This window comes from Perognathus longimembris, chromosome 7, assembly GCF_023159225.1.
Source record: "Perognathus longimembris pacificus isolate PPM17 chromosome 7, ASM2315922v1, whole genome shotgun sequence".
In the NCBI taxonomy this organism is placed as follows: Eukaryota; Metazoa; Chordata; class Mammalia; order Rodentia; family Heteromyidae; genus Perognathus; species Perognathus longimembris.
Window position 1 is genome coordinate 49283249 of NC_063167.1, and position 144179 is coordinate 49427427.

A 144179-nucleotide genomic window follows, 5' to 3' on the forward strand; every position below is an offset into this window, starting at 1 on the left:
TTCCTTTGTAGAAAAAAAGGAAGTAGAGGCTGTGGGAGAGTTGGGCTGGAAGAACAGGCACAGAGAATAGCACGGTTAGATGGCACCCATTTTGATTCTCCAACTTTCTCATTGCAGCTCTCAGTTCTTTCTGACTCGCATGTTCCACTTTTACACCTTCCAAAAATAGTGTCCTGGGTCATTTGGAGGCAATATTGAGAACACTGAAAATAAGAAAACTAAGTCAGCCAGGGATTCTGCCTGTAATCTCAGCATTTGATAGACTGAGGCAAGATCACCAGTTTGAGGCCGGCCCAGTGTACATAGTAAGTCACTGTGTAAGAAGGGAAGGGAAGAAAGAGGGGTGGAGGGAAGGAAGGAAGAGAGGAAGTACAGGAGGGAAGGGAAGAAAAGAAAAATAATGCAAGTATTTATTCAGTTACTGAGGCCCCTCTAATTGCTAAACTCTAAACATAGTGTGGTTCTCTGACTAAAAGGAACATTTGACTAGAGAATGAGAAAGCATTTTGTTTGGAAAATACTGGGTAGTGGTCAAGAGCCTTATATGGCAGCACTTCATAGGACAGATTTATCACAGTCCACGTGCTGGTCCTCAGTGTTACAAGTAAAGAGATATAATTTTCTGATAATGGTCTTATTTTTCAGGATGAATCAGAGATAGGTCAGTATAAAAGACTAGGTATGGTAGTCCATATCTATAACCCCAGCACCAGGGAACCTAAGGTAAGAAAACTTCAAGTTTGAAGCCAGCTTGCGATACATAGCAGGACACTGTCTAAAAATTAAAAAGGAGACTAATATGTCATAATACAAGCAATCACTTACTGTAACAGAATAGACTGAATCTTGCTAGTGCAGAGATTATGATATTCCGGCCTAAAATGAATGGTAGGGTGGAATAGAATTGCTCTTCAGTACATCCTTGTATTTTGTCTAAAATACCTTCAAAGCCCAAAAAGCAAAGATCAGCTAGGGAAGCATGGAATCAAAATAATTGCTTATAGTATTTAATGGCATTGAAGTAGAGCTCAATATGGGTGATCAACAGAGCATTTCTGTTTGTTAGACAGATGGTGACTTACAAGACCAGAAGAACAACAGGCCATACTCATGAACATCTGCTATGGGATGATCAGTGCCAATTCTTGCCTCTCTGGCTCTTCCTTTGCATTCTTTGATGAATCTGTTCATCACATTTTCCTTTAGCTATAGTGGAATACCCATTGTATTACTGCCAAGTCTGCTACAGAAAGCTAATTTGTATGGCAGATGCCAGTGGCTCATGCCTGTAATCCTAGCTACTCAGGAGCCAGAGATCTGAAGATCGCAGTTCAAAGCCAGCCCGGACAGGGAAGTCCATGAAACTCTTATTTCCAATTAACCACCCACAAAACCCAGAAGTGGCACTGTGGCTCAAGTGGTAGAGTGTTCTCCTTGAGCTGAATAGCTCGGGCATATTGCCCAGGCCCAGAGTTCAAGCCCCATGACTGACAAAAAGAAAAAAAAAAAAAAAGGAAAAGAAAGCTACTTTGTGCTGTTTGACTTTTTTTGTTTGTTGGTTCTTACATGTCTATTTCGTTTTACTCTATGATCATTTCAAAATTTCACTTTCAAATAACTCTACTTATTTCCTCGTTTTGTGTTTGCCTGAGATAGTACATCATGGTATCTGTATATTAAAAACACATAAATCCAGGCATTGGTAGCTTCTGCCTGTAATCCTAGCTATTTAGGAGGCTGAGATATAAGGATCATGAAGCTAGCCCAGGCAGGAAAGTCTGTGAGACTCTTTTCTCCAATTAACCACCAGTAAAGCTGTGGTTCAAAGTGTTACCCCTGAGTAAAAAAAGCTCAGGGGCAGTGCCCATGACTACACGCCTGATGACTAAAAAAAGAAAAGACACTTAAAATTAAAGCAAAATATTTTCAACATTTCATCTCAGGAAGTAGATATTTACAATGCTACTAATGGATGTGGCCTATTAATTAAAATACGTACCAGATATTTTAAACTACCTTCTGGCTTGTACATGTCTATACATACACATATACAAATCTGTGTTCCTACAGTTTTAATTATTGTTAAATATCCACAGATGTTAAATGGAGGAGGAAGACAAAGGAAAACTGAAGAAGAGAAGAAACTCACATTCATATATCCATCTTCATTTTGACAAAACCATCTCTAATGTATAAACCTCACCTATTTTTTTTTTTTTTTTTTTGGCCAGTCCTGGGGCTTGGACTCAGGGCCTGAGCACTGTCCCTGGCTTCCTTTTTGCTCAAGGCTAGCACTCTGCCACTTGAGCCACAGTGCCACTTCTGGCCATTTTCTGTATATGTGGTGCTGGGGAATTGAACCCAGGGCCTCATGTATACGAGGCAGGCATTCCTGCCACTAGGCCATATCCCCAACCCCTAAACCTCACCTATTTTTAAGCATCATATTTTCCAAGTTCTCTTTTATACTGTAGGTATACACACACACACACACACACACACACACACACACACACACACACACACAGTTACTTGTCTTCTTGGTCTGGCTTTGTACCTCAATTTTCAAATCTCACCCCCTGAATAGCTAGAATTATAGGTGCTAACCATTGGTTCTCTGGTGATCCAATTCTTATTTTCTTGTTTCTGCAGCCTCCTTCATCCAGGACCTAGAAGTGTAAGAACTAATTTACTCTATTTCCTATCATTTTATAGTCTTGGGTTTCAAATAACACTACTTGAAGTCTCACCATAGGTTTGAATGTATGAACTCATTTATTCTATATACAAGCCATAAGTTAGATACTAGGATTAGCCTCATTTGCAACTGAGTGAATTTGGCCCACACCAGGTGCTTATCATTATCTCTGTACTAGCGAGATTCAGTTTGTTTTGTTACAGTGTGTGATTGTATAACACCAATTAACTAATGCTCACTGGTATACAAATCCTGACAGTATAATTTAAAAGTTGGAATAGCTCATAATGAATTTACTCACAGCAAGAAGAATTTGATTGTGATAATAAAGTTATAAAACTGCAGAAGGAAAACAAAACCACTCCCAACACCCACCATCCATTGGATGGTACACAGGCAAGAAGGCAGTTCTATTTTAGAATAGAAAATGTGGGGGTCAATTTTCCTGTATCAGTGGATACTTGGGGATCTGTTTCTGTAAGGAAAAACAAAGGAAGTATAAAACCTGGCCCTTGGTCCCCTGGTGACTTCCCCAAGAGGTGCACAATCAGCCTTGTTCTACTCTCAGCTGAGAGAAACATACTTCTCCCTTTTTTTACCCACCTTTATGACAGTCATTCTACCATTCCAATCTCATCTTCCATTACAATGTCTTTCTACCTCATATTGGCATTTCCACTCCACTACTTTGTGCATTTTCAGTGTCCCTGAACCAGCAACCAGGCCTTCTAAGCTGCCTTTCTGGATTTTTTTTAGAAAAAACTTTATTGCTGCAAAGCCAATCAAGAAGTGTTAGAAGGAAAAAGTGAAAAAAGTTATCCTTGCATATTTGGAACTTGAGCAAGCTCTTAATTGGGAAAATGAAGACATCTGACTCAAAAGGCAGTACTCTGCAAACTTGTACTTTAAACGATGATAATATTCTCCTTTAAGCAACATTCCTTTTTCCCTAATAGCTACAAATATGATACAATATGCAACAGCTTACTTGAAAGTGCTAGAATCAGAGGGTAAAGATAAGCCATCCCACTTACATTTTTCTACTATACAATGCCTTTTTGGTGCTTGACAAATCAAGCATTCTTGTAAGCATTACATTCAACAGAAACATCTTATACTTTAGGGTTTAAGATCCTTGTCCCTGCAGTTCTGAGGTTGTCACATCTGCCTTTTCATCATTGTAAATGTTTTCAGCCATTTGCCATATCTGCACGATGTTATCCTCCAACACTGAGCAAATAACCTAAGGCTCACTGGGGAGCTAAAGTCGGAAATCTTGGCAGTGTGAATGAACAGGAGCTCTGGAGGCCCATCTTCTACATCTTTGGCTCATTGCTCTTGTCCAATTTTGCTTAAATCCCACACATTCAGGTGGCGATCAGTATCACTGGAAACCAGAACGGTTTCATTATGTGGAGACCAATAGACCAGGAAAATTTGATCCTTATGTGATTCAAAGGTATGGAGTTTTAACTTTAAGTTACGCAGGTCTCACAAAGCTACAGTCTTATCTGCAGAGCCAGTTGCTAGAATGAATTCACTGTAGGGATTGAATGAGAGGCAGTTGACCTCGGCAGTGTGCGCATCCACCAAGTGGCTTTGCTTGGAGGTGGTGTTAGATCTGATGTCCCATATAATAAGTTTCTGATCATCAGCAACAGATCCAAACAGTGACTCATGCAGCAGATGCCAGGCCACATCTTTGGCAACAGCAGAGTGGCCAGTAAAGATTGCTCTGGCATCCACAATTTTGCCTTCCTTTGGTACTGCATTAATATCTCACAGCCACACAGTATGGTCATCGGATGTACTCAGGAGATGTCCACTCAAATTAGAGTTCCAGGAAAGGCCATAGCCTTCCTTTTGGTGACCTCTTAGCCTAAGATCAGGATTACACTCTCCACTGGGTCTGGTTTAGCAGGATGCTTTGTATAGTCAAAAACCAACACATCAGAAGATGGTGTTTTTGTGGCAATGATGTGAGGACTCTGCGGCATGTAACAAGCGCGGTTCACTTCTCCTTCATGGTTAAATCTTAATCTCACACTCAATTTTTCCTGTCACAGAAACAAAGCCACCAAAATCACCCTTGTCGCTGTCACAATAGGAAGCATCAAACTGTGCATCATCATTGGGAATATGAACTCGAGCCATCACCAGATGATTATGCTCATCAGATGTATGAGTTCCCAACACCAGCCAGTGAAGGGCATAATTCTTTACTACTGGCTTAGTCAATTCAGGAAGCCACTGAACAGAAAGACCGGGCCACTGAAGAGCATGGGTCATAACCAGGTCATACAGAAATGGTGTATTCTTCTTCCAGATTTTATATTCTTCATTGATGACATGCTCCTCCACAGTATCTTCAAACATCTCTTTACTCGCCATCTTGAATAGTGTTGTTCGCCCCTCATTGCCGCCTCGGACTCTTTTCGCGAGCCAAGAGCAGCCCGATTACTGGCACTCTTGCTTTTCCCAGAAGCGTCACTCACTCCTAGCTGTAGAAGCTGGAGCTCCATTCGGTCTGGGTCCTCCCCAGACGCTGCGTCCTTCTTGGTGCCCTCCTCCCTGCTCGCGAGTACCGAGGTCTAAGGCGCTCTTCTCTCTCTCCCACTTTCTGGATTTCCTAAAGCTCTTCTGGAGGCATCAATTTTGTTTTGTAGTGGTAGTACTCAAAACATCTATTCATCGAGATGTGAGTGGTCTGCCCCAGTTCTCAGTAGTATATATGTTATACTTGAGATTATAGCTTCAAATGGGGAAAAGTGAAGGAAAGGGTAGCATTGTCCAAGAAACATTATACTGATTCCTTGACTTATGGAATTGTAACCTCAATATACATCTCTTAACAATAACAAAAAGATTATAGTATCAATACTACCATCCCAAGTTAATGTTATCCCAAAGATAATTTTCATCACCAGGTGGTAGTGATGACACTGAGAGAAAAAGCCATGTGTGAGAGCAAGGCCAGTTCCAATCTCAATTCTAGAGTGTGCATGTGAACACACACATTTACAGACTCAGAAGTTGAAAACAATAAGCTGAAAAAAAAAAAAACAGCTAAGCTCCCTTTATGCTCTTACCTACTGGGTGTTAATTTACAAAATTAGGAGAATTCAGAGAGGTTCTCTAAATTGTTTCATCCTTTGAAATGGTAAACATCTGGAAACTCCTCATGGTTGAATAAATTCAGGAAGAATGAAAGTCCTAGCTAGCAAGAGAAAGTCCTAAAAGATTATGGGTTTGTAGAGAGCCTTGCCATTTTACTCTCCCCAAACCATTGTCTAAGGATTAGGAGTTGCTAGGTTGACATGATTCACCTATACTCATTCAGCTCAGAAAGTATAAACGCTACTGATAGGAATCACCATTTGAAAGCCTAACTCTGATTTCCTACATGTTATCGGGAAATCTTTTTTCTATTTCTCCCTACATCCTAATATACTAAAATAAATCCTTGGTAAAAGGGCTCATCATGTGAGACTTTTTCCTTCTTGTGAGATACTTTTCTGGTATTAAAATCCTGATGTACTTAAGAAGGTCCTTGCTAAATTTTGAAACCTCTAGAGAGAATGAAGACAAACCCAATTTGTTAGGGTTCAATTGGAGAATGGAAAAAAATGCCTGTCTCACTTCCATCTTAGAGAGAAGATAGATGATAAAGAACATATTGATATTTGTGAAAAAGAATAGAAAGAAAAGGAAAGAAAGAAGGTTCTTTGCTGCCTTCCTTCTCCTCATACTCCCTCTTCCCTTTTATAAAATACTGAGCATTGAACCTAGGTTCTCACACTTTTTAGGCAAATGTTCTATCATTTGAGCTACACATTTAGCCGCCTACCTGGTGCCTCTTAATCAATCTATCCATCTCTTCATAAAGGAGAAGAGATAAGAATTTGAGGATCAAAATTGGTCTTACAAGCTCTGTCTCTATTTTTCAGTTTCTCTGTCTTTCAGTCTCAGTCCTCTGGTTGCTTTCCCTTAGTCATATGGTACCGGTCTTTTGATATGTTGTTAAAGGCTATTTTTAAATTACATGATATTACATATAGATTTATTTCTTTATCCTGTCTCTCTTTCTTATTTCCCCCCATTTCTCACCCCCAATGAGACTTGAACTTAAGGCCCTGTCCATGAGCTTTTTTGCTCAAAGCCAGCACTGTACCACTTCAACCACAGCTCCACTTGTGGCTTTTTGATGCTTAATTGGAGATAAGGATCTTACAGGTTTTCCTGCCTGGGCTGGGTTTGAAGCCCTATCCTCAGCTCTCAGCCTCCTCAGTAGCAAGGATTATAGGGCTACGCAACTGGTGCTTGGATTTTTTTCTTCTTTTTAAAAAATTATCATCTTCAAGTTTTCATTTTAAAGATAGATTAGCATCACAAATTCCTGAACTATGAACTCACCATAATTTGGCAGGTTAGATATACATAATCTTTGACCTAATATTAGATCTACTATGCTAGTACCCACATTTTAAAAAGTCCCAAAAGACAGGGGCTGGTGGCTGGCTCATGCGTATAATCTTAGTTGCTCAAGAGGCTGAGATCTGAGGGTCAGAGTTGGAAACCAGTCTGGGAAGGAAAGTCTGTGAAGCTCTTACCTCCACTTAACTACCTAAACCCTGCAAGTGGAGGTGTGGGTCAAGTGGTAGACTAGCAGCTTTGGGTGAACAAGCTAAAGGAGAGCATTCACTACCTGTGTTTAAGCTTCCCCATCAAGAAATGAAAAAATAAAAAAACATAAGGTCCCAAGAGTCTCATATAAACACCTATTGTTGGGAAATGCTTTAAAAAATAACATGCTATGGTTTTACATGGTGAGGAATATTGGTGATGCTACCACTCTGGAGAAGGGGCAGGAGGTAGAAGACTTGCAGGCTGGGAGCTGCACAATGAGAACTTGTCTGAAAAGTTAACTAGCTAAATAACTAACTGCAGGCAAAAAATCACATTTTAGGGAAGAAACAGGCTTTGACTTTTTTTTTTTTGCTAGTCCTGGGCCTTGGACTCAGGGCCTGAGCACTGTTCCTGGCTTCTTTTTGCTCAAGGCTCGCCCTCTGCCACTTGAATCACAGTGCCACTTCTGGCTATTTTCTATATATGTGGTGCTGGGGAATCAAACCCAGGGCTTCATGTATACAGGCCAGCACTTTACCACTAGGCCATATTTCCAGCCCCTGGGCTTTGACATTTTAATGGAGGCAGAAATGACATTTCAGCAACAACCTGAAGTTAATGGTGGAATCAGCTTCAGACTGTTTAGAAGAAGGGAACTTTCAGTAGAGTGCTGGTGGAAAGTCCTTCAACAGGATCTCCAAGAAACAGCAAGGAGGCCACTTTGAATGGAGAGCACAATAGAACTGGAGAGCAGGAAGGTCACAAGGACAATTTAAAGACTTTGGTTTCTAAGCTACAGATAAAGAGATAAAAAGGCTCAGACAGAATTCTCTTGGCTACTAGTGTGAAAATAGTAGAGACAAACAGTGGTCTATGCCATGGAAGGCTTGTGCCAAGCAGAACATTGGGCTGTGACCAAATCACAGAAGTAAGGTTCTCCTTAATTTAGTAAAATAAAAGAAAATAGAATCATTGCTAATGGATGAGGTGTCTCAATGAATATATCTAGTCACAAAGTTTTGTGAAAATTAAAGAAAGTTTTTCTAAATAAATATATAGTCATACATAAGAAAATATCATTACAGACTCATTTATAATAAAAAACTATTCTAGGAATTCAATGGTTCTCAAAAATAACTGGATAAAATTGCTCACTGACTTTTTCTTTGGTTGGTGCTTGGATTTGAAGTCAGGGTCTCATTCTTGCTTGGTTTGTTTGCTAAGCTGGTTGTCTAAACCACTTGGCTTTGCCTCTAGTCTGATTTTTTGCAGGTTATTTTGGCTGCAGCAGAGACTTTTCTTCCTGGGCTCGCTTTGAATCTTATCTCACATCTCAGGCTCCTGAGTAGCTTACAGCTAGCATTCAGCTACTTCAGCTGAGCCTCTATTTCCATTTTGTGCTAGTCAGAGACAAGAGTCTCTGGTATTTATCTGCCTGGGTTAGCTTCATACTCTCTTCTCTGATCTAAGCTAGTTGAAAATAGCTAGGATTAAAACTGTGAGCCCCTGTTGCCTGACCCATTAATCCTTATAGTTGTGTAGATTAAATAAAATAGTTAAACTGGGCACTGGTGGCTCACACCTGTAATCATAGCTACTCAGGAGGCTGAGATATGAAGATGGAGGTTCTGAAACCGTCCTGGGCAGAAAAGTATGTGAGACTCTTATCTCCACAACAGCATCAAAAAGCCACAAGTGGAGCTGTGGCTTAAGCAGGAGAGCCCTAAACTTTAGCATAAAAGCTCAGGAACAGAGCCTAGACCTGATTTCAATCCCTAGAACTGGCACAAAATAAAAGACTTGGAAAAAATTATATTAAGCAAAGTAAGACAGACCTCAAAAAGCATAGGCTGCATGGTTTCTGTTCTTTGTAATAACTAGAATATGTCTATAAATCTACAAGCAAGTGCAATGGGTAGTAAAAGACAAATAATTACACTTGGACATGATTAAACAGCATCTAAGTATTTATAAGGCGTGGACAATGGAGGGCATTCTTAAGAGAGGATTATATGGTTCAATATCTATATGCATATGACCATATAAAATTCAAGCAATAGAAATAAGAGGTTTTTAAAAATTGTACTGTTTGCAGTTCTTTCTTTGTTTTTCCTTTGGTTTATTTCATTTTGTCATTCTTTTTATTTCTGTACCATTTTTCTTGCATATAAGTTTATCTGATTTGAGGTAAGGAAGGAGAAGTCACAGAAACAGTGGGACAAAGCATGAACCAATTCAGCAGTGATACTCACTAGACACTATATTGGAAATTAACTATACAACTTGGGGGCAGAAGGCCAGGAAAGGAAAAAGGGGGAGAAAATAAGGGAGTGGGACACACTGTTCAAAAAGAAGTGTACTCATTACATTACTTATGTAACTGTAACCCTTCTGTACATCACCTTCACAAAAAAACTTATCTTAAAAAAAAAAAAAGAGGGCTGGGGATATAGCCTAGTGGCAAGAGTGCCTGCCTCGGATACACGAGGCCCTAGGTTCGATTCCCCAGCACCACATATACAGAAAAAACGGCCAGAAGCGGCGCTGTGGCTCAAGTGGCAGAGTGCTAGCCTTGAGCGGGAAGAAGCCAGGGACAGTGCTCAGGCCCTGAGTCCAAGGCCCAGGACTGGCCAAAAAAAAAAAAAAAAAAAAGAAAACTTAGTGTGATCTGCCTGGAGAAATGTGGGGATCTAGATGAAGGACTTCATTTTAAACAAGTCACTGAAGAGATTCTCGTCAAGCATATCATCATTAGTTTGCAATTTGGTTTTTAAATTATTTTCTGATAGCAAATGGAGAAAATGAAAAAGTGGAGACTTAGCTATGTGCTAATAGATCAGGCATATGATCTTAGCTACTCAGGAAGCTGAGATCTGAGGATCTTGGTTCAAGCCTCCCAACTCTTTTATTTCTTATTAATCATCCAAAAGCCAGTACTGGAGCTGTGGCTCAGGAGGTAGAGTATCAGCTGTGAGTGAAAAACACCAAGGAGAGTGAGATTCCCTGAGTTCAAGCCCCAGTACCCACACCAAACAAAGAAACAACAAATAGACAACAGAGACACATAATAGAACTTAAACCAAGCCAAACCCTTATGTATGGACATACACAACACTGGATAGTTGTTTGTCAGAGAATGAAGAATTGATCCCCAGCATCACCTTTTTAGTGAACCCCGTTTATTTATTTATATTTAACTTGGCAGTCCGGGGGTTTGAACTAGGTGTCTCATATTTGGTAGTTAGGTGCTCAATCATTGAGCTACAACTCAAATTTAAATAACCCTTTGGAAATTGGTATTGAGAGAAAAATATCACTGCAGAAATGGGAGATGGGCCATAGGAGAGAAATATTAATAGGTTTATGGAGAAAACAATCTTCCCTTTTGAAATAGTTTATATATATATATATATATTTTTTTTTTTTCCAGTCCTGGGGCTTGACCTCAGGGCCTGGGCACTGTCCTTGAGTTTCTTTTGCTCAAGGTTAGTACTCTACCACTTGAGGCACAGCACTACTTCTGGCCTTTTCTGTTTATGTAGTACTGAGGAATGGAACACCAGGGCTGCATGCATGCCAGATAATCAATCTACCACTAAGCCACATTCCCAGCCCTTGATTTCTTACTCTAAGACTTCACAGACCTTTGATTATTGCCAACTGTGTATTCTTATGACTTTTTTTTTTTTTTGGCCAGTCCTGGGCCTTGGACTCAGGGCCTTAGCACCATCCCTGGCTTCTTCCCCGCTCACGGCTAGCACTCTGCCACCTGAGCCACAGCGCCCCTTCTGGCCATTTTCCATATATGTGGTGCTGGGGAATCTAACCGAGAGCTTCATGTGTAGGAGGCAAGCACTCTTGCCACTAGGCCATATTCCCAGCCCTCTTCTGACATTTTCTAGTAGCTTATTGAAGATAAGAATCTCAGGACTTTCCTGCTTTGAACCACAATCCTCAGATATCAGCCTCCTGAGTATCTAGGGTTGGACCACCAGTATCTGGCTGAATTTATCATTTCTTCCCTATTGAAAAATATACTGGAAGCTGGGAATGTGGCTTAATGGTAGAGTGCTTGTCTTGCATGCATGATGCTCTGGGTTCAACTGTTCAGTACCACATAAGCAGCAAAAACTGGAAGTGGCCCAGTGGTGAAAAGCCAGAACAACTCCATCTTGTAGAAAACCAACCTTACCCATACTCCTAGCTTTCCAGTAAACATGAAATGCCTTGGGACAGAGTGACTGAATGGCTGAAACTGATTAAGGGTTGATCAGAGAAGAAAAACAAGTTCTGGAGTTTCTCCAGAACTCCCCCCACCCAGGTGTGGTTTCGGTGTGGTCTCCAGTATCTAATTAAAACCCTACAGCTGTGCATGTATCCCCCTTGCTACACCCCTATGGCTTAAAACAATCAATTTTAAACGCGCTGGTCCCTTGATCTGACCAATGACCCTTTCCAGAATCCTTCCCACCATCAAATGGGCCAAACATGCTTTAGAATTATTTTATAATTTTCCCACAGTGTGTGTTGATTTGATAAAAGATGCTATGATGTATGCTAAGTCCCTGCTTTCCCCAAAGAATGTATAAAACAGCTGGAAGCCCTAGGCTCAGGGCTTCTTAGTGTCACCAGCGTGCTGAGTGTGCGGAGGACCGAGCTAGCTCGCAATAAACGTCCTTCTGCTACTTGCATTGGTCTTGGTCTCTGGTGGTCTCTCGGGGGTCCCGAACTCGAGCATTTCAGTGGCTCAAGTGGTAGAGTGCTAGCCTTGAGCAAACAAAGGCCCAGGCCCCAAGTTCAAGTTCCAGTACTGGCTGAAAAGAACAACATCAACTGGAAACTGTACCTGTCCCCATAGTTTCTCTTCTGGCTTCTTCCTGATTAATTGGAGATAGGAATCTCATGGACTTACTACCACAGCTGACTTTGTACCTATTCTCAGATTTCAGCCTCCTGAGTAACTAGCATTACAGGCATGAGCCACCAGCACCAGCACTCTGCCCTCTTTCTAAACTGCTTTTGTCTTCCAACTTCTCATTTTTAGGAATTGGTAAGTGCACATGACATTGATAAAGTAACTATGATGATTAAAAGCTGAAGGACATACAACTTAATATATAAAAACTTAACAAAAAAGAAAAAAAACTTTCCATATCTAAAGACAGAAAAGACTAATTAGAACTAAACAAAATTCAAGATGATGATGATGATGATGATGTGTGTGTGTGTGTCCCCTGGCACCAAGTCTTGAACTCAGGGCCCCACACTTCACTGTGCCTTCATATTTCAGGCTGCCATTTGAATCACACCTCCAGTCCAGCATTTCCTGGCTAATTGCAAATAGAAGCTCAAGATTGCACTGCTCAGCTGGCTTTGAAAAGTGCTCTTCCAGGTGTCAGCTTCCTGTTTAGCTAGGATTGTAGTCATGAGCCACCTTACAGGCATTAGCCATCAGTCCTAGCTTTAAAATGATCTTAAAAAGGAATGCATTGTGTTATTGTAGGAAGCTAAGAAATCAAAACTACTTAGTTTCTCAAGCACTGTAAAGTAATATAATTTAGAAGTATTTAAACAATTTAAATTCATTAGATAATAATTTGTATTTGGAGCTTTTTTGATACAAAGTATGTTGTGGTTTGGCTTGTTTTTATTTTATTTCAGAATCAACTTCTCTATTGTTTTTTTTCATTTCGTTTTCTGATCTGTGTGTGTGTGTGTGTGTGTGTGTGTGTGTGCGCGCGCGCGTGCTGTTATTGGGGCTTAAATTCAAGGCCTTATTCTTTTGCTAAGCTTTTGGTGGTTAATTGGAGATAAGAGTTCTTTTTGCTTCTTCATGTAAAGTAATCATCACAGAGCTTTAACATATTGTCTGTCCAGTATCTGACCCATGGGTAGATGACCAAGTTGCTTCCTGTTCTTTTGCTGTTAAACATAGCTAATAAGTATCCAGAATATTCCTGCTCATCTCTTCTGAGTTCACCCCTCAAGAAAAATTCTGAGCCACTCAAGTGAATATTTTAAATCCTCAACTGAAAATATTAACCTGCCACCTAATAAAATCTTAAAATTTTTGTACTCCCAAGTGCTATTATTATGTCACACAAACATATACTTACATATAGTTATAGTTGTAAGAAACAACAGAACAGATGCTTTTGTTGGTCTTTGCAAATTAACTAAAAGTCCCATGGCTTTGTACATACGTCCTTTGACCTCTGCTATCTTTCTCTGTGTTTCTCTGTTGCAGTCTCTCTTCAGTCACCTTGGATCCCAGGAAACAGAAAATCCACTCGGCAAGTATTGTAACCAATGCAGGTGAAATCTTTGCTGTATCACTTTCTGAGTTCTTAGATATTTTGGGTATCCCTTCCAGGTAAGAATGTCTCCTGCCATGAAACAGAAGCTTACTTATCCTTGAGAAAGCATCCGGCTGTCTCTCTTAGAAACAAAGATAATGATTCTGTGTTTCTATACATTGTTTTTCTATATATGTGGTGCTGAGGAATTGAACCCTGGGCTTCATGTATAGGAGGCGAGCACTCTTACCATTAGGCCATATTCCCAGCCCTATATATTGTTTTTGAGTTACCTTCACCAGGCCTCATTTTCCTTCATTTATCCTGCCTCAGTATCTCAGGTGGAAGGAAAACTACCCCTCAAATAGGCAGTGCTTCTTCTTAGCATCATCATATTAATGCAAATAGGCAAAACTTGAGGAGACCACTTTGTTCCTGTTTTGTTTCAGTAATGAAGTAATAACTTCTCCAGAACTCCTCCAATGACGAAGACAGACAATGGTCACTAGGCCATGTCTGAGTCCTGGACAATTTTAACCATTCTTTTTCTTTCACCCAACCCCAAAATTCTCCCTATTTCAACCTGAAACCAATGTTTGTACCAGGAAAATGGCTGAAGGTGTTCTGAAGTACTGTCTTACCATGGATGCCTTGTAATAAATCTTTGTCTAGTCCTCACCATGCATCTTTTTTGTTGTTGTTATTGTTGTTGTTTGGCATAAGGGAGAAACTGGTGAATCTAATTTGAGACTCCTGGCCTTTGGGCTTGGGGGTCCAAAAATGCAATCTCACAGTTACCCATACTTGGTAGCTTGGAATGCTTTGTAATTATCAACATGCCATATTTTAAAAATAAAAGTATGTATCAACATTTATTAGTGTTTATGTGCAATTCATCCTCCCCCCCCTCCTGAAATCTCTTCAGTGTTCAATGGGTCACGGTCCTTGAAATTATTCTGAAAAGCACATTGACTCTTGCTCTCCACATCTGTCTTTCCAACTGCACATCTTGAGAAGTTATTATTTTTTCTTATTCTTTCTAAATTCACTAGATAACTTTCAGGATTTTAGCTAGTAATTCTAGGAACAGAAATGCTCTTATATTTGTAGTCAGTCCCTGAAAATAGTCTCAAGAGTGATTAGGTCAATTGTTTGGGGAGCAAGACTTATGTTTGTTTAAAACCCTTTTTAAAAAAAAAATCACAAGAGGACTCTGTGGCACAGGTGAGTGGGAAATGTGGTGACTGGCTGCTTCATGTTTCCTGCCAAGATGTTGCCATTAACTTAATAACAACAAAAGCGTTTTGTGTAAGGATCTGAGGTTCCAAGAAGTTTCTCAAAGCCACAGCATCTTTCTCATCAGGGAGTTCCTCAAAGTACTTCAAAGAAAAATAATGATGCTTTGAAAAGCTCAAGTTTGGATGGCTTTTAGTAAGCTGCCAGTGTTCTACTTAGGCATCCTTGTGAGAGGCACTTAAAAACTGCCTTTTCTTTCTTTTGGTGTGAAACATTGACTCCTTACTTGGGCCTGTGAATTAACTGAAAGCAGATTAAAGGCTAGGCATCAGTCTCCATTTAGCACCTAGATCCTTTGTCCTGAGACTTTCTCTCCTGCAGTCTCTTTGCAGGATACAAGAAAGATTGGACCACCTACCAGGCGTCAATGAACCTTTGTAACACAGGGACTCTGCTGAGCAACCCTGAGACAATGGATTACCAACGTGCCTGAAGCCACCTCTGCTCTCCTCTGAACACACCAGTGAAATAGTATTTCTTAAAGAAAAAGAACAACCTCTTGTTTCTATTTTCTGGAGTTCATTTCGATAAAGAATTGGGACTCTTCTACTTATACCTTTAACTATTCACTCCCTGCCTCCCCCCTACCCCCTCCCCTTCTCCTCCTTTAACTTGAAACCAATGTCTATATGCCTGAAGAAGGCTGAAGATGTCCTGAAGTGTTGTCCTCCAATGCCTACCATGTAATAAATCTCCTTCTCTGCCCTTTACCACGTCTCTTTATTTGGCATATTGGGGTCAAGTAACCGGGCATCTAAAACTCTGGTTTCAACTTCATTGCAGTAGCTTTGCTATTGTTTAAAAATGTGCCCCTTACTCCCATCTGAACCACAGTAGATACTGGGACATTGGAGAGGTCAGTGTACCTCAAAAGACTTGCAGTGTGCATAAAGAATTCAATTTGCCAATTCTGCTAGGGCCACTTTCTAATCAATCTTCCATCAGTCCTTTACATCTCTCAACCACCATAAGGGCAAAAGGTGGGGAGGTCAGGGACACAGGCTAACAGGAAGAGGAGGTTATTTGTGTGGTCTGTTTACAGGTTATTAGGTTTCAACTTGCAGCAGGCCTCTCTCCAAGCCCAGTGTGAACCTCTGGCCTGAGGCCACCGACACCCAGTAAGGTTCACGGGAGCTGGCATAGCAGCTTTGCCAAGTTCAGTAGTAAGGAATGCTGCACGCAGCGTCGAGCACAGCCAGGACGCAGGCACCCCGCGGCACCTGGTTTCCTGCACCCGGAAGGTCTGCATTGGCGATAAGCCAGGCAATGCCTCAACTTCCAGCCAGTGAGGATCGAAGGAGCCATCAGAACCTTCGTTCATTGGACAGAACTAGCCCTGCCCAGCCGAGATGGCAAACCCTTTTTGCTGGTTAATAAAAGTCTCAGCTGCTGAGTCTTTCTGTTATCTGGCCTTTTACCCCTTTGGGTTGGGGCAGCCACAGTCCTTTAGCTCTATTTCGCCGAATTCTTCTTTCTCGAGCCCTGATTTCCTAGTTACACCTTTTAGGCTTTTTACCTTTTGTCTCCTTCCTTCGCAGTTCATCATGCAAAAACAAGACGCGTCCCGGCACGGTTTTCAGCCTAGCTTCCAACATTTCGCCACGCAGGCCATCCACGTGGGCCAGGAACCGGAGCAATGGAACTCCCGCGCGGTGGTACCCCCCATCTCGCTGTCCACCACGTTCAAGCAAGGGACACCCGGCCTGCACTCGGTGAGCTGGGGCTGTTGTCTGTTGCTGTCCTGGCAGGGCTAGGTAGAAAAGAGCCATGGCTTATCAATTTAAAATGCATGCCTGTAATTGATGAGTTTTACAAATGATGTTTCTACACTGAAAGGATGTTTCTACACTGCATTCATTGCAGTTCTCTGTGAATTTGCAGGTCCAGTGCTGGTGTTTAGTTTGATAAGCCTGACTGGAAGGAACCGTTTATTCAAACTTGCTGTTTTAAATTTGGGTTGAAATTCTTGTAATTTTGGATAAAATTTTAATTTGAAAAATGAATCATAACTTCTTTGGTTAGCTTTAGCAGAATAGTTAAATATCTAGTAAGGAGTCCGCTTAAAAATGTAATAACTAGTATTAAGATCATTCTCAGTTGCGGTGTTATTAGTAACGAAGTAGCTACAGTATGCTAAAAAATACTTACATATTATTAGTACTATTTTATGCAGTTATTATTGTTAGTTTTCTGTGTAGTGTGTATCCGATCGTAACAGCAGCCTAAAGCTTTTGTCACTGGTAGAGCTGTTACAAATCTCTTGAACATCACCAATAGGCTACATTGTATTGTACAACATACTTCACTGTACAATGTTAGCAACAATTTCATCCATTGCATCATTTACTTATGCTCCTAGGCTTAGTGATTTCAAACACAAGTCATATAGTTAAAACACATAAGTTTGAACAATGTCATCATCCTTTCTGAGGTGGGTAACCTTGAGGAAGTTATTGAACTTATCCAAACCTCAAGTTGATTGTACATACATAGGATAATAATAGTACCTAGCATATATTGTTGATGCTTGTAAAGCTGTATGGTACACAGTGATTATTCAATGAGTTCTATTTGGTCATCACAACACCTGGGTTAGAGGGTAGGACAGTTTGCTTTTTTACAGAAAAGGAACTGACCCAGACTCATGCATAAATGGCTTTTATGAAGATGGGAAAGGCTTCTTTATTTAATCACCTACCTTTTTTTTTCTCTCTCTCTCTCTCTCTTTTGGTAGTATACTGGATAGGTCTTGGGATATTTAAAAGTTGCTGAGTCTCATAACAAATTTATTAAATAAACTTTTTAGCTACCAAACCATTGATTATGCTTCCAAAACCACTTCAGTGTGTTATGTAAGTTAAAAAATATTCTTAAAGATTTAGCCCTGTTTTGTGTGATAGAGTTCTAAGGATATTTCCACACATTGGTTAGGATATCTCCAGCTACTGCATTTTGAAGTACAAATGTGTAGACAATCACATCTCTAAGCTTGTAGCTTCTTCCTGGTATTAATTTACTGGATGTTTTTCTTGCTGAGCTTTGGAACTTAGTGCACACCTTTTAGCTATGACATAAATAATGAAAGGTTTTTTAGAAAGCAAGAAAGGATGTGTAATCATAATATTTTGTTTTGTACCTTTAAACAGTATCAGGTAAACACATAAAGGGAATTTGAAGAGTTGAATGAGAAGTTTCTATTTTTTTTTTTGTTTCATTTGAAAAGCCTTTGAATGCCACAGGCAATTTTCCACTCAAGTTAGGTGCTTTTCCTCTCACTAGTGAATATTTATAGAAACATGGGGTTCCTTTTTGTGGCTACTGCCAGAAAACTTCAAGCTTTCTTTAGATTTGGACTAGTGGGTACAACTACAAGTGACACTAGGAAGGTGGTGTTGGAGAAGTGTGGGGGACATTCTCCAAGCCCTATAAACTCTGTCTGCTCAGTGTGTCCAAAATGAGGAAACAACACAATAAAACTTAGAAATTACTATTACTAATACTAGGTGCTCTGGAACTTAGAGCAAAGGTGCAAATAATGGTTTTGTTTTGTTATGTACACTATGAGTCAGGGGAGAAAATTATAAGACTATTTCTTTTCCTTTGTGTGTGTGTGTGTGTGTGTGTGTGTGTGTGTGTGTGTGCGTGCGCACGCACGAGCGCACGCGCCAATCCTGGGGCTTGTACTCAGGACCTGGGCACTGTCCTTGAGCTTGCTTTTTTGCTCAAGGTTAGCATTCTATAACTTGAGCTACCACTCCACTGTTGTTTTTTTGGTATTTAATTGGGGATAAGAGTTTTGTGGACTTTCTTGCCATGGCTAGCTTCAAACCTCCATCCTCAGATCTCTGCCATCTGAATTGTTAGGATTACAGGCATGCACCACTGGTGCTGGCTTAAGACTTTGAAAGGTGTCCTCCAGCCAGCATAGACCGCAAACATAGATTAGGCATGAACAGCCCCGTTCTGTACCTCAACAATCTATAGAGCTGCAGCTGGAAAGAGCCAGAAACAAAATAGGATGCCTGTGGAGGGAGATACCAAATTGTTTATGGCTTGAAAGATCGTAAAAGGGTCTTTAGGTCAGTCCCTGGCGCCGTTATGGCTTGAGTACTGGAGAGATCGTGAAGGGGTCTTCAGGTCAGTTCCTGACCCCTTCCTGAACCCTGTCCCTTGCCTTATTTAGGCTGTCCAATCAGAATCCTGTAACTATGCCTTTAGCTTCTGTAAACCCGCTTCTGCAACCCCCATAAAAACCCCTAGAAACCGAGCCCCGGGCGCGCCATCCCTGCGAGGACTTGGACGCCCGGGTATCCGTCCCATAATAAACCTCTTGCTTTTGCATCCATCGTGTGTCTCGCTGTTCCTTGGAGGGGTCTCTCTGACTGATCGACTTCCCCAAACTCGGGGGGGGGTCTTTCAGATGGGGGCTCGTCCGGGATAGAGACCCCCACCCAGGGACCACCGACCCACCGATGGGAGGTAAGCTGGCCAGCACTCTGTGTTGTTTCTGTGTTGTTTTTGTGAGGTTTCTGTACTGCGCCTGCGTCTGCATCTGCACTAGTTGGCTAACTAGATCTGCATCTGGCGGACCCGTGGAGGAGCTGACGAGCTCAGGACTCCCGACCGCGGCCCTGGGAGACGTCCCAGTGGTGTCTGGGGCCAAGGTGGCCCATCTGTAGTCTGGGGCCAAGGTGGCCCATCTGTTGTCTGGGGCCAAGTATTTGGCCCACCAGCATTCTGTGAATCCTACCCAAATAGGACTTTTTTGGGGCATCTCAGCTGTCCGACGGGTACGTGGTTCTTCTGGGAGACGAGAGTAGCCGGGCTCTCACTAGGTCTCCATCTGAAGTTTTGTTTTCGGTACCGAAGCCGCGCCGCGAAAGTCTGTCTTGGTCTCGCCTCCCTGCTGTTCGCTTTGTCTGTCCTAGGACTCTGTGTATCTCTTTTGTGTCAAACCTGCATAACCTGTTTTGTTACCTTGTCCTGCGTTTGTTGAATTCCTCCTAGGCATGGGGATTAAGCTGAGAATGTGGCAAACAGAAGACTTCCAGGGATGACTCCTTCTCTTTCTCTTTATGTCCCCAGCAGAATTTTCCTCCCTACCTTTCCTTAGCAGCGTTGCTTCTCCAGATTTGTCAAACTGCTTTTACTCTCGCCACTTTTGTATGTTTGTCTGGTTTATGTAAAATGCTCTGAGAAGTCTAAATGAGGTGGTTAATTGGACTTTGATGTAAAAGAGAAAGTGAAATTGAAAGCAGAAGGGCCTAGGACGAGAGTGAGTATAGAGGAGACTAGGTCTGGTGGTAAATTAGAAAAGAAAGTAATAGTAAATCCAATTACATACCAGAAAAGATTATGTTGTAGAAAAAATTGTCTGGTCTGGACTGTTCTTCCCTGTTTTTGTATCTCCTGACTGTGACGGACGTAATGGGACAGATTCCCTCTACCCCCGTGGATTTATGTTTAGCTCATTTGAAAGATATGCAGGCGACAGCTCACAATCAGAGTGTGAGTGTCTGCAAAAAGAACTCTGGGTGACCCCCCCACCCAGCCTTCTTCAGCAGAAAATTATTTGGTGTGCTAAAATGTTTTGCTAAAGTTATCAAGCCCTGGAAAATGAGGCTGGAGAATGCTAAAATCATTTGTTAAAAGCTTTGTCTTAAAATTTGGGAGTTACAGGAGTAAGATTGGCAAAAATACCTCCTGCCACTGGAAAATGTACGGCCGATGTTTATTTTGCGCGCTTTAAGATCTTTTAAATGTGTGTGTGTGTGTGTGCATGTGTGAGTGTGAACATGTACAAGACTGTTAGCATGATGTAAAATTGAGTGAGTTTAAGTTTAAATTCAAATGGTCATTAAGTTTGGGCGTTACCAAATGCTTTAAAGGATTATTGCATTGTTTTAAAGAGGAACTGTAGTTAAAGAAAATGTTTCATTAATTAAAAAAATTATTAAGGTTAAGTGTCAGAAATTTTGATGTAAAGGTTTATCACTGTTAAAAAAAAAAAAAAAGAGAAAATTGCTTGGGTTTCTAAAAAGAAAAAAATGGGCCTGTATGCCTATCCACAGGAGTGAGGGGTGGTCTGGCAACAGTACAGCTTAGCCAGCCCACGTGGTGGCACAGGCCCTGGAGGGAATCCACGTGGTGGGACAGCCAAAAAGGGGGTGTCCTTGCATGGTGGAAGAGAAGTGGGGCCGGCACCAAGACAGTTCATCAAGCTCTGAGGAGTAGGATGAAAGGATGAAAATAGGCTGTTTGGCAGGACAGGCCATGGAGGCCTCTCTTTTGACTCTTTTGTTTTCAGGTGAACTTTGGAAACCTGGTGGTAAAAATGAATGGTTTGGCTGGAATTTTTAAAAAAAACTGCCCCTTGAGGTACTAAGAATTAAAAAAAAAAAGTTTTTTAAATGGTTAAAAAGTATATTTATCTGATGTAATTTGATTCCTGTGCTATTTTGTAATTCGGATGTATTGAAAAAGCAAAGATGCTGAGACTGGATTTCATGTGTTTGTAATTTTGGTGACTGTTTTAACTTTTGTTACAATTGTTTTGGATATCAGTTTAATGATTCAGGTACTGAATTTTATGTGATGTAATAGTAAGACTCGTAACTATCTTAAGTTACACATAATGAGGCAAGTATAAAAGTAAACTCTCATTAACTCTCTGTATGTAGGAGGAAATGGCAAAATGGGCTATCTCACTACTTTATTGGAAAGCTGAATGGATAAGTATTTCTAATTTTGTAATTGTAATTCTTGCATTAAGGAAAAATTGTCATTTGAGTCCAAAGGTCTTCATGCCATGTGGTAACTGGGACTAAAGAAAAAGAAAAAAAAAAGGCTCTTTTAAAACGGGCAGCCCAAAGGCAAAGGGCAGTACCGGTTTCAGAATGCCTCTAAGCTTCAGAGTTTTTCCAACACAGATAAGAGCTAAAGAGCTAAAGTGTTAGTGTTAAACAGAGGTTAGTAAAAGACCTTGCAAATCAAGAATGCATTTCTAGATGAGAAATTTGGAAGTAAAATTGTCCTAAATGATTATTGCAAAGTGAGAAAAGGAGAATTATGGCTACCAAAATGTTTAATTGCCATTCCAGTTTCTTTGTAGGTTTTTTGTAACAGTTTCCAGCAGGCCCCACAGAGAAGGACAAATGAGTTCTACAAGTTTGTCAAGATCTAACATTGGCCCTTAATAAGTTCCAGGTAAGAGCATGCTTAAAAACTACTTATTTGTGGACCACCTTGTTGCTTTTAATTGGAGTAAAGTGGCCTCTTGTAAGACTCATTGATCTGAAATCTGCAGTTCAAAGCCAGCCCGGGTAAAGAAAGGTCCCTGTGAGAGTCTTCATCTCTAATCAGCTAGCAGAGTGCTGGGAACAGAGTCGTGAGTCGCTTTGAGGCTCAAAGTGGTAGGGTGCTAGACTTGAGCTGGAGAGCTGAGGGACAGCACTCAGGCCCTGAGTCCAAGTCCAGTGATGGACCAAGAGAAATGACAAAGGTGCATTTATACCAGCATGGAAAAGTTACTCCTGGGACAGAGTGATTGCACATCCAGAGGCAGTAAGCCACTGCTTGGATGACAGAGAGCGTGTCAGATCCTAGAGTCACTCCTGTTTGGCCTTTCAAATGTTAATCAGAGCCGGGAGGTCCTAGAAGACTAGTTCGTAAGCATGCCTTTTATTGCCCATGTCTATCTATTTTGTAACTGGACAGGAACTTGCCAGTCATCTGCGGTAGTGGGTAGTAAAGCCAAGTTTGTTAAATAGGGGATAGTTTGAAAATCCCAACCCCCTGCATCTACTCAAAGCCCTGACTGGCAGTGAGAATTTTAAGCTGATACATCTGTTCAGGAAAGAAAGTTTGTGGACCTGAGATTGTGTCCTTATTGAGATCTGTTAAAGGCCTGCAAAGGTAATGTAGGCACTGTTAGGTCATCAGAGATCAGTTCCCCAGCCAGTCGGGAAAATGCTTTCGCAAACTAAGATATTAGAAGGCTACACTGCGGTAGCTCAAAAAGAAGTCTGTGTAGTTGTTTAAAGTTAAATGGTAAAGATAATTTCCAGTTTGGAGTAAAGCTCCTAATGGACATCTGATCCTGCAGCCCCTTGGTAAAGTGGAATAAAATTATAGATTCCTGGCGAGGTAAGGTCAACGTCCCTGAGTCAGCCTGAAGAAGTTACAGAAGATGAATGATCTTCGCCCATCAGCCCCCCCCCTTTTTTTAGGGCCAAGGGACCAGAATTGTTTTCGGAAAGATGAGACAGGATAAATTAGGGGCATGGACAACAGGGTTAACAGTGTACAGAAACTGCACTTGTGAGAAATGGTTACAGGCCAAACCTTCTATGTTGGTTAAAAAAAAAAAAAAAAAAAAAAAAAAACCCTAGCCTTATTGGAAACATTTGATTTAAACTTATTGTTCTGGCAAAATGACCCAAGGGCCATTGATTGCCTAAAGCTGTCTTGACATTCAGTGATGTGCCAGCCTACAAAAGCTAGTGTGCTTAAGAAGGAATCAGGAAAATACAAGGAAATTTGACTAAAGTTATGCCTTAGGTCAACTTAGGTTAAGCTTCTCTAACCAGTCTATGGAGAAAGTTGCAGGTAACCCAGAAGGTGTGACATTCTACTGGAACCACTGGAAGCCACTGCTGCCTGATACCACCATGACCCCTGCCCATTGCATTTGAGTGAGGATCAAGGAGAGTCTAACAGTCATCTGGAAGAATCTACATTTTCACCCTGTGTAGCCCTATTGTGGTAAAACAAATGGGACTCTTATCATGAGCAGCTGATTTCTGCTGGAAAGTGCTTTGGATCTGCTGAAACTAAAATTTTGGGGGGATATTCTTGAGTTGACTGGAGATAACTAGCTCTATTAAGAAAATTGGATATTGTAAGAAATTTTCAAGCAGACTGGCCTGCTGCTAAAATCAAAGCATATATGACAGGCTGGAGAGTCACTTCCAGGCAATGCCTGGAGTGGGGTATTAAAATGTGTCCAGATAAATTAGGGTGTGACCTCAGAAGAAAGGGAGGTAACTGCCATCAGGTGTGCCAGATACCAAGGTAACTGGACAGAGATTTAAACTGTCTGGGGGCATCTTCATGGAGCCCTCCTGAGGGTGGATCTTACAGATGCCACTGGCCAACCTTAGGCACTTAAAGGCACTGGAATCAGGAGAAATCCACTCTAAAATAGTAACTCATGATAGTTAGCTCTGGTCTGGCTTTTTAGAAGCAGCAGTCCCCATCAGGCTGACCCTTGCCCCACCTTTGTTTTCCCTAACAGCCTGTGGGTAGAGTCACAGTAAATTGCCTTGATGTAGCTGAGATAAACTAGATTCTACAAACCAGAGGAAGAGAAACTCTAGCAGCAAAGAAGCCCCAGAAACTGTAAAGAGGAAAGTTAGTATAGTAAGCCTTGGAGAATAAGAAAGGGATTTAAAAAGTCAAGTGTTACAGAATGTTCCAGTAAGTCACTGCTGGCGTGAGGAAGTAAAAGGTGGTGTGAGTAGGGATATGTTAAACTGTATAAAGAAAGACTTTAGAAAAGAGAATTAGGGAAGCAAAAACATTTCCTTTAGATGAAACGGTTTTGGCATGCTAAAAGTAAGAATGACAATCCCTAGAAAGTTTGAGTGTGTAGCAAATGATATCAATATGTCTTAAAATTAGAGCTTATGAGTAAAGTTGGTATATAATCAAATTGGCTATTGCCCCAGCCCGTGGGGTTTCGTCAACAGGAGCCCGAGGGGGAATTGACCTGAATGAGAGACAAACCAGACACAAGGAGGGAGACCAAGACAGGATTCTGATCAAGGTCTCAAACTTTATTTTTGCAGGGCAGCTTATATAGTAATCAGCAAAGGGTAACTCACATAGACAGCGTCATTAGGTTGCTAGGTTACAGAACTGTGGGATGTTCTTTCTCAGGACAGGGACTGGATAAGTTCACAAGGTTGTTGATTAAAGCTGGACCAGATGTTAGGCTTAACAGGCAAAGTTGTAAAAGTATCAAGTGTCCTTATCGGTTAAGTCTTAGAGTTTCTTTATTTACAACATGAAAGCCAGACCCAGGTGTCCCTATCAGCCAAGTTTTGTAGTTTCTTTAAGTTACATCCAGACAGCTATTTTGGCTCCCGGCAGGCTATAATATAAATAGGTAAATAGGGCCAGAATTGGGGGTTCGATGTGAAACTTCTGTACCTGCATCTGCGGGGTTAAGGGGACTTATGTGATGCCATCTAAATGTTAACCAGAAAGATCTCATATCTTTAACTGCTTGATTCCCTCGCTGAGATGGTTTTGTAGGTAAAGCCTGGATTTGTTCATGTGTGGCCTTAGGAACAGCAGGGTTGTTTGAGAGTTGGTTCACCAGGTCCCCCTGGTTTACAACCCTAATCTCCACTTTGTTGGGACCCCTTACCATTGTTCTGTTAATTCTGCTTTTTGGCCCTTGCATTCTTAATAGGCTAGTACAGTTCATGAAAGATAGAATGTCTGTTATACAAGCCTTAGTACTTACCCAACAGTATCACCAACTAAGGCAACAAGAGCCTGAGACCAGCCGAGAAACGGCTCTCCTGGTTGAATAAAAGATTTTATTCAGTTCAAAGAAAAAGGGGGGAATGAAAGGTGTCCTCCAGCCAGCATAGACCGCAAACATAGATTAGGCATGAACAGCCCCGTTCTGTACCTCAACAATCTATAGAGCTGCAGCTGGAAAGAGCCAGAAACAAAATAGGATGCCTGTGGAGGGAGATACCAAATTGTTTATGGCTTGAAAGATCGTAAAAGGGTCTTTAGGTCAGTCCCTGGCGCCGTTATGGCTTGAGTACTGGAGAGATCGTGAAGGGGTCTTCAGGTCAGTTCCTGACCCCTTCCTGAACCCTGTCCCTTGCCTTATTTAGGCTGTCCAATCAGAATCCTGTAACTATGCCTTTAGCTTCTGTAAACCCGCTTCTGCAACCCCCATAAAAACCCCTAGAAACCGAGCCCCGGGCGCGCCATCCCTGCGAGGACTTGGACGCCCGGGTACCCGTCCCATAATAAACCTCTTGCTTTTGCATCCATCGTGTGTCTCGCTGTTCCTTGGAGGGGTCTCTCTGACTGATCGACTTCCCCAAACTCGGGGGGGGGTCTTTCAACTTTTAATTAATGTTCAAATCCCAAAATTGAACTTTTGCTCAGACATCCCTCTAGGTATCATAATATTTGGCTTCATTTTCCTCAAAGCAGGTTCAATAAAATGACTAAAACATTGTAGATACTATGGTATCATACGGAAAATGAAAAAATGCAAATATTTAGAAAGTATTACATGGAGGGGCTATGTCAAGAATTACTTCCTATGTTTGGAACATTTTTTTTTTCCTTTTTGCTGGTCGTGGGCTTGAACTTAGGAGCTAGGTGCTGCCCCTAAGCTTTTTTCTTTGGATTGAGGCTAGTGCTCTGCCATCCAAGCTGCTTCACTTCTGTTTTTTTTGGTAGTTAATTGGCTATAAGAATCTTATAGACTTTCCTGCCCTGGCTGGCTTTGAACCATGATACTCAGATCTCACCCTCCTACTTAGTAGTAGTTAGGATTCGAGGCATAAGACACCGGATCCAGCTTGGAATCACTTTTGTCGGGTAAATCTGTTCCTAACTTGCATCCCTGTTTCTTAGGAAATGAAATATAGGTTAGAGTGAAATCACTCTGTGGGTTCATATAATCCCTTTTTCCTACTGGCTCCAGAATCATAGGTTAAGTTGAGCCTAACATAATAACAATATGGATCTGGTATTAAAAATTGCTGTTTTGGCTGGGCACTGTTGGCTCATACCTGTAATCCTAGCTACTCAGGAAGCTGAGATCTGAGGATCTCAGTTCAAAGTCAGCCCGGGCAAGAAATTCTGTGAGACTCTTATCTCCAATTAACCACCAGAAAACTGGAAGTGGTGCTGTGGCTCTAGTGGGAGAGCCCTAGACTTGAGCTGAAATGCTCAGGGACAGCTCCCATGCCCAGAGTTCAAGCCCCAGGAACCACCAAAAATGCCATTTGCCCAGTGGTTAACAGGTGCCAGGAAATGAGCAGAGATGGTATGTCTTATCCTCATACCACAGTTTTATGAATTAGGTAACTGTAATTTCTTCCCATGGTACAGATAATTTGAGATTACTCTTGGAAGCTTTATTTACCTAGAAACCATCTGCTCATATGTGGTAGAAATATAATTCTAGCTCAGTTTGGCAACCATCAGAGCCTCTCCACACCACCACAGATGACTGTGATAATTCTCGCTAATGTTAAGACACATCCTGACTGGTTTTGGTTGCTTAGGTTGAACACGTAGTTGTGGAGTTATCCTCATTAAAACTCTGATAAAAACGTAATGACCGGGCGGGTAATGTGGCTTAGCGGTAGAGTGCTCGCCTTGCATGCATGAAACCCTGGGTTCAATTCCTCTGTAACACATAAACAGAAAAATCCAGAAGTGGCCCTGTGGCTCAAGAGGTAGAGTGTTAGCCTTGAGCAAAAAGAAGTCAGTGACAGTGCTCAGGTCCTGAGTCCAAGTCCCAGGACTGGCAACAAAAACAAACAAGCAGCAAGAAAAACAAAACAAAACAAAAAACCCTATTGATCTTAGATGAGCTCTTACTTTATTTCTTCAGGGATTTGAATACAGCCGTTCTGGAAATCCCACTAGAAATTGCTTGGAAAAAGCTGTGGCAGCACTGGATGGAGCTAAGTATAGTAAGTGACTCACATTTCACAATAGAGATCTGTAAATGTATAGAAACCATCACAGAGGCACAGAAAGTAGAACTAGAAAGAAATATGAGATTTTCTGGGTCAAAATTCTTGTTTTAGTAAGACTTGGGCTTTTTTACCAGGATGTTTCAGTGGGTCTAATATATACATGTGGAATCATCAGGTAGAAATAAATGTGTATAACAGGAAAAATGCCAATATTTATTATCTAGTGTTCATGGGACTACACTTTTCATCTAAAGCTGTTGGTATAGTTTAAAAAATACAGCTTATAACTTTAGTTATGAAATATAAACTTTCTTATATTCTGGCTCATTCACTTGATAATGTGTGCCTGAGAACAGCACTATGGTCATTTGCAAAAACCAGTCATTCTTGATAATGAGCTTTCAGAGTCTAAGAATTAACTCCTTGGATTTTTTTTATTGTTCCTATTGTTTGTTCATGCTGGTAAGTTGTCTTTGTAGATGTAGTGGATAAGGGCAGAATAATGAATAGAAAATAAAAGTCTATGTATCTGTCTTACATGTGCATATACACATACATATTATTTTAAATCTATCTTATTCTTGAATGAGAATGGAAGTTTTGTTATGACCTTTATTAGGAGACCTGGAAATGCAGCAATGATGACTGATCCACAACTATTAGCAGGCAGTTCATGACATAAAGTAAACAAGCAAATACTGTAGGTGCTTATCTTTGTTTTCTTTGCTTCAAGTGTGTCATTTTGGCTTACTCTTACTTGATTTTTATATTAGGTTTGGCCTTTGCTTCTGGTCTAGCAGCTGCTGTGACAATTACTCATCTTTTAAAAGCAGGAGACCAAATTATTTGCATGGATGATGTTTATGGTGGTAGGTAACCTCTTTCATTCGTGTGTTGGCTGATATTTGAAATATAATAATCTGAGCTGTGAATTACATCAACAATATTGCTCTATTTCTGATCATTTATTTTCTTTGAAAGATGTGACAGGCTCAAGAGAAGTGTTAAAAAGTAAGTCCTAGGTTCTGAAAGTGCTGATAAGAGATTGTTTAGCATTGACTGTATTATGTTAAACTACAAGAAAGAGAATATAGGCCTTCTGGTATTTCTTTATTCTTTTTCTTTTTCCTTTCTTTCTTTTTTTTTTTTTTTGCCAGTCCGGGGCCTTGGACTCAGGGCCTGAGCACTGTCCCTGGCTTCTTTTTTGCTCAAGGATAGCACTCTGCCACTTGAGCCACTTCTGGCCTTTTCTATATATGTGGTGCTGGGGAATTGAACTCAGGGCTTCATGTATACAAGATGAGCACTTTTTACCACTAGGTCATATTCCCAGCCCGAGGATATAGACCTTCATCCACTTTCAAACATATCCTGCTATATTGAAGATAGTGTGTAGAGAGAATATATTCTATACTAATTTTATTTTTTTGTATTGGTCCTGCTGCTTGAACTCAGGGCCTGGGCGCTGTCTTTGAGCTTTTGTGCTCAAGGCTAGAGTTCTACCACTTGAGCCACAGCTCTACTTCTGGCTTTTTGATGCTGGATTAGAGATAAATGTGTTACAAGCTTTCCTGCCTGGGCTGGCTTCCAACTTAGCTTCTCAGATCTCAGCCTTCTGAGTAGCTAGGACTACAGATATGAGCCATCAGCACCTGACTACTTTAATCCTTTTGATTATATATAAAATACATATATGTATGAATTTATATATTGCATCTTACATATAATGTATATAATATACAGTAAATGTAATATAAAATATATGTAATATATGTTAAATATATACATACATGACCCTGTATGTGTTTATATATTTGTATATTTTAGGTGTAAGATCTGCATATAAGAGTGTACATGTGACCTTTCTCTCTCTGAGCCTGGCTTCACTCCATATGATAAGTGTTGGGAAGATGGAGGGGAACATAAAAGGAATAGGCCGGACTGATCAACAACAGTTTATTGAGGAACAGCGGGATTGGAAGTTGTGCAAGGGGGTGAATTTGGGACCAGGCATATATGGGGTCTGAGCCATTAGGCAGGTTATTGAAAGCACTACTAGGTCTAAGAAGTTGGAGCTTTTCCATTTGGCCCACAAAGGGTTGTCTACAGCTGGGCCTAGGTGAGATGTCCTGCCTGCATATCAAAAGTTTCCCATAGAGGTTTTGCCTGGTGCCTGCATATCAAAGCAGGATCACACATTGAGGTTCCTGCCTGGTGTGTGTATGGGCTTGAGACAATAGGGTGGGGGGTCAATCCTTCATATTCCATTTTTGGATACATAGAAAGAATGTGCCTAGTGGGGAGAGGCAAGCCCTTCATATTCCATCTTTGGATACATAGAAAGAATGGGCCTAGAGTGAGAGGCAGGTCCTTCATATAGGATCTTTGGATACATAAAAAGAATGGGCCTAGAGTGGAGCAACAAGGAGAACAAGGCAGATTCCCATTATTTGAAACCCTGAAGGAGTATAAAAAGTTGAGGGATGTCATGGTCTTTTCTGGCTACTTTCTGCTGACTTGGGAGTGTTGAGTCACCGGGGCTCGGGCAGGGAAGGGCAGTGTCCGGTTGCCTGCAGTGCCTTGACATGCTCCCAGGTAGTGTCCTGAGCAAGGGCTGACAAACTTGGAAAAGGTGAGATCAGGCAAAAGGCTGACAACGTGGCAGGACTAGTTGTAAGAATGACATAGGGAAACAAACCCTGGGCACATATGGAACATGATCCCAGTTTGGCCTATTGCTGGGAAGGAGGAATTTCCATATACCTGGGGATATAGTATGGATAGGAAACAAATAGCAGGTAACAAAGTCAAGAATGTAAACTTTTGTCCAGTTAGAAGGTAGATAGGCATGGACATTAGATGGGCAAGCCTCTTAACTTATTTCCCTTGATCTCCCTGCTCTGGTTACTTTTGAAAGGGCAAGCAAAGAGTGGCTCCATTTAGGATGTAACACCAGGATGCAACCCTCTCACTCCTCTCCATGGTTCCTGGTTATCTAGCCTGGCCTGAAGATCTAGGTGCTTGTTGCTGGAATAGCTCAGTAGGCATTTGTTTGATCTCAAGGCCTGGGCATGGTCCCTGAGCACTTCTGCTCAAGCCTAGCACTCTACCACTTTGAGCCACAATGCCACTTCCAATGTTTGGCTGGTTAGCCTGGCTCTTTGCTGGTTAGTTGGGAGATAGAGCTCTAGAGGGATTTTTTCTGCCTGGGCTGGCTTTAAACTGCAGTCTTTGCCACAACCCCCTTTTTATTTTCAACTAAAGCAACAGGAGATCAAATAGAGATACAGGTTTTTTTTTTAAATTGCAAATGATACTTTTAGGATACTGAGGTTGAGACATTGTAGGTGTCACTAAACCTTTGTCATTACAACAAAGATTGCAGGAGCTGGTGTCCTTTTAGCTCTGTATTTAAAGTAGCTTACATATTAAACAGGAAAAATGGCATTTGAGCTAAAAGGTATTCATTTGAAGGACCTTGACATAAACACTTAAGTGAACTTTGGCTTACACAAACAATTACTTTCATAGATGGGACATAAAGAATGAGATGGTAGTTTTTACTGTAAATCATAGTCAACTTAATTACATACCAACTTTACTCAAGCTCTACCTTTTAAGACATACTCATACCATCTGCTACATACTCAAACTTTTTGGCAGTTTTCTTAATTCCCAGAGAGCATACATACCTTTAGGACAATTGTTACTTTCCAAATCCTTTTTTTTATCCAGAGGAAACCATTTCTTGTTTCCTCAATTTCCCTTTCCAAGGCTTTCTTTACTATCTTTAAAAAAATTACATTTCTCCTTACTGGTTCTTTTTATTACTGCTGTCTAGAAGAGGATCTGGGCCTATCCTGCTTCAGGACAGTGGCTGCTTCATGGGCTAGTGAGTCTGCTAGGTTGTTAAGGAGGGATATGTAATCCCTTTTGGTGTCCTGACAATGAATGATGGCTGCCTGCTCAAGGAGCAGTGCAGAATCCAGGAGGTCCTGGATAAAGATGGCAATAGGGGATCCTTTTAAGAGTTAAAAATCCTCTCTCCAGGCAGCATGGTGGAGGGTGCATGTTAGAGTGACCAGGTCTGCCTGCTGTGAGGTGGTATTGGGGCAAAGATTTCACTTCTATGTGTACAGGATAGCTGGGTTCCTCCAGGTTACCGTGAATAATGGCATATCCTGTCACATAGGGAGAGCATCTAAGATAGCTGCCATCAACAAATCTGTTAGGGGCCCCAGAGATAGGCAGGTCTGGGATGTGGGAGAATGGGTTTAGAGAGAGATCTAGGGTATTGGGAACAGAATGTATGAGAGGTTCTGGTTCTTGGGCTGAGGTGGGCAAGAGGATAGCCGGATTTTAGAGGGGGGGAGGTTGTTGAAAGAATAGGGTAGCATCAAGGAGAAAAGCATGAAGAGTCTAGATTTGTGAGGGAGACAAAGGCTTTGTGGCTGAGGAAATCCTTAAGGGAGTGAGAGGTTAGAATGTGGAGTGGGCTGCGGAGGGAAATTTTTTGGGTCAGAGACAATGGGGCCACTCCTGTGTCACCTTATCCAGTTGTTTGGATAGGTACACTATGAAAGAATCTGTCCTAGCCGCCCCAGGGGACCATGCAGAGATAGTCAGGAGGTAGTCACGGACAGAAGAGTAACTGACAGGAGGTTTATAAGAAGGTTTATTAGTGGGACCAAATCTCCCCTGGCATCTGCACCTTAATCCAGGTGGTAGCTTATATAACTCTGGGGCTGGAAGCGAAGTAGATAGGTCTGAATGGTGAGTGGGAGTGGCCAGTTATAGCTTTAGGGTAGGGAGTTGAGGTATGGTTGAGCTGGGGGCTACTGGGAGAGGCTGAGCACCTGAAGTGGGGGAAATAACACTCTAGGGGGTGAAAGTTGTCTTCTCGATTTTGACAGAGAAAGGAAAAAGGGTTTGTTAAGGTTTGGGAGGGAGAGGTTAGAGGCTTTGGACAGAGAGAGCTTTTAAGTAGGTAGATAGGACCTGAGGGGGAGGGGGATAGGAGCTGAGGTGTAATGGGGGTGGGGGGGAATCCCCCATCCCTCCAAGAGTCCACCACTCAGTGACAGTCTCAAGTAAAAAGATGAATTTATTGGGGAAGTTCCGGATGGACCAGTCCCAGGTTTCAGAAAAACATATAACACAGAACAGGACAGTGGCACAGAGACTTACTTCCGGAGGATTTCCAAGTACTGACAAACCAATTCAGTTCCAATGGAGAGCTGAATTGGGATGCCATGGGGACGACAGACACAAGCCTCAGAACATGTGGCATAGTGTAATGGTGCCTGAGCTGGCCTCCCCCAAAATAGGGGGGTGGGCAGGGTCACAGGAAGCTCCCAGTTCCAAGCACTTGACAGGCAGGTTCAGTAACCTATAGGCCATGTGCCCACCCCTGTTTCTTGGGGTTCAGGAACTCCCATTACCTGGGGATGGGGCTTCCCCCCATGGGCACACCCATCAAGAACTGGCATGCGGATTCAAGGGGGGGGGGCACTATTGTTTACAAGGAGAGGGAATCTTCCCAAGCTTCTGAGCAGACAGGGCTGGGGAGGCAGTGGAGATGGAGTCAGCTTCTGCTGTCTTTCGCTGACCAGATCTGACCTCCATATTACAGTAGGAGCTGAGAGAGATTGGAGGGACAGGAGGGGCTAATCAAGAGGCCTTTTACTGGCAGAGTACAGAGGTTGGTCTAAAGAGAAAAGTTGGGGATCCACATATGGAAGTTAAAGAGGTCCAGGAGGGCCAAGAGGTCTCTCTTAGATTGAGGTAGTGGATAGTTGAGGAGCTCCTGAACCCTATGGGGAGGTATGGCTTGTCCCTCTTGGGTAATGGTTAGTCCCAAATATACAACTGATCTTTGGCATATCTGGGCTTTGTCTTTGGAGGCCCTATAACCCCAGGAAGCAAGGGAGTTATAAAGGAGAGTGTTTGAGGTTTAGGTCAGCAGAAGGGCTTCAGAGAAGGTCATTTACATATTGAAGGAGGAGGCTGGGGGACAGATCTAATGAGGCAAAATCCTTTTGCAGGGCTTGGCCAAAATAATGGGGGCTGTCATGGAACCCTTGGTGAAGCACAGTCCAGGTTAGCTGCTGGGTCTGGAGAGTATCTGGGTCTTCCCAGGTAAAGGCAAAGAGGGGCCTAGAGGTGGGGTGTATGGGGATATGGGAGTGTAAGGTGTAGGGATTGGACACAATAGAGCATGTTGGAACAATTGCCTGGTTCATTTTTCGTAGTCTTTTGGCTTTTTGACTCCCAGGATTGGGGTGTTAAGAGGAGAAAGGAGGAGAGAAGCTGAGAGAAGGCTAGAGAATAGGCTTTAGCCCTGGGCAAGTAGTAGGAGAAAGTGGATATTGGTTTTGGGTTACAAAAGTAATGGGGTCTTTAAGAAAGATAAGGACCTGTTGGTGGTGGGAGGCCACAGCAGGGGTGTGAAGTGTCCCAGATTCAGGGGTTTTACTTTAGGGAGGAGGGCAGGGAAGGGAAGGCAGAGGATTGGGTTTGGGGAGGGAGCTGGAAAGGGAAGTTCCCTTTCCAGAGGAGAGAGCTGGGAAACTTACTGGGGAGAAGGACTTGGTGAGCAAGGCAGGAGGAGAGCAGCGGGGATGGACTTCAGCGGAGGTCAGAGAAGGAAGGATTTGGTGGGCAGAGTAGGACGAGCGGGGGAGGGGTCTCTAGAGTGGAGGCAGAGGAGGGCTTGGATGTAGGGGACCTCGGACCCCTCGCCATTTCTTTGGAGAAGTGTTTACATCGCTAAGAGTAAAATCGAAGGTTCGAAATTTAGGCCGATGGTGGCCATGGTTTACTGAGGCCAGATTGTAGTAGGCAAACAGGTCAGTTTTCTTTGACTGTAAATAAGTCAGCCGAGAGTCTTAAGGTTAGACCACAGGAATGCCAATGGGGTGACTCTGGGAGACAATTTGGAAAGAGCCTGTCCCACTGCTTCAGGCATCCCCAAGGCTTTGGGAAGGCGAATGGAAGTATCCCAATAATTAGGAGAGGGTATCCCCAAAGGTCCTAATTAAAGGTGTCAGAGGGTCAGCAACGGGAGAGACTCCTGGAGTCTCTGAGGACGGTGCATACAGGAAGGTGGGGGACTCCTGGAGTCTCCAGGTCCTTATCCGGGTGCCTCTGCCACGGACCCGGCTGGTTACCTCGTCCTGAAGGCTTTTAGGTGGTGGTGGGTGGAGTCGGTCAAATGGCGAAGAGCCTCCTGCCTGGAGATCCGAGTCCGGGGACAGGTGAGGGAGAGAGAGAACAGGGGGAGATGAGGCCTTTTCTGGGTTTACGCAGGGGGCCAATGATACCTCAAGCCACGCGGGGTGGCCGTCCAGGAGGCATGCACAGCTTACGGGGGCAAACGCCATGAGGTCGGTTCAGGCGGCTGTTTAGCCCAAAGTAAGCTCAGTGGGCTCTGTGCTCCCATTGGAGAAAGGCTCACAAAGAGGACAAAGTTTCCATGAGAGGCAGCCAGGAGGAGGGTGGAGGGACCCAGTCACACCTGGCACTTTTCCTCTCCCGGGCTTTGGCACCTTATGTTGGGGAAATGCAGGAGAACGGAAAAGGAATAGGGAAGACAAGGAATAGGCCGGACTCCATCGAGGACTGTTTATCGAGGAGCAGCGAGGGACACAGATCTTACCGCGGAATTGGAAGTTGTGCCAGGGGGTGAATTTGGGACAAGGCTTATATGGGGTCTGAGCAATTAGGTTATTGAAAGCACTACTAGATCTAAGAAGTTGGAGCTTTTCCATTTGGCCCACAAAGGGTTGTCTACAGCTGGGCCTAGGTGAGATGTCCTGCCTGCATTTCAAAGCAGTTTCCCATAGAGATTGTGCCTGGTGCCTGCATATCAAAGCAGGTTCACACATTGAGGTTCCTGCCTGGTGTCTGTATGGGCCTGAGGAAATAGGGTAGGGGATCAATCCTTCAATAAGAACAAACTTTTCTTAATATAATGTTCTTTTCTTACTATTTTAAGTGTTGTAATGAACATACATTTTCTAATACAATATTCTTTTTCTTTTATCTGATTCTCTTCTGCCTCAGGTATGAACAGATACTTCAGGAAGGTGGCAGCTGAATTTGGATTAAAGATTTCTTTTGTGGATTGTACCAAAACCAACTTGCTAGAAGAGGCAATTACACCAGAAACCAAGGTGTCTTACTAGTATATAGTTTAGACTTGTCTTTTCTTGTGTTACCATGTTTTCATCATTTCTGTGTGCTAGAGGACATAATTTAAATCTGAATAAAATTTTTGTTAGAATCCATAGAAATAGAAATACCTACAAATAGGCTGATATAGGCATTACAAACTATTGATTATGAATTCATACAAAAATTTCTGAGTGAATTCTTATGCTGGTTTTGCATAATAGTTGATCTATTGTTTTATTTTGTTTTAAAACAAACTCTGAATTGTGTGTGTGTGTGTGTGTGTGTGTATGTGTGTGTGTGTGCCAGCACTAGAGCGTGAGTTCAGGGCTTGGGCACTGTTCTTTAGCTTTTTCACTGGAGGCTGGCTCTCTATCTCTTGAGCCACTTGATTTCTGATCTCTTGATGTCTAATCAGAGAGAAGAGTCTCTGAGTCTTTTCTGCATAGGCTGTCTTTGAACTACAACATTCAGATCTTAGTCTCCTAAATAGTTAGGATCACAGGTATAACCACTAGTGTCTAACGTCAATTTCCTCATTTGTAAAATATAATTATACCTGCTTCATGGAGTAGTTGTGATTAAATGAGATAATGCAAAGAACTGTTTGTTATAAGTGCCTGATATATGGTAACTATCAGAAATGTTCTGTTAAAATCATTTTTAAAAAGGGGGTCATGTAAAATAGTGGTAGAACCTTTGTTCAGCAAGTGGGAAGCACTGGGTTTGATTTTTTTCAACACTGCACATTTATTTATTTATTTTGTATTCAAGAGCACTCAATTCTTAACTACCTTAGGTAGTATTAATAACAAGTCATCACAGAGACTGGACTGTGGAGAGGAAGTTTGTTAAACTGCAAACCCCTAAGCACATTGGCTTTTTCAGGGTTCTGAAGGAAACCTCAGCAAATAATAGAAATAAAGAATGAACCCCCATCACTCCCCCCAACAGCCCCCAGTCTTCAGCCTATGCCTGGGAAGCCTGGGAAGCTACTCAACACCAAGGAAGGGTTTTGTGCCTGAATGATTGGCAGGTGTGATATTCTTTCTTGGGATCTCATTTAAATCCTGTGTTTGTCAAAGGACCAGTGTCTTGCTTAAGGGAAAGGACACAATAAAATGGCAGTTCTGAATCTTTCTAAGGGGAGAAAATTAATTGTGAGTAAATTAAATTTTGTACAAAGAATTTTAGATAATGGCTCTCTACTGAGTTGATTTGATAGAATTTTTCCTCTGAAGTAACAGACTTGGCATTGGAAGGCAATTATTTATTGTCTCTCTCTCTCTCTCTCTCTCTCTCTCCATATATATATATGCGCACATACACACACACACACACACACACACACACACACACACACATTTTTGACCAGTTCTGGGGCTTGACCTCATGGCCTGAGCACTGTCCCTGGCTTCTTTTTCTGCTCAAGGCTAGCACTCTGCCGACATGGGCTGCAGTGCCACTTCTGGGCTTTTCTATATGTGTGGTGCTGAGGAATTGAACCTAGGGCTTTTTGTATAGGAGGCAAGCACTCTTGCCAGTAGGCCATATTCCCAGCCCCTATTGTTATTTTTAATGAGTTGTATAAAGGGGTTATAATTGCATAAGAATGGCTATAAGTATAATGCAGAAGACAATTAAAACATTTTTTTATTTCTTCATTTTTGCAGTCCTAGGGCTTGCACTCAGAGCGCTGGTACTGTCCCTGAGCTTCTTTTGCTCAAGGTTAGTACTCTACAATTTGAGCCACAGCACTACCTCTGGCTTTTTCTGATTAGAGGGTACTGGGGAATGGAACCCAGGGCTTCATGCATGCTAGGCAAGCACTCTACCACTAAGCCACATTCCCAGCCTTTGACTTTTGAAACTGTTATTTTAAAGGTGATGTGCAGAGGACTTACAGATATTGAGTAAGTTTCTTTTTGGGCAATGTCACTCCTCTAGCTCTCCCAGGTTTTCCTGCCTGTCCCCACATACAAGTTGCATAGTTAATTTTAAACATAGTTAGTGACTACAGAGTACCACTGCTGCATTTGTTCACCCTTCTTGGAAGGCAAATTTTTAAATCCATGTAAAGCATACTTTTCAACTTATTTCTCATTTTTATTGTTTTAATTATTTGGAGGAGTAATTTCTTATCCAGGAATAAGTTCTTATAAGTATTCTCACAGAATAAGCATTGGTTTAACCACCTTACTTTTTAAAATAGTGAAATAAGAAGTTGTAAGTCTTTTAAACTAAATGGCATATCCACTTGCAGTATGTGGGTAACCATTACATTTCTTAAGTAAACTGTAACCAGGTTTTCTGCTGTGTTTATCACTTTTCTCTTAATTAAGTCTTAAGTCAGTGTTATAATTCAAGTCCTTGGTGTAAAATTTTAAACTTTCTAGTGCACCTGGGATTATGTAACTATTAAAACTATTTTAGTATCATATGTATAATTATCTGAAAGGTCTAGAATTTATTCTTCCTTTCAAAAGAGAATTGGTTATCCATAATTTTTTATTTTTTGTTGGTTGTGGAGGCTTGACCTCAGGGCCTGGGTATTGTCCCTGAGCTTTTATGGCCAAGCACTGTACCACGTTGAGACACAGGACCACTTCTCATGTTCTGGTGGTTAATTGGAGAGAAGTATCTCATGAACTTTTCTGCCTGGGATGGCTTCAAACCATGAGCCTCAAATCTCAGCCCCTGAGCAGCGAGGATTACAGGCTGACAATTGTGTTTTTTAGTTTGAAATTCTGGCTCCAATAAAGTGAACAGTGCTTGTTTCTAGAAGTCTCTATTATTCTTTTTTGTGAATATGAAGTGTTTTAAATTAAAAAAAAAAGTTATTTTAATGGTACTGGTCATTTACTAGGTCAGGTAAAGAGTATTACACTTTCTCTCCTTCTCTCCCAGTTTTCCCCTGCCCCGTTCCCACTCTCAAGTTGTGTAGTTCATTAAAAACAAAATGTCTAGTGAGTACCACTGCTGCATTTGTTCACCGTTTGTTCTTCCATTTCTGTGCTCCTTCATATCCTTCCCCCCCACCCCAAAGACAGATAAAAGAACAAACAAGACAAACAATACAAAAAAATAACCCAGGGCTGAGAATGTGGCTTAGTGGTAGAGTGTTTGCCTTGCATGCATGAAGCCCTGGGTTCAATTTCTCAGTACCACATAAACAGAAAATGCTGGAAGTGATGCTGTGGCTTAAGTGGTAGAGTGCTAACCTTGTGCAAAAGCAGCTAAGGGACAGTGTCCAGGCCCTGAGTTCAAGCCCCAGGAATGGCAAACCCCCCCAAAAATCCAAAACCTCTTGCTTCCATTTCCTGGAATTCATTCTGATCAATATTATTTTGTAGGATCAGATGCATGGAGGCATTGCACCTTTGTATTCTTCCCCTAAGAGTATCGTTCTTCGGTCTCACTATGTGTGAATATTTAGAGCCTTGTATAATTTATAATGTCTAGGAGTATTTTAGCTATAGCTTCCCCATATGAGAAAAAATATACACTGTTGTTTGTCTATCTGAACTTGGCTTACTTCAGTTAACATAATTTGTTCCACATCCATCCATTTCTCTGAAAATGACATAATATTATTTTTCCTAATAGCTGAGTAAAATTCCGTTGTGTAGATGTATAACATCTTTTTGACCCATTCATTGATTGTAGAGCATCTGGGATTTTTCCATAACTTGGCTATCTTGAGTAGTACAGCAATGAACATGGATGTGCAAGTGTCTTTATGGTATCTTGGCTTGTAGGATTCTGGGTCAATGCTCAGGAATAATATGGCTGGGTTATAGAAAACATCTATGTTTAGTTTGTTGAGGAACCTCTAGACCACTGTCAAGAATGATTGTACTAGTTCACATTCCCACAAACAGTGCAATCGAGTTCCTTTCGCCCACCATCGCTGCCACCATTTTTTTGTTGGCCAATTTAACTGAGGTGAAATATATTTGCATTTCCTTTATGGTCAAGGATGTTGAGCATTTACTCATGTGTTTCTTTGCCATTCTTACCTCTTGTAGGATATAGTCCTATACAACCTATTTTGTTTGTTTGTTTGTTTATTGCTAGTCCTGGGGCTTGGACTCAGTTCCTGAGTACTGTCTCTGGATTCTTTTTGCTCCAGGTAGCACTCTACCTTTTGAGCTGTGGTGCCACTTCCAGCTTTTTCTGTTTATGTGGCGCTCCAGGGATACATGTATGCTAGGCAAGAACTCTATGGCTAAGTCACATTCTCAGCCCCTATATTTATTTACATATTTTATTTTTGTTTATTCATTTATTTGCCAGTCCCGGAGCTTGAGACACAGTGCCTGAGCACTTTCCTTGTCTTCTTTTTTTGCTCAAGGCTAGCACTCTATCTCTGAGCCACAGTGCCACATCTGGCCTTTTCTGTTTATGTGGTGCTGAGGTACCAAACCCAGAGCTTCATGCATGCTAGGTAAGCACTCTATTCCCAAGCTATATTCCCAGCCCCTTTGTTTATTTTTGAGGAAAAAGTTTTTTTCACTGAAGTGTCTATGACTTTGGAATGCTTATCTTTTTATGGAAAATAATTATGCTAATTAACTTTGGCATTTTTTTCTGCTTAGATAAACATTATCTCATTGACTAGTGTAATAGCTCTATCAGGTAAAGGTTGCCTACTCTCATTATTCAGGTGAAGAAATGAAGGAAGGAAAAAGATAATTTACTTAGCTATGGTGTCTCAGAAATATGTAGGAGTGGACAGGGTTTACATTTGAGCTTTTCAAGTTCTTTGTCCATATGTTTCGATACAAAGTAAAACATAGATTGTTAAAAATATGAGATGTGCTGACTGCTGGTGGCTCACACTGGTAGCTTCTCACGATGATGGGATTTGAGGATCATGTTTTGAAGCCTGCCTGGGCAGCCAAATCTGAGAGGCTCTTATCTCCATCCAGTTAGCCAGTAAAAGTTGCATATGGAGGTGTGTGGGGGTCAAATGGTAGGGTACTAGCCAAGCAAGAACCGGAGGTTCTGAGTTCCAGTCCTAATACACACACGCGCGCACACACACACACACACACACACACACACACACACATTGAGAGAGAGAAGAGAGAATGAAGAGAGAGAAAGAGAGAGAAGAGAGAATGAATCTTTGTGCAGTTTATTTCTTTGTGTAGTTTGACAAACTGTTGTTATTTGTTGCATTATTGCAGCTTGTTTGGGTAGAAACCCCCACAAACCCTAGCTTGAAGATGGTTGACATTGAAGCTTGTGCACATATCACTCACAAGCACGGAGACATTATTTTGGTTGTGGATAACACTTTTATGTCTGCATATTTCCAGGTAAGTGTTAGTAATATTTTTTGTTCTTGTAGTATGATTAATATACAATACAAATATGTAGAATTAAGAAATGAATTAGCTGGGAAGCTGTGGCTCATGGCTGTAATCCTAGTCACACAGGAAGTTGAGATCTGAGGATTACAGTTCCAACCTGGGCAGGAAAGTCTGTGAGACTTTTATCTTCAATTAGCCACCAGAAAAACTAGAAGTGTCACTATGGCTCAAGTGCTAGAGTGCTAGCCTTGAGCTGAAGAGCTCAGCGACAGTGCCAGACCCAGAGTTCAAGCCCCATGACTGACCCCCTCCCCCCCAAAAAAACCCAAACCCAAACAACAACAACAACAACAAACCTGAAAGAATGACTATGAGTAGATTACATTAAAGTTATTATCAAACTCATGAAATCCAATTTAGGTTACTGATTAGAAAAAAATTAAATTTGTATATTTTTGTTCCATTAGTTACTATATTTTTTAAACCTCTAATACTGTATGAAAAGTGTATCTTATTTATTTTAAAATGTATTTACTTTTGGTGCAGATGCTGGCACTTGAAGTCAGGGATTGAGCACTGTCACTGAGCTCTTTTGCTCAAGGCTAGCACTCTACTTGAGCCACAGCTCCACTCTTAGCTATTTAGTGCCTAATTTGAGATAAAGAGTCTCAGAGACTTTTCTGTGTGGATGGCTTTGAACTGTGATCCTCAGATCTCAGCTTCCTGAGTAGCTAGGATTACAGTCATGAGCCACCTGCTCCTAGCTCCTCATAAGGTTTTAATGACTAAAAATCTAAAATGATTAGTTTATATGTACTTGATATAAGAAGTGCTAGATGCTCATATAAATTACTTTATGTGTTTAATGAGTCATAATATGCCAAAATCTCTGCTGAAGGTGACAAGGATAGATGCCACTAAGCAACCTGCTATAAAGAAACAGGTTTCAGAGACATATTCACTTGATCATGGAACTTGTAACTTCAAATTCCACACTAGATTCATAGTTTTTTTCCATTTATTTGTTTGTTTGTTGGTTGGTTGGTTTGTGGGGCTTGAATGTGGGCCCTGGGCACTGTTCTTGAGTTCTTTGCTTAAGGCGAGTGCTTTAAAGCCACAGTGCCGTTTCCAGTTTTCTGATGGTTCATTGTAGATAAGAGGCTCAAAGCCTTTCCTGCTTGAGCTAACAAGATCCTCAGATCTTGGCCTGCTAAATAGCTAGGAACATAGGCTTGAGCCATCAGCTTCCGGCTCATAGTTTTATCTTTTTTTTTTTTTTTAATTTTTAATTTTTCACCTGTACTGGAGCTTGGACTCAGGGCCTGAGCACTGTCCCTGGCTTCTTTTTGCTCAAGGCTAGCACTCTACCACTTGAGCCACAGCGCCACTTCTGGCCTTTTCTATATATATACTGCTGAGGAATTGAACCCAGGGCTTCATGTATACAAGGCAAGCACACTTGCCACTAGGCCATATTCCCAGCCCCTCATAGTTTTATTTTCATGTGAATTTGTTGGGTCGGAGTCAAGAATAGAATAATGTTGAGCATGGTGGAAATTTTTTGCAAAGTTAGTGTTGATAAAAACAGCAATGAAATTGATTAGTAAAATTTTAATAATCATGAATTTAAATAAATGATGAAACTTTTGTGTGTTTTAGCGACCTTTGGCTCTGGGAGCTGATATTTGTATGTATTCTGCCACAAAATACATGAATGGTAAGATGCACACTGTCTACATAGAATCTTCTTCTTCCATGATGAATGAAAAACAATATAGAGCTTGATATTTTATATCATTTTGTTCTACTATTGCATAGGATTCACTTGTGACTCCTGTGGAAAAAATTTTTAATTGCACTTTGGTTAAATATTTGAATTCATTTATAGTAGACAGAATGATGTTCCTTCATGATTCATAAAAAGGACTCAAGTTTACTATAAAGATTATCCTTTTATTTAGTGATTTTTCATTTTACTGTTATATGTATAGTATTATTTTTGTCAATCAGAATCATTTACTTAAAATTATTTTCTAAGACTTTTTCTTAATTAGTTCCCTCCACCCCAAAATATGAAATGAAGAAAAAACATAAATTGTTTTTAATGTATTTTTACCTTCTATGTTGAGGATAGAACCCAGGGCTTTGGGCATGCTAGGCCAATACTCTACCATTGAATCACATCTCAAACCCTGTCAATGTTTTGCTTTGTTTTAGGTCACAGTGATGTTGTCATGGGCTTAGTGTCTGTTAATTCTGAAGACCTCCATGACAGGCTTCGCTTCTTGCAGAACAGTAAGTAAAAAGCCTAGATTTTCTTTCATGCCACCAGTGTGTCCATGTGAAATCGGTATCTGCATAAATGTTATAAAACATTAAGAGAGTAGAAAGTTCTGACTTTTGAAGGAACAGAACAAATAGTGATAAAAGACTACAGTTTATATGGCATAAGAAACTCAATGACATGAAACAAGCAGTGAATTCTGTTATCCTATCAATGTTAATTTTTTTTTTTTTTGTGGTACTGGAGTTTGAACTCAGAACCTCAGGCTTGCTAAATTGGGGCTCTACCATTGAGCCACACCTCTTTCTCTGCTTTTGATGCTTAATTTGGAGAAGGAGTTTGGTGAACTTTTCTGCTGAGGCTGATTTTAAACTTTCATCATCCAAATCTCCACTTCCTGAGCTAAGCTTTTATTGATGTCGAGTTTTCTGTAGTCATTCTTTTTTGTTTTCAGTGCTGGTCCTAGGGCTTGAATGTGGGGCCTGTGTGCTGTCCCTGAGCATTTTTAATCAAAGCTAGAACCCTATCCCTTGAGCCACAGCTCCACTTCTGGCTTTTTGATAGTTAATTGGAGATAACAGTCTTGTAGACTTTCTTTCCTAGACTGGCATCGAACCATGATCCTCAGATCTCAGCCTCTTGAGTATTACAGATGTTAACCATGTGTTCCTGACCTTTCATACTAATATCACTGACCATTTGTCTAAGCCTAAACAAATTATTAGTTTTAAGATTTACTAAATTTTCTTGTGTGTGCTGGTACTGGACTTGAACTCAGGCTCTACTTCTAACTTTTTACTGGTTAGAAATAAGTTTCATGCATTTGTGTTCCTGGGCTGGCTTTGAACAAGATACTCAGATCTCAGCCTCCTGAGTAGCTAGGATGACAGGCATGAGCCACTGGCATTCAGCTTAATACACCTTATTTTTTTTGTACATACCAGGCAAGCACGCCATCCTTTCTGTTTATTTTTTTCTTTATTATCAAAGTGAAGTACAGAGGGGTTACCGTTTCATATAAAGCAATGAGTACATTTCTTATCCAACTTGTTACCTCCCCCCATTTTCCCACACCTATCCACTTCCCCTGCCCTCTCCCACCATGAGTTGTACAGTTTCTTACACCAAATGGTTTTATAAGTATTGCTTTTGGTATGGTTTGTCTTTTTATCCTTTGTCTCTCAATTTTGGTATTCCCTTTCCCTTCCTCAGTTCTAATATATATACAGTACCCAGGGTACTAAGATCAGATACAGTGATAGCAGGGGTAAAAACACAGGAAGAATATGAGAGAGAAAAAAAAAGAAAAAGGAAAAATACGGTACTGTTTCACATGGCATGTTGAAAATAATTACAATAATGATATACCACTTATTTCTATAACATGGAGTTCATTTCACTTAGCATCACCTTATGTGTTCATATTGGTATAGCTATTGCACTATTGTGATCTTCTGCTATGACTAACCTAAACATGTACTCATTATTCCCTATGAGGGAAATCATAGCATCCCTGTTTCTTTGGGTCTGGCTCACTTCGCTTAGTGCGATTTTTTTTCCCCCAAGTGCTTCCATTTCCTTGTGAATGGGGCAGTGTCGTTCTTTCTGATAGAGGCATAGAATTCCATTGTGTATAATTCTTGATCCACTACTCTCTTGAGGGGCATCTGGGTTGGTTTCATATTTTAGCAATGACAAGTTGTGCTGTGATTATTTGAAATACTGGTTTTCATAAAGTATATGTTTTATACCTGGAATTTGGTTTAATTTTAAATAGTACTCAAGGTGTATAAATTTGTATTTTTAAGTAGGTATCTGGTAGGAACATACTCTTTTTAAGCTATATATCCTGGTAGCACATAAACCATTTTTTTCTTTTTTTTTTTGTTTAATAAAGGTGATCTACACAGGGGTTTTTCATAAGTGAGCTAATGAGTGATTTCTTTTGGGACAATGTCACCCTGACTTTTGTTCTCTACTAGCTTCTCTGTCCTGTCCCCACCCATAAATTGTATAGTTCATTTTCAACATAGTGTCTAGTTAGTGCCTCTTCTGCATTTGTTCACCCTTTGTCCCACGATTTCTGTCCCCCCACCCCACCAAGACTGAAAAGAAACAAAACAAAACAAAAAGAACAAACACGAAAACTACAACAAAAACCCCATTTCAATTTCCTGGAATTCATTTGCATGTAAAATCCTAAACTGCTTTACCCAAAAGTTAGAAATCTAGTAGAATGTTCAGTAGTTATTATAATTGACCTGCTGTGTTCTCTGTGTATTGTTATAATTTTTCAAAGAAGGGTAAGGTTAAGCAATGGGCCGTATGTCATGTCACTGAACTCATACAAAGACTAATTACTTCATAATTGAAAATTTCATACTATTGTGGGAAAAGTATTTTTTTGTATGTGTGCTCTTGGGGTTGGAACTCAGGATTTTGTGCATCCTCGACAGGTGTTCTACCACTTGGGCCACTTCATCAGCTCTGGATTTTTACTTTGTTTACAGGATTCTTATTTTAGAGCATCGTTGTCTAATTGGGTTTCAGGATTGATTTCATATATCAGCTTGCCTCCTGAAACTAAAGCATTGAGCCTCACTGTCACTGTCATGTCTTATGAAAAGAAGTATCAGAGAGAATTTTCTGGGCTCCACTATGCTTTCAAACTAACCCAGGATATATTTATTTCTCAGGTCTGGGAGCCATTCCGTCTCCCATTGAATGTTACCTCTGTAATCGTGGTCTGAAGACACTAGAACTTCGAATGGAGAAGCATTTCAAAAATGGAATGGCTGTGGCCCAGTTCCTGGAAGCTAATCCCCGGGTAGAAAAGGTTATTTATCCTGGTATGATGATCTAACTTCTAAGAATATGTACATATATCACATCTTTAAGGGTTATCCTAGGTATTTGTTCATGTAATTTGTAAACTAGGTACTTTCATATGCCTATGTTTATTATTATTGTTTATTATTTCGGTGTCAGACTATGACAGGTCTGGCAAAAGGTGACATTGTATTCCCAATAGTAATATGGGTACTTGGATGTTTAAAAAAATTCTCTTGGTTGAGTATGATAGTGCATATCTATAATCCCATCACTTAGAAGATAGAGGCAGAAGGATTTTGAGTTGGAGGCCAGCCTGAGTTACAAAACCAAAGTTCGTTTCTCAAAAAACCAAACCAAATGAAACATCAGTCTTACATAGTAGATGTTCCAGTAGTGGTGTTTAGCTGTAAGGGGTTTATGCAAGCCCATTCCAAGATTGCAGGACAGTCCTTGAGAGTTGATTTGTTTATAATTTCATTCCCCCTCCCCCTCCCCCTCCCCTCCCCCTCCCCCCCTCCCCCTCCCCCTCCCCCTCCCCCTCCCCCTCCTCCCTCCTCCTTTCTCCTCCTCTTCCTGTCCTGGCGCTTGAACTCTGCCTGGGCCCTGTCCCTGAACTTCTTTTGCCGAAGGCTAGCTCTCTACTACTTGAGCCACAGCTCCACTTCCATCTTTATAATCTTGTCAGTCTACTATTCACCATAAATCTAATTGGAGAAGTTTGTCCCATTTAAATTTGGCTCTGACATACCAATTCTCTCAATTTCTTACTTTTGTTGTTGGTCTTGGGGCTTGAATTCAGGGCTGAGGTGCTGTCTCTGGGCTGTTTTGCTCAAGGCACTCTGAGCTACAGTGCCCACTCCAGGTTTTCTGTTGTTTAATTGGAGATAAGAGTCTCATGGGCTTTCTTACCGGGCTGGCTTCTAACTCTACTCTGAGATGTCAGTCTCCTGAGTAGCTAGAATGACAGGTGTGAGCCACCAAGGCGTGGCTCAAATTCTTTCTTTTTATTTCAGTTTGGTGAAAGAAATGCTCATGTGTGCAGGGGGTTTTTAGCCTCGCGCTCTCATGTCCTGCAGGAGAGACGGGAAAGAGTACTCCACACGGGCGGGTCCAGGAAGAGGGTGTGGGGGCTGACAGACCACCACCCAGCCCCCTTCTCCACAGAGGACAAACAGGCAGCCTGGAAACTGGTTGGAGCCAAACTCGTTTAATTCAGGAAAAGATCTGTTACACAGGTTGGGGGGCGGTGGAAGGGGAGGGATAGCTGCACCTACGTAGGGGCTGTGATTTGACGCCAGATCTGTCCATCAGGGGTGATGTCATGGGACCTCCCAAAGGGGCGGCTCATATCTAAGTCAGGGCCCTTAGAACCGCCTCATATGCAAGGCGTCTGGGCAGGTGTGCCCCACAATGTGGAGTTTAGCAAGTTATGCTACTCTTTGAGTAATTTTAACCATCATATGTGTGTGTGTATTTGAACTCAGAGCTTCACATACTACCTTAGCTTTTCAGTTCACCCAAGGCTAGCATGCTACGACTTGAGCTATAAGCTTCCACTCTGAGCCTTTTGCTGGTTAACTGGACATAAGAATCTGTTGGATCTGTCTATCTGGGCTGGCTTTGAACCTAGATCCTAGATCATAGTCCTTTAAGTAACCAGAATTATTGACATTAGCCAGCAGAATTGAGCCTACTTTACCCATATTTAAATTATGATGATTTTTTTGTTTGTTTTTTTTGGCCCGTCCTAGGGCTTGAACTCCAGGCATGAGCACTGTCCCTGGCTTCTTTTTGCTCAAGGCTAGCACTCTACCACTTGAGCTACAGCACCACTCTGGCTTTTTTTTATATATGTGGTGCTGAGGAATTGAACCCAGGGCTTCATGTATATGAGGTGAGTACTTTATCACTAGGCCATAGTCCCAGCCCTTATGATGATCTTTAAGTGCTTTTAGAACCTTTCAAGGTATCTATCCATGTAGTCTTGAATATATAGGATAGTAAAGACTGTGCCAAGTATCAGGATGGCCTGGACCAGCCATCAGCTCACTCTGTGAAATAGCTGGGTCATCCTGTTTCAGCTTTGCAAGTGATAGGATTATAGGCACATATCATTCTGCCTGGCAAAATTTGTGGCTCTTTTTGTACAATTTTTCATAGTATGGTAATTTTTGAGTATATATATATATCTTTATGTAATGTTGTGTTATAGCAAGATTATTTCTAGACCTTTAGCCTTGTGTAGGAGATAGTGTTGGTTTTTTAAAATTTATTTATTAATTAAACAAAAATTTTTTGATAAGGTGTTGTACAAAAAGGGTACAGTTACATAGTAGGGCAGTGTGTACATTTCTTGTGATATCTTACACCCTGTTTTTCTTTCCCTTCCCTAAGTCAGGCAGACATATACACAATACCCATTGTTCCAAGAACATATATAGTAGCCACGTGGCCTATGCCAAAGAAAATTCGCCTAGGGCTTTAAATGTAATGTCGACATTAGACAATATGTAGACAGTAGTCTTATAAGAACGTACATACATAGCTTTTGAGCTGTTGTATTCCACTAAGAGGTCAATTTTTTACCTTTATATGTTGAGTAGTTGTTTGGTTTTAGTTACATAATGTTGGATCGCTGACCCAATCCTGTGGGAAATACCATTTGATAAGCAGTTTTTGGTTTCACAGACCTTGTCTCTACTGTCTCTGTCACCCCATCTTAACAGTCATATATCAGGGAGATCATGCCCCTGTTTTCTGTGTTCTAGGCTTGTCTCGCTCAACATTATTTGTTCAAGTTCTGACCATTTCCCTGAGAATAACAATATTTCACCATTCCTAATCGCTATGTAGTATTCCATTGTGTATAGGTACCATATTTTTTGGATCCATTCATCTGTGGAGGGGCATCTGGGTTGTTTCCATATTTTGGCTATTGTGAATTGTGCAGTGATAAACATGGAAGTACAAATGTCTTTTTGATATCTTGGGATCTGTTGTTCAGGATAGATGCCTAGGAGTGGTATGGCTGGGTCATAGGGTAGGTCTATATTGAGCTTTTTGAGAAACCTCCATACTGTTCTCCAAAGTGGTTGTACTAATTTGCACTCCCACCAACAATGGAGAAGGGTTCCTCTTTCCCTGCACCCCCTCCAGCATTTGTTGTTTCCTGAGTTCAGAGTATAGGCCATTCTAACTGGGGTGAGGTGGTATCTCAGGGTGGTTTTTATTTGCATTTCCTTTACTACCAGGTATGTTGAACATTTCCTCATATGTTTCTTTGCCATTTTTATCTCTTCTCTTGTGAAGTCTCTCTTGAGCTCCTTTGCCCATTTCCTAATTGGTTTATTGGGCTTGGAGGGGCTTAGTTTTTTTAGTTCTCTGTAGATGACAGATATTAGGCCCTTGTCTGTTGCTGTGCTGGTGAAGATCCTTTCCCATATAGTTGGCTGTCTTTCTATTTTGGTGGCTATGTCCTTAGCTATGCAGAAACTTTTTAATTTGTAGTAGTCCCATTTGTCGAGTCTCTCCCCTATTTGTTGTGCCCCTGGGACTATATTCAGGAAGTTCCTTTCTGTGCCTATACGTTCTAGCGTCTTTCCTACTCTGTCCTTCAGTAGTTTCAAGGATTCAGGTCTGGTATTGAGGTCCATGATCCATTTTGAGTTGTTCTTGGTGCATGGTGATAGGCTTGGGTCTACTTTGAGTTTTCTGCATATGGCTTCCCAGTTCTCCTAGCACAAGTAGTTGAAGAGGCTATGTTTATTCCATTGTATGTCTTTAGCTCCTTTGTCGAATATCAGCTGACTGTAAGAGTGTGGTTTTATTTCTAGGTCTTCAATTCTGATCCATTGGTCTGTTTTTATACCAATACTAGGCTGTTTTTGTTATGATGGCCCTATAGTAGAGCTTGAAGTCAGGTATTGTGATACGTCCTGCACTGCTTTTTTTTTTGCCTAGAATCGCTTTGGCTATTCTAGGTCTTTTGCTGTTCCATATGAATTTATGGATTGCTTTCTCTATTTCCGTGAAGAATGTGACTGGGATTTTGATAGGGATTGCATTAAATTTGTATAACAATTTGGGTAATATGGCCATTTTCACTATATTGGTTCTGCCTACCCATGAGCATGGGAGGTCTTTCCATTTCCTTGTGTCTTCTTTGATTTCCCTTATTAGATTTTTATAGTTCTTGTTAAATAGGTCTGTCACGTCCTTGGTTAGGTTGGTCACTAGGTACTTTATTTATTTATTTTTTTTGGCTACTGTAAATGGAATTGTTTCCATAATTTTCTTTTCTGCTTGTACACTGCTGGTGTACAGAAAAGCTGCTGACTTTTGTGGATTGATTTTGTATCCTGCTAATTTGCCAAATGGTTTATTAGGTGTAGGAGTTTGGGGACTGAGGTTTTTGGTTCTTTCAGATATAAGATCATGTCATCTGCGAATAGGGATAGCTTGATTTCTTCCTTGCCAATGTGGATCACTTTGATGTCCTCCTCTTGCCTTATTGCTATGGCTAGGGATTCCAGCACTATGTTGAAAAGAAGTGGGGAGAGTGGGCATCCTTGTCTTATTCCTGAGTTTAGGGGGAATGATTTAAGTTTCTCTCCATTTAATCTGATGTTAGCAGTTGGTCTGTTGTATATGGCTTTTATTGTTTTGAGGAATGTTCCATCTATTCCTGTTCTCTCTAGAGCTTTTAACAAGTATGGGTATTGTATTTTGTCAAAGGCTTTTTGGGCATCAACTGAGATAACAATGTGATTCTTGATTTTAGTTCTGTTTATGTGGTGAATTACATTGATTGATTTATGGATGTTGAACCATCCTTGTGACTGTGGGATGAAGCCTACTTGGTCATGGTGTATAATTTTCTTGATCAGTTTCTGGATCCTGTTAGCTAATATTTTATTGAGGAGTTTTGCGTCTGTGTTCATTAGTGATATTTGTCTGTAGTTCTCTTTTTTTGTTGGGTCTTTGCCTGGTTTGGGAATGAGTATGATATTAGCTTCATAGAATGAGTTTGGGATTTCTCCCTCTATTTCTATTTCACGGAAGAGTTTGAGGAGTATTGGTATTAGCTCCTCACTAAAGGTTTTATAGATTTCGTTGGTGAATCCATCTGGGCCTGGGCTTTTCTTAGTAGGGAGGTTCTTGATTACCCCCTGTATCTCGCTGTAAGTTATTGGTTTATTTAGTTGATTTATTTCTTCTTAGTTCAGTTTGGGCAGTTTATACTTCTCTAAGAATTGATCCATTTCTGTAAAATTATTGTTTTTTAGTGAGTAGAGGTTCTGGAAATAGTTCCTTATGATTGTTTGAATATCGTGTGTACTTGTTGTAATTTTTCTGGTGGAGTCCCTGGTTTTACGTATATGAGTCTCTTCTCTTCTTTTTTTTGTAATTCTTGCGAGGGGTCTGTCAATTTTATTTATTTTCTCAAAGAAGCAGCCTTTAGTCTTATTTATTTGTTGAATGGTCTTTCTATTTTCACTCAGATTTATCTCTTCTTTAATCTTTGTGAGCTCTCTCCTCCTAGTCATTTTAGGTTCGATCATTCTTGTTTCTCCAGTTGTTTCAGTTTCATCGTGAGGTTATTCACCTGCTCTGCTTCCATTCTTTTAATGTGAGTGCTGAGGGTGATGATCTTGCCCCTCAGTACTGCCTTAGCTGTGTCCCATAGGTTTCTTTGTAATGTATTTTCATTGTCATTGTGGCTTATGAATTTGTTAATTTCATCTTTAATTTGGTCTGTGGCCCAAGTGTTGGATAACAGTGTGGGGTTTAGCCTCCAAGAGTGTGTATAGCCTCTGTGGTAACCGTTGTTATTGAGGGTTACCTTTATTCCACTGTGGTCAGATATAATACATGGGATGACGTCAATACTTTGGTATTTGCTGAGGTTCTTTGTGTGGGCTATGACATGGTCTATTTTGGAGTATGATCCATGTGCTGCTGAGAAGAAGGTGTATTGGGTCTCTGTAGGGTGGAAGATTCTGTATAGGTCCGTCAGATCCATTTGGGATCTGGTGTTACTTAGGTCCTTAGCTCCCTTGCTAATCCTCTGGGTGTTGGATCTGTCTCTTGGAGAAAGTGGGGTATTAAAGTCACCCACTATGATTGTGTTTGGGTCTATCTTGTTCTGTAGTTCTGTGAGAATTTGCTTGACATATATAGGGCCTCTTTTATTCGGTGAGTATACATTTATCACCGTGATGGCTTGATTCTGGATTTTTCCTTGTATTAAAATATAGTGGCCTTCTTTGTCTTTTTGAGTTGCTTTTAATGAGAAGTCCAGCTTGTCTGAGATAAGAATGGCTACTCCTGCCATTTTGGTAAGTGCGTTTGCTTGGAAGATCTTGCTCCATCCTTTCATTTGGAGCCTGTTTTTATCCCTTGCTGTAAGGTGGGTCTCTTGTAGACAACAGATGTCAACTTTTTGTTTGCAGATCCATTCTGCCAGTCTGCTCCTTTTTATTGGAGAGTTTAAACCATTTATATTCAAAGAGATCAAGGATAAGAGTGGTTTTTCTCCTTCCATTTTCTTGCTGGGCTGTTTTTCCTCTTTTTTTCTTGTCTTTAGTGAGCTGCTCTTTCTGTTGGGTTCTGGCTATTGTAGTTTCTTTCTGTTTCTGTCTGTGTGTCCTGTACAGTTTCTGTTGGGTGGGATTCCCCTCTTAGAATTCACTGTAGGGCTGGTTTTTTCACATACTCCTTTAGATCCTCTTTGCTATGGAAAGATCTGGTTTTCCCCTCGAATGTGAACTCCAGCTTCGCTGGATATTTTATTTGAGGTTGACAATTGTTGGCCTGTAGAACTTGGATGGTGTTCTTCCACTCTCTTCACGTGTGGTAGGTTTGTGTGGAGAGATCTGCTGTTATTCGGATCATCTTCCCATTGTAGTAAATTTCTTTCTTCACTTTGGCTGCATTCAAAATTTGCTTTTTATTCTTGAGATCTGAAGTCTTGAATATTATGTGCCTTGGGGTGGCTTTTCTGGGGTCTGGTCTGCCAGGTGTCCTATAGGCTTTGGTTACCTGGATGGGGTCCATTGTGAGATTGGGGAAGTTTTGTTCAATCACTTTATTGAGAATATTTTGAAGCCCTCTGCTCTGGTATTCGGCTCCTTCTTCTATTCCAATTATGCGCAGATTATATCTCTTGTCTTTGTCCACTAGCTCCTGGATTATTCTGCCCTGGAGCTTTCCCGTTTCTTGGAGTGTGGTAATTTTCTGGTTCTTGTCGGCTGCATCATCGTCCAAGAGAGAGATTCCAGATTCAATATGGTCAATTCTTTGTGCTGTGCATTCAATTGAGGAGTTTATGGATGTCAGAGAGCTAATTGTGGTTGCCAGATCAGCTCTGATCGTGGAAATTTCTTCCTTTAAAGAGTTGTATTTTAGATCTATTTTTTCATGCATTTCACATCTCAGGATGTTAAGGTCTTCTTTGACGGAGGTTTGCACTGTATCCATTTTTGCTTCCATTTCTTTCTTGGCTTCCTGGATGTCCTTCTAGACTTCTACTCTAAACTCCTGGAATTGTTTTCTGATTTCATTTCTGATGCTTTCCATCATTTCTGCTAACAAAGCCTCAGTTGTTTTTTATTCTCCATCTCCTCTTCAGTCGTGCTGCTTTTTGGAGCTGGCGAGTTGGCTTGCCCTTTGACGAAACTTGTTATATTTCTTTGTGATTTGCGCATCTGGAGATCTGTGGGTGGCTTCCCTGGTTTGGCTTTGTGCTGGTTCAAGCTGGCCTGTCAGTGGGAGACTAGTTTGTGTCCTGGCTCTGGGTTTGAGTTTGGCTGTTGCTCCGGGGCCAGTGTTGTTGAGGGGTGGCCCACCCACTTGTGCAGAGATGCGCCTAGCAGAGCGGGCACTGCCGCCGTGGGGCCCTGCCCACCTGTGTGACGTACGCCCACCAGAGCTGGCACTGCCGCCGTGGGGCCCTGCCTACCTGTGCAGAGTGCGCCCACCAGAGCGGGCGCTGCCGCCAGGGGGGCCCTGCCCCCCTGTGTGCAGTGCGCCCACCAGAGCGGGCGCTGCTGCTTGGGGCCCTGCCCACCTGTGCGAAGCTCCTGCAGAGGTTTGGGCAGGAGATCCTCTTGCTGGAGGGCTTGCACGCTGGCCCACGCTGGCCCTCAGGGGTGCGCATGCGTGTGCACTCCAGTGCTTCCTCCGGGGGCGTGCTGCCCGGAGCTGCTGGGGGGGCGCTTGTGCCGTCTCGTGAGTCCACTGTGGGGTGGGGGGCGGTATGCGCGAGCCCCAGCTGGGCCAAGTGTCTGAGTGCGGGTTGGTGCCCACAGACTCTGTGCCTCAGCTGCGAGGGGGGGGCGTGTGTTCGGGCTCAGTGGGCCTGTGACTGCTGTTCAAAAAGTCCACGAGGACCAGGCGCCTCAGGCAGGGCTTCCAATGCCCACCGGTCCCCGGGCCCCTGTTGGGGAGGGGCCGGGGCCGATGCGGCCCGGCTCCAGCTCCTCTGTTGGCTCCTGTGTCCTCCCAGAGACTGCGGGGGGCGGGGGCCCTTGCCACCTGACTTATGGCTGGCTCCTTTGTTACCTTGGGGTAGGGAGGGGGAGGGAGGGAGCTCTAGCCTCCTTGCAGGCCTTGGGTCTCCGGTAGGGTTGGTCTCCCATGGCGGGGGTAATGGGAACTTACTGGTCCCGGGTTGTGTGAGCGTCCCGTGCCGCTGCAGGCTCCTCGGGGCTGTGGTGCTGGGGTTCGGTGATCGGTTGTTTGGTGGGGGCCGCCCCGGCTCTCCCCATCTATGCTGCCCAGTTCCCCTGCTTCCGACGTCCTATCCCGGCCGTTTGGTCCCGCAGCTCAGGTGTTTCTGTAGGTCTGGTCTGCACTCAGTTCTGGCGTCCGTCCGTGGAGCTCCTGCCGTCTGGACTCTGCACTCCTGGTGTGACTTTTCGGCAGTTGGTTTGCTGGTCCCATTTCCCAGCCTGGCCCTGTTCGGGCCAGGGTTGGCGGGTGGGGGAGGGGAACCCTGGGGATTTTCCAGCTCCATGGAGGCTACAGGCTCTTCTTTTTTTGCTCTTTTTCATTTCCTGAGTTGCTCTGTTGCTTCTGGTTGTTGGGTTTGCTGGATTCTTTTTTTTTTTTTTTTTGGCCAGTCCTAGGCCGTGAACTCAGGGCCTGAGCACTGTCCCTGGCTTCTTTTTGCTCAAGGCTAGCACTCTGCCACTTGAGCCACAGCACCACTTCTGGCAATTTTTTCTGTATATGTGGTGCTGAGGAATCGAACCCAGGGCCTCATGTATACGAGGCAAGCACTCTTGCCACTAGGCCATATTCCCAGCCCCGTTTGCTGGATTCTTGATGGGGTGTTGGGTGCTGGAATTCCCAGTTCACTAGTCAGTTGGAGGAGTTGGGGTGCCTCCCTACTGTGGCGGCGCCATCTTCCCTCCTTCAGTGTTGGTTTTTTTAATGCATTAAATGTCTACAAAGAAAATAATGAAATAAAATGGGGTTGATTCTTAAACACACGACTGTGTCATGAAAATCAGGTCAGCCTCGGTAGAAAGAGATAAAATTAAATGTCTTGCATATAGTTTGGTAAAGAGCTATAGATTGGTATATATCTTGGGTGGAGGGAGAAGCATCTTGAACTATGTCTTGAAAATTGTGCAGTATTTGTTACAAAGATATGGGCAAGGTATTCCTGACTCATTCAATTCAGGTATACTGATTGCCAACTATTTTATTTGTTTTGTTTTGTTTTTCTGCAAGTCCTGGGGCTTGGACTCAGGGCCGGAGCACTGTCCCTGGCTTCTTTTTGCTCAAGGCTAGCACTCTACCACTTAAGCCACAGTGCCAATTCTGGCTTTTTCTATGTATGTGGTGCTGAGGAATCAAACCCAGGGCTTCCTGTATACAAAGTAAGCACTTTACCACTAGGCCATATTCCCAGCCCTACCAACTATTTTAATAGGAATCTGAGCCCAATATTATGAGGCAAGTGGCAAGGAAATGAACTAGTACTCATGGAACTACTCTGATGCATAGGACATAATAAGCAAGAAATTACAGAATGATGTAACTTAACAAAAGAGGAGTCTACATTAACGTGCCAGCATGTGCAAAGGCCCTTCAAGAGAAGGGAGCTCAGTGCTTCTGGTGGGAAGGATACCAGTGTATACACAGAGTAAGAATGATAACTAAGTATAACTTAAAAAGGTAGTCAGATGATGCTGGCTACACCTGTAATCCTAGATTGGAGGATCCAGGTTCAATTCCAGCCCAGGCACAAAAGTCCAAGAGATGGGCTGGGAATATGGCCTAGTGGCAAGAGAGCTTGCCTCGTATACATGAAGCCCTGGGTTCGATTCCCCAGCACCACATATATAGAAAACGGCCAGAAGTGGCTCTGTGGCTCAAGTGGCAGAGTGCTAGCCTTGAGCAAAAAGAAGCCAGGGACAGTGCTCAGGCCCTGAGTCCAAGCCCCAGGACTGGCAAAAAAAAAAAAAAAAAAAAAAAGTCCAAGAGATTCTCATCTCCCATTAACTAGCAAAAAGCCAGAAGTGGAGATAGAGCTCAAGTGGTTGAGTAAAAAAGTCAAGTAAGAGCATAAAGTCAGGCCCTAGTACCAACAGAGACACACACATAGAAACACATACATACACACTGAATAAAGTAAAATAAATAAATAAAACTTGAAAGTAAACAGGAAATAGAATAAAAGTCTGCAGTGGACATGCCATTAACCTCATATTAGGTTCCTTTGCAGGTTACATAAGCTCATATATATATTTCCCCCTTCCCTCCAATTGCATGTTTGATGTGAAAATAGCCTTTCCCTATCCCTTGTGATTACAGGGCTGCCCTCTCATCCGCAGCATGAGTTGGCCAAGCGTCAGTGCACAGGTTGCCCTGGGATGATCACCTTTTACATTAAGGGTACTCTTCAACATGCCAAGATTTTCTTCAAGAACCTGAAGGTAAATTTTCAAAGCAGCTTTTTAAATTGTGGGGTCAGACCTCTTTACCTCTCACTGTAGGCTTCATAACTTCAGGTTGGACCCATAAATTTCATCATGAAAGCATTGGGTTCAAAATGATGCAAACTGGCGTGGCAGAGCAGCAGACATCTGAGTACGTTCCTTTGATTAGCTTTCCATGCCCTGCAATTGGTTTGAGAAGGACATGATCTTATCAGACATAGGTTTGAAAGATTTCTTTAAAAAAAAAAACTTTTTCAAAGGAAGCTGTGGGACCTCACAATCCTGTGCAGTGTAGTACACAAAGCTGCTTTGAAGTCCTTCTTACAAATGGCTTTCTAAACCCTGCACCTCCCAGCCTGCCTCAGGTGAAGAGCGAAGAACTATATTCAGAAGAGGATGCCTAGCAGTGAAGGAAGAAAGGCCATTGTCTTAGTTGTCAAAAGGCAGGAAGCTCTCAGTAGTCCTGAATGAGAGGCCTGTAGAACACCAGAGATTGTGCTTATTGGACCTCATAGAGGAGACAAGAGTTAAATATGATAGCCATTAAGACTATATCAAAGTGAGATATAATCATAGCTCTCTTTCTGTCTCAGATCTGTCCTCTCCTAAAATTAGGAAGACAGTTTAAATTTAATATAGCTATATGAGTAATTTTTTAATGTTTTATAAAATGGAATCAAGCATAGTTGCACACACTTGTAGTCCTAACTAATGGGAGACTGAAGCAAGATTACTTGATTCCATCACTTGGAGACAAGCCTGGGCAACATAGCAAGACCCCCTCTCCAAAACAAAACAAAAAACCCGGTGCTGGTGGTTCATGATTGTAATCATAGCTACTCAAGAGGCTAAGATGTGAGGATTGTGGTTTGAAGCCAGCCAGGGCAGGAAAGTCCATGAGACTCTTATCTCCAATTAATCACAGAAAAGGCTGGACATGCTACTGCGGTTCAAGTGGTAGAGCACTAGCCTTGTGGAAAAAATTTTCTCAGGGACAGCTCGCAGAGCTCAACCTAGGACCAGAAAAAAAAAAGGCAAAATTCTAGGGTACTATATCATCTTAGTCTAGTTCATGAGTTTATGTTACTATTACAAAATATCCACAGGTGGATACATTTGTTTATTATCATTACTGTCCCAAACCTTATCAATTTGGTGTCTGGTGAGGGCCTAGTACCAGATAGCAGTGCACGTGGGAATGAGCGAGGGTTACCGGGGTCTAACCTGATCTTGGAGCATTTCACTCTCATGAGACCTCAAAAACTACCCAAACTCCCCCTAGACCTTCTTTTAATGGCCTAATCCTCAGTTGGTCGCTGGTGGCTCTAGCCTGTCATCCTTGCTACTCAAGAGGCTCAGGTCTGAGAATCACAGTTCAACGGAAGCCTGGGGCAGAAAAGGCTGTAAGAGTTTTTTCCAATTAGCTAGCAAAAAATGGAAGTGGAGGTGTGGGTCTAGTGGTAAAGCACCCGTTTTGAGTATAAAAACCAAATGATTGTGCAAGGCTCTGATTTCAAACTTAATCACACACACACACACACACACACACACACACACACACACACACCACTGTCATCCTAAAAATCAGACAGGCCACCAACCATAGCTTGTAAAAAGCTAGTTAGGAAGTAATGGTGGTGGGTTAGAAGATTTAAGCTGCATGGCATTGGAGCTGGTGAGGGTCTTCGGTCTGCATCACAACATGTCAGAAAATCAAATCGAGAAACTGGCTAAATGCAGAAGGAACATGAATTGAGCAAGGAGTTAAGATACCAGAGGGCCCCATCTTGATGTTTATAACCTATACCTGCTTTCTTAGACATCAATACAAGAAACCTGACTTATTCTTAGCAGATTATTACAAATCTATTCATCATGATAGTGCGTTCTCTAGACCTCATTTCTAAGGCTTCCCTATCACTACCCGTAGGAAAGCGAGCTTCTTTGATGCATGAGATCCTTTGGGGCCAGACTATAGGGAATTCTAAATTTTAAAAAAATGTTCTTTTTTTCCCCTTCCTACTCTAGTTGGAATTACAGTACTATAAGATACACTTTGGAAAAAAAAAAAGATACACTTTGGTCACCTTTTCTGTTCTACATGTTTAAATATAGCATGTATATGGGAAATTATTTTATAGAGTTTGTTCTTGTTTTTCCTCTTGGGTTTCCTCATTAATATTTATTTATAATTTGAGCCATTTTAGTATTTTTATTTTGCTGGAAGTTCTAAATTTATTTTTTTCTTTGCTAGTTATTTACTCTGGCTGAGAGCTTGGGAGGGTATGAAAGTCTTGCTGAGCTTCCGTAAGTATCTTTTTATTTGTCTTTTCTTTCTTTTTTGTTTTTTGTTTGAGATTGAGACTTAAACTTGCTTTCTGATGCTTGCTTGCTTTTGCTCATTTGCTGGCACTCAACTACCTGAGCCAGGCTTCTAACACCTTTAATATTTTTCCTTTCTAATCAACTCTTCCTTTTCTATCTTTCCTTTCCCCTCCTCCATCATGTTGCGCAGATTCGTCCCACATTCCTGTGTTCACGTGATTCTTCCACTTCAGCTTCCTAAGTCTAGAATATAGGCCGGTGTCATCACACCCACCTTTCAGTCTTACATTAGTTTTACTGATTGTCTGAAAAGGAAATATGACAAAATTGGGCTATAACTGAAGTTATTTCACAATAAAAACTATGACATGAGGTGACTGACTAATCAGAATGCACTGTAACCCATTCAGGATGGAGATCCTGTTGATGTAAGTGGTGGTTACTTATTCGTCAGCTGTACCCTACCAAATGGTGTTTCCTTCCCTTTTCTGGCTGAAGGAAGTTCCAGCTGTAATTACATTCTAGGATGTCTGCCCTCTGCCTCAGTGCAACCTGTCCTATGTCATCTGGCCTTGTAAGGAAGCCTGGGAAAGCTGTTTTCATGGCTCTTTGGGAAATAAGAAAATATGTCTCTGGTGAATGTCCTCTATGCCCTGGTGGTGAGAGAAGAACCATACTAGATACTGCCAAATCTCTGTAGGATAAATATTTCATGGCTGCATGTAGTCTGCAAAGTACTTCCAAACTCTTAATTTTGTGTTCTAGACTGTTCACTATCTGATCCAGTCAGTTCATCTGTTTTATAAATCACCAGAAGACAGAACAGGAAGCAACATAAGGTCAAGCAGTTTATTTTATAGACAAGCAAATAAGGATCCAAAAGGCTTAGCGGATTCACGCAAATGTCACACAGAATATGTTGGCACTTTTACTCTTGAGGCTTTAAGTACACCAAAAAGTGACAGGAGATGAAAGCAGCCCAGATCCAGATTTGAGATGTGTTTGTGCCATTTACTCAACTATTAAACTTCACTTTTAAAAATGGGATTAACAATTAAAGTATTGATGATTGTTTATTACCTGTCCCACCTACCATTTGTGAACTGTAGGTGGCTCTGACCATATATTGTACTTCTTATACTAGGATAGTTCAACAACATTACCTAATAGATTTTTCAACTGTTCTAAGTACATACTTTTTGTTTGTTTGGTTTAATTTTCTTACTCATCTATGTAACCTCTACATCTTAGAAGCATTGTATTGAACAATGTCAGGGATGTTAGGGGATATTTCCTGCCTTCTCATAATAGTTTGTAGTTCTAGGATAGTCAAACAATCTCATAGAGTTAAAATATAATCCATGGTGTCCAAATAAGAATTTGAAATTGTTCAGACAATACTGTTTTCATGTCTTTCAAAATTCCTGCTAGGAAATTTGGATGCACAAGAGGGCACACGGAGCATATGAAATTGTTTTGCTTTTCACAGTAATGAAATGTGTATAGCTTTAGGGCTCCTTCCTTAAAAATAGATGTGTCCTGATTTATTTAGGGCTTTGGTGTAAAGTTTGTTGTCCATCAGACATCCAGTGTAGGCTAAAATGCCGATGCCAGTGGAGGAGTGAATTTAGGTCAGGACGTAGTATCTGTTCTGTCAGCCTTCATTCTGAACCTCACATCTCTGTTGTAAGTCATCCAAGAACTTCAGTAGGAAGGGAGGAAGCAGAGCCAATGTACTAGGTTAAGTTTCATGGACTAACTCCATGACCTCCTAAATGTTACTATCGTTTCTAGATCTTAATTTCCTAGCTCATTGGATTGTTTTGAGAACATAGGGCAAAAATCCTAAGCTAATGCTTTGGTTTATATTAAGTTAACATAAAAGTTTACTGCTGTGAATTATTATTTATTAGGCATCTAGTACATTCCAGTACTTGTAAATACTTAAACATCTTCCATCCTTCCTCTACTTTCTTTCTCTTTCTTTCTCTTTCTCCTTCCTTCCTTTCCCTCCTTTGCTGGCTCCTTCCCTCCTTCCCTCCCTCCTTCCTCTTTCTTTCTTTCTTTTTCTTTCTTTCTTTCTTTCTTTCTTCTTTCTTTCTTTCTTTCTTTCTCTTTCTTTCTTTCTCCTTCCTTCCTTCCTTCCTTCCTTCCTTCCTTCCTTCCTTCCTTCCTTCCTTCCTTCCTCCCTCCCTCCTTCCCTCCCTCCCTCCCTCCCTCTCTCTCTCTTCCTCTCTTCTTCCTAGTTTCCCTCTGTCTCTCTCGCTCTCTTTCTATCTTTCTTTGTATGGACCTGTCTATTTCTACATTTCTTTAATCAGTATCTGTAACAACTTTTAAGCAACTTATCCAATTCCTTTCAATCATTTTTGCCTTTATTTTATAGTTCCCATTTTTCTATAAGTTTTGTCTCTGTGGGGTGTCAGTTCTGGAGGCTATAAGCACTCTACCTCTTTCTTGGGAGCCAACCTGCAGCAAAATAGAGACTTCCAGAGACCATGCGGCCCAAGACCAAGGTTCATCAGATTCCATGTCTGGAAAGGGGTTTGCCTGCCTCATAAATATACTCTTTGCTGAGTTCCCACATGATGGAACTTATCTAATTTTTGAATAATGAAATAATATACACAAATCACCCAGTAGGTTGCCTGCCCGTTGATAGTTACACAATCAGTACCAGCTATTCTTACTTCAGATAAAGTGACAAACACTCAGAGCAGGTGACTTTCATGAGGCTACAAGCCCATATGTGCAGGGAGCAAGATGCATATCCAAGTTTATTGATCTGTGAGGCCTAAGTTCTTATTTCTCCATGTGTACTCCCCTTTGAGGAATTAAGACCCTGCCAGGGCAGAACGATTTTTAGGAGAGTTTTATGTATAAAAACTTCATAAGACTGACAAGCAAGATTTCTACCCATTTACTCAGACCATAACTAAAGGGATTTTTCCCTCCCTTGAGACTGAAGCGAGCTTGGAGAATGTGGCTTAGCCCTGATTTCACTGGTGGTATGTGGTAAGAGGATGAGCATTAGTGGTGGAAATATGTGCATTGGAGCTACAATGGACTCCAAATACATCACTCCTTATGTGGCCTCAATCTGCAAAGCTGTCTCTCTTCTAAACTTTGGGAGTTCTTTTTGTCCATACTTATTTGATATCCTATGTAGGTTATTTTTCCTTGAAAATAGCCAGGCTCTAGCTTTTACTTCATTATACAAGGGAGAGAAAAGACTCCATTGTTGTTAATGTCCTAATCTTTACTACAATACCTGATACATAATAGTGGTGCACTTTAAAAAAAAAAAAGCGAATCTATTGTATTGTTATTATAGAAGTGATGTAGAGAGGGGTTACAATTATATGAGTCAGTATATATACTTTTGTAAGGTGTCCTCTGTTCTAGTGGTGTCCTTTTTCTTTCTTTTCTTTCTTTTTTTCCAGCCTTGGGGCTTTAACTCAGGGCCTGAGCAGTGTCCCTGGCTTCCTTTTGCTCAAGACTAGTACTCTACCACTTGAGCTATAGCACTACTTCTGGCTTTTTCTGTTTATGTGGTGCTGAGGAATTGAACCCAGGGCTTCATGCATGCTAGGCAAGCACTCTTCCACTAAGATACATTTTCAGCCCTAGTGGTGTACTATTAAACACATCGATAATTCTAAGTTTCTAGGTCAAGGCCTCTATATTATGGTTAATAAGTGAATTCTTAATACTTCATGGTTGTTAATGATGGTCCTATCTCTCCCAATAGGAGAAGTTCTAGAGTAATTCATTGATTCAGACTTAAGTATTTCCATGAGCTCATGGTACAACAGGCATTTTATAAGTATATGCCTAGCATCCTGGTCATTTGGTTCCAGACCAAAGCTGAATTTATGCAAGTAGTCAAATGTACGATTTGTCTCTCCTGTAATAGTAACTCAGTTGTCTTAAGTATTACTAATGAATAGTATAACTAGGTTTAAAAAATAGTGAATTTCACTTAAAATTGTTATTAGAGGAGATGTTTTTCTTTTTTCTTTACTTTTCTCTTCTTCTTCTTCTTCTTCTTCTTCTTCTTCTTCTTCTTCTTCTTCTTCTTCTTCTTCTTCTTCTTCTTCTTCTTGTTCTTCTTCTTCTTCTTCTTGTTCTTCTTCTTGTTCTTCTTGTTCTTCTTCTTGCTCTTCCTCCTCCTCCTCCTCCTCCTCCTCCTCCTCCTCCTCCTCCTCCTCCTCCTCCTCCTCCTCCTCCTCCTCCTCCTCCTCTTCCTCCTCCTCCTATTTCTTTTCTTTTCTTCTTCTTTTTTTTTTATGAGTCTCATTACATAGCCCTAGATGACCTTGACCTCCTCTGCCTTAGTTTACCAAGTATTGAGATTCCAGGTATATGCTGTCATAGTTGGCTGATAATTCCTTTTTTGTTGTTTTGTTTGGCCAGTCCTAGGGCTTGAAGTAAGGACCTGAGCACTGTCCTTGAGCCTCTGTATGCTCAAGGCAAGTGCTTTACCACTTGAGCCACAGTGCCAGTTCTGCCCTTTTCTGAGTAGTTTATTAGAGATAGGAGTCTCATGGACTTTTCCTGCCTGGGCTGGTTGGGAGCTGTGATCCTTAGATCTTACCCTCCTGAGTAACTAGGATTACAGGCACCAGCCAGCCACCGGTATGCCCAGCCCAGATATTTTTTTTCCCTGGGAAAAAATTATAAGGGTATAAAAATTGATACTTGGAATAGACAAATTGGAAGTTAATTGTGATACATGAGACATACATATGCTTCCACAATATAGAGATCAAAATTTATTCATATCTTCTTCCAGGGCATTCATGACCCATGCATCAGTGCCTAAGAGTGACAGAGATATTCTTGGAATTAGTGACACACTGATTCGACTCTCTGTGGGCTTAGAAGATGAAAAAGACCTGCTGGATGATCTCGATCAAGCTTTGAAGGCAGCAGTAAGTTGTGTGTGTGTGTGTGTGTGTGTGTGTGCGCGCGCGCGCTTGGGCGCTCATGCATGTGTGCCTGCGTGTGTGGCTGCCTGCCTATGTTTAACTTTGAAGAAGGGAGAAACTATGTTTGTACAGTGGTCTCACTGTGAACTCTAAAGGTTTTGCTTTCCTACAATAGACATGGTGGATAAACGTGCAGGAAACTCAAAATGTAGATTTTAAGGGTGGAAGTATTCTGATGAGGGAAGTGAAGTCTTTACTTTGAGGTTTGATATTGTATTTTTCTTGTGCATTGTCTATAGCATCCTTAAGTGAAGATTCCTACTAGCAATCCACAATTTCTGTTAGACACTGCTTCTCAAGAAGACTGGAAGCTTCTGAACAATAGAAGGGACCATCAATGAGCCTTTGCAGAATTTTCAAATGAGAATTTGGAGGCACTGGTGCTTTCTGGGATCATGTTGTTTTCATAACATAAGATTTATTTTGATTATGTTTTCAGTATATGGCTAATTCATCTTTGTTGTTTTGTGTGAAGTTGAATTATGAAGTGAATGGTTTTCAATTGAGTATAATTTTTGTATATTGTTGAAAAAAATGACTCAAAGCAATGGTTTACACTTAATTACCATAAGCGGAAAAATAAATCAAACAATTTTGAAAAGCTTACTTGAAATTTTTCTGATTTAACATTGTACTTATTACAAGTTAGTTTAAAAAATAGCATGTAGTAATTATCAAATGTATCCCATTGTCATTTTTATTGATCAAAGGTGATTCTTTTCTGTGAGCTCAGAGCCACACGCAAGTGCTCTCCCACTTGAGCCACTCTCAGCTTCCATGTGATATTCCGGTATTATATAACCCTATCCTGTGTTCTTGTGTCTTTTTTGGGGGGGGGGGGGGGAAGAGGTGGGCCATTAACTGGGGCTTGAAATCAGGTCCCTCTCTCTCAGCTGTCTCTCAGCTTTGTTGCTCAAGACTGGCACGCTAGGGGCTGGGGATATGACCTAGTGGCAAGAGTGCTTGCCTCATATACATGAAGCCCTGGGTTCAATTCCCCAGCACCACATATACAGAAAACGGCCAGAAGTGGCACTGTGGCTGAAGTGGCAGAGTGCTTGCCTTGAGCAAAAAGAAGCCATGGACAGTGCTCAGGCCCTGATTCCAAGCCCCAGGACTGGCAAAAAAAGAAAAAAAAAAAAAAAAAAAAAGAAAAAGACTGGCACTCTATCACTGGAGCCACACCTCCACTTCTACTTTTTTTTTGCTGGTTAACTGAATATAAGATTCTCACAGATTTTCCTGACTTGTCTGGCTTTGATCTCAGATCATTAGGTCCTCAGATGTCAGTCTCCTGAGTAAGTAGGATGATAGGAATGAGCCACTAGTGCTTGGCCCTTGGGTCCTTTTTAATTCCAATGACTTCTCTTAGCGGTCTCAGCCAGATATTAATTTTATAAATCTAAATGAATATTAGCCTCAAAACTTAGTATTTTCAGATTAGTCATAAATTATATACATGGTAGCTTAAAGTCTACTTTTATATTTTTACATATTTATCTGTAATGGTAAACTTATTGAGCTGAAAAAAGTATATTTAAAAACAGAATCTTAGCTTGATGCTGGCCTCTCATACCTATAATTCTAGCTACTAGGGAGACTGATATCTGAGGATCACAGTTGGAAGCCAACTCTGTCAGAAAAGTTCACAAGACTCTTATATACAATTAACCAGCACAATGCTGGATTTGGAACTCTGACTCCAAAGTTAGAGACTACCTTTGAGTGAAAAAACTAAGGGACAGTACTAACCCTTAGTTCAAAAACAAAAACCCTGAGCAAAAACAAAAGAACAAAACAGATCCTTTTATAGCTATGCTAAAAGTCAATATGCTATGCTATGAGTATGCTAAAGTCAATAGTCTATAAGTCAAAAACTACAATTTTTTTGGTGCTGGCACCTCTGTAATAGGGCTTTTTTTCTGCAAAATTCACATTAATTTTTTTCCTGGAGAATTTAGGTAGTTGGAGGGAAAATAAAAACCTTTTACAGAGCTCCATCATAGAAAAGTAGAAATAGGACATTTGACCTTCATTTGAGCAGGTAAGCTGTCCAGCCTGATGTCAGTTCTCTGCCTCGTAGTTAGAGTGAGGATGCTAATGATTTTGCTCCATGGACCATTATGAAATCATATGTACATTTGATGCTCAGAGTAATTCCCTCCCCCCTTGTCAATTTGGGGATGGTGCTTCACTAAGTGATATGTCTAAGGTTTTGAATTTTTAAGCCAGGCAAATAAAACTATCCATCCCACTCTCTTACAGTTTAGATTCAGAGCAGTGTGCTGCTGTTACTAAGGAACAGACTAGTTATTCATTTGACTATTCATTGTTCAGGTTGGAGAGCGGGTGGTTCCCATTTTACATATCCACAAGCTGTCTTAACCAACTGGTTAGAGAATTTTAAAAAAAATATTTGAATGTTAGAAAAAAAACACCTGGTAGATGAACTAACCAAATATGTAGCTAATACAAATAATAAGTTTTTTGTATTGTGCCATTTCTAGGGCTTGAACTCAGGACCTGGACACTGTCTTTTAACTTTTGGGGTCTAGGCTAGTTCTCTACAACTTGGGCCACTGCTCCACTGTTGGCTTTTTTTTGGTAGTTATTTGGAGTATTAGTTAATTGGAGATAAAAATCTAATGGACTTTCCTTCCCAGGCTGACTTCCTACTCTGATCTTCAGATCTCAGCTTCCTGAGTAGGATTACAGGCATAAGCCACTGATGTCCAGCAATAAATTTTTTTCACATGATAAAGGTTTTATTCTTAAGTGATTCCCAGTATACCAAATAACATGTAATACATACGTAGGCCCTATATCATCTAGTAATTTTGATTAAACTAACAGTAGTCCAAACAAGTATATTAGCATTCACTGCTCTAACACTTAGCCAGAGTGGACTGTTTTAAGGCTGGTAGCTTCTTTGTATAAGTTACAAATCAACTACTAAGTACAACAACAAAAGCAAAAAAGGATAAAAATAAAAACCTTACTAAAAAAGCCCCTGACCTTTAAGAAAGTGTAAGGGAAAAAATTATTTAATCCCTTTCTTTCTTCAAATAATTACAATTGGTGTTTGATCCTATATGATCTAAGAAAGAAAAATGGTGATGCTAGCACGTTGCTTGGCCTAAAAGGCTTGGGAAAACAAGACAACATATACTCATTAAATCCTTAAGAAACAAAAGGTATAAAGATGATATTGGATATTTGCTAAATGTATACAAAGCAATTAGACTGGCTAATCTGCAAAAAGTGAAGGGACCTACCAGAGCATACAGAAATAACTTAATGTCTTTCACAGAACAAAGCTGGCCTTGGCTAAAGTCCATAGTCCAAGAGAACACCTACCACACCGACCCATGGAAAGGTGCTTCTCTTGGTCCTATGCATTTATGCTGTAGTTCTTGTGGATTTCCATAGCTGTTACTCTTCAAAGCCAAAAGATTTTCTAGAACTTCCTCCCCATTCTGCCAGGAGTACTTGTGGAGGATAGTCATCTTTTCCTTGATCTCCTCCACCTCACTGCTACAGCAGCCATGGGATCCCATGTGCTTGCAGCCTCCGACTCCTTCTGTGTTGCCCAGTTCTTTGCCTACAGCAGTTGCTGTATTCCCTGTGGCTGACTAGACATGCCTAGCCATGGCGGCAGGGACACAGAACCCTAAGAGAAGGAGTCTCAGAATATTTTGGAAATATAAAATAAACTTAAAATTTAATCACCACCAAATAGCAGTAATGATCACAATACTATTATGGTAAAGTTTGACATTATTTTTGTTATGAAGGGACCAGAAAAAGAAAATTTGCTGGAGAAGAAAGAAGAAAAAGAGTGACATTCATCAAGATGCACTGTGCTCATAAACTTCCATATAGACATGAGGAGGTGCTTGGGTATTGCACCTTTGTGATTCTCTCCTAAGACTATGTTCTTTTGGTCCCACATGATGTGAATATATAGAATTCTGTGTAATGTGTCATATCCCAATGCCTTTTACATCTAATTTCCCCATATCAGGGAGAACATGTGCCATTTGTATCTCTGATCTTGGCTTATGTCATTTAACATGATTTGTTCTAGTTCCATTTATTTCTCTGCTAATGACATTATTTTATTCTTTTAAATGACTGTGTAAAATTCCCTTGTATATAGGTACTACACTTTTGGGGATCCACTTATCTATTGTGGGGCATTTGGGTTGTTTCTATATGTTGGCCATTGTGAATAGTCTTACTCTGATTATTTAAAAAAGAAGTTTAAATGTCCTTAAAGTTCCTAAGAATTGTACTAATTGGTTGTCTTGATTCTTCTTCTTCTTCTTCTTCTTCTTCTTCTTCTTCTTCTTCTTCTTCTTCTTCTTCTTCTTCTTCTTCTTCTTCTTCTTCCTTCTTCTTCTTCTTCTTCTTCTTCTTCTTCTTCTTCTTCTTCTTCTTCTTCTTCTTCTTCTTCTTCTTCTTCTTCTTCTTCTTCTTCTTCTTCTTCTTCTTCTTCTTCTTCTTTCTTCTTCTTCTTTTCTCAGTCCTGGGCTTTGGACTCAGGGCCTGACCACTGTCCCTGGCTTCTTTTTCCTCAAGGGTAGCACTCTGCCACTTGAGCCACAGCACCACTTCTGGCTGTTTTCTATATATGTGGTGCTGGGGAATCGAACCCATGGCTTCACTCTTGCCACTAGGCCATGTTCCCAGCCCTGTCTCGATTCTTTATTGTTGTTATTGTTGATAGTCCTGGGGCTTGAACCCAGGCCTGTCCTTGAGCCTCTTTGTGCTAAGGCTAGCACTCTACCATTTGAGGCACAGTGCCACTTCCAGCTTTTTCTGAGTAGATATTGGAGATAAAAGTCTCACAGACTTTCATGCTCTGGTTGGCTTTGATCTACAGTCCTCAGATCTCAGTCTCTTGAATAGCTAGGATTACAGGTATGAGCCACTGGTGCCTAGCTTTTTTTTTTTTTTTTTTTGGCCAGTCCTGGGCTTTGGACTCAGGGCCTGAGCACTGTCCCTGGCTTCTTCCGGCTCAAGGCTAGCACTCTGCCACTTGAGCCACAGCGCCGCTTCTGGCCGTTTTCTGTATATGTGGTGCTGGGGAATCGAACCTAGGCCCTCCTGTATCCAAGGCAGGCACTCTTGCCACTAGGCTATATCCCGAGCCCCCGGTGCCTAGCTTTGATTCTTGGTTTTTCTTCGTTTCTTTCTTCCTCCCTCCCTTTTTTTCCCTCCCTCCTTCCTTCCTTCTCTCTCTCTTTTCTCTTTCTCTTTCTCTCCTTCCTTCCTTCCTTCCTTCCTTCCTTCCTTCCTTCCTTCCTTCCTTCCTTCCTTCCTTCCTTCCTTCCTTTCTTTCTTTCTTCTTTCTTCTCTTTCTTTCTTTCTTTCTTTCTCTTTCTTTCTCTCTCTCTTTCTTTCTTTTTTTCAAATTTTTATTATCAAACTGATGTACAGAGAGATTACAGTTTCATACGTTAGGCATTGGATACATTTCTTGTACTGTTTGTTACCTTGTCCCTCATACCCCCTCCCTCCTCCCCCTTTCCCTCCCCCCCCACCCCGAGGTGTTCAGTTCACTTACACCACACAGTTTTGCAAGTATTGCTTTTGTAGTTGTTTGTCTTTTTTTACCCTGTGTTTCTCAATTTTGGTATTCCCTTTCAATTTCCTACTTCCAATACCAGTATACATGGTTTCCAATATACTCAGATAAGATTACAGAGATAGTGTAGGTACAACCACAAGAAGGTGATACAAGAACATCATCAATAATAGAAGCTGCAGATACACATAGGATGTTGAAAGTAGTTACAACTGTGATATAACAATTGTTTCCATAACATGGAGTTCATTTCACTTAGCATCATCTTATGTGTTCATAAGGGTGTAGCTATTGGGCCGTGTGATGCTCTGCTATGACTTGCCTAAACCTGTGCTAATTATTCCCAATAAGGGAGACCATAGAGTCCATGTTTCTTTGGGTCTGGCTCACTTCAGTTAGTATAATTTTTTCCAAGTCTTTCCATTTCCTTACAAATGGGACAATGTCATTCTTTCTGATAGAGGCATAAAATTCCATTGTGTATATGTACCACATTTTCCTGATCCATTCGTCTACTGAGGGGCATCTGGGTTGTTTCCAGATTCTAGCTATGACAAATTGTGCTGCGATGCACACTGTTGTGCTGGTGGCATTATTGTGATTTTGTTTGTGGTCTTTTGGATAGATACCCAAAAGTGGGGCTGCTGGGTCATAGCGGAGTTCTATGTTTAGCCTTCTGAGGAATCTCCATACAACTTGTCAGAGTGGCTGAACCAGTTTACATTCCCACCAACAATGAAGTAGGGTTCCCTTTTGGCCACATCCCCTCCAACAATTCTTATTGTTAGTTTTCTTGATATAGGACATTCTTACTGGGGTGAGATGGAATCTCAATGTTGTTTTGCTTTGCATTTCTTTTATGGCCAGTGATGTAGAGCATTTTTTCATATGTCTCCTGGCCATTCTCATTTCCTCATCAGAGAAGTCTCTTTGTAAGTCTTTAGCCCACTTGATGAGGGGGCTATTGGTTCTTTGCGGTTTTGTTTTGGAAGAAGGTAATTTTTTTAGTTCTGCATATATTTTAGAGACAAGGCCTTTGTCTGTTGAATGTCCGGTAAAGATCTTCTCCCAGTCTGTGGGCTTTCTGTTTATCTTGCGAGCTATGTCCTTTGCCATGCAGAAGCTCTGCAGTTTGATGCAGTCCCCTTTGTCCAACCTTTCTTTGATTTGTAGCCTTTCTGGGTCTTTGTTAAGGAAGTTCCATCCTGTGCCAAGGAGCCCAAGTGTTTCTCCTACTCCTTCTTTTAGTGTTTTCAGGGTGTCTTTTGATTTCAAGGTCTTTAATCCATTTGGAATTGATTTTGGTGCAGGGTGATATATCTAGTTTTAGTTTGTTGCATGTGTTGAGCCAGTTTTGCCAGCACCATTTGTTAAAGAGGCAATCTTTCTTCCATACTATTGTTTTGGCTCCTTTATCAAAGATTAAGTAGGCGTAGTTCTGTGGGTTCATTTCTGGGTCTTCAATTCTGTTCCATTGGTCTTCAGGCCTGTTCCGGTGCCAATACCAAGCTGTTTTTATTACTATAGCTTTATTCCCAGCCCTTATTACTATAGCTTTATAATACAGCTTGAAGTTTGGTATTGTAATTCCTCCAGCATTGTTCTTTCTGCTTAGGAGTGTTTTTGCTATTCTAGGTCTTTTATTGTTCTATATGAATTTCTGGATTGCTTCTTCTATTTCATTAAAGAATGGTGTTGGGATATTAATGGGTATTGCATTTAATTTGTAGATAGCCTTTGGCAATATTGCCATTTTGATTATATGAATCCTCCCAATCCAGGAGCATGGGAGGTTTTTCCATTTCCTTAGTTCTGACTTAATTTCATTTTTCAAGCTTTTAAAGTTCTCAACAAAGAGGTCTTTCACTTCTTGGGTTAAGGTTATTCCTAGGTATTTTATGTTTTGGGGGGCTATTGCAAAAGGAGTTGCTTTCCTGATTTCAGCCTCTGTCTTCGGGTCATTAGCATAGAGAAAGGCCGTTGATTTTGAAGGTTTGTTTTATATCCTGCAACTTTGCCAAAGTTTTGGATCAGCTCTAGTAGCTTGGGGGTAGAGTCTATGGGATTCTTTAGGTATAGGATCATGTCATCTGCTAAGAGAGAAAGTTTAACTTCATCTTTTCCTATTTGGATCCCCTTTATATTTTCTTCTTGCCTAATTGCTCTGGCTAGGAATTCTAGTACTATGTTGAAGAGCAGGGGAGAGAGTAGACATCCCTGCCTTGTTCCTGATTTTAAAGGGAATGGCTTTAGTTTTTCACCATTTAGAGTTATGCTTGCTGTTGGTTTGTCATAAACTGCCTTGATTATATTCAGGAATGTTCCCTGGAATCCCAGTTTTTCCAGGGCTTTTAGCATAAATGGGTGCTGGATTTTATCGAACACTTTTTCTGCATCCAGAGATAAAACCATGTGGTTCTTTACCTTGCTCCGGTTGATGTGGTGGATTACATTAACTGACTTGCGTATATTAAACCAACTTTGCATCCCTGGGATGAATCCAGTTTGATCGTGGTGTATGATTTTTTTGATGACCTGTTGGAGTCGATTGGCCAGAATTTTGTTGAGAATTTTTGCATCTATGTTCATCAGGGAGACTTTCTTTCTTTCTTTCTTTCTTTCTTTCTTTCTTTCTTTCTTTCTTTCTTTCTTTCTTTCTTTCTTTTTTTTTCTTTCTTTCATTTGCCAGTCCTGTGGTTTGAACTCTGGGCACTTTCCCTGAGCTTCTTTTGCCTGAGGCTAGCACTCTATCACTTGAGCCACAGTACACTTGCAGCTTTTTCTGTTTATGTGGTACTAAGGAATGGAACCCAGGAATTCATGCATGCTAGGCAAGCACTCCATTAGTAAGCCATGTTCCCAGCCTGAAAACCCTTGGTTTTTGAAATTTTTACCTATTTATTTATTTATACATCTGTAAATGTATCTGGTCTGCTTCCTATAGTGAAGGTTACATTGCAAAGGCTATTGGTACAGGGAGAAGGTGAACCACTGTATCTGGTCAAAACAGAGTTTCTTAGGATACATGAACAAGAGTGACAAATCTTTCCAACAGTGAGGATTCAGAGGGCAAATCATGAAAGGACAAGAATATGTGGTACATGAACATATGTTGTAGGGAGTACAGCTGATGCCATCATGATTAGGGAAACATGGTAGGAAATGTTGCGGGGAGTAGATTGGGTCAACCTGACCCCAAATTCTGCTTCTGTAAATGGCTTGCTTAACTTTTTGTTGCTTGCTCTAGCCCCTGCATCAACCACCTACATTTGTGCCACATTTGCTTCAGTTGTTTCTTGCTTGCTCTAGCCCCTGCATCAACCCCCCTACATCTGTGCTATGCTTTATCCTTTATAAACCCCAATTTGAGGACTGCTTGGGGTCACAGTGGCAGCTACCGAGTGTGCACTGCGTCCCTGGCTGGTCAGCCTGCTTTTCACTGTCGCAGTTTCAGCTCCCAAGTCTGTGCTGTGTTCCTGGCCTGCCAGTTTGCTTTTTGCTTCACCAATAAACCCCTCTTTTTGCTTGAGACCCTCTCTGAAGGGTGGACTCTTGGAGGGACAGGGAATCAATCCCCTCCCTCGCACCCCGTAACACATGTATGTATACATCTACATTTTATAATTCATATGTTGTTTATGAAAATATTTGTATTAGGAATCATCATCATGACTCAAGTAAGAAGCTTCCTACATTCTCTTTACCAATGGTAAAAATATCATGAAATGATTGCTAAGTACGGATCTTTTATAAACTTCAAACCCATTCTGTAGTAATTTTAAAAGACTATTACTTGTTTTGGTTTTCTTTTCCTTTGACAATAGTTGGGCTTGAACTCAAGGCACATGTCCTGTCCCTGAGCTTTTTTTTTTTGTTTTGAAGGTTAATGGTCTACCACTTGAGCCACAGCTCCACTTCTGGCGTTTTTGCTAGTTAATTGGAGATAAGAGTCTCAGGGACTTTCCTGCCTTGGCTGATTTTGGACAGTAATTTCAGATCTCAGTCTTAAAAGATATTACTTGATCCTTGTTACTTTTAGACAGAAATCACAGATCTTAATTTTTATTTGTTTTTAATCAGGAAAAGTTCTACACAATGTGTTTCAGAGCTGTTTTGTTGTTGCTGTTGTTACTTCTCTGGCCTCTCTCAGTTTGAGTTCTTCTGGTTTTTTTTTTTGTTTGTTTGTTTTGTTTTTTGGCCAGTCCTGGGCCTTCAACTCAGGGCCTGAGCACTGTCCCTGGCTTCTCTTTGCTCAAGGATAGCACTCTGTCACTTGAGCCACAGCGCCACTTCTGGCCATTTTCTATATATGTGGTGCTGGGGAATAGAACCCAGGGTTTCATGTATATGAGTCAAGCACTCTTGCCACTAGGCCATATTCCCAGCCCTTCTGGTGGTTTCTTTCTTGACACTTTTCAGCCCCTGCTCTTCTAAGCTTTGTAGAAACACAGACTTAAGTTTCTCTGCCTGACAAACTGTTTTGCTCACCAGCAACTAGTTCACATAAAAAAGGAAGAATTTTGTGTTGAATATAGTGGGTAACGCAGAAGGGATTCATAAGATACAGCTAATGTTTTTGACTGATGCTTGTTGAATATATATATATATATATATATTTTAATTTATTTTATTTTATTTTTTTGGCCAGTCCTGGGCCTTGGACTCAGGGCCTGAGCACCATCCCTGGCTTCTTCCCATTCAAGGCTAGCACTCTGCCACCTGAGCTGTGCACAGTGCCCCTTCTGGCCATTTTCCATATATGTGGTGCTGGGGAGTCGAACCGAGAGCTTCATGTGTAGGAGGAAAGCACTCTTGCCACTAGGCCATATTTCCAGCCCTTGTTGAATAGTTTTGCTGTTGGGAGATAAGCTTTCTATCCTCAGAACATAATTTCTTATCTCAGTGATCAGATTCTCAGAGAAGTGATCAATCACCTGGTATTTATGACATCAGCAACTGCTGCCACTTCAAGCAAAGTCACATTGTTTGTACCTTATTACTGTGTCCATATGCTGGAAGATAAAATTATGTGGAAGAGACTCCATGAAACAGTCTACTGAGAAGGCAAACTATTTCTGTAACTGACAGGGAGAGTGATACATGATTGAATAGATAAATACATTTAAGCTGTTTTTAAAAATCACATCATTAATTGGGCACTGGTGGCTCACACCTATAATCTTAGCTACTCAAGAGGCTGAGGATCTGGATTTGAAGCCAGCCTGGGCAAGACAATCCCTGAGACTCTTAACTACAATTAACTTCCAACAGATTCAGGTAAAGGGTTTTGAAATTTCCCTCTAAAGGTACGGTTCTTCAATTAGGGTCCTTACTTCTATGGCAGAATAAGCATTTCTGGACAAGTCATAATTGTAAGAAAACTTGGTGGAACTTTATTAAGTAAGGAAGCAAGCAGGCAAGCAGACAGACAAGCAGAAAGGCAGGGGCACACTCCAACACAGCTCTTTGGCAACAGGAGTATTTATACACTAAAGGTAGAGGACTTGACTTCAATGTTATGAAACCATAGGTGTTCATCTTTGCTCTCAATCTCTCTTGGTGTTGTTACACTTTCTAAGTTCCTGGTTCTTGTTTACCATCCTGGTAGTTGATGTCTTGGATTCACCCCCACTTTTTTTTCTTTTGCCAGTCCTGGGGCTTGAACTCAGGGCCTGAGCCCTGTCCTTGGCTTCTTTTTGCTCAAGGCTTGTGTGGGGCATTGTCTGCAGCGCTGAGAGGTGGTCCTGGCAGGGAGCGCCTGCCCGCTAGCCCCGCCTACCTTTTCCTGGGTAGGATCAGGAAAGGCAGCTCTAACCACCCTGTCTCCCGCCACCAGTGTATGCCAAAATGGCACCGGGCGGAACCCAGGGGGTGGTCCTGTGGGATGTGAGGTCCTATGACTCCGCCCTTGGATGGACAGCTCATGTCAGCCTGTCACTAGTGTCTAGCTAGCCACTCCAATTCCCTCCCCTTCCTGTCGCTATTACTGCTATAAATGTGACTGTTTTTCCCTGAATAAACTGGAAATCCGAGAAGCTTTCCCTGAGATGGCCCGTGTGTCCTGTGTCCTCATTTAAGCGTAAAAGGGTGGATGGGCATCATTGCGACTACACACACCCAAGGCTTTCACGTAGGCTGTACACCAGGGTGAAAGGACCCTACAGGCTTGCACTCTACCACTTGAGCCTCAGCACCATTTCTGGCTTTTTCTATATATGTGGTGCTGAGGAATTGTACTCAGGGCTTCATGCATGCAAGGCAAGCACTCAACCACTAAGCCACATTCCCAGCCCCCACCCATCCTTTAGTTTAATTGGGGGAGCATTTCTCTTAGGAAGAGATACATCCTGCCAAACAAATGTTAATTCTTCGGTAAGAAATGCATCTGTCAGGAAGGCATGTATTCTGTTGTCTCTCTTTGAAGCACAGATAGTGCTTCTGTTTTTAACTACCTTGCTCCTGAGTAGTCTTCACCAGACCTCATTTTCCCTAATCTATCTGGCCTCAGAATTACTTTGAATATTATTTGTGAATAAGATAGAGACACATAAGATAGAAATTATATATTTTTTTTGTGTGGTGATGGTGAAAATGGATCTAGGACCTTAAGTAAGCTAAGCATGTGTTCTACCACAAAACAGCATCCCAATTCCTCAGGTGCTGTTTTTATGAATTCATATTTTTGCATTTCTTTACCTTCTAATAGAAGGGGGTTCTCAAAATTGAAATATCCCTTGACCTGTAAAAACCACTGTTTTTCTTTGAACCAGAATTTCCATTCATTGTTTCTATTACTACCCATGAAAATCAATCTCATCCTTTCCTAGCATGAAATGTCATTTTGCTCCAAAAGCATTTTCTGGTCTTCCAAGTTACGAAACATCTCTTTCCTATTATACTGTATTACTGCTATGTCTGAATCCTAGGCTATAGTTTTCATGTGAGCAAGGCCCATTTCTTACTCCTCTGAAATTGATACCTTTTAGAAAGTATTTTTTTTTTTTTAATTTTTTTTTATTATCAATTGAACATAAATTTTTTTTTTACAAGGTGCTGTGCAAAGAGGGTGCAGTTACATAGTAGGGCATTGTGTACATTTCTTGTGATATCTTACAACCTGTTTTCCCATCCCTTGTCTAGGTCAGGTAGACCCATATGCAGTATACAATGTATCAAGCACATATACAGTGTTCACAGACTTGGTCTCTACTGTCTCTCCATCTCCCTTTGTTAACAGTCATATATCAGGGAGATCATGCCCCTTTGTTTTCTGTGTTCTAGGCTTGTCTCACTCAACATTATTTGTTCGAGTTCTGACCATTTCCCTGCAAATAACAATATTTCACCATTCCTAATCGCTATGTAGTATTCCATTGTGTATAAGTACCATATTTTTTGGATCCATTCATCTGTGGAGGGGCATCTGGGTTGTTTCCAAATTTTGGCTATTGTGAATTGTGCTGCGATAAACATGGAAGTACAAATGTCCTTTTGATATCTTGGGTTTTGCTGTTTAGGATAGATGCCTAGGAGTGGTATGGCTGGGTCATAGGGTAGGTCTATATTGAGCTTTTTGAGAAACCTCCATACTGTTCTCCAAAGTGGCTGTACTAATTTGCACTCCCACCAACAATGGAGAAGGGTTCCTCTTTCCCCACAGCCCCTCCAGCATTTGTTGTTTCCTGAGTTCAGAGTATAGGCCATTCTAACTGGGGTGAGGTGGTATCTCAGGGTTGTTTTTATTTGCATTTCCTTTACTAGCAGGGATGTTGAGCATTTCCTCATGTGTTTCTTTGCCATTTTTATATCTTCTCTTGTGAAGTCTCTCTTTAGCTCTTTTGCCCATTTCCTAATAGGTTTATTGGGCTTGGAGGGGCTTAGTTTTTTGAGTTCTCTGTAGATGACAGATATCAGGCCTTTGTCTGTTGCTGTGCTGGTAAATATCCTTTCCCATATCGTTGGCTGTCTTTCTATTTTGGTGGCTATGACCTTAGCTGTGCAGAAACTTTTTAATTTGTAGTAGTCCCATTTGTTGAGTCTTTCCCCTATTTGTTGTGCGCCTGGGACTCTATTCAGGAAGTTCCTTCCTGTGCCTATAAGTTCTAGTGTCTTTCCTACTCTGTCCTTCAGTAGTTTCAAGGATTCAGGTCTGATGTTGAGGTCCTTGATCCATTTTGAGTTGATCTTGGTGCATGGTGATAGGCTTGGGTCTACTTTGAGTTTTCTGCATATGGCTGCCCAGTTCTCCCAGCACCAGTAGTTGAAGAGGCTATGTTTATTCCATTGTATGTCTTTAGCTCCTTTGTCGAATATCAGTTGGCTGTAAGAGTGCGGTTTTATTTCTGGGTCTTCAATTCTAATCCACTGGTCTTCCGATCTGTTTTTATACCAATACCATGCTGTTTTTGTTATGATGGCCTTGTAGTAGAGCTTGAAGTCTGGTATGGTGATACCTCCTGCACTATGTTTTTTGCCTAGAATTGCTTTGGCTATTCTAGGTTTTTTGCTGTTCCATATGAATTTATGGATTGGTTTCTCTATTTCAGTGAAGAATGTGGCTGGGATTTTGATAGGTATTGCATTGAATTTGTATAACAATTTGGGCAGTATGGCCATTTTCACTATATTGATTCTGCCTACCCATGAGCATGGGAGGTCTTTCCATCTCCTTGTGTCTTCTTTGATTTCCCTTATTAGATTTTTGTAGTTTTCATTGAATAGGTCCGTCACGTCCTTGGTTAAGTTGATCCCTAGGTACTTTATTCTTTTTTTGGCTACTGTAAATGGAATCGTTTCCATAATTTCCTTTTCTGTTTGTCTATTGCTGGTGTACAGAAAAGCTGCTGACTTTTGTGGATTGATTTTGTATCCTGCTACTTTGCCAAATTGGTTTATTAGATGTAGGAGTTTGGGTACTGAGTTTTTTGGGTCCTTGAGATATAAGATCATGTCGTCTGCGAATAGGGATAACTTGATTTCTTCCTTGCCGATGTGGATCCCTTTGATGTCCTCCTCTTGCCTTATTGCTATGGCTAGGGATTCCAGTACTATGTTGAACAGAAGTGGGGAGAGTGGGCATCCTTGTCTTGTTCCTGTGTTTAGGGGGAATGATTTAAGTTTCTCTCCATTTAATATGATATTAGCAGTTGGTCTGTTGTATATGGCTTTTATTGTTTTGAGGAATGTTCCATCTATTCCTGTTCTCTCCAAAGCTTTTAATAGGTATGGATGTTGTATTTTGTCAAAGGCTTTTTGGGCATCGACTGAGATAACAATGTGATTCTTGATTTTAGTTCTGTTTATGTGGTGAATTACATTGATTGATTTACGGATGTTGAACCATCCTTGTGACTGAGGGATGAAGCCTACTTGGTCATGATGTATGATATTCTTGATCACTTTCTGGATCCTGTTAGCTAATATTTTATTGAGGAGCTTTGCATCTGTGTTCATTAGTGATATTGGTCTGTAGTTCTCTTTTTTTGTTGGATCTTTGCCTGGTTTGGGGATGAGTATGATATTAGCTTCGTAGAATGAGTTCGGGATTTTTCCCTCCGTTTCTATTTCGCGGAAGAGTTTGAGGAGTATTGGAATTAGCTCCTCACTAAAGGTTTTGTAGAATTCATTGGTGAATCCATCTGGGCCTGGGCTTTTCTTAGTAGGGAGGTTCTTGATTACCTCCTGTATCTCACCGTAAGTTATTGGTTTATTTAGTTGATTTATTTCTTCTTGGTTCAGTTTGGGCAGTTTGTACTTCTCTAAGAATTGATCCATTTCTGTAAAATTATTGTTTTTTGTTGAGTAGAGGTTTTGGAAATAGCTCCTTATGATTGTTTGAATATCGTGTGTATTTGTTGTAATTTTTCCTGTGGAGTCCCTGATTTTACGAATATGAGTCTCTTCTCTTCTTTTTTTTGTGAGTCTTGCAAGGGGTCTGTCAATTTTGTTTATTTTCTCAAAGAACCAGCTTTTAGTCTTATTTATTTGTTGAATGGTCTTTCTATTTTCAATCAGATTTATCTCTTCTTTAATCTTTGTAATCTCTCCCCTCCTAGTCGTTTTAGATTCTGTCATTTCTTGTTTCTCCAGTTGTTTTAGTTTCATCGTGAGGGTATTCACCTGCTCTGCTTCCATTCTTTTAATGTGGGTACTGAGTGCAATGATCTTGCCCCTCAGTACTGCCTTAGCTGTGTCCCATAGGTTTCTTTGTGATGTGTTTTCTTTGTCATTGTGGCTTATGAATTCGTTGATTTCATCTTTAATTTGATCTGTGGCCCAAGTGTTGGATAGCAGCGTGGGGTTTAGCCTCCAAGAGTGTGTATAGGCTCTGTGGTATCCTTTGTTGTTGAGGGTTACCTTTAATCCACTGTGATCAGATATAATACATGGGATGATGTCAATTCTTTTGTATTTGCTGAGGTTCTTTGTGTGGGCTATGACGTGGTCTATTTTGGAATATGATCCATGGGCTGCTGAAAAGAAGGTGTATTGGGTCTCTGTAGGGTGGAAGGTTCTATATAGGTCTGTTAGATCCATTTGGGCAATGGTGTTATTTAGGTCCTCAGCTCCCTTACTAATCCTCTGGGTGTTGGATCTGTCTCTTGGAGAGAGAGGAGTATTAAAGTCACCCACTATGATTGTGTTTGCATCTATCTTGCTCTGTAATTCTGTGAGAATTTGCTTGACATATGTCGGGCCTCTTTTGTTCGGTGAGTATACATTTATCACCGTGATGTCTTGATTCTGGATTTTTCCTTGTATCAATATGTAGTGTCCTTCTTTGTCTTTTTGAGTGGACTTTAAAGAGAAATCCAGCTTGTCTGAGATCAGGATGGCTACACCTGCCGTTTTGGTGGGTGCATTTGCTTGGTAGATCTTGCTCCATCCTTTCATTCGAAGCCTGTTTTTGTCCCTTGCTGTAAGGTGGGTCTCTTGTAGACAACAGATGTCAACTTTTTGCTTGCGGATCCATTCTGCCAGTCTGCTCCTCTTGATCGGGGAGTTTAAGCCATTTATATTTAAAGAGATCAAGGATAAGGGTGTTTTTTCTCCTTCCATTTTCTTGTTGGGCTTTTTTTCCTGTTGTTTTTTTTTTTCTTCTTGTCTTTAGTGAGCTTGGGTTTCTGCTGGACTTTGGCTATTGAAGTTTCTTTCTGAATCTGTCTGTGTGTCTTTTACGATCTCTGTTGGGTGGGCTTCCCCTCTTAATATTCGCTGTAGGGCTGGTTTTTTATTCACATACTCCTTTAGCTCCTCTTTGGTGTGGAAAGATCTGGTTCTCCCTTCGAATGTGAACTCCAGTTTCGCTGGATATTTGATCCGAGGTTGTAAATTGTTATTCTGAAGTACTTGGATGGTGTTCTTCCACTCACTTCGAGCTTGGTAAGTTTGTGTGGATAAGTCGGATGTTATTCGAATCCTCTTCCCATTGAAAAAAAGTTTCCTTCTTCGCTTTGGCTGAATTCAGAATTTGCTCTTTAATCTTGAGGTCTGTAGTCTTGAATATTATGTGCCTTGGGGTGGTTTTCCTGGGGTCTGGCCTGCCAGGTGTCCTATAGGCTTCGGTTACCTGGATGGGGTCCCCTGTGAGATTGGGGAAGTTTTCTGCAATAACTTTATTGAGAACATGATTAAGCCCTCTGCTCTGATATTCGGCTCCTTCTTCTATTCCAATTATACGCAGATTATATCTCTTGTCTTTGTCCATTAGTTCCTGGAGTAATCTTCCCTGAAGCTTCACCTTTTCTTGGAGTGTGGTCATTTTCTGGTTGTTGTCAGCTGCTTCATCGTCCAGGCGAGAGATTCTGGATTCCATATGGTCCACTCTTTGTGTTATGGTTTCAATTGCGGAGTTTATGGATGTCAGAGAGCTATTCATGGTTGTCATATCAGCTCTGATCGTGGAAATTTCTTCCTTTAAAGAGTTGTATTTTAAATCTATTTTTTCATGCATTTCAATTCTCAGGGTGTGGAGATTTTCTTTAAAGGCGGCTTGCATTGTATCCATTTTTGCTTCCATTTCTTTAAACGAGGCTTGCATTGTATCCAGTTTTGCTTCCATTTCTTTCTTGGCTTCCTGGGTGTCCTTCCAGATTTCCGCTCTAAACTCCTGGAATTGTTTTCTGATTTCATTTCTGACGGTTTCGATCATTCCTGTTAACATGTCCTCATTTGCTTTTTTATTCTCCATCTCCTCTCCAGTCGTGCTGCTTTTTGGAGCTGGCGAGTTGGCTTGTCCTTTGATGAACTGAGTTATGTTTCTTTGTGATTTGCGCATCTGGAAGTCTGTGTAGATCTTCCCTCCCTTCTGTGTAGGCGTGTCTGCGTCAGCAGGTGCTGTCGCTGTGGCCCCGCCCACCAGTGCAGGGCACGCCTATCAGAGCGGGCGCTTTCGCCGGGGCCCCGCCCTCCTGTGCACTGTGAGTCCCCTACAACAGGCACTTAAGTGGGGTCTGCCTCCCAGAGCGAGCCCTGGGTTGTTGGGTTGTGCTTGCGCCCTCCCGCGAGTCCGTTGGGGGGGGGAAGCAGTATGTGTGGGGCCCAGTGGGATCGACTGTCCGGGTGTGGCTTGGCACCCTCAGACCTCGCCTCCGCTTCGAGGAGGGGGAACGAGATCAGGCTCAGGTGACCCTGCTGGGCTGGTATTGCCCACCAGCGCCTGTGATTTTAGTTGTAAGAGTCCGCAAGGTCTAGGCGCCTCGGGTGGGGCTTGCCCTGCCGGCCGTCCCTGGCCCCTGTTGGGAAGGGGACGGGGCCGGTTCTGCCAGTTCAGGAACCTTTGGGGGCTTGGGGCTGTTCCGCCCTTCCCCTGCTAGACTGGCTTCCCAGTGCCTGCTGGGAGCTTCCCGCCTGATTTGGGGAATCTTTGTTCCCACGGGAGTGGGGAGGGGGAGGGAGGGAGATATATCGTCTTTGTCGGGCTTGGGTCTCCCGTTGGGGGAAGGGATTATGGGGGACTCACTTTTGCTGCTTTGTGTGTGTGTCCCGCACCGCCGTTGGCCCTTCAGGGGTTGGCGAAGTGTCGTGGTGGCTCCCCCGTTCCCTCTTTCTGCCGCGCTGGGTTCCCTTGTCCGAATCCGGTGTGGACCCGAACTTCTCGTCGCTGCTGGGTGTGTCTTGGTCCGCACCCTGCTTTGTGTCCGTGGGGTCTCCCGCTATATGGATTCTGCGCTCCTGGCAACCTGTCTGCCGATCGCCGGGTTTCCCTTTCCCAGCCTGACCCTGTTTGGGCCAGGGCCGGCTGGTGGGGGGAGGGTGCCCCGATTAATCTCCGGCTCCGTGTAGGTTTTCGGTTCTTCTTTTTTGCTCCTTTTTGTTTTCCTGCGTTTCTCCACTGCTTCTGGATGCTGGTTTTGCTGGGTTCTTGGTGGAGTGTTGGGTGTTGGAGTTCCCAGCTCGCTATTCAGTTGGTGCGAGTCGGGGTGCCTCCCTATTGTCTCGGCGCCATCTTTCTCCCTGCTTTAATTCTTAATAGTATTACTATTTTTTTTTTTTTTTTTTGGCCAGTCCTGGGCCTTGGACTCAGGGCCTGAGCACTGTCCCTGGCTTCTTTTTGCTCAAGGCTAGCACTCTGCCACTTGAGCCACCTTAGAAAGTATTTTTAATGAAGGCTTTTGATTGTTTGATTATTTGTTTATTCATTTGTTCATTTATTGAGCTGGAATAGGGTGGGAGATGGGCTTAAACTCAAGGCTTTGATTTCTCCCTTGGTTCCTTCACACAATGCTAGTACTTTACAACGTGAGCCATTTCTACTACTAGTTTTTCTTAGTTAAGCACTTGTTTTTTGTTTTTGTTTTTTTTTCAAGTCTTGGGGCTTGAACTCAGGGCCTGAGCACTGTTCTGGCTTCTTTTTGCTTAAGGCTAGCACTCTGCCAACTTGAGACACAATGCCACTTCTGGCTTTTTCTATGTATGTGGTGTTGAGGAATTGAACCCAGGGCTTCATGTATAGAAGGCAAGCACTCTTGTCTCTAGGCCATATTCCCAGCCCCCAGTTTTTGTTAGTTAAGTGGGCTATTTTGGTCACAGTTGGTGCATTCAAGGCATGCCTTAAGTGAACTTCTTGGTAGATTAACTGGAAACAAGAGTCTCATGGACTTTTCTTTCTGTGCTGGCTTCAAACCTCAATCCTTAGATCTCAGCCTTCTGAGTAGCTTAGCTATAATTTGTTAGCATGTCCCTGTCTCCGGTCCTCAGCTCCTCCCATTAGTCCTCAGATCTACCCATAAACTCCCTGCCCTAGAGCTATAATGGGCCACTCCCAGTCACCATTCAGACCCATCCACTTCCCCTTTAGCCCCAGAGTTATATAAGTGACCACCTGGATTATGGTGCAGACAACATATTGCTCTCTCTCCCTTGGGAGATGTGACCCCAATAATAAACCTCCTTATAAACCTTCTTCTCCAGTCTGTGACTAACTACACATGGTCTCCTGGGATGGCTGGGACAGATTCTTTCATAATTACTTTCTTTTTTTTTTCTGGTGGGAGGGGGCGCAAGGGCTAGTTGTGGGGCTTGAACTCAGGTCCTGGGCCCTGTCCCTGAGCTCTTTTTTTCAAGGCTAGGGTTCTACCACTTTGAGCCATAGTGCCACTCCAGGTTTTCTGGTGGTTAATTGGAGGTAAGAGTCTCATGGACTTTATTGTCTGGGCTGACTTTGAGCCTCCTGAGTAGCTAAGAATTATTGGTGTGATCCAACGGCACTTGGCTTGTGATTGCTTTCTTGAGAAGCATCTTTTATTGAATTTTATGATTCTCTTTCTCCTCTCTCACTCTCTTCTCTAGCTCATGTTGGTAGATTTGATAGAAGAGTCTCGGGGACATTGTTGCTTGGGCTAGCTTGATCTGAACATGGGAAAGGTTGACACTGTCCAAAAAGATGTGTACTCATTATCTGACTTATGTAACTGTAACCCTTCCACATTTCATCTTTATTATAACAATAAAAATTAAAATGCAGTAGTTATTGGAACACATAAAAAACTATATACTTCTGGAAGAGAAGAAAATCACTAGAGGAAAGGGATGATACTGAGAGCAAAAGAAACATAACTAGTCATTATACTTAGATAAAAATCATTATTCTTAATACAGAACAGTGTGCTATTAAAGGGAACAATCAGATTATAAAAGAACTTCAAGAAATTAAAGCAATTGCTGCTGAATTATAACAAATTGAGGAAAATGAGGACTGTTAAAGGCAACTCAGTAACATGGTATTTAGAAACATAAAAGCCCCATCTATGCTCCAAAGAAAAGCAATAGGAAGCATTCCTTCCTGAAAGAAATGCTCCCCCAAAATATAAGCAACCTCTTACCCAAAATGTAGACAACAGGATGCCTTCCTTATCTCAAGAAGAAGCAGCTATTTTATGGAAGGATGTATTCTTACATGGAGGAAATGCCCCAAACACCCAGGAACTCTGAAAATGTAAAACCAAGAGTACTTAGAGCAAAGATAAAATGCCTATCTTTGTATACCTTTGAAGTCAGACCCCTGCCTTTATCATATAAATGCCTCTGATGCCAGAAAGCTGTGTCTCTCCCTTTGACAGCACCCACACTCTGTTAAGGGTATGTTTCTTGGGCTGGGAATGTGGCTTAGAGGTAGAGTGTTTGTCTAGCATGTATGAAGCCCTGAGTTCGATTCCTCAGTACCACAGTAATAGAAGAAGCCTGAAATGGCACTGTGGCTCAAGTGGTAGCCTTGAGCAAAAGAAGCTCAAGTGCCCAGTCCCTGAATTCAAGCCCCAAGACTGGAGGAAAACAAAAGCGTGCCTCCTCCTTCCTGCTTGTCTGCCTATCTGCTTATTGTCTGTTTGTTTGCTTGCCTGCTTGCTTCCTTACTCACTAATGCTCCACAAAGTTTTTTACTGCCATTATGCCATGTCCAGAAATTCTGACTCTGTGACTGAAGTCAAGTACCTCTAAGTGAAGAGTCCTTACTTTTAGAGGGAAACTTCATAAACCTTCACCTGTATCCGGTGACAAGAAGATCAGCAGGTAACATTAAGAAAATCTCCAGAAAAATAAAAAGACAAAGAAATACACAATAAGAGGGAAAAGACAAAAAGATAGAGGATTAACCTTGGATAGTTCTACATTCTGCTAATAGAAGTTCCAAGAGGAGAGGAGAAAGTAAAGAGAAGGGAAGAAATTTCCAATTTACAAAAGCATCAAAAACTTCCCAGAGGGCTGGGAATATGGCCTAGAGGCAAGAGTGCTTGCCTCGTATACATGAAGCCCTGGGTTCGATTCCCCAGCACCGTATATATAGAAAACGGCCAGAAATCGTGCTGTGGCTTAAGTGGCAGAGTGCTAGCCTTGAGCAAAAAGAAGCCAGGGACAGTGCTCAGGCCCTGAGTTGAAGGCCCAGGACTGGCAAAAAAAAAAAAAGTAAAAACTTCCCAGAATTGAAACACTTAAATTATTTGAAAATGCCCATAAAATTCTCAGTATATAAAAAAAGAAGAAGCTCTTTCCAAGGATAATCATGACATTTTTAATACCAGGAAAAAGAATATACTCCAAAAGTTTTCCAAGAGGAGAGTTTATTTACAAAGGATAGCATATAGGAAACACAGGGAAGCAACAGACTGCGCAGCAGGATATTGCAAAGCTGAAAGATACAATTTCCTGTGCAACAGATCCTCAGTCAGCTATTACAGTGGCACAGGAACTGCCATCAGACAGGAAACTTCCAAAATTTTACCTGCTATCTGTTATCAAGAATATAATGTGTAAGATATTCTACAAAATATTGAAAGATATTGAATTTAAAAGATAGCAAGTCCTAAACAAGAGAGTTGGAGGGGATTTCCAACAGGCCAAAAAAGGAAACTCTGAGGTTGATTGTTGCCCTAAAAGAACAGTTGGTCTGGATTGGAGTGGGAGGTCAGGAGTGAACAGGAAGGTGGTCTCTACTAAATCTTACAGAACTGATGTCATCTGTCAGGTTTGACTTAGCCTCATTTTCTAGAGCTTCAAGGGGCATATAGGAAATGAAACAAATGGAAAGTAATTGTATGGGCTGGGAATGTGGCTTAATGATAGAGTGCTAGCCTATCATGCATGAAGCGCTGGCCTCAATTCCTCAGTACCACATAAACAGAAAAGGCTGGAAGTGGTGCTGTGGCTTAAGAGGTAGAATGCTACCCTGAAGCAAAAGAAGCTCAGGGACATTGCCCAGGCCCTGAGTTTAATGCCGACGTCTGGCAAAAAAAAAAAAAAAAAAGAAAGAAAGAAAGAAAGAAAAGAAAGAAAGAAAGAAGGAGGGCTGGGGATATGGCCTAGTGGCAAGAGAGCTTGCCTCGTATACATGAGGCACTGGGTTCGATTCCCCAGCACCACATATACAGAAAATGGCCAGAAGTGGCGCTGTGGCTCTAGTGGCAGAGTGCTAGCCTTGAGCAAAAGGAAGCCAGGGACAGTGCTCAGGCCCTGAGTTCAAGGCCCAGGACTGGCCAATAAAAAAAAAAAAGAAAGAAGGAAAGGAAGATAGAAAAGTAAGAGTAATGTAGTCACAATACTAGAGTGAACAGTGATGAATATTTTCATAATTATAAGAATGAAATTCCTGCATTTGGGTTTGAGAGAGAGAGAGAGAGAGGGAGAGAGATACAAAAAGGTAGAAATAATTGTATTGGAAGTCATAGAAGGATAAACAAAGTGAAATAATTTATATAGTTAGTAAATAGCTAAATATGAGTATATACATATTAATTTCAATAGTTTATAGTTGTACAAATCACTACTTTATGAATTCATTTATTCTGTTATAAAATATTAGGATTAAGTTCCTCCTATAAGAATTACCCTTAGATGTGCTTGCTTCAGCAACACATACACTAAAATTGGAACAATACAGAGAAGATTCGCATGGCCCCTGCACAAGGATGACACGCAATTCGTGAAACGTTCCTTTTTTTTTTTTTTTTTTTACTCATATTGCTTTTAAAAAATTTTTTTATTGTCAAACTGATATATAGAGCGGTTATAGTTTCATACTTTAGGCAATGGATACATTTCTTGTACTGTTTGTTACCTCCTCCCTCATTCCCCCCTCCCCCTCCCCCTTTCCCTTTCCCCCCATGAGTTGTTCAGTAGATTTACACTAAACAGTTTCGCAAGTATTGCTTTTGTAATTGTTTGTCTTTTTTACCCTGTATCTCTCGATTTTGGTATTCCCTTACAGTTTTCTAGTTCTAATACCTGTATACACGGTTTTCAGTGTTTCCACATTTTTTTATATATATAAAAAAAAGAATTCCCCTTCGATAAGAGTCTTATTTTTAAGGATCTTAGAATGATGTCTGCTTTTTAATTTATTTACTTAGGTGGGCTTTTAAACCAGAGTGAGTTTATGTCAGCACCAAGGGTATCTTTTGGAAAAGAAAGCCTTCCATTGAAAACATTACCCATCGTGTTTTACAAGCTGAATTCAGACGTTGCTTTTAATCTAGGAAATGAAGCATTGTCCAGTGTCCATCCTACCCAAGTCAAGCAGAGCTCTGAAAGGAGTGAATGACCTGTGAAAAGCCTGTGCACACTGCTTTGCATGCTAAAGTGAATTACTCCTCACAGACAGGGACTTTGAAGTTGGTGAAGTTGATGCAGAGCATAACCAAACACTCACGTGATAGGACTCATTTCTCCACGATATCTTGAAGGATTATTGCTTTAGGTGATTCACTGTTCACCCCCCCCACTCCCACCCCTGGATCACTAGATTTTATTTCAGGTTAACAAAGAGCCTGCTTTTATATGCACATGATTGCTCTTCTTCACACAGAATAGCTACTTATTTATTTTTAAATTTTTATTGTTATTATAAAGGTGATGTGTAGTTATTATAGTTATGTAAGTTAGATAATGCATACATTTCTTGTTGGACAATGTCATACTGTCCCTTGTTATATCCCAGGTTTTCCCTCCCATTCCCACCTGCAAGTTGTGTAGTGAAATATGGATACTGGATCTAACTAGTGCCATCTTGGGGACTCTCAGGGGTTAAATTCTCTTTCTCACATCCGCCTCCATGTGATAGGCCCTGAACTCCAAGAAGCAGATGTGGAAGGGACTTAGACAGTAGGTTGCTGGATCTGCCAGACCTCTACCATGAACATTTGAGACTTTTTGACCTCTTCAGCTCCCTACCTCCTATCCATACTTCGGCTGCTCCACTTCTGCCACCATTGCACCATGCCTCCTGTCTCCTGACTCTCCTCAGGTCACCATGCATTCCTCTTCAACTGTCTGTTAGAGTTGATCTGTTTTGTCAGGTTGTGTTTCGCTCTTTCTTTATACTACTACCCTCATGGCTCAGTTTCCGAAGAGTATTAAGTGAATTGGAGGCATCGAGTATTTTTGAGGACACCGGTCCATTCACAGTCACTGGCTTTCTAATAAAGACTTTCCATTCATCCTCTCAAAATGTAGCTTCTCTTCTCTGCATCTCGTGAATTTCCATGTAACAATAGTTCATTTTCAACATAGTGTCTATGTAGTATTCTGGCCACCCAGGTGGGACTCAAGCCCAAAGTCTGGTTATGGGCACCCTGGTGGGACTGAAACCCATGAAAATAAATCACCAGCACTCAATCGGGCTAGGAGTCTTTATTTAGCTTTGTACAGTTTGTGTTTGACACCACTGGGATGATGAAGAATAGCACCGAGTCTCTGTAGCATTGCTTTTTTTTTAAAAAAAAGTATTTATTATCAAACTGAATTACAGGGAGGTTACAGGTTCATACATTAGGCATTGGATACATTTCTTGTACTGTTTGTTACCTCGTCCCTCATTCCCCCTCCCCCCTCCCCTTTCCCTTTCCCCCCCAAGAGTTGTTCAGTTTATTTACACCAAACAGTTTTGCAAGTATTGCTTTTGTAGTTGTTTGTCTTCTTTTTACCCTGTGTCTCTCGATTTTGGTATTCCCTTTCAATTTCCTAGTTCTAATACCAGTATACACGGTTTCCAATATACTCAGATAAGATACAGAGATAGTGTAGGTACAACCACAGGAAGGTGATACAAGAACATCATCAATAATAGAAGCTATAGTTACACATGGCACGTTGAAAGTAGTTACAACAGTGACATAACAATCGTTTCCATAACATGGAGTTCATTTCACTTAGCATCATCTTATGTGTTCATAAGGTTATAGCTATTTGGCTCTTGTGATCCTCTGCTGTGACTTGCCTAAACCTGTGCTAATTATTCCCTATAAGGGAGACCATAGAGTCCATGTTTCTTTGGGTCTGGCTCACTTCACTTAGTATAACTTTTTCCAAGTCCTTCCATTTCCTTACAAATGCGGCAATGTCATTCTTTCTGATAGAGGCATAAAATTCCATCGTGTATATGTACCACATTTTCCTGATCTATTCATCTACTGAGGGGCATCTGGGTTGGTTCCAGATTCTAGCTATGACAAATTGTGCTGCGATGCACATTGTTGTGCTGGTGGCATTACTGTGATTTTGTTTGTGGTCTGGGCTGCTGGGTCATAGGGGAGTTCTATATTTAGCCTTCTGAGGAATCTCCATACTGCTTGCCAGAGTGGCTGAACCAGTTTACATTCCCACCAGCAATGAAGAAGGGTTCCCTTTTGGCCACATCCCCTCCAACAATTGTTATTGTTAGTTTTCTTGATATAGGACATTCTTACTGTGGTGGGATGGAATCTCAATGTTGTTTTGCTTTGCATTTCTTTTATGGCCAGTGATGTAGAGCACTTTTTGGCCTTTTGGCTAAGATCAAGTGTAGTATCTGTTCTTATCAGTAGCGTTGATTTTTAAAGGCAAAAATCACTGTACCACACACAGGTGGTCATGTACCACATGCAGATCGTCAAAGCAAGTTAAAAACAGGTTAAGAAAGCTATTTACAGAAGCCGACACTTGAAGATAGGCTGACAGAATATTAACTCAACTTTTAGCATTTTTACCATACTTTCCAGATCAGTATAGTTACTCTCTGGAAATTTTGCAGTTTTTCTGTTAGTTACAGTGGTCATTGCATTAAAGCTGTTATTCCCTATTCAAGTAAGCACATAGTTACAGAAGCTGAGTTAGCAGCTTAGTAGGAAAACCACATTCCATATTCTCCCATTCTTTGCCTTTCTTTGCCCTCCTAAAGACAGATAGTGAACAAATAAGACAAAAAAGAAAACAAAAATAACTATGAAGAAAATACTTCTTGTTTCCATTTCCTTGGGTTCATTTAGATAAATATTATTTTGTATGATCAGCAGCACCTAGACATGGCCCGTTTGTGTTCTTCCCTTGAGTATGGTCCTTTGCTTTTATTATGTGTGAATACCTAGCGTTCTGTACAATTAATCATATCCCAGTGTATTTTGAAACTAGCTTCTCTCTGAGCTTGGCTTCAGTATTACTTTTTTTCAGCATTACTTTTTATTTGTTTGTTTGTTTTTGCTTTTTAATTAATTTATTCTTTTTTTCCCCCAGTCCTAGGGCTTAAACTCAGGGCCTGAGCAGTGTCCCTGGCTTCTTTTTTCTGAAGGCTAGCATTCTACCACTTGAGTCACAGTTCCACTTCTGACTTTTTCTGTTTATATGGTGCTAAGGAATTGAACCCAGGACTTCATGCATGCTGGGCAAGCACTCTACTGCTAAGCCACCTTCACAGCCCCTTTTTTGTTTTTTATTTTTATCAGTTGTGGGGCTTGAACTCAGGGCCTGGGACGTGTCCATGAGTTTTTTTGCTCAAGGCTAGTGCTCTACCAGTTTGAGCCACAGCTCCACTTCTAGTTTTCTGGTAGTTAGTTGGATACAAGGATCTCATAAACTTTCCTGCACCAGCTGATTTCCAACAGCAAGCCTCAGATCTCAGTCTTGTAGCTATGATTACAGGCATGAGCTGCAGCTCTATTATTCTTTATTCAGAGACTAAACAACTCCAGTTGGATGAAAGATCTTAAAGTAAGGACTGGGAAAATATGGGAGCATATGGGAACATACAGGGAAATTCTGGAAGACAGAGGTAATTATTTCCTGAATAACACTCCAGTATCCCAGCAGTTAAAAGTAAGAATGGACAAATGGGGTTAGATCAAATTAAAGTTTTGGCACACCCAGAGAAATTACAGCCGGGCACTGGTGGCTATAATCCTAGCTCCTCAGGAGGCTGAGATTTGAGGATCAGTGTTTGATGCCAACCATAAGTGAAACTGTGGCTCAAAGTGGTAGAGATTTAGCCTTGAGTGACAATGCTCAGGGATAGTGATCAAGTCCTGAGGGCCCATGACCAGATTCCCTCCCCCTGAAAAAAAAGTTCAAGAAATTAAACAATGACCCAATTAATAAATAAGTGAATGACTTGAATCAACAGTCTCAGAAGAAATACAAGTGGTGACATCTCTATACATACAGATGTAGCATAATGAGGCCCACTCAACAGTGCTTAAGAAGGGGAAGGAAGAAAGGAAATAATATAAATGTGGAGGAGGAGGTGAATTTGCTCAAAGTGTACATAATATATGCATGTATAAAATATTACATGAATAGCTCTCATACTAAACTCTTATTTTAAGAAAATCCTGGATTTAATAACAACCAGTGGAACAATGTACTAAAATTTCACTCAGAGAAGTGTTAAGACATTTATGAAATTACAAATTTTATAAAACATATTTTAGGCAATGTGTTTCCATGAAGCAAACTTCAACATATATGTCATGCAGGCAGAACAACTGATATGAGTTTACTTCTTCAAAGTCAGCCTGAATGACCATAGTCTCATGAAGCCTCTACACCAGAATTGGCTACAGTCACCTTCTCTCATTTGCCAATTGCTGTTACTTGTATTGTATGCTGTTTGCTGTGTACCAGTGATAGCATTGAGAAATTCAAAGGCAATTAATACACAGTCACCATATCTAAAAAGATAATTTTATTTTAACCATGCTGTTGAACTGAGACATAATTGGCTTTCAATTATAGTGACTCACAATAAATGGCATGTTTTTCAAGTATGCAGTCTAATGGTTGATAGACTCATATCCATGAAATCACCACTGTCATCAATGTAATGGGTACACCCACTCCTCACCAAAGTATTTTGTGCTCCTTTGTATCCCTCTCTTTTCTCCAAACAACTGTTCTTCTGATTTCTAGCACTACAGATGCATGTAGTCATACTGTATGAACTGTCTGACTTCTTTCAGTGAAATAATTACTTTAATATTTTTAAAAGTTATCTTAATAGTTGGTACTTCATATTGCTGAGGAGTACTCCACTGTATAGGTGTAGGCCAATGTATTTACTCATGTCTTCGTTGATGGACATTTGAATGCTTTCCAGTTTGGGGCTATTAGAAATAAATCTGCTGTGGTATTTCACATCTCAGTCTTTGAGTAGATGTATACTATTATTTCTCTTGGGTGAATTCCTACATATAGAGTGGCTGGATTTTGAAGGTATATGTTTTCCTTTTTCTTGGAGGAAAGGCCTCCTTATGTATCCCACCCTGCTCATGGACTCCTAATACTTCTGTCTCAGCCTTCTGAGTGTGATGATTACAGGCATCAATCACCATGCCTGGTATTATATTTATGTTAAAAATTAAAAAATAAGGGGCTGGGGATATAGCCTAGTGGCAAGAGTGCCTGCCTCGGATACACGAGGCCCTAGGTTCGATTCCCCAGCACCACATATACAGAAAACGGCCAGAAGCAGCGCTGTGGGTCAAGTGGCAGAGTGCTAGCCTTGAGTGGGAAGAAGCCAGGGACAGTGCTCAGGCCCGGAGTCCAAGGCCCAGGACTGGCAAAAAAAAAAAAAAATTAAAAAATAACACCTTAATTGTAACCACTCTGTATATTATCTTTATAATAACAACTTAAAATTTAAAAAAATGTTAAAAAAAACTGTCAAGCTGTTTATAATCAGTATTCAAGAGTATCATTTCACTTTGTATATTGACAAAATTAGAAGACTATTTTTAGACAGACTAATAGTCACACTGCTGTAGTTCAGTACAGTACTGATTTGCATTTCCTCATCACTAAGGATGATGATCATCTTTTCATGCACTTATTTTGTATCTGTATAATTTTAATAAGAAGTGGTAGAGATTCAGTCACAGGGTGTGCCTTAATTCCAGCTTGTATTATGGAATACCATAGACTGAGCTACTTAACTCATTATTATTCCACAGCTTCAGAAGCCCAAGATTCTGAGCTCAGGCTGTCAGCTGAACTACGTTCTTATTAAAATTTTCTTCCTGGTTCACAGTGTGATGTGTGTGTGTGTGTGTGTGTGTGTGTGTGTGTGTGTGTGAAACAGAGAGAGAAAGATTCTTATTTCTTCACTTAGAAATTATTTTTATTATCTTTAAACATTTGTAAAAGGAGTTTTAGTTCAACAGGTAAGTTCATGTGTACACTGATCACTTTTCTTAAAAATGTTTCTTGTCTTTACATTTTAAAAACAACTACACTATCTCTGTATCTTATCTGAGTATATTGGAAATCGTGTATACTGGTATTAGAACTAGGATATTGAAAGGGAATACCAAATCGTGAGACACAGGGTAAAAAAAGATAAACAACTACAAAAACAATACTTGCAAACTGTTTGGTGTAAATGAACTGAACAACTCATGGGGGGGGAAAGGGAAAGGGGGAGAAGAGAGGGGGGAATGAGGGACCAGGTAACAAACAGTACAAGAAATGTATCCAATGCCTAACGTATGAAACTGTAACCTCTCTGTACATCAGTTTGATAATAAAAATTAAAAAAATTAAAAAAAATAAAAACAAGAGCAACAACCCTATTATCAAGGCTATAGACTCATAAAATTATCTAAATCTAATTACTTTCCAAAAGCCCATCTCCAAATATCTTCATCGTGCGGTTTAGGATTTCAACATGTGGATATGTGGAGACATAAACAGTCTACAGCAGGAAGGCAGAGGAATGATATACTGAGATGTAAAATTCTAGGATGAACTTGTCAGCTTGACTCTGGGACAGGTAGTATCTAAGCAACACTTGGAAAAAAGAGTGATTGAGAAGATAAGCAGTGTGGGAGGAGTGTGAAAGGTGGTGAGAGCGTGTATGGGGTTGGTAGAAATCCCTCATACTTCATTCCTCACTACACTTTCTCTTGTTTGGGTTTGAAAAGTGCCAAATATTTAATAGTCTAGGACTTAATACCCATATGTGGTGCAACTTTGCAATTTCATTCCAGAATGTATAGATATTGCCTTTCAAACAGTGTGTGCCTATAAATCTGTAAATAAACACACTGAGTAGTTTGAAAGTGGTTGGGAATGAATTAACTGAAGGATAATAGACTGTATAGAAAACTCAGATAGTATAATCTTTTAGAAAGACTAAATCAAAGCCTAACAAAATCAACAGCAGAAAATGGGTACACCCAAGGGAGGCATGCAATGGGAGAGGGGAAAATGAATGAAGGAGGGAAGGGGGTGAAGAGAAAGTAGTCAAAAATTCATTGTATGTACCATACAACTAAGAAAAGTAAGGGAAGGGGTACATTGAAGTGGGGTGAGAATGTTGAAAGGGCGATGCTGGTCAAGATGCACTGTATTCATAATCTGCTTTGTTATATGGCACCTCCTTTCTATACAACTTAAAGATAATATTAGAAATATATAATTTTTTTAAAAGATAGTTCCAGTGATTTGTCTTTGAGTACCTGTTGGAGGTAATAAGTATTATGCCGGATTAGAGAGCTATAGTACTCATTAAAGTTTTCAACTCCATTGTCCTAAGTTCACTGAAAAGTAAAATATTCAAATAATATTTCCAGGTCAAGGTGAATTAAACTTAACTTTTTGTTTTTGTTGTTGTTGGTCCTGGTACTTGAATTCTGCGCCTACATGCTCAAGGCTGAGCCACAGTTCCACTTCTGGTGTTTTGTAGTTAATTTGAGATGAGTCTCACAGACTTTTCTGCCTTGATTGGCTTCAAACCATGATCTTCAGATCTCAGCCTTTAGTAGCTAGGATTACAGGCATAAGCCATTGACACTCATCATAAACTCAACTTTTGAGCCAAGGATAAAAATGCAATTTCTCTCTTAAAAAATTAAGCTATTGATTGAGAACAGTGGCTCACAACTGTTGTCTCAGTTCCTCAGGTGACAGAAATCAGGAGGATTGTGTTCCAATGCAAAATTGCAAGACTGTCAGGACAACAAAAACAAAAACAAAAATTGCCTGGTGCATGGATCAAGTGGTAGAGTATCTGCCTAGTAAGTGTGTGTTCAAACTGTAATATTGCAAAAAATGAAACAAACAACAATAAAAACAAAAATGCAGAAAACAAGAGACAAATTGTATTATCCACATCTGCCTGTGTGGCAACGTATTTTCTCAGCTACATCTAGGTAATGGATCCAGTTATGCTGAAGGATGCATTAAGACTTTTGCTCATCCAGTCATCATTTGTACAAAGATCAGCACACCAGAACAGGCAATCAAAGGCACTGATCACATCAGAGGCTCTTACATTGAAGCAAAATTCCTAATGCATCATTAAAGCTTTACTTTAAGGCAGTAAATAGAATATGCTTCTGAGATGAATGGATCCCAGTATGAACACAAATGGGATCCTATGTAAGTACTTAATGTATCAGTAAAGTCTATGGAAGATGAATCTTAAAGATGATATAGTATGTTAGGAATGCAAATTCAACTCATTAGTTTCTTGTATGGGTCCAAAGTCGTTCCTTTCTTCATTCATGTAATAAATAATTAAACTCTTACAATATGTCAGGCACTATTCCAGGTGTAAGAAATAAAACAATAGCATAATAGACAAAACTCCCTATCCATATGAAGTCAGAACAGGGTGGAATGGGTGTTTCTGGGGACTACAACAGATGACATAATGGAGCCCTGCCCTTTGTGTGTGGGCCCTTCTTTCCTCTTTCTCTATCTCAGGTACATGTAGGGTTCTTATTATACTATTACTAGTATCTCAGTGTCAAGGTTACTACAAAGAAGAAATCCTGGTTCTGACCACCAGGCCCCAGGGCAGTGGATGAAGAAATGTTATGTAGTGATATCTCATTTTTAATATCTTAATATTAAATAATTAACATTCCAATAGTACCAGGGAGGTATGAATAAGTTTAACTAACAGACATGGTTAAGTCCAAGATGTCTCACCTACTTTCTGCCTTTATAAGCTCAGATTAACCTAGGGCTTTTTTTCTTTAGAATATAATTTTCTTGTTATTGTTAAAGTGTTGTACAGAGGGATTGCCATTTCATTAATCAGGTAATGAGAGTACAATTCTTTTTTGGATATTTTTACCCCTTCCTTCATTTTCCCCCAGTTTCCTCATCCTCTCCCTGCTCACAACTACATAGTTCATTTTCCACATAGTATATACTGAATAAAATGATTGCATTGGTTTACCCTTCCTTCCTTCCTTTCTGTATCTATGTCTCATCTTTCCCTCTCCAAAAGAAGATCTTCCCAGAAGAGAACCAAATACAAAAGCAAACACCACCACCACCACCACCACCACCACCACCACCACCACCACCACCACCAACGCAATACCCATGTTTCTATTTCCTGGAATTCATTTTGATAAATAGATTTTAAACGTTCAGAGGAGTTACACTTTTCATTTCCTCCTCTAAGAGTATTTTCCTTTAATCTGGCTGTTTCTGTCTAAATGCCTAGAGTCCTGTATAAGTTATCACATCCAGTTTTGTTAGATCTAGTTTCCATGTATGAGAGAAAACATGCTGTTTCTCTCTCTGAGCTTGGCTTACTTCATTTAACATGATTTGTTCTAGGTCCATCTATTTCATTGCAAATGACGTAATATTATTCTTTCTAATGGGTGAATAAAATTTCATTGTGTATGTGTTGCACAGTTTTTGTTTGTTTGTTTGTTTGTTTTGGACAGTCCTGGGGCTTGGACTCAGGGCCTGAGCACTGTCCCTGGCTTCTTCCTGCTCAAGGCTAGCACTCTGCCACTTGAGCCACAGCGCCGCTTCTGGCCGTTTTCTGTATATGTGGTGCTGGGGAATCGAACCTAGGGCCTCGTGTATCCGAGGCAGGCACTCTTGCCACTAGGCTATATCCCCAGCCCGTGTTGCACAGTTTTTGGATCCACTCATCTATTGTAGGGCATCTGGGCTGTTTCTGTAACTTGGCTATTATGAATAATGCAGCAATTAACATAGATGTCCAAGTGTCTTTACCATGTATTGACTTCTAATATGCTGAGAAGATGCCCAAGAGTGGTTTGGCTGAGTCACAGGGAAGGTCTATGTTTACTTTCTTTCTTTCTTTCTTTCTTTCTCTTTCTTTCTCTTTCTTTCTTTCTTTCTTTCTTTCTTTCTTTCTTTCTTTCTTTCTTTCTTTCTTTCTTTCTTTCTTTCTTTCTTTCTTTCTTTCTTTCTTTCTTTCTTTCTTTCTTTCTTTCTTTCTTTCTTTCTTTCTTTCTTTCTTTCTTTCTTTCTTTCTTTCTTTTTTGCCAGTCCTGGGCCTTGAACTCAGGGCCTGAGCACTGCCCCTGGCTTCTTTTTTGCTCAAGGCTAGCACACGGCCACTTGAGCCACAGCCCCACTTCTGGCCATTTTCTATGTTTGTGGTGCTGAGGAATCAAACCCAGGGCTTCATATATATCAGGCAAGCACTCTTGCCACTAGGCCATATTCCCAGCCCTATGTTTAGTTTCTCTGAGGAACTTCCAAATCACCTTTCATGGTGGTTGTGCTAGTTTACATTCCCACCAATAGTGCACCTGGCTTCCTTTCTACTGGCATCCTGCCCATTTTCTCCTACATCCCTGCCAACATTTCTTATTGCTTGAATTATTTGCTTGTTGTTATTGTTTGTGAATGTTTTCAATATTATTTGTGAGTTGTTATTGTTTGAAATTGTCTGGTGATAGCCAGTCTAACTAGGGTGAGATGGAATCTCAAACTTGTTTTCATTTACATTTCCTTTATAGCCAGGGATTTTGAGTATTTCCTCATATGTTTATCTGTCATTCCTAACTCTTGTAAAGCAAAGAGTAAGGGTCCCAGGCAGTGTCATTGCTCAGATTCCTGTGAAGAAGAAGTACCTCAGAATGGGCAAAAATGGTTTTAACAGAAAGATAGAAAGTGGTTAGAGCTGGGTGACAAAAGAGACCGCCATGGAAATGGGATACTACTGGTTTTTAATTATTTATTTGTTTATTATATTTAAGTAGTTGCATAAATGAGCTGGCATCCAACAAAGCCCATTTTAATTTCCTAAGAAAGGAAATTAAAAGGAAAGTGAAGAGACTTGCTTTCAGTGCCTCATTGCTTTGAAATGAGCTTTTAGGTAAAATTAACTCAATATGGAATCCCTCCAAGAATTCTGAGCTTCATCCAACTATTTTAATGATTCAAGTAGTGTAATTTTAACTTTGTGCATTTGTGTTTCAACTATCTCTTAGGTTAAACTCATGGACGTCAATAAAACTCCGGATACACTTATTCTGCAATCTTTTCACTAAATAAAAAAAATTTACAACCTGAAATCTGATGAGCACATTAGAGTTTGAATAACTGCAGATTATAGCAAGTCTGAGCTACTGAGTGAGGTGAAAAGTTAATTTCTATGCAACTAATTTATATATTCTCTAGTGTGACCACTTGGCCTCCAACATCTACTATATCTGGGTCTTAAATTTTGTTTCTCTGAAAGGAAGGTCAAAAACAGATTCTGAAGATTAGAGTCAGTTTCCATCTTGTGGCATTTACTGTTCTGAGTCACACCAGCACTCACTAAGAAAAAAAGGTCATATTAGCAAGAGTCACCTTGGGACCTGGGTACATCTGAACTGTATGCATAGCATATATATAAATTTAGAGATGTTTTAATTCAAGTGAATAGGCCACTTTTAATTCATGATGTATTATATACTTTTATGCCTTTTAACACTGTTCTAATAAAAAAAACCCTGGTTGTTTAATTAATAAAAAAACAAACCATTTAGCCTGGGCAGAAAAGTCCCCATGAGATTCTTATCTCCAATTAATCACTTAAAAGCTGTAAGTGGAGCTGAGGCTCAAAATCATAGAGAGCTAGCCTTGAACAAAAGAGCTTAGGGACAGTGCCCAGTACCTGAGGAGTTCAAGTGCCACAACCAGAAAAACAAACAAAAGCAAACAAAAAACCAAGCAAACATTTTTACAGATAATTTTATATAGTATCTGGGATTTTATAAGAATAGTGGGTCTTGATTTTTTTTCTGCAATACTTTAAAGGCTTGATCCCAAGAAGCTGCTATTAGGAAATGGTGGGCTCACAGCCATTTAAGGGGTCTGGGACTCCAAACTCTTTCAACCCCCTTCTCTTTTTTTTGCTTCCTGACCAGGAAGTGAAGGAAGGAGCTATGCACCCCAGCCACGATGTGCTAGCCTGAAGCAACAGTGCTCAAAATCCTAGACTGGAATCTGGAAAATTGTGAACCAAAATAAACTTGTCCTCTTTCTAAATTGATTGCATTAGATGTTTTGTTGCAGTGCCAAAATCCAGACAATACGCCATATTTGTTGGTTCATTTGTCTAAAGTTATTTTTGTGGTAAAATGGCACAGGTCAGTACTGTAAGATTCTAGGCGAGGAGAGAACACGCAGAGAAAAGTAGAGGTGATTAGAAGAGAGTTTAATGGGCTACACTCCCGGGCAGACTCTCTGGTCAAGATCAGAGAGGTCACCCCTGGGCCTGGCACAGGCAGGGTTTATATGGCCTAGGAAAAAGGTGGTTCAATCAGCAGTGGTAGCTAGCACATAGTTTGTTCTGCAAACCCTCCAGCGGCCTGACAAATACCTGGTAGATTCTAAATGACTGTACTTAAAAAATCTAAAATATTTACTAGCTTATTTATAGCATACATTTGCCCATACATGGGTATAGTCCTAACTGAATTTGCTTAAGTGTTTAAGAAGCAAAATTCCGGGCTGGGGATATAGCCTAGTGGCAAGAGCGCCTGCCTCGGATACACGAGGCCCTAGGTTCGATTCCCCAGCACCACATATACAGAAAACGGCCAGAAGCGGCGCTGTGGCTCAAGTGGCAGAGTGCTAGCCTTGAGCTGGAAGAAGCCAGGGACAGTGCTCAGGCCCTGAGTCCAAGGCCCAGGACTGGCCAAAAAAAAAAAAAAAAAAAAAAAAAAGAAGCAAAATTCCATGTTTTCTAGAAAACGAGGGTTTCATTTTTGTGTGTATCTGTGATGTTATCACACTAGCTTTCACTGGGAAGAATTTGTATTGCCGCATACTGAATACTGCATTCTATTATTCACTCAGCTTTGTGATCTGTGTAACAGTACTTTACAATCCAATGTATCTTCAGGTGGGGCATAAAAATATTTACATAATAACAAAAAGTACCCAGATAGTGTTGAAGACTTTATAATATGCCACTGTGTAATCACAATTACTAATCATTTGGCTAGACTATGTTAGATACATGACTGATATACAAAATAGTGTATATATTAGTGGACATTGTGTTTGTATTTTATTTCTCCATATCACTCATTCTTCCTTTATCTGGCAAGAGTACACTGACTTACTTTGGAAACATTTATTTATTTATTTTTTGCCAGTCCTAGGCCTTGAACTCAGGGCCTGAGGACTGTTCCTGGCTTCTTCTTTTGCTCAAGGATAGCACTGTACCACCTGAGCCACAGCACCACTTCCACCTTTTTCTGTGTATATGTGCTGAGGAATTGAATCCAGAGCTTCATGCATGCTAGGCAAGTATTCTACCACTAGGCCACATTCCCAGCCCTAGGAATATTTTTCTATATATGTATTCACATGAAGTGGGTGGATCAGATACATTTTAAAAATAAAACCAATGGATTGCTTATGAGTTAGATGTACAGAGTGTGGAAAAGAGACATGAATAAAGGCTCTAAGATTTTCATCTGATCAATTGAAAAAACCTTCATCATTTTCAATACTATGTATTTCTTTGTTTATTCATTGCTTTTTTGCAGTCTTGAGATCAAAGACTTTGTCTTTATTCTTACCAACTACCCCAAATCCTAAAGCACAGCATATTTTTAGTAAGTATTCTGGTTCATAGATACATGTGTGAGACTCTTTATAGCATGAAGGCAATAAAATAGAGTTGCACATCATTAAAGAGAATTTACTGTAGAGATTTATTTTTTTTATTTTTTTATGCCAGCTTGAACTCAGGGCCTGGGTGCTGTCCCTGAGCTTTCTTGCTGAAGGTTAGTGCTCTAGCACCTGAGCTACAGCTCCATTTCTGGCTTTTTTTTTTTTTTGTGGTGGTTAATTGGAGATAAAAGTCTCATGAGCTTTCCTGCCCAGGCTGGCTGTGAACCATGATCCTCAGATCTCAGCCTCCTGAATACCTGGGATTACAAGCATGAGCCACCAACACTTAGCTTAGAGATTTAATTTTGATATAGTGGAAACTACCCTTCAAACTAGTTTGCTAATTACAATTTCAGTGATTATATATTAGAATCCCAAGGTTGCAAGTGAATAGACAGCGAGGCAGGCAAAATAATTATCCTTCCAAATATATACATGTTCTAGTATTTGAAAATTGTGACATGTTATTTGACCTGGCAAAAGAGGATATTGAACTTATAATTAGGTTTAAGAAGTGAGAGAGAAAATAAAAGAAGGGGAGAGGCTGTGGCTAGAGAGTATGACAACAGAAGAGAGGCAGTATCATAGAAAGACAGGAGATTGCTGGCTTTGAAGATAGAGGAAATGAACCATGAGCTATGGCAGCAAGCTTCTAGATTTGTATCTAAAAACAAATCTACAAAACCTATTCTCTTCCACAGCTTCCAGAATGGATTTCAGCATGTTGATTTTAGCCCAGTAAAACCACACTTGTATAAGTCACCTTTGTATTGCTACATTAAAATACCTGAGCCTGAATAACTCCTAAATTTTCTTTAGCTCATGCTTTTGTGGCTGGAGGGTCTAAGTAGCCAGTAGCCTTGGGTGAGCCCTCTGTATCACTGTACAGTATATAAAGAGAAACAGCCTTGTTCAGAAGAGGTCAAGCATGTGAGATGATCCCCCTTGTAACAACTTGTTACAATAAGAGTTAACTCATTTTGGTGAGATAAGCATTCATTCTTATTCATGAAGGTTGGAGCCACTATGATCCAAATCACTTCCTCTCACTCAGCATTGCACCATAAATGTCTCAACATTCCAACAGTGCCACACTGAAGACTAAGCTTCTGTCACATGTATCTTTGGGGAACCAACATTTCCCAACCATAGCAGATCATAAATTTGTGTAGTTCAAGCTAAGTTGACAAAAATCTCAGTAGTAGTACAGAATGAATTTCAACAAGCAGATGAGAGTCAGCAGGATTGGTGGTATGTCTGAGGAAAAAGTTATGAGTGAGCAAAAATGGAGGCAAAGAGACAAAGAAAATGGGCAAAGGCCACATGTAGAGTAGACACACTATTGGTAAGAATCCCAGAATGGCAGTTGAAAGTCTCATACTAAAGACTTTGAATAACATGCTATGGGGTTTTACTCATTTCGTGAACAATTTTGACTAATTAAAGATCTTAGAGTTGGATAGTGATAAATGGAAGGAACAATGTGAGAATATTGCCTAAAGAATGCTGGGTAAGAAGATACTTGTGTGTCTGGTGGAGGGGAGGGGGCGTGTAGACTGATCCTGAGTTAGCAACCTGTCACTATAATGAAATATCTGACAAAGTCAAATTTAAAGGAGGAAAAGGTTATTTTGGCTCATAGATTGGAGCTTCCAGTCCATAATTGGTGGCATTCTTTTTCTGGGTTGACACATCAAACCAAGAGCATGTAGAGGAGCAAAGCTGTTCATGTGGGCTAGAAATGAGAGAGAGACATAGAGATGGAGATAGAGAGAGACACACAGAGAGGGAGAGAGAAAGATGATGAAGGAAGAGAAAAGAAGAGGAGGAAGAGGAGAAAAAGTAGAGGAGAAGGAAAAGCAGCGGAAAGAGGAAGAGATTAGTGTAGCACCATTTCCTTTATGTATTTGTATGCTGTTAAGAACTGATGACATTTTCGTTTCACTTTAGAGAGGTTATTTCAAAAGGTATTTTGAAGTTTAATGTATACTGTGAAAATCCTGCATTTGAAATGCATATATTTTCCTGTTAAATGAGCAACTTATAGGAGAGATTTTATTTGTAAACATACTGTATACTTAACAATATTGTTTGGCTTGAAAATCTCTGGGAAAGCTGGTTTGATACCATAGAGTTAAAACAAGAGTTTCTCCTTGATATGCTCACAATATAAGTCACTGCTGGCTTCCCAAAATATATGTGAATTTCTTTCCCATCAGCAAGCAACCAGTCAATTGTATAGTGGTTACCAATTAGACATCTTCCAGTTCAGCTCAATCCTAGTACTTCCTAGAAATAGTGTCAGATCACATGGCTTTAGGACATAGATTCCTAAGACTGCTCTATTTTAGTCTTCAATTTAGTCTTCTGAACCACTGACCAACCAGCTACAAATTCAGTCTCCCATTAACCCCTCTCTAGGCTGGAGTCACTTCCTGAAGTGACTCACAAAGCTCAAGGAAACATTTACCTAGTTTTTTAAAATAGATATGCTGGTTACTTTTGTGTAATTATGACCAAAATACCTGATAGAACAATTTAATGGGAGGACTGATTTATTTTGCTTATGGTTTCAAAGGTTTAGTCCATGGATGCTTGGACAGAACATCATAGAAATGAGAGATGGTATTTATCTTGTGACAAACAGAAACCACAGAGCAAGGAAGGCCTGGGGACCAAGCACAACCTTCAGAGGCATGCCTCCAATGACCTACTTCCTCCAACTATGCCTCACCTTCCAAAGTTTCCAGAGCCTCTTAAAATAACCTTACCATCTGGGTTCCATATGTTCAGCACAAGTCTTAGGGGCCATTCCATTTCTAAACCATAACTACTCACTTATTGTAACCAATATGTAAAATGCTACAAGTAAATATCCCAGTAAAAAGGTATGTATGAGAGGTATGAAAGTGTTTCTTATGACCTAATATGGTTGAGTGACCCACCTTCTTGGTATGAGGGTGAATTCCTGTTCAGTCTTCTTCAGTTGTGCAGAAATTCTGAAAATTCTGTACTTTTTTTTTTAAATGAAGATTTTATTGCATATGTGTGAAATGAAACACAGGCAGTTGTGTAGAAATGTGATTGAATAAAAAATGTGATTAAGCTGGGTGCTGGTGGCTCATGCCTATAATCCTAACTACTCAGGAGGCTGAGATCTGAGAAGTCAGCCCAGGCAGAAAAGTTTGTGAGACTCATCTCTAACAAACTACTTAGCTGGAAGTGGTATCGTGGCTCAAGTGGTAGAGCACTAGTCTGGAGCACAAAGAGGCTCAAGGACAGCACCCAGGCCCTGAGTTCAAGCTCCATGGCCAGAAAAAAAAAGAATATGATCAAATATTAATAGACTGAGTATGGGAAACCAGCAAGGACAATTTTTTCAGCTTCTTGGCCTCTGTCTTTTTGGAATGGGGTAGGACCCTTGTGAAATGGGGGCTCTTCTGAGCTACTATAGGTAGGCTAGAGAATTATGTTCTACTGACATGAGAAGCTAGATAATTTTTTGGTGGCCAACTTCAAAACACAACATCAGGGCTGGGAATATGGCCTAGTGGTAAAGTGCTCGTCTCATATGCATGAAGCCCTGGGTTTGATGCCTCAACACCAAATATATAGAAAAAGCCAGAAGTGGTGCTGTGGCTCAAGTGGTAGAGTGCTAGCCTTGAGTGAAAGGAAGCCAGTGATAGTGCTCAGGCCCCGAGTTCAAGCCCCAGGACTGGCAAAAAACAAAACAAAACAAACACATAACATCAGGGTTTTAATCACCCACTTTGGGAAAAAGAGATCTTAATTTTTGTGGTTTGCCTTGGGGAAAGGATTCCAAACCAGACTTTTGTTTTATATATATGTATATGCATGAAGTGTGTATTATATATATACATATATTCACATATTTATCTCTCTATATAGCTGTATATCTCTCTATAAAATGCTGTCTAGCCTGTTGAAATTGTTTTAAGAAGAGGGAGATGGGAAGAGGGAGAGTAATACAGGTTATACTTTGATCAGGAGCCAACCTCATAAAATCAATACACATTGATAAAAAGATGTAACTTGTAATAGAAATCAATGACGAGTGGCTGAACTCTACATTTGGGTTAGTATGGAGCAAAAGGGAGGCAGGATTGTAGAAGGTAAATTGAAATCTTCTTGGTGCTACATATGATTAAGAGTAAAGAGACCTTGAGAAGAGTGTTAGCAAAGATGTGGTGTGGAACTGAGATGAAATAAGAAAAAGGGGTTCCAAAGAAGGGAATGTAAGATGTTTTAGTCAGTGAATTAGTTTACTGACTTACTACATGTCCTATGAAGTTTTAAGTGTCAAGATCCTGGAATCTGGGAAATAAAGATCTCTAGAGAGCAGTGAGCAATGCAAGAAGATGGCAGAAGGAGAGAGGAATTATAAAAACTATACTTACTTTTATAGGTAGGATGACACTTCATGGGACATTGATTTTTCTTTCAGACTGGTACATGCCAAGGAATTGAATGTATCTAGCTAAGTTTCCTGATGGAAAATTGTCATTTCTACTGAGATATTGCTTGTATTCTGCTTGTTTGCATTTTGTTTTCGTTACTGTAATGGGGATTGAACTCAAGGTCCTGGTATATGCTAGGTAAGCAGACTGTCACTTGAACCACCCCACATACATTTCTTTGGTTTGTTTTGAGATAAGGTCTCATGCTACCTTTGCCTAGGCTGGCCTTGAATACACAATCTTACTGCCTCTACCATTCAGGTAGTTAGAATTACAAGTGTTTATCACCATGACAGGCATTTGCTAGTTTTCAAATATGATGAAATCCATACAGTAGATGGTCATGGATATTGACTCTCAATGAACTGCTTTAGGATATAAACTAGGTAATTAAATTCTTTGCACCCAGATTAGACAAATTCTCCTTATTTTATCCTTTCTTTTTCTTCCCTTCCTTCCTCCCTCCTATCCGTGTGTATGTGTGTGTATGTGTGTGTGCGTGTGTTGGTACTGAGGTCTGAGCTCAGGGCCTCACTCTTAGTAAGATGATTTTATTTAGTAAATGATATACCATCCATGCCCACAGCCCTTTTTTTTTTTTTTTTTTTTTTTTTGCTTTCTCATGCTTTTGCTCAGGCTAGCCTTAAATTACAATCCTCTTGAGTAGCTGGGACTGCAGGAGTATGCTAACAATTCAGCACTTAAGGCTAGTTCTTTCATTTGAACTACGGAGATAAAATAAAATTATCTCAAAATTCTGAGCCTATTTCCCAAACAATTTTGCTAATAAGGAATAGAGTTCACTGGCAGTCAAGTATAAGCTTAATTATCATTATAGGTTGCAGTTAACCAACATGGGTATTTTGGCCTTAGGAATAGAGGGGAAGGTTAATTTCTATCCACATAATTTTCACTGCCAACTACTCTCTAACGCTGGCATCAAATCCTGGACATGTATACCAAAGATCAAGCATCCAGATCTATCTGTAATGATTGATGTTCCAAGCATGAACTAACATGCATATTGTGCCAGAAAGCTGGTTCCTGAGGTCATTGTAACAAGTTGGCTGAGACTGTAAGGCAATCTTTGGAGGTATATGATTATATAGCTCTTGTAGTCCAACCATTCGAGGTAAGTCAGGAGGCTGTGGTTCAGATGTTGGCTACAGGTTAGTACCTGCTTCTGCCTCATGATTCTTAGCTGATCTTAACCCTAGCATAGGAGGTGAGGCACTTATAGTAAAACATGTGTACAGAATTGTATTAAGGGTTTCTACTTAATCTTCCAAGTACATAAAGCATCTTGTGAACACTGGAGTTTTTTTTGTCACATTCTTTATAGAATTGATTCACCTCTATTTATAATTTATATTTCTTCTTTTCATTTTGCTCAGTCCTGAATTTCTATTTGAGTGAGTTATATTTTGGTTTCAGTTTGGGGGTTCATCTTTGCCTTCTTTACTTTTGAAAGCTGAATGTTGCTTTATGCTATTTTCTGGCACATTCAGCTCAATCTTGGCTGCACTCCTGGAGCAGAAAGTCTTCACTTGTGGTGAAAGGGAGCTTACATACTAGTTCAAATACCATACATCTAAAGGGTCATGCTACTTTAGAGTGAACTGGCATACCTATAAACAGCTTATTTCATTTATTAGGTATTCATAGGCAAAATCATATGCTAAGTTCTAGTTACTTGGAAGATAGTAAAATGCATTAAATACCATTTCCATCCTCAAGAAAGTTTACCATTTCATAAAGGAGAAAAGTTAGCAAAGGAATATGGTAAAGGATGGCAATGAGTCATACAAATACATAGGAGCATAAGTTATGTTGTCTCCTCACCCTCACAGTGGCTCCTCTGTCTACTGGCCGGATGTCCCTGAATAAGGGATAATCTGCACAACTGTACTTTCAAAGACTTGGCTTGGGCTGAATTAAGTATGACTGTATGTAAATAGCAGATCTGAGTTGAGCAAAATGAGTATAAAATTACCTCTTCTTTAAGTAAACATGATGACAAATTTAAAACATGAGAGATTAAAACAAAGCATGGATGAAATATTTAAATTTCAGAAATAAAAAAATACCAATTAACAAGCATAAGCTTGTTGACTGTGAGACCAATATCTGCTTTTGTATAAAAAAGAATGATAGCCAGGCACTGGTAGCTCACACCTGTAATCCTAGCTACTTGGGAGGCTGAGATCTGAGGATCAAGGCTCAAAACAAGCCTGGGAAGAAAAGTCCCCATGAGACTCTTATCTCAATTTAATCACTCAAAAACTGGAAATGGACCTGTAGATCAAAGTAGTAGAGCACTAGCCTTGACGAAAAGAAATTTACGAACATGCCTGAGTCCTGAGTTCAAGCCCCATAACTGCCAAAAATTAAAAAAAAAAAGATAAAATTGCAATGGAGGTAGAAATGTCATATCTGATTCATAGAAGCAACATTAAAACAAAATGCTCACTGCCCTCTTTCTTTCAGCTCTTAAGTGAGAGGCATTTTGATGAACATAGCAAGTATTTGAGGCCCATATATTTATTTAGTTATTTTGCCAGTCTTATAGCTTGAATGCAGGGCCTGGGAGCTGTCCCTGACCTTTTTAGCCCAAGGCTAGCACTTTACCACTTAAGCCACAGTTCCATTTCTGGCTTTTTTGGTGAGATAAGATTCTCACAGACTTTCCTGCCTGGGCTGGCTTTGAACTGTGATCCTCAGATCTCAGCCTCCTGAGTTGCTAGGATGACAGTCATGAAACACTGGAGCTTAGCTTTGAGGCACACATATTAATTGGCACTAGTTTAGATTGCAAGGTTCAGAAATCTTATTTGAATTAATTATCACAAAGACATTTTTATAATAAGAATGAAATGTACAATGCAAAATAAGGATAGAAATGTAGACACTTTCTAGAAATAAGTACAAAGACAAGCCCAGAGATTCCTAAATTATCTCTCTGTTTCTTGTCCCTGTTCAGCTCCATATATCTTTTATTTTTTTTCATTCTCTTTCCAGGAGGTTGTCTTTGATTCTCTAATCTAAATAGCTTTTCTCTTCAGCATCTCCTAAGATTTTTTTTATTATTATTTCAACCAATTGAGAGAAATTGGCTTTCATTCTCAAGTCCTGCTTTACAAATTACAGGAAGAAGATTAATTGATTTATCTGGGAGAGTGACAGCTACTGAGTGCCATGGTGTGTTGCTGTTGTTTAACAGTTTAGCAATTGTCAACGATTGTTATATCACTGTTATAACTACTTTCAACGTGCTATGTTTAACCGTAGCTTCTATTATTGATGATCTTCTTGTATTCCCTTCTGTGGTTGTACCTGCACTATCTCTGTATCTTATCTGAGTACATTGGAAACCATGTATACTGGTATTAGAACTAGGAAACTGAAAGGGAATACTAAAATCGAGAGACACAGGGTAAAAAAGACAAATGACTACAAAAGCAATACTTGCAAAACTGTTTAGTGTAATTGAACTGAACAACTCTTGGGGGGAAAGGGAAAGGGGGAGGGGGAGGAGGGAATGAGGGAGGAGGTAACAAACAGTAAAAGAAATGTATCCATTGCCTAAAGTATGAAACTGTAACCTCTCTGTACATCAGTTTGAAAATTAAAAAAAAACAACCAACCAACCAAACAAACAAACCAGTTTAGCAATTGTCTCTTGGGACAGGCAGAATGAGAGATACTCCTATTTATGTGTTTGTGGATCTCTGTGAATACATGGTTAATTTTAAGCTAAGAAGGTGATACCATTTCATGTGGAGTTAGAAGAGAAGCTAAAGATCAGTCTTCCTCAGACAATATAGGGCAGCTCTGACATTCGCTGCTCCATAGCAACCAGGGATAAGGAAACATTTCTCATGGAGAGTGGGGCCACTTTGGACAAACAAATCAATCTCTACACAGCCTGTGTCATACAGTAAATCTGCTAGTGTCTTTGTCTTAAAATTTACAGATTTAGAAATGTAAAAAATAAACTGTGTGCTTTATAAATTAGTCTATAGTATTTTGTTATGGCAGCTCAAAGACTATGGTGCTTGTTGACTGGCTACAAACTGGGGCTTCCAACAATTCCCTTCTACCTATATGATGATAAGCTGCTAGAATGGCTCACTGATTTCAGGAAGGCACTTAGCAGTTACTGGTTTGTTACAAAGGATGCAGCTCCAGGAAGCCAAATGAAAGAAATGAGCAGGACAAGAAATGTGTGTGAAGCTGCATGGTGATGTGTGTGCTAAGTCTTGTGAACTGTCAGAGCAGGTTTATCCATCTGGACGTTTTCTAACCCCCATTGTTAGGAACTTTTACAGACAACTGGTTATATATATGTGCTCTTTTTTTTTCAGGGCCTTGGGCACTGTCCCTGAGCCTCTTTGGGCTCAAGATTAGTGCTACCACTTAAGCCACAATGCCACTTCTGGTTTTTGAGTGGTTAATTGAGATCAGAGTCTCAAATTAGCCTATAATTTGCTAAAGCTTTCTGACACAAAGCCTATTTTAAAAATAATAATTTATTGAATTGGTTGTGTAACTTACTGAATTTTATTCAATAAGTGAAAATCAGAGTTTCCATGGGAGTATGCTTTTATACTATTCAGATGTCAAAAATCATAAGCAAAACATCATAAATCAGGGACTGTGAGAGGTAATTCAGTCACTGGCTCTGGCAACAAACTCAACTGTCAGTACCTCTCCTTACTTGTAGACTGTGAGGTGTGGTCAAAATTTCCAAGCTGCCAATCAAGGTTTCATCTTTCTCACCAACAACCCCCATCCTGAAGCTATCTAAGAGCTTGCCAGGAATTGTATCATTAGAACACAAGATATGCTTATTAACCTTATCACTTGCAAAAATCCAGGGTTTTAGGAGCTCTGTACCAGAAACCAAGACAAAGTCCAAATATCTTCCTTTGATATGATACCATGGCATAGGTTCTATATGCTGAAACCTTGTAGTTGCCAACTTGAGTCATTGCAGCTATACAATCTATTAAAATTATAGGCGTTACTAAACACATGATATTGTTTTGATGACCTTAGTCAATATTATGCATTTTTCAAAAAGACTCATCTTTCAACAGTAATGAAAATTAATGATAAAGAAGAGGTGCTTGGTGACATTTGAATTTTATTAATGTATATGTATATAATTGAAATAGTACTGGCAGAAGGTCTTCCATAAAGGAATAATTTAGTTTTAAATTTCTCTACAGATACTGGTATAAACCTGAGCATTTGAAAATGATAGCAGTTACAATTGACATATTTTCTGGAGACAGCAATGGATCCTTAAGTCACCCTGTGGAGTGAAATTGTTAGAGTCATTCATTCTACTCTAAACTCAGCTCTTAGCCAGCTTGAACTAGGATTGCACAAGAGTAAGCAAATGGAACAGAAAAGATAGTTTTTCGAGATTTACCTTTATTCTGAGATTTTTATGTTAGTAAAAAACATTGTGTGAGTTTGTTGTCTTGGTTGAATTAAAGTTGGCTCTTGAGAAATCACTTGATTAGAATATAAGATGATTTGTGGGGAGGATATGCATATACCTAGCTCTCTGTTTCACTGGCTTACTTCCAAAATGGAGGTGTCATGGCATGGAGGGATCCTTCTATAGTCAAAATGGGATTGCTTGAAAATATATGTGTTTCTAAAATATAATATTATTACCATTACCAACCAAACATGTTACAGATAAAGAAATAACATTTACCACTATTACAAAACATTTACTTATGCATTGTAGTTATGTGATTTTTTTTTTTTTGGCTCCAGGACTAGGGTTTGAACTGAGGGTCTGGGTACTGTTTCTTTCTTTTCTTTCTTTTTTTTTTTTTTTTTTGGCCAGTCCTGGGCCTTGGATTCAGGGCCTGAGCACTGTCCCTGGCTTCTTTTCGCTGAAGGCTAGCACTCTGCCACTTGAGCCACAGCGCCACTTCTGGCCGTTTTCTGTATGTGTGGTGCTGGGGAATTGAACCCAGGGCTTCATGTATATGAGGCAAGCACTCTTGCCACTAGGCCATATTCCCAGCCCACATGGGTACTGTTTCTTAACTTGCTTAAGGATAACACTCTACCACTTGAGACACAGCTCTCCTTCTCACTTTTTGCTGGTTAACTGGAGATAAAAGTCTCATGTGTGGGGCACACCTGGAAGTCAACTAGCTGGCCCCACCTGTTTCTCAGTCTTGGGGCCACGTGTGGCTAAGATGGCAGCGCCTAATAACAATGCGTAGCTGCTACAAGTGTCTTTGGTTATAACCCGGAGGCGGTTCTGTGGGCTGTGACACCCCAGCTCTTCCGCCCTTGATGGACAGCTCATCCCTCCTCTTCCTGCCGATCTTAGACCTGGTTGGTTCCTGTGCCTTATGTTAGTGGCACATACTTCCCCAATAAACGAGATCTTGCACCGACTTGACTCCCAGGCCGTCTGATTGTCCTCTGGTGAGGGAGGGCTGGGTGCGGGCAGCCTGCCGACCCTTCTCTTTTCTTGGCTCGTTCGGTTGGGGCATGCCTTTCCCCGTCTCTCCCGTGGGTTGGGGGAGCGCGCAGGGTAGGAGGAGGGGCTAGAGACCCCGACAATGGTGCCCAACATGGGGCACGAAGAAGCGTAGGTTTAAGCTTTAGTTGACCCAAGGTAAGGGTATCCCTGAAAAGATGGAGCAATCTTACACTAAGCTTTAGACGACCTGAGGTAAGGGTATCCCCGAAAAGATGGGGCAATCTCACACTAAGCTTTAGACGACAGGAAAATGAACAAAGAAGACTGTTTAAGGAAGAAGAGAGGAGGAGTGTGAAGCGGAATGGAGTGCGACCAGATGGACTGGAGGAGCAGAGTGGAAAGCTGAATCTGGCAGCCTGGAGGAGTGGTGCAGAGCCCACTGGAGCTGGCCAGAGGAACGAGATGGAGAAGAGAACCAACCCGGCCTGAGGAGAGGAGAGTAGTGGAGCGGGGACTCAGTGGAAGTGGCCGGCTCTCGGCCACCACCTCTGCTGTCACACCCAGTGCCGCTGGCCAACCCCTCGGAGCCCAGACGCTGCCAAGAAGCAGAGCCAGCTGGAGCTGCTGCACGTCCTAAACAGCACCAGAGCCACCAACAAGCAGATGCTGGAGGAGGACCAGTAGGAGGCCGCCAAGAGGAGAAGCAGCAGCCAGAAGGGCAAGAGGAAAGGGGGCCGGCTGGGCCCGGGAGCAAGCGCAGGGAGTTTGTGCGCCTCAAGGGCATCCGCCCCTGGAACAAGAGCGGCATGGTGTGGGATGCAGCCTCCCATGCGCTGGCAGTAGGCGAGCTGCGAGTGGCAGTGCCACTGGGAAATGGCGCCGCGCCTGCGAGGGAGCGTGTTGTGTGGAACGGCGCTGCGGGCACTGGCGCGGGACAACACTCAACTGCTTGTCAACCGGCTGTGGGGTCCTGGCGGGAGTGTGTGGCGCGGAAATGGCAGCCTCAAGAATGCCGAGGACACGACTTGCTGCTGGGCGCTGAGGAGCTCCATCGAGGACAGCTGCCCTGCACAGTAACAGGATTCCCTCTTGAGTGTCAATCTCTGCCCCCCCCCCCCAGTAAAACAAAAAGGAGGAGGTGTGGGGCACACCTGGAAGTCAACTAGCTGGCTCCACCTGTTTCTCAGTGTTGGGGCCACGTGTGGCTAAGATGGCACCTAACAACAATGCGTAGCTGTTACAAGTGTCTTTGGTTATAACCCAGAGGCAGTTCTGTGGGCTGACACTCTGGCTCTTCTGCCTTTGATGGACAGCTCATCCCTCCCCTTCCTGCTGATCTTAGACCTGATTGGCTCCTGTGCCTTATATTAGTGGCACATACTTCCCCAATAAATGAGATCTTGCACCGACTTGACTCCCAGGCCTTCTGATTGTCCTCCAGTGAGGGAGGGCTGGGTGAGGGCGGCCTGCCGACCCTTCTTTCTTGGCTCGTTCAGTTGGGGTGTGCCTTTCCCGGTCTCTCCCATGGGTTGGGGGAGCGTGGGGGGGGCCAGAGACCCCGACATCATGGACTTGTCTGGGCTAGCTTTGAACCTAAAATAGATTGTGTGTCTAACCACTGCCATCTTGGCTACATGGTGGATGATAATTGGGTTTAACTGGGCCATTTTGTCATGGTGAAGGAAGGTGATGTCCTAACTCCCAGGTGATGGATGTGCATGAATTCCTAGGGGCAGGGGTGGAGACTTGGGCAACAGGTTATTGGACCTGCCAGTCTTGGGCCATGAACACTTAAGCTCCTGGGATCCTGCCCCCTGACCAGGATGCTATTTAGGCCCAGACCTGGACAGATTCCATTACTCCCTGCCTCATGTCTCCTGGTTCTCCTTTAGTCACTATGTCAATCACTTCATCTCCCCATTGGAGTTGACCTGCTTTGTTGGTATTGTTTTTCTGCTCTTTCTTTCCTCTTCTACTCTCATGGCTCACTTTTCTAACATTGTTAAATGTATTTAAGGCAGCTGTAGGTCTTTGAGATAAGAGTCCATCTGCAGTCACTGGCTCTCCAATAAAGACTCCCAATTTGACCTCCAAAATGTGGCTTCTCTGTTTCTAGTGACTGAGTTCCCATACAACAAGCCACAATCCTTGAATCTCTACCTCCTGAATAGCTAGAATTACATGAATGAGCCACTAGTGCCTGGATTATGCATTGTAGTTAAATGGTGGGAGATTTGTAAACAAACATACTTACTACAAGTTATTTTGCCTCTTTTGAGCTAAGTCTTCTAAGTGTCTCTTATTTTTTTTTTGCTAGTCCTGGGGCTTGAACTCGGGGCCTGAGCACTGTCCTTGGCTCCTTTTTGCTCAAGGCTAGGACTCTGCCATTTGAGCCACAGTGCCACTTCTGGCTTTTACTATGTATGTGGTGCTGAGGAATCAAACCCAGGGCTTCATGCATATGAGGCAAGCACTCTACCACTAGGCCATATTCCCAGCCCCTGATTTTCATTTTTAAATGGGTATTATAGTGATATTTGCCATGTAAGGCTGTAGAAATCAGAATTTGATAAATTCTAGAGAATTATCTAGAGAACTTAAGAAAACCTCCCAAATGTAACTATTTTTCACAATATACCCTGTCCTCTCTTGTGACTCACTGTGAATGCTAATCCAACCCATCTCAAAATAGTAAATATAACCTAGAAATAGAATGGAAACAGGGCTGGTAGGAGATGCCGTGTTTAGTTTGTCAAGTTTATACAAGGTTATTTTACTTGTGACAACAAAATGATGGGGGAGGTCCTTGCTTGACTGAATTTCTGGAAATGGGAGGGGTAAGTTAAGAAAGATGTTTCATCCAGGTCCATTCAGGTGTAAATGAGTCAGCAAAGGCAGAAGCAGCTCAGAAAGGACATTTCCTTGTGTGAGTAGTGGTACACACCTGTAATTCTGGCCATCGGGAGACAGAGGCTGGAGGAGCATAAATTCAAGACCAGACTTAGCTATATACTGAGACCCTATTTAGTAATAATGATAATCATAATAAATAATAAAAATAATAAAAGACACTTCCCATTGTCTGTCTCTGGGTCTTCAAATAAACATTCACAACTTACTGAGCACCTAGGTTTTGGTCAGCTCTCACTTTTCTGCTTACATATCTTAACCATCTTTGGTTGATTAAAACCTCTGGAGAGCTCAGTGTTCTATTTTTAGCACCAAATTTAAAATAAAGACATAGTTTTTTTTCCTTGAGTGATAGATGGGACTAAAAGCTGAGGCCTGAGACTTTTTGAAGAAAACTTACATGCCCAAGATAGGAAGATACTTCCAACGCTTTACATTTTGAATGAGAAAGCAAACCTGCCATTTGTCCTACATCATTCTGACAAAACATTGGCCTCATGTGAGTTTTGCTTTCAGGCTAGGCCTATATCTTTTGGGGAGTATGAGTTTTGAGTCTAAGCGTTTTTTTTTTTTTTTTTTTTCTTCTTTCTATGCTCCAAAAGGAAAGATTATTGTAAAAAAAAAAGTTCTCCTGACTAAATCAATTATAGTAGCCCATAATCCTAATTCTCAAGGAATAAATGCTCTTTCAGTATTTGCTTTAAGATTCCAAGTTGTGTCTGTTTTGATCATTAACTCTTCTGACTCAGGTAGTAGTTCTATGAATTAGTTATTCTTTTCACTCCTGTTTCAGAAACAGAAAAATCCAGAATGAATCATTCATTTCTAAGGCCAGGACTTGAACTCTTGCACCATGTATATGCCATCTCAGAATACAGATCATGCAATCTTTTGTTTCAAGCATTACAATTGTTAGGAAACTGAAAGAAAATAATAGTTAAATCTACTTATTTAAGCCTTTGAGTAAAGGTATAATTGAAAGGAAATAATGACTTTTTATTTTTCACAGTTTTGTTCATTGTAGACCTATTCCAGCCAAGATGTTGAAAAGAACTTGATAGAGGGAAATTTTATGTAAACAGAAATAGAGGTGGATCACTCACATTCCTCATTCTCTCCCATACCAAGTCCAGTTCTGGTTCTTTTCCTTTGTCAGGCTGCTTGGAAACCCAGCAAGAGAAGGAAACTGGGCTCTTCTCCAAGGCAAGGATCTTTTCTGTGTCACTTTCACCCATTTTTACACAAGGAAAGTAAGATTCTTGCTGGCTGAAAAGGAAGACTGGTTACTGTCTTGTTTTCTTTTATTATCATTTCAGACAGCTTCAGCATTTTTCATCTGCCAACAGATGAAAAATGGACTGCCTTCATCAATGGATGGAGTCATCAGTAATATTTGCTATTTATATTTAGATACGGGTTCAGTTTTTAAAAACAGTACTAAGATGTTAAAAAGCATTTATTATAATATTTTTTGCAAAATTTCTCAAAAAATAGCTAGAGCCCTCAATAATGAGTTTCTGCTTGTTGTGTTATATGAGAATTAGAGCGTGAGATATAGAGAAGCCAGATTTTAAGAGGCTGAGTTGGAGAATCCTTATTAGGAAGCCAGTCTGGCAAGCACACCTCCCCCGCCCCAACTTGCAGCCTAAAATGCATTTAATACTCTTAGGAAACTGAGCCAAGAGGGTAGTAGAGCAAAGAAAGGGTAGAAACACAGTTTCAACAAACCAGATCAACTCTAATGGAGAGCTAAAGAGGGATGTCATGGTGACCTGAGGAAAGTAAGGAGACAGGAGGCATGGCACATAAAATGTCAGCCTAAGTAGCATCATGGTCAGGGGGCCACGTTAGAGTTCAAAGAGTCTAGAGTTCATGGAACAGGCCTGGCAGGTCCAGTAACCTATTGTCCATGTCTTCATTGCCCATGTCTTTAGGAATTCAGGCATGTCCATCATCTAGGGGTGGGACTTGATCTTCACCACCAAGAAGCCAAGATGACACCGATTAGATCCAATTCCCTATTATCCACCATGTTGCCAAGATGGTACCAGTTAGACCCAGTGTCCTTATTTCAGTTACATGGGCCTGCTTTTGGGAACTTATTGTATGAGCAAACCCCCTGCTTACTCATGTGTGGGCTGCTTGAGGAACTCAGCTATCTGTCACCTGGGGGGAGTGTGGAGGAGTGAATATTCACATTTTGAGATTGTAGATTCCCATCAAATATAACACCCATATTAAACATAAATAATATATGGTATATGAACAACTCCTATATTTATAATGTATGTATATAGCTTACTTAAGTTATGTTAAGGAAAAATTCAAAATAATTGACTTCATATTTGTTTTTAAGTGAGACTTCATGATTTTAGAGAAAAGTAAGCAATCAAATAACCTGTCATTCAAAGATCTGGGTCTTTTTCTGGTTATCTTTTCCATGTCAGTATATTCATGTGTTCCTGTTCAGCCCGAAACCATATGAACTGGCATTGCTTTGTAATATACTTCAAAAAGTAGCTTTTTTTATGACAAAAGAGGCTCTGTAGTTCTTTTCAAATGGAAATCTAAGTAGTTTCAGGTTAGTAAAAACCTAGAGTACAGAATGAAGATTGAGGCAAACCACTTTCTCCATCCTTAGGTAAGAGAAAAAGATTGGGGTATGGGAAATCTAAGCTTAGAGGAAAGATTGCAAGAAAACTTCAGTTGGAATCAGTTGGAGAATATAAACAGATAAGCAAAACTTGGGGTTCAGGCAGAAGTCATGACCAGAACAACAAATAAGGGAAACTTGGGGAAAACACAGGCAAGGTTATAGAAAGAAGTTATTTATATGAGGATGTGGTCAGATAGCTAATGGCAGCAATGGGTACATGGCTACTATTCAGGCTGTGCTAGAAATATGCTGTAAGTACATAGTCTAGGAAATGACCAAATAACCATGACTAAGATAGGATATAAATGGATACAGTTCAGCAAAGTAGAATAAGGAATGGTATTTCCCTTTGTCTTTTGGATGGCTTCCTTCTTATCTTCACTCCATACAGCCAGTCATCAGTGAAAAACGTTTCAAATTGTGTCCTCAGTCTATTCTCATCTTTTCATCATGACTGCTACCAAACTAGTCTTTTCTCCACATAACAACCAATAGGGTCTAAAACAAATTCACATAGTGTCACTCATCTGCTTACAACTCTCCAAATTTTTCTCATGACACTTAGGAATAAAATCAGAGCTTTTAGCTTTGGCCTCCATGGCTCTAATGATACGGCTCTTGGGAAATTCTCCAGGTTCATCTTGTCTCACTCCTTGCTCACTCATTATGCTCTAGCTAAGATGGAATGTTTAAAATTCATTGTCCATGCCAAATTTACTCTTGCCTTAGGCAGTTTCTCATTGCTTTCCTCTTCCCAGAACCTCTACTAATTTTTCTCATGGTTGGCTTCTTCTTGGCATTTAGACCCAGGCTTCTCTCCAGCATTCCAGAGTGTCCTTTCTTTGTTGCCTGCTTCTGAGATGCTGAGGAAAACATCCAAGTGGGAAACACAACTCTTCTCCTGAAATGTATGTGCAGCCAGCCTTTGTGGTGTGATGGGCAGAACTGTTTGGTGGTATTCAAGAAAATGGAGTTCATCAAATCCAAGTTTTTCTAGGTTTACTGTTCCTGCTCATGTGTACTGTCTCTATTTCTCACCGGGCAGCCTCCTATTTTTACTATGATAGCCAATATGAAAAATGTGATCCTGACATGCTGGATTCTCAAAACTGCCAGGCACAATGCTGGACTGTACAGGAATAATCATATTATAATTGTTGACACTTTTCTGCTTTATGAGCACCAGGCTAAGCATATTGTTTCTATTAGCTTAATGAATTTTCATAACAATCGTGTTATTCCCATTATATAAAAGAGAAACCCATTCATGTTTATCCACAAATTCAAACTCTAGAGCAGTGCTGTCCTGAAGAAACTTTGCAGACTTTGTGAAGCCCTTTACAAATCAAACCCAGGAGAACTTTGACCCATGAAAAAGTGTTTGAATTTATGAAGTTAACAAGCCCACCCATGACTCTTCAAATGGATATAATTTATCCAAGTCACATTAGTTTCACACTGCTCTTTGGGTACAGCCACTGTCCTGTTGTCAGCAGGAGATCTTTTCCATTTATATCTTTATCTGGAGGAATTAGGAGAGGCCAGACTACCCCAGCATCCCCATCAAACCATGGGGAGCAAATGTATATCTTTATTTATAAGATACAAGATATAAGATACATTTAGAATGGTCAGAATATACAAAAATGGAGCTGGGGTGTAGATCAGTAGTAACGTGCTTGCCTAACAAGTTCAACGTTCTGGGTTTGATCCCCAGTACCAAAATAGACAAGACAAAAATATACAAAAATGATGATCAGGGGCTGGGAATATGGCCTAGTGGCTAGAGAGGTGCTGTGGCTCAAGTGGTAGAGTGCTAGCCTTGAGCAAAAGAAGCCAGGGACAGTGCTCAGGCCCTGAGTCCAAGCGCCAGGACTGGAAAAAAAAAAAAAAAGATGATTAAATGGTAACTAGTCAGCGACCTTACATTATGTATCTAAAACCAAACAACTATTACACATCAAAAGGTCTAGACTAGACCTATCAGTGGATCACAATAGATTATCAGCTATGTACATATGATCATATAAGACAAGGATAAGCAAAACAACTTCAAGAGAAGGACACAGGAGGATTCTATTGTTGACGTTACATTTAAAGTTCTAGGTGAATTTCCTTTGGCATACGCCACGTGGTTACTGTATATGATTTTGGTACACTGGGTATTGTATATATGCCTACCTGATCTAGGGAAGGGAAAGAAAAATGAAGGTGTAAGATATCACCAGAAATGCACTCACTGCCTTATTATGTAATTGTATCCCTTTTGCACAACACCTTGTCAACAATATTTAATTAATTAAACAACAAGGAGGACTGGCATGTAGCTCAAGTAGTAGAGCACATCCCTAGCCACCTCATGGCCCTGGGTTCAGTCTTCACCTTCCCACAACAACAACAACAATAACAACAACAACAAAAAATGATGATCAAATGGTAACTAGTCACTAATCAGTTACATCAGCCAAATGTTTTACCGGTTCCTATAATTAAGACCACAGGCTGTGTAGTTTACAAATAGTACAGGCTTATAGAGCTCATTGTTTTGAAGGTTGGGAAGTCCAAGAACAAGGTGGTGGCATCTGGTGAAGGCCTGATCACTGCATAATTACAGGCCAGATGATGGAACTAATGCCATCATAGGATCCCACCTTAATGACCTTGTTAGTCTAGTCATACACACACACACACACACACACACACACACACACTTTATTATTTTATTATCTTTAAGTAGTTGTACAGGGGTTTTCAATTAAACATGCCAGTTTATGAGTACAATGCATCTTGATCCATGTCATCCTTTTTATGATTCTTCCAAATTCTCCTCAATTTTCTCCTCATCACCCCTTAAAAGTTTCATCTCTGAATACCATAAACATACAAACATGAGAATTAAGTTTTCAACACATAAGTTGTGGGTGGTATAGTCAAACAATAGCAACACACACACACACACACACACACACACACACACACACACACATTCATAGCCCCAGGCCCAAATTAGGAAACATAATTAAATAGGTTTATACAGATATTCACAAATGAGTAGGTTTAGTTAAAATTGTAGCATAAATATATGATTATTATTATTTTTGGGGGGGTTTAGCATTTGAACTCAGAGCCTGGGTGTTGTCCCTGAAATCTTTTGCTCAAGGCTAGCACTCTACCACTTTGAGCCACAGGTCACTTCTGGTTTTCTGGTGGTTAATTGGAGATAACAGTCTCACCAACTTTGTGCCTGGGCTGGCTTCAAACAACTCTCCTTAGATCTCAGCCTCCTGCATAGCTAGGATTACAAGTGTGACCACCAGTGCCTGCTAAATATATGATTTTTGACATTATAATTATCCTCTCTTTTCCAATGTCAATTTTATTTATCCTTTTCATTTTTAAGTACATAATATTTTCTTCTTTTAACCCTGTTACAATGTTTCATTTTATGTCAAGTCAACATAATTAAAAACAGCTTAAAATATTACTTTCTTGGCAACATTTTCATTTAAGTGGAAATGAATATTTTACACTGTTATGGAATTATAAAAATATAAAAAAGATTGAGACCCAGCATCTTCTTGGCATTATGAAATCACATGAGAAATCACTTATTTCTGTCTAAAAGCCATGTCCATAATTTAGGTAGGAGTATGAGAAAAATCTATCAGTCACAGAATTTGTGATGCTCTTTTTCTTCTTGAACTAAATCTGCTAATCACAATTGCGCTTCCACAGTTGAATGAGAAAGCACAGTCTTCTCATACAACTGTTGGAAGTATGCCTGCTCACTAGGGCATTAGTTGTGTAATCAGGAATCACAGAGTTCAGAATTGGAACAGACAAAGCCCCTTAATTTATTTTAAATGGCTTGGTTTCTTTTTATTTAAAGTGAGAAAAAAAATAAAGCTAGTTTTTTTCAGTCAGCATGTGTTTATCTCCTACTTATTACTCTATCCAATGCATTTCACTGTGTACCATAGAAATACACACTGTAGAAATAGGATCTCTCTCTCTCTCTCTCTCTCTCTCTCTCTCTCTCTCTCTCTCTCTCTCCCTCCCTCCATATAAAATGATGAGCAGCTTTTCTCTTTAAAAAGGGTGTAACGTGGGCTGGGAATGTGGTTTAGTGGTAGAGTGCTTGCCTAGCATCCATGAAGCCCTGGGTTCAGGTCCTCAGTACCACATAAACAGAGAAAGCTGGAAGTGGCACTGTGGCTCAAGTGGTAGAGTGCTAGCCTTGAGCAAAAGAAGCTCAGGGACAGTGCCCAGACCCTGTGTTCAAGCCCTAGAGCTGGGGGGAAAAACGACAAAGGAAAAACAAAAAAGGATATAATTCATAAGATTATTTGAAACAGCATGCCTTTAAGTGCCATGAAAAAGGCATGCACTGAGAAGCTCCCAATTCAGCTGAGGTTAGAGGGAGATTTGCTGAGTCTGCCAGAGGGCATGAAGCACTGACTGATTCTTTTCTTTAAAAATAAACAAACAAGAAACTCCAAAATAGTTATATAAGGGGCAGGTGCTAGTGACTTACACTTGTAATCCTAGCTACTCAAGAGGCTGAGATTGAGGATTGTGGTTCAAAGCCAGCCGGGGCAAAAATGTCCCCAAGAGACTATTATCTCCAATTAACCACTCAAAAACCAGAAGTGGAGGGCTGGGAATATAGCCTAGTGGTAAAGTGCTTGCCTAGCATGCATGAAGCCCTGGGTTCCATTCCTCAGCACCACATATATAGAAAAGGCCAGAAGTGGTGCTGTGGCTCAAGTGGTCGAGTGCCAGTCTTGAGCAAAAAGAAGCCAAGAACAGTGCCCAGACCCTGAGTTCAGGCCCCAGGACTGGCAACAAACAAAACAAAACAACACAACAACAACAAAATCGGAAGTGGAGCTATGGCTCAAAATGGTAGAGCACTAGCCTTGAGCAAAAGAGCTTAGGGACAGCACTTAGGCACTGAGTTCAACTCCCTCTCTATCTTCTCCCCCACAAAAAATTATACAAGAAGACTTCAGGCCATTTATGTGTAGAATGTATCTTGACTGGAGTCACCCCTTACACCATCCTCTCCTAATTTATCCCTTCCCCATCCATCTCACCACACTCCTTAGTTCCATTTTCACATATGTACGTTGAGTTATTATGATTTTTTTTCATAGTCTGACTCTTAAAGGATGAGTAAAAGTTATACATAGGGACACTTTGAAGACAAGTCTTTACAAATTATTTTTTAAAAATCTGCTAACAATGAAGTAATGATGTGGGTGATTTGTGAGAACCAAATTCCATAGAACTCAAAGAAATCATTGTTACTATTCTTTGCAGAATCCTTGATGTATTTTTTTTTCAGGAGCCATCTTTACTGTCTAAGTTCATTTTTTTATTGTACCTTACTGCAACAAAAAACTGTCCTTAGAAAAATAGAACTACTTTTTACTAAAAACTTAAGACAATTATACTTTATTTTGTTGCATTTGGCAGTAGTCTTAAGATTTCCCACTGAATAAAAGTAAAAATGGATGTAACTTATGATAGTGATGACTAATGTTATAAATATGCTGTCCCAGAACCTCTGGAGTAACAATCATAGACATGGAAATAAAGAAGAGTTTCAGGAAGGCAATATTTACTTCTGCAGAAAGATGAGCCATCAGCCAAAAATCTCTGGCAAAAGAACTAGCAAGCACACACAGCAGGCAGGCTGCTTCCTCCCCCACCCTCACCCCATCCCCCAGTTTATCCCTAACATAGCAGGCCTGGTTGTTCAGGTTGGTTGAGCTCAGATTCACAATCTGCTTGTGATTGGCTAGTTTGAAAGGGTGAAATGTATTTGTACAAGGTGACTTGAAGTAAGATTACCAGTATTTAAGGAACCTCAAAAAATACTCACATTTTCGGGGTGCTGGTGACTCCTGTAATTCTAGCTACTCAGGACTGCTGAGATCTGAGGATCATTGTTCCAAGTCACTGAACAGGAAAGTCTGTGAGACTCATAGCTCCAATTAACCACCAGAAATCCGGAAGTTTTCTTTGAATGCTGTGGTCCAAAGTGATAGAATCTTGAGCAAAAAGAGCTCAAGGACAGAAAAGAAAAAAAAATCAGTGTAAGACAAAACCTTACACTTCATAAGATCTTTCCTTATCCCAAAGCTGTTTCTGTTTTCCTTAATAAGAGCCTAACCACCAGGCCAAAGCAGGAGCTTTTAAACAACCCACTTTGATAAAAAAAAAAAAAAAGACAGCTTTTCTCACACTAATCAGAAGATGGTATGTAATTCTTTATTAATAAAGCAAAACCAATGCAATGAGTTGCCACAATACTATCCTTCCCAAGAAAGAAACAAACACAAATGCCTTCATTAATGGCTTTTCCAAAGGAATGTGTAATGATGATAAGAAGGGAAGAAAGTGCCACCTAGTGGTCTTTGAAGGAAAATGCAAACTGTGCTTTGGGAAGTGCTGAGCTGGATATATTTGTTTTCTAAGCTTTTGTTCTACATGTGGTTAGTTCTTTGAGTTACAGGTTATTTAAATAATAAATATCATGAAAAACATTTATTTGTGTCAGAGTTTTTTTTCCTGCTAACAATGGCAGAGGTATGTAGGTAACTTTAGGCTACAAGAATTTGTGGAAAATATGCTTACCCGAGAAAGAGGATGTAAGAATCTGAAGTAGTGGCAGCCAAATCTCTTACGTAGTTGGAAAAATGGCTCATTGTTAAAAAATTCTAACACTTCTGATGACATAAGGGTCAATTCCCTCATCATACAAACAGGTCGTTGTGCCCTCCTGTCAACCATCCATTCTAACAGCTGGATACCTCACCTCTCAGCAAGATTCTGTAGAAATCAAATGATTCCATGGAAAATATCTCTTCATGTAAATGCTCATTCCCATCTATACATCCTTAAAGTAAAGACTGCCAGAGTTGGTGCCCACATGGCTATCAAACTTTTGTGAGTCCAGTAGGAGCACATAAAGGCTTTCTGATACATTAAAGCCAGAAAGAAGGCAGAAAAGTTGTATTTCTATTAAATTCCCAGATGAAGCTGATACTGCTAGTTGGGAAAATTATATTTTGAGAGCCTCAACTCTGTGTGTGTGTGTGTGTGTGTGTGTGTGTGTGTGTGTCTGAGGCTTGAACTCAGGGCCTGGGCACTCTCCCTGAGCTTTAATACACACACACACACACACACTCACACAATCTAAAAATAAATTTAAACAAGGAGGCAAAAACCTCTGCTGTAATAAGTATAAAACCTTGAGGAAAATACTTGAAGAAGACACCAGAACATGTCCAAGGACTAGCAGAATCAATATCATGAAAATCACTATCCTGCCAGAAGCAGTCTACAGATTTTGTGCAGTCCTCATCAAAATTCCAATGTCACTCTTCATAGAAATAGAAGATCAAGGGGCTGGGAATATGGCCTAGTGGCTAGAGTGCTTGCCTCATATACATGAAGCCCTGGGTTCTATTCCCCAGCACCACATATATAGAAAATGGCCAGAAGTGGTCCTGTGGCTCAAGTGGCAGAGTGCTAGCCTTGAGTAAAAAGAAGCCAGGGACAGTGCTCAGGCCCTGAGTCCAAGGCCCAAGACTGCCCCCCCCCCAAAAGAAAGAAATAGAAGATCAATTCTGAAATATATGGAATCATAAAAGGCTCTGCATAAGTAAAACAATCTTGAGAGAAAAATGAAACAAAACAAAAACAATACTGAAGATATCTCAATAAGGAACTTTAAATTACATTACAGAATAAAAAAATCCAGCATGGTACTAATATAAAAACAGGCATGAAGACCAGTGGAACAGAAGACCAAGAAATATGGATATCTCATTTTTTGACAAAGGCGAATGAGATGTACATTGGAGAAAAGATAGCCTCTTCAACAAATGGCATAGGGAAAACTGAATAACCACATGACCACATGCAGAACATAAATTGCTGTATCTCATTCTGTATCATTATCAATTCAAAATGTATCAAGAATCTTTTTTTATTTTTATTTTAAAATTTTTGGTGCTAGTCCTAGCTCTTGAACTCAGGGCCTGGGTACTGTCCCTGAACTTCTTTGGCTCAAGGCTAGTGTTCTACCATTTGAGCCACAGAGCCATTTCCAGCCTTTTCTGAGTAGTTTATTGGAGATAAGAATCTCATGGGCTTTCCTGCTCAGGCTAGTTTTGGACTATAATTCTCATATCTCAGTTTCCTGAGTAGCTAGGATTACAGGTATGAGACACCAATATCCAACTGATTTTTGGGGTCTTATTCTAACCAACTAAATAAAGTCACTGTGAATTTTATGGTCATCTATAATTTAAAAAAATCTCCAGATCAAGAAAATGTGGTACATATACACAATGGAATTTTATGCCTCTATCAGAAAGAATGACATTGTTCCTTTTGTACGGAAATGGAAGGACTTGGAAAAAGTTATACTAAGTGAAGTGAGCCAGACCCAAAGAAACATGGACTCTATGGCCTCCCTTATTGGGAATAATTAGTACAGGTTTAGGCAAGCCATAGCAGAGCATCACAAGGCCCAATAGCTATACCCTTATGAACACATAAGATGATGCTAAGTGAAATGAACTCCATGTTATGGAAACAATTGATATATCACAGTTGTAACTACTTTCAACGTCCTATGTGTATGTGTAGTTTCTATTATTGATGATGTTCTTGTATCACCTTCCTATGGTTGTACCTACACTATCTCTGTAATCTTATCTGAGTATATTGGAAACCATGTTTACTGGTATTGGAAATAGGAAATTCAAAGGGAATACCAAATTTGAGAGACACAGGGTAAAAAAAGAGAAATAACTACAAAAGCAATACTTGCAAAACTGTTTGGTGTAAGTGAACTGAACACCTGGGGGGGGAGGGAAAGGGGGGGAGGGAGGGGGCCATGAGGGACAAGGTAACAAACAGTACAAGAAATGTATCCAATGCCCAACGTATGAAACTGTAACCTCTCTGTACATCAGTTTGATAATAAAAATTTGAGAAAAAAAAATCTCCAGATGACTTGGGTGTGCATTAAGTACTATGTCTACATGTCTTAAATTGGGTTTAAATGGGATACGTTTAGTTAATACCTATATCAAAGAAATTCTAGTGGTTATTAAGTCCTATCACCTGTGAAGATGATGAATGAATTGGTTTTCTAGTTTTCAAGCCTTTGTACAGTTTTTTTTTTCCAGTCTTGGGACTTGAACTCAGGGCCTTGGTGCTGTCCCTTAGCCTCTTTGTTTTCAATGCTAGTGCTCTACCACCTGAGCCACAGCACCACTTCTGACTTTTTCTGGAAATAAGAGGCTCATGGACTTTCCTGCCTAGGCTGGTTTGAATCATGACTCTCAGATCTCAGCCTACTAAATAGCTAGCACCAGTGCCCGGCTAAAGAAATGCACTCTTATTTTGTTTATTTTTATTTTTTGGTACTGGGGATTGAACCCAGGGCATTGCACTTTTCAGGCAAGTGTTGCCACTGAGCTATATCCTAGTCCTCCTTTGTGCAATTTTTCCTCAGTGTTAGCTTATATAGTACCTGGAAAAAATAGCAAAATTGGTTGACAGCATAGTTTTTCAGTTTTCATTAAAATAATTCCTTATACACTAGGTTGAATGGATAATATAATGATTTATTTATTCTTGTTCAGGAGAATGTATTCCTATGGGGTAGGAAATGTAAGTGAGAAACTTTGAGCCAGTTTCTGCCATCACAAAGCATTCCATCAAGTTCATGAGCTGGCAGCTGGCAAGTGCTATTTGACTCTGTATAACTTATGTAATCTTTTGCATTTGCTTTACCCAATGACATCATAAATAATCATCAAATTCAGTATCTGTATCTTTCCTTCCATTTCTCTCCACCTGCACAATTGCTGTATTACATCAGGCTTTTTTTCCTCTCAGTGTCTTTGGGCCTTCCTGTCTTAAGGTCTTTCCTTCTTTCATAACTGGTTTGATGTTTATAATAAAAAGATACTGTCTGCTAAGTGAAATGAACCCTATGTTATGGAAATGAGTGTTATATCACTGTTGTAGTTACTTTAAACATGCCATGTGAAATGGTAGCTTTTTTGTTGTTGTTGTTAATAATCCTCTTGTATCCCCTTCCTGTGGTTGTCCCCACACTGTTACTGTATTTCATCTGAGTACCCTGGATACTGTATGTATGTGTATTAGAACTGGGGAAGGGAAAGGAAATACCAAAATTGAGAGACAAAGGATAAAAAGAGAAACCATTCCAAAATCAATATTTACAAAATCATTTGGTGTAAACCAAGTGAACAACTCATGGGGGGAGAGGAAAGAGGGAGGGGGTGGGGGGAAATGAGGGTAACAAATTGAGGTAAAATGAGGTAACAAATTGTACAAGAAATGTACCCACTGCTTTACGTATGAAACTATAACCCCTCTGTACATCACTTTGACAATAAATACATAATTATTCAGAAAAAAAGATACTGTCTAGATCTCTTTCTTTACTCTGCATTCAGGCCAGTCATCTAAAAGTCTAGTCTTTCTATGTCACTTCCCTTTTTATAACCATTAAGGACTTCTCATGATAAAATATGAACTTCAATACTTGTCTTCGAGGACCTGTATAGTCTCAATCTTTGTTAAGTCTCTTGTCAGGCTGTGGGCCTGGTTTCATATGGATTTTGGGGCATACATGCCATGGAAAGGAAATTGCAAAGCTTCTATTCATATCAGGCCACAAAGATAGGGAATTTAGAACTAAGGAAAGCTTGAATACGTATTACAAGAGATATCGTTTGATATTGTTTGATCTTTCCTTTCCCTTCCCTTCCTTTCTCTTTTTTCCTTTTTCTTGCCTTTCCTCCCTCCCACCTTTCTTTTTCTTGAGATTGGGTCTCCCTATCTAATTCAGGCTGGCCTTAAATTATTGTTTAGGCTGGTCATCAGTACTAAAACTCCTGAGTACTGGGATTACAGGCATACACAGTCATTTTTGGTCTTGACAATTTATTTTTAATTCATGTGCAAGTGTGTGTGTGTGTGTGTGTGTGTGTGTGTATGTGTGTGAATGTGTGTGTGAATGCACAGATTCAAGGCCTGGGCATTGTTCCTGAGCTCTTTTACTCAAGGGTAACACTTTACTACAGCTCTGCTTCATTTTTTTTTCTTATGGTGGTTAAGAGTCTCACAGACTTCCCTTCCTGAGCTGTCTAAGTAGCTAGGGTTGCAGGCATGAGCCATCAGCACCTGGCTTCATGCACAGACTTGAAAAAAATTCCACAACTTTCTTGGTTCTCTTCAGTAGTATTGGGTGCTTGACAACCATATTAATCATAAGACAAACACAGATTTTCGTGATAAACAGGGTATTACTCCAATACCTGAAAATAGAGTATTGAAAGCTTATCAGAGGTTGATTTTTCTTTTCACATTGCCATGTCTTTTTCTAGACAGGTCATGTTGGGAATTTTCTTTCTTTCTTTTTTATTTTTTTCCAGTCCTGGGGCTTGGGAATCAGGACCTGAGCACTGTCCTTGGCTTCTTTTTGCTCAAAACGAGCACTCTACCTCTTGAGTCACAGTGCCACTTCTGGCCTTTTCTGTGTATGTGGTGCTGAGGAATCAAACCCAGGGATTCATGCATGCAAGGCAAGCATTCTACTGTTAAGCCACATTCCCAGCCCCCCCTTTTTTTTAAAAAATTTTTTTTTCAATTAGGTGCCCAGAAATGTAAAGCATATCTCAGTGCATTAAGTAAATTTCTTGGAGACAATAATTAGCCCATCATTTTTGTGCTCCCACAGACTTGGAACATGAAAGTAAGTTTTCTGATGGCTTTTTATTTTTTACTCAAGAATTATAGCAAGTGGCTTTTAATATAATTTAAGATGATTCAAAAATACTGGGAATCAGATCAGAACAAGTGATTTAGGAAAGGTTCCACAATTTCCTAGATTTTCTGTAAAATGAAATTATTTTTATAATTTAATCTGATTTAAAATTCAATGAACAATAATTGCAAAAAATTATATCAAACAATACATGAGATACTAGTGTTGTTAAGATTTTGGCACATATGTCACTTTTGTCCTTTTAATTTGCTGCTACTGGGACTTGAACTCTCCACTTAATATTAAATGCATTTTTATCATTCCCTAATTCTGATACATGAATGCATCTGTTTCAGATGTTTTTTCTTCTCTGTTTGATTAGCTCTATCACACCACTGTGCTGTTATATTTGTTGAGAAATATTTGCTTTACCCAGCTTTTCTTTCAATAATTAGAGCTATACAGTCTATTTTGTAACCACAATTACTATAGTCAACTGGATGGATAGAATGTACAGCACATAGAATTTATCCTCCCTTGTGACCTGCTACTTTTTTTGTTTAATGTTTTTTGTTACTGTTTTTCCAAGTAGAACTTCAGAGGAGATGATAGGTGATCTGAATCTGAAGTTCATTTTTATTCTTTTCCTTTCAATTTTTATTTCTATGACCTTTGGTAGAATCCTGTCCTGCATTACATCTGATGTCTAGCATCAACCATTCCTTTGCATATTCCCTGTCTTTTCTTTTCCTGGGTGTAGAGTCTAGCACTCCCATGTTTATATTTCTACATGGTGGCCTTATTCTCACAGGAATCACGATTCAAAACTCTCAACTTACAATTTCCTTTTTCTGCAACATTAAATCTTTTAGAATTTCCCAAGTTTATCTCTGTTATGTTTCCCATAGAAACATTTTTATCTTCATTTCCCACAGTCAGCCTCCTAATCCGAACCTTTTCATCAGTCATTTTTACTACATTGTTATTTTCTTCACATATTAATTTTGATTCTACTCTTTCCTGGTGAATTTCTTTTCCTAAGGAGAAGGATTTCTCTTGTTTGCTCACAGCTTTCTGATGAATATTTCTTATTTCCCCTCTAGATCCGTGCTCTGCTTTTCTGTCTATTCTGTGCTGGTGAAGAATCTGCATGCACTGTACCCTTCTTTGCTTCCTTACCGTTTGTCTTTTTCAGTTGGGTTGAGCCAGCAGAGGGCTCTACAGGACTTTACAGGGAGCAAGCAAAGAGTAAGGCTCCATCTTTTATGCCTGGGCCCTGGTAAGACATGTGGGCTTTGCTTCTCTGCAGAAGGAAGGCCTCCTCACATCAGGAGCCACATTCTTACCGTTCTAGTTTCCCTTGGTAGGTTCCAGTGGGGTCTCCTCCTGTTGCTCTCATCAGCACTGGTGGTGGTACTCTTCGAGGGAGATGCTTGTAGGTTGCTGTCTTCCAGAACTACTGGCATCTTTCACTCTCTTTGTACAACTGTAACAGTCTCTTCCAAAGTTCTGTTCACTGACTCCATTTGAATATGATATTTTGGTTTAGATCATAACTGGTACAAGGTTCAAATGTCTTTTCATTACTTAAATGAGTGTTGATTCCTCAGCCCCAAGTTGAATATCATATTTCAATCTGCTTTCCTAGTTATATCCTTATATTGATTGACCCTTTGCTCTAGCAAAACTGGATTCTTATTTTTTTTATTTATTTTTTTTTATTTTATTTTATTTTTTTTTGGCCAGTCCTGGGCCTTGGACTCAGGGCCTGAGTACTGTCCCTGGCTTCTTCCCGCTCAAGGCTAGCACTCTGCCACCTGAGCCACAGCGCCGCCTCTGGCCGTTTTCTGTATATGTGGTGCTGGGGAATCGAACCTAGGGCCTCGTGCATCCGAGGCAGGCACTCCTGCCACTAGGCTATATCCCCAGCCCTGGATTCTTAATAAATTCCTGAATAGAAATAAAGTGCAGGTTGTGTTTTCTTTCTTGGAATATTTCATTTCTCCAATATCATCTCTCAGAGTCCATTATCTTTCCTTCAGATTTTATCTCATGTCACCCATTTTATGATACATTTGTTGGGCTTCCTTAAAATTCATCTTTTAGTTAACAATTGCACATTTCCTTATCTCCTAATGCTTATATTTCCCCATGTCTTGTAAGTATTAATGGACTTCCTGTCATTTCTGCTTTTAGTTTTTGGTGATTGTTCCATACAACCAACAAATGTGTTGTGGATGTGAGAAAATCACAGTCCATAAAAGTGAAATTGGCCTCACCTCTTGCTAAATGTAATTGTGACCTTTTCTGTTCTTGATCTTGAAGAGTTGTTTGAGGCTCATATGAATCTTTTGAAATGTCAAATGTATTTTACTGTCACTTTTAGACTTACTGTGTAAATATCAATATTCATTTCAGGAAAACTTAATCGATCTGTAGATGATTTAACATTTAATGTTAGGCTTCTGGAATGACAAAGTTTATTATTTTTTTTCTTATTATATATAATGGGAATAAAATACCTAAGGAGGAACAAAGTAGTGAATATTCTAGATGAACCTGGAAGATTCTTTATAAAATTCAGAATGTAGGTTGCATTATCCTACATTTGAGAAAACTTAAGATTCCAAGATAAGATTGCATTTTTAACCACTAAAACAAAAAACCAACAAAATTAAAAGTCAAAATAGCAAATGAACCTATTGGAGAAACTTCTTTATACACTTTGTCACTGAAAATAGTTTAGGTTTATGGTTGTTCCCTTTGGGGTCTCTGAAAGAATATGGTCAAAAGTTCTGTGCTGATCCTGACTCATTTTTGAGTTTTCCAGTCAGATGAACTCTTGGTTCCAGAGGACAAAGAAGAAATGTTTGACATTAGCTTCAAATTGGATGCTTCAGACATTTTTTTTTTGGGGGGGGGCTCTAAACCTGAAAGTTTCTTTCTTTAAGTCGTAAGTCTAACATAGGATTTCTTCAATGTTTGTATTAAAATGTTTTAAATTTTGATTTGAGAAGTAGATTTTATGTATGATGTATTTGATAAATAAATTTAAGGAAATAAGCTTGCTATCTTGGTTGAATCAGAATGGGTTGATTGAAATGTCAGTATTTCCTTTTAAAAATTCAAAATAATTAAAATTGTTATTTTAAAGGTGATGTACAGAGGGGTTAAAGTCTTGTAAAAAGTTTTTACTAGCATATATTAGCTGCACAGGAGGATTTCATTCATATATATTGATGCATGTATACAATGTACCCTGAAGAAACTCACCTCTTCCATCCATCTTCCTCATCCCTCTCTCCCTTTAAAACAATGTCAATAGGTTTCATTATTCTATTTTCACACATTTATGGCTCCTGCCATTTTATAAGTATACTCTTCAAACCCTAACGGAACCCATTTTGCTTTTCTGTCATTCATTTGTAAATTTTTTAGTGTGTGTTAATTATTAAAGAGATTTCACCATGGTATTCCTTTTGCTATCATTAAATTAGATTAACCTACTGATTGCTCTCTTTTCTTGTCCACCTAAGCTTTTAATGAGTTTCTTTGTGCTCTCTTCATGCATTTTCCCAACAAAATTTGACAATCTGGTGTTTTTTCATTGTTTGCATCTAAAATATTCATTATGTGACTTAATGGTAGAGAAAGAAGAAGTCTAATTTTTTGTTGTTTGCTAGGCAGGTGCTTTATCACTTCAGTCAGACCCTCAGACCTTAATATTTTTAATACAATAAGATCATAGTTTTTAAAATACAGTCATATTATAGATTAATAATTTGAAATTCTTAATATCAAATTAAAGTTATTTGATTTCTCAAAAGTACTTTCAAATAGCTATCCCATTGTTATTCTTGGTAGAGGGAAGGTGGTAGAAACTTACCTACAACATGGAATAATTTGACAATATATCCAAATACCAAATTAGAAAATTTATAAGATTGGAGGAGGGAAGTAAAAGCAAAAGATAGCATTATTTTGTACTATTCTTCTTAGTACAAGAATTGTGTCTTCAATTTGGCCCATCATCAAGAAAATTTCAGTAATTTATCTAACAAGGGTGTCATCTGACTTTTAGGTTTATATCTCAGTACCAGCTTTGCAGCATGAATCCTGATTTCTTCCCTCTCATTTTACACTGCTAGACATCATTTTAGATATACATAGCCTCTTATAGAAGCTGGTTAATGACACTTGATGCTAGAATGTTTGTGGCTTCTTGATAGAAGAAGACAGAATGTAAGAAATTCCAAGAGCAAAATATCCCCTTAATAGTCCCTGGAGTTCCACATTAAGAAGGAATTTATTTAAATTTATTGTTTATTTAAATTTAAATGTATAATTTATTGATTTGTCTCAGTGGTTTGTTTTAATGTCTTCCAAAGTGTTTAGAAACCAAAATGAAAAAAAAGTTGCAGAGAGAAGAGAAGAAGGTTTCTAGATCTTTTCTGGAGCAATGGAGAAGTATTTAAGTGCTGAATCAATTTTAAGGCATTTTGAAATCTTCATAATAGCCAAACGATAAGTCAATCACAATGAAATCTCTTGTAGCCAGTCTTATGAGATAATGAAAGAAAGCCAAAATGTAATTTAAAGTTTGTAATACAGGACACAGTTGTATTTATTTTGTGATATACCAAGTGCACAAGCCAGTCTGGGAAAATACTATGAATTCATTAAAATACAAATTCTATTCAAGACAGTATATGTAGTATGTGTTTCAGGGGACTTAATCTAGTGACATATATATATATTTTTTAATTCTATGAGAGCTCACAGTACATTGTGATGGCTGGAATTAGGAATGGTTGTTGGGTTGGGAAAGGGTCACTATTTCCTCAATAGTCCAAATAAGTCCAGTATGTGAGAAGCAGTGTTCATGAGTTGTTTTGTTTCTTCCATATGTACTAACTGAACACTTACATATGGTCTATTAGATGGTTCATTTGTCACCTTGCCAGCTTTCTTCTCAAGGGTCTCATGAAGAGGAAAGCTACAAGTATTCCATCTCAGCCTTCAAGTGTGAATACTGGGAGTAGCAGGAAATGAAGCTGGAAGCATTAGTAAGGGCCAGAACATGGACAACCTTTTGATAAGTAACAGACTGAGCCGGGCTCTGATAGCTCAAGTCTGTAACCCTAGATACTCAGGAAGCTGAGATTCGAGGATGGTAGTTCAAAGCCAGCCTGGGCAGGCAAGTCTGTGAGAATATTATCTCCAATTAACCACCAGAAAACCAGAAACGGCATTGTGGCTGAAAGTGGTAGAGCACTAGCCTTGAGCAAAGAAAAGCTCAGGGACAGTGCCCAGATGCTGAGTTCAAGCCCCATGACTGAAAAAAACATAACAATACACAAAAAATACACATCAGATGGTGATGTGTATGGTGTGATAGCACATATGTCCCTTTCTCCATCCAAACTGGTCCCTTTAACTTAGGATCTTTTCCTGTGTGCTACTAGATATCATGCCTTTGAGAAGCCATTGTCTCCTGCAGACAGAGAATCCATGTCTACATCTGTAGGACTGCTGTCTAATAAGTGAAACACCTGTCCCAGGTGTAAAAGAGAATTTGGGAGAACTAAGCTGGGAGGATGCAGCTGGGTTGAACAACAATGTTTGACAAAAGAGAGCCTATTATTGGGGACCATGCCCAGTGAGAGAGAGGCCATCCATGCTGCCCTGTCAGTGTTTGTGAGGGCTAAAAGCACCCTAATGACATACTCAGAGGGCAAACATTCAGATTAAAAAAAAAAAACTGAGGCAAGTGCACGTTAGCATAGACGTGCTACTCTTTCTGGTGACATAGATTCCTCAGAGTGTGGCATCTTTTCAGGAATTACTTAAAGGCTATCTAAATCACTACCTTACTCTGTCCCTTGCAGTGAAGATTTATCCAAAGCAATTAAAAAACAAACAAACACTCAGCACATGGAAGTTATCATCAAAGTGTACTCCCATGGGACCAAGTTCTATGAAGAAACTCATGCTTGAAAAAAAAGTATGAGCGTTATACAGATCTTTTTTCTCAGGAAGGAATTATTCGATATTGTTGAACCTTGAGAAGGTGACCTAGAATGATACAGAGTAGCTGAATCTGAGCATCAACTAGGTGGAAAGTCCTGAAAAGTTCAGCGGTTATATCAAGGAAAACATATACCGAGACAGGGCAGTTGGATCTCAAACCAAGATGAGGTCTGCTTCTTCCCTCAAAATGCACCCATTCTCCTTATTAGCATAGAAATATAAGGAATCAACCTTTAAAAACTTGTAACATATCAAGGCAAGAATGTTTAGATTCCAGATGTCTATTTTTTTTGGTCTTACATTTTTTATATGGAACTGAATGACTACTGACTAAGTCCCCACAGAATTATTGTAAATGAAATCAGAGCCAGGTTAAGCAGACCCCTTTTGATTTGAAGGCCTTCAAATGGGTGACTCTTATGGCTGCTATATTGATTGGGAAACATGGAAAAACTTGTATTTAGAACAATGAAGAAAATAGGAACATAAAGTCTAGGCACTGTTAGAACAGTTTTAATCAAACGCACAGTGTCTTATTTTGTTGCTAGAATATTTCATCTATCAGTAGAATTGGAGGAAGAATCATCACCAGATGAAAGTTCAGAGTTTACATTAGCATTTCACATATTACACATATTTATGGTGTATAGTGTGAAAATTTAACACAAGTGCACGATATGCAGTAATCAATTCAGTGTGGTTAGCATTTCCATCTTCTTAAACATTTGCCATTTCTTTTGAGTTGGAAGGCTTCAGATTACACCAGATTTTGAAACTGAACTCCTTTTCTAGAAAATGTACTTTCATAACATTAGTCTACTGGAAAATTCATTGAGGAGACAACTTTGAAGAAGGTGACAAGGAGAGAAAAACAAATATTTGCAAATGAAGGAGGAAAATGTACAAAAATTCTGTTTTTGTCTTTGAGTGGAAAGGAGAGAAAGAGACAGAGACAGACAGAGAAGAGGGATGGGATAGAAGAGAGAAAGAGAAGGGGGATGAGAAAGAAGATATATGTGTGAATCTCACAGAGAGAGAGAGAGGGATGGAGGGAGGGAGGGAGGAAATGGGAGAGGGGGATGGGGATGGGGAGAGGGAGAGATACTGGTGATATGGTGGGCCTGAGAATTCTTCATTCTTGCTAAGGGATAGATACTACAAAGAAAAGAAATGTGGGCCATCAGCAGCAAGGGAGAGAAAGCAGCTGCTGCTCTGTGGGGCATTAGATGCTCTCACTAGATGGCAGCAGAATGTAATGCCCAGGACATGAAGTTAAAGATTAGCTGCCTCCCTTTCAGCTCCTTTACCATCTTTGCCAGGGTCATTCTTTAGGAACTTTTATACTATCGCTGAGGAAAGCAAGGAACAACTATATTCATCCTTTTTCTGTTGCTGTAGGAGAATGTCGGAGACAGGAAAATTTGTAGAGAAAAGGGCTTTATTTGTATTCATTATTCTGGAAGGTGAGAAGTCCAAGATTGAGTGGAAACATATGGTAAGGGTCTCATGCTATTCCAACTCATAGCAGAAAGCAAAATACCACGTGGGAACATTTGTAAAAGGCAAAGCATTGGAGGCAGCCTTGTTTTGCACCAACCTGCTCTCCTAGTAACAAATGCAGTACTGGTCACTTATGAGGGCTCTGTTCCCAGGACTCCACTAGACCCTGCCTCCTAACCCTTACTCATGGAGGAATTAACTTTTCCTTCATCCGAGCTTTTTGGGGACACAATGAAACAATTTTAATGACAAAGTCTAAATTGTTTAGTTTAATCTAGAAGGAATGGATGAAGTCTTTTTTTTGGCCATGCTAGGAATCAAACCCTTGGCTTCACACATGCCAAGCTAGCACTTAGTTACTTAGCCACATTCCAGCCCTGAGTTTACTATTTTATTATTTATTTTAGATTTTGGTGGTTAGTGGAGTTTGAACTCAGTGCTTTATACTGGATAGGCAGGTGCTCTACTACTTGAGCCATGCATTTAGCTCTTTTTGCTCAGGTTAGTTTTCAGATAGTATCTTAATCCCTCACAGAGCTGGCCTGGACTATGGTCATCCCTCTTAATGCTTCTATACTATACTTGAGATGACAGTTCTTGCCACCACACCTAGTTTTATTTCCATTGAGGTGAGGTCTTCAAAACTTGTTCCCAAAGGATAGCCAGGAACCATTCATGATCCTCCTAATATCAGTTTCCTATGCTACTTGGATGACAGGCATGAAACCTGATGCCCAATCTTTAGTTACGATCGTATCTCACAAATATTCTTCCCAGACTGGGCTTGAACTACAGTCCTGATTTCTGCCTCTTGAGTAGCATTAGAGAGGTGAACCATCAGTGTTTGGTTCTACATTTCTTTTTCTTTTTTGGGTTTCAAACTCTTTATATATTATATTATAAAGGTGATGTACACAGAGGGATTATAGTTAAATAAATCAGGTAAAGAGTACATTTTTATTTTTTGCCAGTTCTGGGGCTTGAACTCTGGGCTTGGGCACTATTCCTGAACCAGTTTGTGCCCCCAGCTCCTGGTTACATAGCTTTCTTTCTCAAAATATTCTTTTTTTCTTTTTTCTTTTTTCTTTTTTTTTTTTGCCAGTCCTGGGCCTTGGAGTCAGGGCCTGAGCACTGTCCCTGGCTTCTTTTTGCTCAAGGCTAGCACTCTGCCACTTGAGCCACAGCGCCACTTCTGGCCATTTTCTATATATGTGGTGCTGGGGAATCGAACCCAGGGCTTGAGGCAAGCGCTCTTGCCACTAGGCCATATTCCCAGCCCCTCTCAAAATATTCTAATTTGCCAGATGCTAGTGGCTCATACCTGTACTCCTAGCTACACAGGAGGTGGGATTTGAGGATTGCAGTTCAAAGCCAGCCCAGGCAGGAGTGTCCGAGAGACTCCTACTTCCAATTAACCACCAGAAAACCAGAAGTGGCACTTCGGCTCAAAGTGGTAGAGTGCTAGCCTTGAGCAGAGTAGAAAAGCTCAGGGACAAGGCTCAAGCCCCGAATTTGATTCTCATGACCAACAACAACAACAGCAAAATTTCTAAGTTACTTGGTAGGAACCAACTCATTCCTTTACCTCTTTCTATTAGGGAGAAATCTGGTTTGTATAGGACTGAGAGAGTGCATTCAATGCTGAACTGTGAAAGTGGTTGGCCTGGGGTGAGATGGTTAGCTGCCTTCTGTCCAATGAAGTGTTCTACAACTGCCTTTGCTTGATTGTAGGAATGAATGACCCCAAAGGTTGGCGATGCTCACCACAGCCTGACTCAGTTCAACTTGGGTATGTTTGGAAGAAACTTTTTCAAGAAGCTCAGAGAAAGACAATGAATCACCATGAACATAATCTGATGATGACACCAATTACAGCCATTTTCCAGGTGAGATTTTGTTGCTGGAAGAAAATATCTTCTTTGCACTTGGCAGGCAATTACTGAGGTAGCAAATATTTTTCTCTTTGTACTTGTTAATAAAGACAGTGAAAAACAATTTGCTTTGAGTTGGCACCTTCACTATTCCATCTCAAGTGTTTATATCCACTTTTATTACCACTGAGGGCAGTACACTTTCTGTGAAAAGCAAGAGATTAAAACTCTAGGCTCAGTAGGCCTTGTATGTGTTTCTTCATCTTCATCTTTTCCATATCATTTATATTTCTTTTTTTTCCTTTAGAAACCCTTTTTAAAATTTAATTTTAGTGTCAAAGTGATGTACAGAAGGTTTATGGTTACATATGTAAGGTAGTGAATACATTTCTTGTCCAACTTGTTATCTCCTTCCTCATTTCCCCCTTTCTTCCTCCCCAATTCCACTCCACCTTCTGAAACCTTTAAAAGCAAAACACTGTCATCCTGTAGAAACAAAGTACTGGCCTAATTTGGTGAAAACGTCTAACCCACAGGTAAGTTTACTTTTCTGCCGGGGATGGCTTTGAATTACGACCTTCAGATCTCAGCCTCTTTAGTAGCTAGGATAACAGGTGTGAGCCATTGGGACCTGGCTTCTACATGCATTTTAGACAGTGAATTGTCACAACAATTTTTTTCCTGAAAGTTTTTATTTTCCATTGTTTATTTCAGACACTAAACTTTAGAGATATTTGTAGCTATAAATACAGGTTTTTCCTGAAGTCAGTTCATAAAAATCATTACAAAGATACTTTTCCCCCCTGTTAGTCCTAAGGTATGAACTCAGGGACTTGGGCACTGTCCCTAAGCTTCTGCTCAAGTCTAGCTCTCTACCACTTGAACCACAGCACCACTTTCATCTGTTTCTGAGTAGTTTATTGGAAATAAGAGTTTCACTTGACTTTCCAGACTGGGCTGGCTTCAAACCATGATCCTCAGATCTCAGCCTCTTGTGTAGCTAGGAGTACAAGCATGAGCCACCAGTGCCCAGCTATACAAATACTTTAAGAAGAGTAGAATAATGTAGTTAATTGAGTAATTTCTGGAATTTTGCTGCCAAGTTCAATTCCACCTCTTTCTTACTGTTCAGATGACCTAGAGCAAGATACTCAGCTCTTTAGTGCCTCCGTTTCTGAAAATGTCAAGCAGAGATATTAGTAGTTTCTAGCTTACAGAGCTGTATGAAGGTTAAATTTTCAGTTATTTATAATTATATTTTCTATATAAAAAGATCAATAAAAGGTGCTACACGTTCGTACGTGTAGTTCCTAAATGAGACTTTATATCTCTTCCATCACCAGAAAGCAGATTCTTTTCAGGAGTTTCGAGTACATTATCAATTGCACGAACTACTTACCATAACAAGCTACAGCTGTTCTCAATCACTGTGGAGCTATTCCCTGATATACAGCTACTTAACACTTTTGTACGTGTAGTTCCTGAATGAGCTTTATTCTATATTCTATGAAAAGATGAAAATATAAAGAAAATGCTAGAGTTTTATAATAAAAATTTGAAAAAAAAAGAAAAATGCTAGAAATGCTAGAAAAATGACCATTGAGTTAGTGCATGTGAAGATTCAGTAAATGTACAGGGATTGCCTTTCACTTTTAAGAGAAAATTAGAGCAGGACACTAGTGGTCCCTCCTATAATCCTAGCTGCTCAGGAGACTGAGACCTGAGAATCTTGGTTTAAAGCCAGTATAAGCGGAAAAGTCTGAGAGGCTCTATTTCCAGATTTACTAGCAAAAAAGCCTTGCTGAAGGTATGTCTAAAGTAGTGGAGTGCTACCAGGAACAAGAAAGCCAATTGAGAACTCAGGGCCCACAGTTTCAGCTATGGTGCCATCACAAAAAGAAAAGAGAAGAAAACACCCATAATTAGATTGGTTAAGCATTATAAATCTCAGGTATTTGATTATCCAAGTAACAAATCTGAAACTAAAGCACAGAGAAAGATAAAAATTAAAGAGATTATTAAAATATATGTAACAATAGTATACGGTAATGAAAGTAATTGACAAAACAGAAAATTATGAAATTATGTACTCAATGGTATGTTAAAATAGGCGGTTGATTTTTGAAGGTTTATTTTATATCCTGCAACTTTGCCAAAGTTTTGGATCAGCTCTAGTAGCTTGGGGGTAGAGTCTATGGGATTCTTTAGGTATAGGATCATGTCATGCTTTCTCTGCGATTTCAGGTCGTCCGTGTTCAGCCGCCGTCTGGAGTATTTCTCCCTGGTCTCCGCTGTGGGCTTTAGCTGCATGGAGTGCGGGTTGCTGTGCCAGGCGCTGTGCCAGGCGCTGTGCCGGCACCGGCACTGGTGTGGCGGTGGATGCTGCCCAGAGCTCGAATCTGTGTTTTCAGACGAGCAAAGTCGATTTTTCCTTCCTGGCCAGAATCCCTGTACTGTTACAACTTACTCTGGCTGTCTTTCTAGTAATAAAAGTTTCTATGGGGTGAGAAAAACGCGATGTTGGAGGGAGTCCAGCTAGTGCACTGCAGCTCCTAAATCTGTTTGTTAATATTTAAGACAATTTTCTCCTTTCAAGGTAGTAAACACTAAGGGCATTAAATAAGTAAAATCAAAGTACAGTTTTATTTATGAAATTATATATTTCTTATTTTGGCACTTGGCAGTACAGAACATAAATGTACTCCAAGACTAATGCCACCATGAACATAACAGTTTTATAGGTGAATTTTGTTTCACCTAAACAAAGTCCATTTTTAAAAAACTACTTACTCACTATTGTGCAAAAGTCTAAAGGCTGACTTTTTTAAAACTTATTTTTATTTTATTTTTTGCCAGTCCTGGGGCTTGGACTCAGGGCCTGAGCACTGTCCCTGGCTTCTTCTTGCTCAAGGCTAGCACTCTGCCACTTGAGCCACAGCGCCACTTCTGGCCGTTTTCTGTATATGTGGTGCTAGGGAATCGAACCCAGGGCCTCATGTATACGAGGCAAGCACTCTTGCCACTAGGCCATATCCCCAGCCCCAAGGCTGACTTTTTTTAAAAATTAAATTTTATTGACAAGGTGTTGTGCAATGGGGGTACAGTTACATAAAAGGGCAGTGAATACATTTCTTGTGATATCTTACACCCTTATTTTTCTTTCTGACTTTTCAAGGCTGACTTTTCAATTCAGTGTTATCTTGTCTCTCTTTAAAGAGAAATTTCCATACAAACAGTAAAAAATACAATAAGTTAAAAAACAAAAGAAAATAAAATTTTGGTTTATTATAGTTTATGTGTAAAGCAGCTATAAAACTTTCAGAAGGGGGCTGGGAATATGGCCTAGTGGCAAGAGTGCTTGCCTTGTATACATGAAGCCCTGGATTCGATTCCCCAGCACCACATATATAGAAAATGGAACAATGCATCTAATATTGTTGAAGACTGCTATAGTACAAAGAAAGCAGCAGAAAGTCGTTACAGAAAGGACACTTTTTCATCAGTTTTTACCTCCAATGCCCTAAGCAAACTCTATGAATACAAACAGAGAGCAAGAGGTTGTGAATTGATGCTTGTAAAGTGCAGTTTTCCTCAATGCTAAAGGTACTAAGAAAAGCTGCTGTAGCACACATACTACAGAGCTTGCATACTAGAAAACAAAAACAAAAACAAATCTTACTGGGACTAATAAGAAAGCCAGTAATAAGCAGCAGTGATCACAATCAGATTTTGTTCTATGAAACAAGAGATTATTGACTGATGAAAGTATAAATTCTTTTTTAAGACTATATAAAAGTATTGTAAACACTGGCCAGATATTAGCTCTGAAAAGAAGTTCCAGTGAAGGTCAAAGCAACTCCCTGCAGTACATTAAATTAGAAATCAAGAATAGAAAATCATTTAGACTCCAAGTGTTACAAACTAAATGAGTATGGTTACATAAGAGTTCAAGAGGAAATCGTAGTGACAAACTGTTTAGAGTTGACTAATAACAAAAGTTCTATTCATCCTTAGCTGCTCCCCAAAAGTACATAGCTCAGTTTGAAAATAATTAGGTTAAGCATCACTTCAAAAAGTTAGAAGAAAATCAATGAAAGGAAAGAACATGAGAAATAAACTAGCGAACAGAGAGGATCGATAAAAGCAAAAGCTAGTTCTTTATTAAGATTCAGCTAAAAAAAATAAAAATTA

General features: G+C 40.4%; 1 protein-coding gene, 1 non-coding gene and 2 pseudogenes across 2 annotated transcripts; 3 read left to right on the forward strand and 1 right to left on the reverse strand.

Moving 5' to 3' along the window:
• Positions 1-3752: 3752 nt before the first annotated feature.
• On the reverse strand, positions 3753-5171 carry LOC125355294 (annotated as a pseudogene).
• Positions 5172-16317: 11146 nt separating this feature from the next.
• LOC125355296 (cystathionine gamma-lyase) lies at positions 16318-64917 on the forward strand. Its single transcript, XM_048351580.1, has 12 exons — positions 16318-16628; positions 27578-27659; positions 28439-28534; positions 35730-35839; positions 41030-41161; positions 42815-42872; positions 43373-43450; positions 46136-46288; positions 57096-57217; positions 59475-59527; positions 64341-64479; positions 64776-64917. Exons 1-12 carry the CDS (start codon positions 16461-16463, stop codon positions 64782-64784), a joined length of 1200 nt encoding a protein of 399 aa, XP_048207537.1. The 5' UTR covers positions 16318-16460; the 3' UTR covers positions 64785-64917.
• A 23037-nt stretch (positions 64918-87954) lies between these two features.
• LOC125355867 lies at positions 87955-88060 on the forward strand. The gene has a single exon (XR_007211788.1). It is a non-coding gene; the product is annotated as a U6 spliceosomal RNA (small nuclear RNA).
• A 2803-nt stretch (positions 88061-90863) lies between these two features.
• On the forward strand, positions 90864-90954 carry LOC125355846 (annotated as a pseudogene).
• The last annotated feature ends 53225 nt before the right edge of the window (positions 90955-144179 follow it).

Bases quoted from the DNA above. Each gene is read 5' to 3' on its own strand.
- LOC125355296 (XM_048351580.1), top strand. From the start codon at position 16,461: ATGCAAAAACAAGACGCGTCCCGGCACGGTTTTCAGCCTAGCTTCCAA. The intron at 16,629-27,577 runs GTGAGCTGGGGC...TTATTTCTTCAG, and splicing joins GGACACCCGGCCTGCACTCG to GGATTTGAATACAGCCGTTC. The intron at 41,162-42,814 runs GTAAGTGTTAGT...TGTGTGTTTTAG, and splicing joins TTATGTCTGCATATTTCCAG to CGACCTTTGGCTCTGGGAGC.